Genomic DNA, 144,179 nt, shown 5'->3' with positions numbered 1-144,179 from the left:
CAAACAATTTGATTTCTTTTACAAGTATCTAACTGTTCAATTTAAGCAAGTGAAAAGATTTGGATGACTTGTCCCAAAAGTATGCAAAAGGCAACGTTACATTGCAACCTTCAATTAATAGTAGCTACTTGCAAATGTGGTAAACTTGGAATTAATTTTGTCCCAACAATTTAACAACCCAGTCAACAAACATTCCATAGGCTTGAATACACAAGGAAAATAGTCCTATTGATAATTCCCAAATTCCATATTTAATGCTTAATAAGGAAGCAAGGCCCGTTGAAAGTACTAGCTCTTCTGCAATGATTTAAACTATCGTACCCACCCTGTAAACCAAACTTGGCAGCACCTGTGCCTCTGCAACAACTGCTTACAACCAATTGTAATAGAAAAGATTATTAATATCTCATAATGTTAAACCGATATGAAAACCTTTATAAGTTAGATTTGTAAAACTAATTCTCTTGAAGAAAAAGATCATTAGTTTTACTGCTGCCAACACAACTCAGTTTAAACTAGTACAAGACCATTAAACAAAAGACTAATATGTCTAAGGAATTATTAGTCGACTATTTGGTTCGTCGACGATAGGGATATAATATATCATCCAAATTAGCTTTAAAATAATAACCAACCCAGTACAGGTTTCGAGCCACTCCTCCAGCAACTAGGCCAAACTTGTGATAAAATCTGTTGATGAATTCATCACCAATTATGTTGAAGGTAGTCAAGGAAAGACATGTGTCTTTCCCTTCCTATGAGCACATTTATGTTTATGAACTAGTGCTCCTATTGATGCTCTCTTATCAACCAAAAGCTCAGTGCCTATGCAATATGGCAACTCTGCCTATCCATGTTGATCAGTTGGTACATCTTTCTTGTTTTCATAAGTTGAATAGCTAACACAAGCATGCTCAAAATCTTCCAATCTTCATCCTTCACGTGAAGCCTCTTTATCAAACCCTACTTCGACATAGTTTGGCACTATAAGCATATATGAATCCTTGAACTTTTCATAAGACATCGTATGTTATTTTTTATGATGTTAAACTTTCATGACTTTGTAGATGAGCCACTTATTCGAATGTAATTATCTATGTTTATTGGAACACCTGTTGAAATAAGAGACAAATGAATGGATAAAATACTCAACTGTTGTAACAACAGTTTATAGGTAGAGAATTAATGTAACACCCTTCTAACAAAGTATCAATTGGAGACTAGAGAGTTTTGTAATGCTTGTAGTGAGAAACTCCCAACAATCTATTAGTTATGCCTTGTATCGTCCACCCTATTGATAAAATGACAATCTTCAATCAACTGTAGCAATCTGACACTCAACGAAGATCACCCAAAAGGTTCTTATTTAATTTTGGCATTACAAATTTGTGCATGAACTCCAACTATGATAATGTCCCCCTATAATGAAGCCTTCAAAGAAGTGACTATAATAATGTTCGGCTATTATGAAAACTCCTAACTCTATATTTCATTCCTAGCAAGTAGTAAAAATCATCTCCTCTCCTCTCATCACCTCATTCTCAACTCCTCAACACATGATTATGAGTCTATAAGTGGAAGTCTTCAACCAACTCAAAATTTCATGTCTTTGATGCACATTACTTTCCAACACAGACACACTGGATAATATGTATTTCAGTGCCGCTACAACCAAAAGTTAACACATGAGCGTTAGCTACGTTGGAAGAGACAACATAATGATTACTAGCTTGTGATATAACTCAATCTAATTTCACAACTATAGTCAGTCCACCTCACTGGTCTACTTGTTACCCTCCATGTTTCCTTCTAGTCTAGAAGACCATGCCTTGTTCCCTGGTCGAGCATCGACTAAACAAATTGGATGGAGATTGAAGAGTTTGCAAGTTATTTATTTTGCACTGTATAACATGCCTTCTCATGATATCCAAATCAAATTCCCTTCTCTACTCCTGTCAGTCCTTCTAGGATGGGAACTACAGCTTTTGATTCCTCCCCCTAGTTTTTGAATGCTATCACTATTGGAGTGAATAATCCTCCTAATAAAAATCTTCTCACTTGGTGATTCCCTTAGCAGTTGATAACTATATCCACCATAGTTCAAGTTCTTCATATCTGCTTCAAGATGCCAAATAACATTCTGACGTTTAGATAATTGATGCCTCCATGTGTGTGCAGTTTGTGAATAACCGTCTAGGCTCCCTCATGTTTTAATAATAGATGAACTCAATTTGCATCAATCTTCACTTGCTCTAAGAAATTTTCACGTACACCAAGCTCTACTTGTTCACTCGGAATGTATTTCACTTTTCCCCCAAGTCTTGCTAGTCTCCTTGTGTATCAATGATAATATTGAAGAATATGTTATTGGCCAAGCTTTGGCTATTTAGAGGTCTAGCCAACCCACAAACATGAAACTGTAAATACTTCCACCCATAGCTGGTCTCCCCAACATTTATCTTGTAGATTAGATTATGCCCAATGAAAATTTTAGTAACTCTGCTACAACTATCAAAAACCTACAATTGTCACAACTAAGCTATTCTGAGGACATCTCTTAAACCTAAGAATAAAACCCTGATAAAATTCCTTTGGTATCACCTGCAATTTTTGTGTTACCAATCATTCTCTCCTTCCAAAATCTCTCTGTCAAAATGTGATAATCTTCAATACTCTCTGAAAGTATATTTTGAAAAAATCTGTTAATATACTTTTTGCCTTATGTAATCAAATTTAAAATTTAGACTGTAAATAACTTCATTACTCATGAAACTTCATATTGGATCCAACATAATCGCAAGGTTGAGGCTCTGTTATAACTTATAGGTTGGCAAGAAAACTAGGCTCTAATACCACTAAAATATCCCTAGTAGATATTTACCCATTCTTTCTTAAACTAACATTTAGAACTCAAGTATATGAAAATGTGTTACAAACCAATAGTATAAAACCAATAAATTATCATTAAAGTAATTAAAACATGTTCTTTCATTATACAACAACAATACAATAACTAGCATTCAAAGTCCAATCTTAAACACAATTTTACAGTCAGACGGGAACACTAAGAAAAGAAACTATAAGCACATGTGAGACACTTGATGTGATGTCTCCATGAACAATGGATTTGTGTCTATTATCTACCAATACAAGGGGCTACATCCTCACACTAGTGAATAACTCTCACAAGAGAGAAACTAAAATCCAAATCATAAACCAAGCATCCTAAATGAATGAGCTTCTCTCCCTTTTAATCCACAAAGTTGTGACTCTTTGACTCCCTTCCCATATTTTGTCTTATCCCTCCCTGTCACCTTTATCCCACCTTATAATATTAAATTTTCCCCTTTTATTCATGCTCTCATTGGAAAATTTAATATTATATGAATATGTCTTTAATTCTTCTAATGTCCTGAAAGGGGACATTACACTCCTTTGCCACTTGGATTGCATTAACCTACTAAGATTTGACACCTTTCAAGTTTGGTTTGAAACAGTCTCTTTCCTTGGACTCAATCCTTTTTGAGGTGTGTGTAGTTATGTGATAAACTTAGAGATAGTTTCCTTGATACATATGATGCAAGCTTTCATGTTGAATAATCAGAGCAAAGTAGAGATTATGCTAGTCGATTGAAGTGGACTTCAAAGGAATTGTTTTGGCAAGTAAGTTGCAGATCAGTTAGCTCATTTTATTGGATATGTTATCCTAAAATTATTTTCTTTCACATGTGCAAGAGCATTTAGGTAGTGGTTTTATTTGTTTCCTATTAGTCTTTCACATACTTGGAACCTTCTAACAAGGGTTCAAGGTCTCCTAATAGGATTTTTCCTCTAACAAGGATTGTTTTATTAAATGATTGTATTTGACTCATGACAGGGTCACAACCTTTTACAAGGAACTTATATATTAGTAAATTATCTTGTGGGTGTCATCCCCACTAGTGTTTTCCCTCTAGTTAAGGACTTCCTTAGTCAACAAATTATTGTGTTATAGTGGATGGTCTCTAATTTTTGTGTATCATTATTTTATAGTTGAATATTAGATCTATAAGTTTGAATTCAATTATATTTGGTCACAACTGATTCACCCCTCCTCTTAGTTATGTGTGGACTTTACTTCTTAATATATATATATATATATATATATATATATATATATATATATATATATATATATATATATATATATATATATATATATATATATATATATATATATATATATACTTAATCTTATATATATGCACATATGTATGATTATATAATTATATTTGAGTATATAAGGGTGAGTATATAGTCAAGTTGATGTGAAGGTAATTCTCGAGGTATAGTGTTAGGCTTATGATCTCAGTGTTATGCATCAGCTCTAATTTGAGTCACACCTAGATTACCACAAACCCTTTTAAGTGCGAGTGTGTAGCCAAGTTGGTGTGAAGGTGAGTTGTGAGGCATAGTGTTAGGATAATGATCTTGGTACTATGCATCAAATCTTTTTTGAGTCACAACTAGATTGCCACAAACCCTTTTAAGGACAACTGTGTAACTGAGTTGGAAGTGAAAGCAAGTTGTGAGGCCTAGAATTAGGATTATAATCCTTGTTTTATGCATCAACCTTGGTTTGAGTCACACCTAGATTACCACAAACTATTTACCCTATGTATGGGTGTTTTGGGGTTCATCCTTATCCCTCGTTGGCTCTAGAGGTGATCTATTGGGAAAAGGCACCAATAAGGGTGGTGGAAGTGTAAATTTGATGGTGCATCTAAAGAGAATTCTTACCCTTTTAGTGCAGGATTAATAATTAGAGATGAAAAGTTGGATCTCATCACATTTGGAGGTAAACATCTTCTAGATGGAATAAATAATGTAGATGAAGCTAAAGCAACTCTTTTAACCTCAAAACCTTAAAGAAATTAGGAGTGACAAACTTGCACATTGAAGGTGCCTCACAAATAATTACTAATGAAATTATTAAAGGTGGCATAGAGGACTAATACCTTCAAAACTATATCTCTTGAATCAATGATGAGTTGCCATCCCTTCACGTCTACAAGATCTCACATATAAAAATAACTTAGAACAAGGAGACCCACACAATGTCAAATTGGGAATTAAAACTTAGCATCCTTGAAATTGTCATGGATAATTATTCCAATGTCAAATAGTAGGAATGAAGTAACATAAAAATTATCCATTAATGTGACATTCAGTCAATGGTGGTGAGGAGCTACCATTCCTAATAAGTGCTATGATATATGTGACAACTTTTAAATTCACTCCATCACTAACCACCTTACAAAATAAAAATGTGTGTCATCAAACCTATAAGCCTTGTAAGTTGCAGAGGATTTGGAGAAAACACAACTTGGTTGCTATGAAAAATGGAAACTTCTTTCACCCTCCAGTGTAGTAAACAAAATGAATCCCTTTCATGACCATAGTAGAAGAATCTATGAGGATAAAATGTTCAAATTCACTCACCATGGACTTGTTGATGTGCTTGATTGGTTGCTTGGAGAAATATTTTACTAGTTGGAAAGTTGTCATTGCACCAACATGGACATTTATTCCATGATTATGCATGGGATTTACAATTAGGAGAAGGTGAGGACATTGTCAAGTTCACACTGATTTAGTTAGTTCCTACAGATTCTCTACTAGGTTTAGATGAAATTTTAGATGCCTCAATAAAGTAAAGAGACAAATAAGATGAAGAATGTTTGCAAGAGCCGAGGAGAGAGCGAGAAGAGACAAATAAAAGGAAAGAGGGATTACATATAAGAAAAAATTGATGCAATGCTTAGATTTAGGATCCAAGGGTTTGTCTCACATGCCCTCAAATGATTTCAAGTTGTTCTTCCCTTTTTTATTGACACCCTAGTGGTGGTTTATGTGGGTTGGTGTCTCCTTTTTAGTTGCTCTATTGTTTTATACAAATTGTTAAATTACTCTAGTGTTTAGGATGTTCTTAAAATTTTGGTTAAGTTGTTTTTGAATCTACTCCTTAGGGAAGCGTGTTAAACTGGCAACTTTTTTTTGTATTTGATAAAGGGGTAACCGATTGTCAAAGTGAACTATCCAAAAGAAGGTAGGGCTCTTGTTCATTTTGGTTATGCTTAATGGAAAAGTGATAATCAAAAAGAAAAAGTAGAATAACGTCAATCAAAGGTTTCAAATTTTGATTCAAATATTTAAAAAAATTGTGAAGCATCTTTAATGGTCTTACTCATGCTCATCTCTTGAAGTGTCGAGGCTTCATTGAACACTTTTTTATGGGTTTTTTTGTAGAATTTTTAATTCTGTAAATTTTTGTAAACCTTAGTAGTGACAATAGGAACACTATGTAATTGAGTCTGCAAGGATGGTTAGAGGTTAGGGTTTTTCTTCGATGGAGGGCTTAGTACAATGAGTAAATAGAAATTTCAAGCTTCTTTCTATGTACTTACTTTATGCAGTTTTCTTACTATTTCAATAAAATCAACCTTATTATGAAGAAAAAACATATATTTGAGTATAAATGCTCTACTTAATTATGCATATACTAGTCATTTACATATATGTTTATGTTTGTGTAATATATGTGTGTACGTGTGCACATGCACTTATATATAAACAAGGATTGAACATGATCTAAGGATTATGTATATGCCCATGAATCCTTGGAAACAAGGATTAAACGTGCATACATCATACACACACAAATGAAAGAAGACATAAACATGTATATATCATACATGCACACATCATACATTAAGGACTACAATCAAAGGTGTAAGAACCATGATAGGTCCACTCTAAGAACCTATGCTTGCAGGCAAAACAAAGGTAAAACAACAAGATTGTTCACATGATCAAAAGATTGGAAACATGGAACAAAGCAAAAAAATAAATTTGTTGATGCAAGATTGAGAATGAACCCACGATGCTCCTGCATCATATCCTCACAGCAATTTGACAAACCAGCCTCCCACAAAAAATAAAATCAAAAAAATTCTCCCAAAAGGTTTTGGATAAATTTCTTCAATCCCAAAGCTTCACAAAGTGAGAAGTAAGGATTAAAATTCACTTTTGCCTAATATAAGCACTTTTATAAAGTGACATAGGCTATGATAACTTAATAGACTAATTGGCCCCTTTCCCAAATGAAATAAGATAATTCTAGATATTTGAAATTCAACTTCAATAAATTAGTTGATAAATAAAATAAATAATTAAAATCTCCACATTTTAATTAATACTTTTCATGACAACTATAGAACCCTAAATGCATAGACATGATCACTAGTCTAATCACATAATTCATTATGAATGTAAGTTAAACACAATAACTGGAGGGTTATTAATAACAACAATATAGATATGTATCCCATATAAGGATGACATTGGTTCAACATGAATGATCAAGCTCACTATCTCTTGGTGTTCTTGTTGAAGATATAGATACACACTCAAATCCTATAAGCAAGGTGAATGTACATAGTACCTATTTAGTGAAAAAGAAAACATCAATTATGGATGCTCAATATATAAATATCCAAAGCACAACCAAACACATCGTCACATTGAAGGAGAATAAGGCACCATGTCGCAAGTGACTATAACTTCATGTCCAATTCTAAGTGTTGTTGCATATGAATGGTGTGATTAAATTCAATAACTATAATGAAATAGTATACAATTGAACACTTTTGGAGGCAATTAAATAACATGAAGCATTGTTCAGGGAATAGAGCATTTAATTTGGGTTACCTAAGAAGCTTCAAACAAATGTTTGTTCGTATGGCATAAATGCCCACTGAAGCAATGCAAGGCTTTAGCTCGGCTTTCCTTGCAGATAATTTCAATATTGTTGTATTAAGTACCTATTATGCGAAGGAATGGGATTATTTGTTATGCAATAAATCAGATTTAGTATGTACAGTTGTGATTACAACTTTACATATAGAAATTGCATCAACTAGAGGAAGTAGGCTATACATAAAGTACCTTTAATTGTGCACCTTATTCAAATCATGAGTGGACTCCAACTCCTTTGTGTAAATGATTACATTAAATTGAACAAGTCTAATGAAATAGTAAACAATTAAACACTATGGAAGAGAGTTAAACAACAACAACCATTCTTTACATAATAGAGCATTGAATACAACATGATAGAAAAGTATGTACATCTAAACCAAAATATCTTCGAAATAGAAATCCTGAAACTGTATTAGAGTTTTAAAAAAATCCTATCATTATTTAAGATACGAGTATCAGGAACTCAACTTTAGGTGATGCAATTGCAAATTGTATTATGTATATTGAAATTTAAGCATCGTGAAAAAAGGAACAACACTTCTAGGTAAGACTGTGTTGTAGGAGTTTTAGTAAGGGTTGTAGATAAAAACTATTTTGTAACCCTCTTTTCATAGTGATTGTTTTAAATCTATGGACATTCTTTAATACTTTGTAAATAATAGAAAATCTAGTGTGAAGTGCGAATACAAGTGAATAAGACTATCATAGGATAACAGAACAGGGATATTATGGTGACCAAATTTTTGTAAACATGTCACCACAATCAACAAAGCATTAAGGGTTAGTAGATAAAGAAATCCATCAAAACCTTAACACGAGACTGGGAGGGCCCATTTCATAAAGATATTTTAATGAATTAAATAATTAAAAAATTGATGAAATTAATTGTAATTAGAATTCAAATTTTTTAATAAATTGTTATCTAAAAGGTAGTGAAAAATATGATTAATTAAAATATTAAATAATTAGGTTTAAGAATCGTTACTACTTACCATGATTAATGCATAATGTTTTTATTAAAATGAAGAGTGTCAAAAGTGAAGAACTATGCGGATTAAAAATGATTACAGGGGGAGCAAACTGAGACGAAACCTATGATAAAGGAAAACAAAACAAACAGAAAAATACAAGAAAGATAAAATTGCCATGGCGAAAGGAGGACCAACTTGTATATGCGTTTCTTGTTCACTTTTTAAAGTGAGTGCGTGAAAATTGAAACCTAAATTATGCAAAACTGGGAGAAATAATTAATTGGAATTAGCCCTAATTGAAATGTTTTCAGCTTAACAAGAAAAGCCGAATGATAACAAAATCCAGGGACTACAACCAAAACCAAAAGTTGAGGTTAAATTATAGCTATAGAACATTTATCTTTATTATATGGATTGATATATACAATATCAAAATGCCACTGATAATGTAGACAGGGACATCATATTAAAGTATGCCCTACATGCTACTATTTAACCAAAAATGTAGGCGATAAAGCTATCTACAGTAGGAACCCATGCTTATAATAGAGCGCAAGAACCAAAATTTTGGGTCAAAGTATCATACAAAATGACCCAAATTACATATATTTATCATGTTCTCTTAAAAACCATAATAATTTCTACGGCTTCATGCAGAGTGGAGGCCTTTGAGCCTGGGGGGAACTCGTATGTCGATCTTCCCCTGTTGGTTTTGTCGTAGTTAGGAAAATAGAATTCCACGTCCTCCAGGTTGGAAAAGTCTACATCCAAATGAATGTAGGCATCATACGCCCTCAGATAGTTGGTGAGCAAGTCCCTACCTAGGTCTTCAACAATTCCACTCCACCTTAACAGGAAGTTAATGCTTGACTCCATTCTTGGCCATTCAGTAAAGAACTTGACGTTATCCCTAATTACCAAGCATGGATGCCTCAGGCTCCTACCAATTTTCAGACTATTTACTTCAAACTCCATGTAAACCTTAGGGAGAGGGAAGAGCCTAGCATCTACGTTGGTGACTACAATTTCCAGCCCAACTAATCAATAGGGGTCAAAAATATTAAGGGTTAGCCTAATAATATCCCATTTTTCCACTCCATCCCTAGCTAAGCAACCTACCCAAAGCCCTACAATATCATTGTTAGTCCTCCAGGAGTGTTCATAACTAAATGTCCCCTCTCTTAATACCCGACTAACTGAAACTCAACTCATATCATCTATTGGCCAGAGGAGCCGATTCCATCTCTCTTGTTTTATTAGCCCACAGAAAGCCATGGTGCAATTTTTGAAGGCATGAAAAAGACTGATATTGGAATCCATAAAACCTAAACCAAACCTCTACCTATTTCTCAGATGAAACCAATCATAGGCTAAGTTAAAATGAAAATGTGTCCTGAATTTCACTAATAAATAGGAGAGGGAGAAAGATCTAGACGCGAAATAATGACGATGATGTCTAAATGATTATTAAGGTTCCTCTCGAATTCATCATGGAAAGTTAAACCACTCAAAAGTTAGATTTTCCTCAATATTGGGTACTCTACCCAATTTGTATGAAATCAATTCACACATGAGAAAATAAATTGATAATGATTGTTTCTAACACAACAAAGGATCAAAGATATGATTAAATGATAAGGTAACTTGTAGGTGCACTTTCAGTACACCATTTTTGAAACTTTTAAAGTTGCCACCCATAAAGAATTTCTTAAAATTGTTCTCAGCGTGTTTAACAAATTTTTTATGAAGGATTGAATTATTTCTGAGTCCAGATATGCAAATGTGGAAGCAAATAGAAGTCAAAATTAAATTTTCCACCATAGAGAAGCACTTTTTGAATTTTTCGCAATGGAGAAGTCAACTTGGGATTTTCCACCAAAGGAAAAATGAAGTGTAGTGGAAAATTCATTTTCCACTGCGCCTTTCGCAATCATTTTCTATTTTTTCACAATGGAGAAGTCAACTTGGGATTTTCCACCAAAGAAAAAATGTGTAGTGGAAAACTCATTTTCTACTGCGCCTTTCGCAATCATTTTCAGATTTTCTATTGGAGAATCAAATATTTCATTTTTCAGAAAAAAAGAAAAATGCATAGCGGAAAATTCATTTTCCATTACGACTTTCGCAGGCAAAGTCCAATTTTCCACATGAGGAGAGAAAAAGCAAATCTCAATCCAAAATGAACGTATATGGAGTCTAGCATCAAGATCACTCTGGAAAAATAATTTGTGAATCAATCTACATCAAAATTGTGCCCACTACATGGAAATGAAAAATTGAAGATTGGGTGCGCTTTTCACACTCAAAAATGGAATTTCCACCAACCATCAAATCCATGATAGAGAGATGGAAAAGAGCTTTAATTGATTAAACAAGGAATGATAATCTCATAATGATTTATTGTTTGAGGATTTGAACATCAATGTGGTATTAAATGTAAAATGGAAAATTCATTTTCCATTGCAACTTTCGCAGTCAAAGTTCAATTTTCCACCAAAGGGAGAAGACAAAAGTTAGATTTCCACTATAAACATTCCAGAGAATTTCTCCCAAATTTTAGTAGAGAATTAACATTGTAAGCATTGAAGATAACATTGTTGCAGATTGAAGACATGGATTATAGAGCATTGAAAGAAGAATGGCTGGAAATTTTATTTTATTAATTCTGATTTTATAGCAGTCATATAGAACAAAATTTAGAAGCTCATATCTTTTGACTTAGTTATAATTTTTTTGATCGCTCCAGTCAAAATGAAGATAACGAAGTTTGGAAGAACATATCCAGAAATGAGTTCGATCCAACAGTGGAATAAAAAGATATGCCCCACGAAAAATGACTCATTTTTACCTGGCAGTAGTATTTATTTTGTTGTCCACTCAACAAAGGAAAGATTTTGATATTGATTTAACATATTTAAATGTCAATTGTTAAATATAATTTAAATATGTTAATATTTATCATTATTAACTTTAAAAGTTAATAAGCATATCAATTTTCAAATGAAAGGATGAGAAGTCAAAGAGACAAGAATTGAAAAGTCACCGGAGGAAACCAATCGGTTGCTGGAGAATGTATTTATTGTAAAACCTTTTCATTTGTGGGAGTTCTTCTTTTCTACAAGAGTAGGTATTGCTGGAGTAGAGGGGAGACATTAGTTTTTGTTATGTATTTCATTTCATGCATTTAGGGGTTTGATATTTTGATTTCTGTAAAAGATTTGGCCAGAGTTGCAGGCAAATAAAAATCAGAGCATTGTATTTGTTGTGTTCAAAACAAAGGAGAGTTTTGCATCAAATCAAAAAATTTGGGTATTATTTTCTAAATATATTCAATCAGAGCATTATTGTATTTGGTTTTGGACATTATCTTGCATCTTATGTCAAATAGTGAATGTGTTGTAGATCGGAGTATTTGCATATATTCCTATTGCAAAAATCTAAATATTAAATTTTCATTTCTTCATTGCATTCACATAATTTGCATCCATATTGCATTACCGGTATCAAGAAGTCATAGGAATTGTGGGTTCTTGGCATTGGATAGGTTTAGGAACTAAAATCTGCCTGAGTTAGTTCTATCTAGGGCTGGCTTGGTTTTCTTCTTTCGTTCTTGAGTTAAGAACGTACCTTGATTAGTTTAGGAATAAACAAATTCATTACATATTATTCTATAAGGGAGCTGTACCTTTCAATTCAGAGGAAATCTATCAACCCCATGATAGATTATCCAATTGTTGGCATCTAATTGTTCTTTTAGATTTGGGCATTTTGAGAGTTTATTCAAAAGAACAATCTATTTACCAACTGATTTTTGGCGACTCCACTAGGGAGACGGAAAAGAAGATCAGTGCTGGAGATTGTTTTCTCAGTTTTATTATTATTATCTCTGCTAGAGATTGGTGACTCTGTGTTTTAAAGAACTCTATTGCATATCAAAGTTTGAGAATTTGAAAGGAATCAGGCTTCTAGTCCTACCAGTCTCAACCAGCTGAAGTAAGAATAAATTCAAAGTTGATGACAGGAAGTTTCTAATAAATAAAAACAGAGGAGAAAATTGGTGTTGATGTCTGCTTCCTCAGTGGTTATAGATATCTCTGCTACCTAGAGATTGGTGACTCCATTTTGGTTCTCATAACTTTGGGTGAGAAGTCCAGTGTTTACATTTTTAAATTTTATTATCTCTAACTTGCAGAGATTGGCGACTTTGTTGATTAAAAAGGACCATGCCTATTAAAATGATGATAGGAAGGAGACCAAACCCTTCCCTTATAGAACTCCATCGCACTACTGATCCTGTGTTGCATGATATGTTTGAAACTTGGAGAAAAAGCATCAGTCATAGAGTAAAGATGAACCTGAGTGTTAATGAAGACCATGCAACTATTCTATTATGGAAAAGTATCTGTGCAAGATATCACCTGCTGAAAGAGGTGGAAGTGAAGACCAAATTGTTGCAATATCATAAAGAAAGGACATTATAGCCAAGTATGGAACTAAAGGCAAATGATGATGAAGTTTCAGAGATCCCACAAGATCACATCTCTTACAATTTTTCAGTCCTGAGCGAACAAGAAGTTCAATCAAGAAAGCAAACCCAAAGAAAACCCACATTCAAAGAAATAGAGGTTGAAAGTGACTTCAATTTACATTTCATCTGGACTACATTTAAACAAAGTATAGCTGAAGCTGAAGAAAAAGGATTAGACTCCTCCGAAGATCATCAATCTTCTCAACTGTTAAAGTGTGTATATCAAAGGTACTTTAATGTTCAAGATTAAAAAAGAAAAGGGATATATTGTTCAGCCCATGTGCACGATGAAAAACCAGTTAATGAAGAGCACATATCAACCAATGGTTCAATTTTTGGGAAGCAAGAGATACCATGATTTCTAGAAGCACAATTTTCAGCAAATGAAGATGTCCTTCACAATGATAAAGAATTGGTAAGAAAAGTAGATGAAGAAGTTTTTCCCATGTCTTCATTTATTCTTGATTTAAAAGATTTCAGATTTGAAGAAAATAAAGATAAAATTTTGCATGAAGTTTCTTTCGAAAATCATTCAATGGTTAATACACTTCCAGAACATGGAAAGTTTGACCTTAGTGAAAATTCTGGCAAAAATGATTTTTAGTTTGCAAAGGTTAATAATGATCTTATGTTAGAATCTATTTGTCTTGAAGAAAATACAATGACCAAACCTCTCGATGAATTTTGTATTGAAGAGAAAGTGAGATCATGTTTTGACAAATCTAAAAATATGGTTGAAGAGATGATAAAAAGAGTTGAAAAAGAGGACCTTACCATCTTTTCCTCCTCTTTTGATGATAATAGTTGCAGATTAGGAAAAATAAATGAGGATCATGCTTCAAATATTTGTTCTCCTAAAAATTATCCTGAGACCGATGTGCTATCAAAAGGTGGAATCCCTATTGTTATTGAAGAACATGGTATGGTTGACTCTTCATCCATTAGAGCTGATAGGGATCTAATGCAAGAACCACTCTTTTTGCAAGCTAATGAAATACTGGGTTTTCCTAATCATATGGATACACATGAAAAGGTTGCAATATGTTTTGATGATCAACCTGTTGAGCTTGAGAATGTTGTTGTAGCAATAAATTGTGAGGAAGAATTTTTAGATGTTAATGAGGTATTGCAGAATCATGAAGAAAATAAAGAGCTTGATCACGGTTCTTCTTGTTTCGAAATGGAGTTTGATCAAACCATGATGCCAACATGGGAATCTTCTTCCACAATTAATCCAGGTACTGAAAATTTAAATTCAGATGAATATCTTGCAAGATTGACAATTGCGACAAATGAAGAAGATGTTTCAATTCAATTGGAACCTATGTATCATGAAGAATCACATTGTTTCAATGTTTCTTTAGAACCTAAAGTTGTTAAAGAGAATGCTTGTGACTAGTATGACGTCATTTCATTTCCAGAATCTCTTAAACGTTCCAATGTTCTCAATCCTAGTTTAGTTATTGATATCTCTACTAAGGATGATATGATTGATATAAGTAGAGGTGATTATGTTCCAATAGCACATTTAGAGTCTGGTGGATAATTTTCTCCTTCACAAAAGAAGTTAGAACATGTGGAAAATAGAGATGCATGTTTCAGCTATGGTTTGAAATCAGAAGTTATTTTTGATAATATTTGCAAATGGTATGATGATATTTCTCTTCTAGAGAATTTGCAATTTTCTGATTTTGTTAATCTTGATTTGAACGTTGATATCTCTACTAAGGATGATGATAGAGAAAATAGAGATGATAGTGCTGAAAGAGACAAATTGGATTATATTCCAGTGGTGCATTCAAAATATGTTGAATATTTTCTTCCATCACAGAAGGTTGAATGTGTAAGGAAAGATGTATGTGGAAGCATAGATGAATCGGAGATCTATAATGAGGCATGGCTATTTGGAAAGGTCCTGTGGGTCATCATATTGCAGATAGCTTTTGGACTCAAGTTAAACAATGAAGGAGTAGCCAGAGGTTACCAGTGCTGTTTCAAATTGGTGGAGCATCTTCCTCTATTCAGGAAAGGTTCATACTTCTCTCTCCCTGTAAATGGCCATGTATGATTCCTTCTTTGTTCTATGTTCTGTTGGTGAGGTCTCCTCACCTGTAGTAGTTAGGTTTTCCTTTTCAGTTTTGGGTGTGCTTAGTTTAGTCTTCCCCTGCTTTCGTAGTTTTGTTGTGCTTAGCTTAGGCTTTCCCGCTTTCTATTTCAGTTTTGGCCTTGCTCCCCTCCGCCCTCCCGACAAGAAATTCTTTAATAGTCTTCTTTGTGCTTAGACTCTGTAACCCAATCGATAGGCAGTTGTCTTTTGCTAGAGATTCTGGATTCTTTATGCACTTTGCAGCACATAATCCCCATTCAGAGCCAGCTGTAGGTGCACTTTCAGTACACCATTTTTGAAACTTTTAAAGTTGCCACCCATAAAAAATTTCTTAAAATTGTTCTTAGTGTGTTTAACAAAATTTCTATGAAGGATTGAATTATTTCTGAAACTAGACATGCAAATGTGGAAGCAAATAGAAGTCAAAATTCATTTTTCCACCATGGAGAAGCACTTTTTGAATTTTTTGCAATGGAGAAGTCAACTTGGGATTTTCCACCAAAGGAAAAATGAAGTGTAGTGGAAAACTCATTTTCCACTACACCTTTCACAATCATTTTCTAATTTTTCACAATGGAGAAGTCAACTTGGGATTTTTCACCAAAGGAAAAATGTGTAGTGGAAAACTCATTTTCTGCTACGCCTTTCACAGTCATTTTCAGATTTTCCATTGGAGAAGCAAATATTTCATTTTTCAGCAAAAAGAAAAATGCATAGCGGAAAATTCATTTTCCACTATGACTTTCGCAAGCAAAGTCCAATTTTCCACACGAGGAGAGAAAAGGAAAATCTTAATCCAAAATGAAGGTATATGGGGTCTAGCATCAAGATCACTCTAGAAAAATAATTTGTAAATCAATCTACATCAAAATTGTGCCCACTACATGCAAATGGAAAATTGAAGATTGGGTGTGCTTTTTGCACTCAAAAATGGAATTTCCACCAAGCATCAAATCCATGATAGATAGATGGAAAAGAGTTTTAATTGATTAAACAAGGAATGATAATCTCATAATGATTTATTGTTTGAGAATTTGAACATCAATGTGGTATTAAATGTAAAATGGAAAATTCATTTTCCACTACAACTTTCGTAGTCAAAGTTCAATTTTCCACCAAAGGGAGAAGACAAAAGTCAAATTTCTGCTATAAGCATTCCAGAGAATTTCTCCCAAATTTTAGTAGAGAATTAACATTGTAAGCATTGAAGATAACATTGTTGCAGATTGAAGACATGGATTATAGAGCATTGAAAGAAGAATGGTTGGAAATTTTATTTTATTAATTCTGATTTTGTAGCAATCATATAGAGCAGAATTTAGAAGCTCATATCTTTTGACTCAGTGATTATTTTTTCGATCACTCCGGTCAAGATGAAGATAACTAAGTTTGGAAGAACATATCCAGAAATGAGTTCGATCCAATGGTGGAATAAAAAGATATGCCCTAGGAAAAATGACTCATTTTTACCTGGCAATAGTATTTATTTTGTTGTCCGCTCAACAAAGGAAAGATTTTGATATTGATTTAACATATTTAAATGTGAATTGTTAAATATAATCTAAATATGTTAATATATATCATTATTAACTTTAAAAGTTAATAAGCATATCAATTTTCAAAAGGAAAGGATGAGAAGTCAAAGAGACAAGAACTGAAAAGTCACCGAAGGAAACCAATCGGTTGCTAGAGAATGTATTTATTGTAAAACCTTTTCATTTGTGAGGGTTCTTCTTTTCTGCAAGAGTAGGTATTGCTGGAGTAGAGGGGGGACATTAGTTTTTGTTATGTATTTCATTTCATGCATTTAGGGGTTTGATATTTTGATTTTTGTAAAAGATTTGGCCAGAGTTGCAGGAAAATAAAAATCAAAGCATTGTATTTGTTGTGTTCAAAACAAAGGAGAGTTTTGCTTCAAATCAGAGAATTTGGGTATTATTTTCTGAATATATTCAATCAAAGCATTGTTGTATTTGGTTTTGGACATTATCTTGCATCTTATATCAAATAGTGAATGTGTTGTCGATCAGAGTATTTGAATATATTCCTATTGCAGAAATCTAAATATTAAATTTTTATTTCTTCATTGCATTCACATAATTTGCATCCATATTGCATTACCGGTATCAAGAAGTCATAGAAATTGTGGGTTCTTGGCATTGGATAGGTTTAGGAACTAAAATTTTCCTGAGTTAGTTCTGTCTAGGGCTGGCTTGGTTTTCTTCTTTCGTTCTCAGGTTAAGAACGTACCTTAATTAGTTTAGGAATAAACAAATTTATTGCATATTATTCTATAAGGGAGCTGTACCTTTCAATTCAAAGGAAATCTATCAACCCCATGATAGATTATTCAACTATTTGCATCTAATTGTTCTTTTAGATTTGGGCATTTTGAGAGTTTATTCAAAAGAACAATTTGTTTACCAACAATGTTATAACCATCGGTTTCCAAATTGGCTAATTTATCGACTTCCCTGTTGCCTTCTCTGTAAATATGTGAGAATCTAACTTCTTCGAATGCAGAAAGTGATTTGATGATATCTTCTAATTTGGAGTTTAAAACCCAGTTTGGGGTTACTCCCTTCCTGAGAGCATTACTAATAGTTTGGGAGTCCCCTTCAATCATAAGTTTTTTAATTTTGAGTTTAATGCAAAGATTAATTCCTTCTTCAACTGCTTCTAGTTCTACAATATTATTCGACACCATGTCTAGAGGTTTGGATCTTTCTACTAGCCAATTACCTAATTCATCTCTTATGATACATCCAATTCTAGCTTTACTTGGATTCCCTCTTGATGCCCCATCGAAATTCAGCTTCTTCCATCTTGATGGTGTGGGTTCCCATTTACAGGTTTGTCTAGCTAGAGTATTATTCTTCTTATAATAAAGGGGAGGGTTGATTAATAGTGGCCATCATTTTTTGATTTCTGCATCCCATTTAGAGAAGGATCCTTCTTCTCTTGGTCTCTTCCTAAGATCACTATTCATCACTTCTAAAATCGCCACTTCTATTTTTGCATAAAGAGCTTACTCAAATAGACTTTAATTTTGAAAAATTGGACGATTTCATTCTTTTTAAATTTCCCATAAAGCAATTACTGGGGAGATATTCCAAATTTTACCATAGATTCTCTTAGAGACATCTTTAGGCCAGCCTAATAAGTGATCTATCCAATTGCTAGCTAACGGGGAGGTCCAGTTCAATTTACTTTGAAGCCACCTCCAACAGTCCTGAGAAAATTTACATGCATATAAGAAGTGTTCTACATTTTCTTCTAGTTCTTTGCATAAAATACGTCTTGAGGGTCCTTCAAATTCCATTTTCCTAATTCTATCTGTTGTTAATATTCTTTTTTGCATGGCTGCCCAAAGGAACATTTATGCTTTTGGAAGACCTATCAGATCCCAGCATAAATTCATGGGGAGGGTGTTAGCTTCCCATTTTTGCAAATTTGTAATCATTCTATATCCTTCCTTAACTTTATAAATCCCATCTTTTGATGCTGCCCAAATTAGCTTGTCCTCCCTATCTTTAATTGTAATAATTTGGTTCTTTAGAATGTTTTCCAGTTTCTCCTTATTTGACTAGTTAATTCCACATTCAGGCAACGATTTCCATTTCCATTTTTCCCCATGTCTGATTTAGATTCCTCTATATAATCTTTCACCTTTGTTCCTCATAAGGTTTTAAGGAGAGAATTTGCTTCTAATGATAGGTCTGAACTAATAAGAGGGGGATATTTGTTCCACGAATCTTCCCAAAACAAAGCTTCATCTCCTTTCCCTATGTCCCATGTAAGGTACTTTGAGATCAAATCTCTATTGTTAATAAGGAAATTCCAACTTGTAGAGCCTTTGGGGGGGCTTTTAATTCTGAATAATGAAGTTTTGTCTAAAGGGTTAAGATATTTATTGAATAAGATTGTAGTCCATTTCCTTTCTCTTTCTTGATATAATCTCCATACTTGTTTAGCCCCTAGGGCTTCGTTCTGCCATTCTAGATTTTTGATTCCTAATCCACCAATTTCTTTTGGTTTGTAGATTTTACTCCAACTAATTAAGGTTGCTTTTTTCTTATCCTCCAATCCATTCCAAAAGAAGTTGTGAAGTTTGTTTTCCAATTTAGAGTTAATATTTTTGGGGAGATGGGAGAAAGAAAGTTGATAAATAGGGATGGCCGATAAGACAACTTTGATCTTAGTTGTTCTTCCCGCCTTTGTTAACCATCTTCCTTTCCATGATTCTATTTGGTTGTAGATTTTCTTGAGAATATGTTCCCAGCCTAGATTGGTGTGATTACTTTTGTCAAGATATATCCCTAGGTATTTGAATTGTAACTTGCTTTTTTTGAATCCTAGTTTGTTACAAATTTGATCTTCAACTTCCTCAGCAATATTTAGAAAGAAGATTTTTTATTTTTCGACATTAATCATTTGCCTTCATGCTTTTGTTTATGTGTCTAGGATATGTTGCATGTGATCTACCTCTTGAAGAGTATTGATTCCAGCAAGAATAGTTTCATCAGCAAATTGTTGGTGGGTGGTGTTTTCTACTCCATTCGTAACTCTCACCCCTTTAATTTTACCCTCAACTTGTGCTTCTTTAATTGCCCTACCAAATGCCTCTACCATTATGATGAACAAAAATGGGGAAATTAGGTCTCCTTGTCTGATACCCCTGGATATGTTAAAGAAACCTTCCGAGGTGTCGTTGATGAGGATCAAAATTTTGGGAGTAGAGATACATTGAAAAATAATGTTGATCCATTGTTTAGAGAAGCCAAAGGCCTCTAAGGTTTTACAGAGAAATCTCCAATCTACCTTGTCGTATGCTTTTTGAATGTCTAATTTAAGTAACATACAAGCTTCCTTATTTTTAATAGCCAAGTGAATAGTTTCCTGTATGATGGAGATGCCATCTAAAATAGATCTTTCAGGGAAAAAGTTGGTTTGTTCTTCCAAGATGAGTTTTGGGAGGAATCTTTTGAGATGATTAGCTAAGATTTTTGAGAAAACCTTATAAATAGTATTACATAATGCAAGAGGCCTATAGTCCCCTGGTACTACACTTTCACTTTTTTGGGGGATAAGAGTTAGAAAAGTGTGATTGATTTCCGTTAATATGGAACCTCCATTACGTGTGGCTTCTAAGGCTTTCCACAACTCTTCTCCTAGAATGTCCCAACACTGTTGGAAGAAGAAATCATGAAAGTCATCTGGACCCGGTGATTTATTCGGGTTCATACTAAAGAGCATTGTTTTAACTTCTTGAAGAGTAAAGGGTTCAGTAAGGAATTTATTATCATCTTCTTAAATCAACTTTGGGATGTGTTTTAACATCTCTTCTTGGGGTATTCTACTAGATGAGTCATAATTATTAAGCATATTGCTGAAGTATTTGATGAAAATATTAGCTATTTCTACTCGATTTTCAATTTGCTCCCCCTCTGAATTCTTAATTTTTGAAATGTTAATGTAATTTCTATTATAAAGAGTACTATTATTAAAAAAATCGGTATTACAATCCCCTTCTAGGAGCCATTTTCTCTGGATTTTTGTCTCCAAAATATTTCTTCTTTAGCTAGTATTTCCTCATGTTTTAGTAGGTATTCTTTTTCTAGATCAAAGGATTCATTATTCATTCCTTTTGTGATGATTTCTTTATTTAATTTACTTTTTTTTCTTCAATTTCTAGTTTTTCTTTAAAAATATTTTTAAAGTGTAGATTATTACATTTTAAGATCTTTTCTTTAATATTTTTCAATTTTGAGACAAGGCAAAACATTTTAGAACCTTCAAATTGTTCCTTCTACCACCATTTTCTGACGTGATCCATAAATGCTTTATCCTAAAACCACATTTTATCACATTTGAAGGGATTCCTACTAGGTTTGATCTGCTCTTTGATTTCTAGTCTCATTGGGAAGTGGTCAGATCTAGCCATAGGGAGAATTTCCGCATTGACCATCTTATCCAAACTGTGCTCTCCTTTTAGGAGAAATCTGTCCAATCGCTCTACTATATCACAGAATCCTTTCCTTCTATTATTCCAAGTATAGATACCATTCTTTTTTTTGATATCCATAAGAGAGTCTTTCTGAATCAATTTTTAAAAATCTTCCATAGTTTTGCATGCTTGATTACTCCCTCCCCGTTTTTCTTCCTTACTTAAAACCGCATTAAAATCTCCTCCTATAATGATTGTTTCTTGGGGCATTGAATTGATGAATGCACTAATTTCTTCCCAGACTGCTAGCTTATTTACTGATGGTGAAGGCCCATAAACATTTACAATGACTATTTGGAGGTTTGATTTTGTGTTGATGATTCTTACTCCCATCCAGTTTGTTTGGGAGGAGAGTAATTTTGTACTGATTTGTCGAGGGTTCCATATGATTCCCAGTCCTCTTGATGCTCCTTGTGAATGATGGAGTTCAGATTTCCATTTTCCCAATTTCTAACTCAACTTTATTCCTTCTTCTTTATTAAGTTTAGTTTCTTGTAATAATGTTAGATCATAATCAAATAAGTTGAGGTTATGCTTTAGCAAGGATTTTTTGCTAGGGGCATTAAGACCCCTAGCATTCCAAGTTGTTATTTTCATTTCTCCTTGGGAAGGAACTTCCCCTTCCCATTGTGTAGTATATTGAGAATCTTAGTTTGATCCTTGACCTGTCCAACGGCCTCTCTGAGTTCTTTTAGTGATTTCCTTCCCCTTTTCTGCTTTGATTTTCCACATATTGGAGTCTTCATTCCTTCCTCATTCAAAGCTATACCTATTCTTTCAAGATTTTACTCTTTTATTACCTTTTCCGCATTAATTGAATCCTCACCTTCCTAGTTTTCTTCTGAGATGATTTCTTTGATCAATAATTTGTTGATCTGTTGATCCTTGTCATTAATGGTTTGGATAGGCCTTGAATATTTGACCTCTTTGTTTCTATTTTCTTTGATAGGACTACTCATTTCATATCCCACCAGATTTCATCTATATTAGAGGAGTAAGGTGGCTCCCTTAGAGATAAATTAGTATTTTTTGAATCTAATGCAAACATATCCTATCCATTACTAGGGGTTTGCCAAAATTTGTAGCTTTTCTTTTTCCCTTTTTTCCTGATTGTTATGTTGCTCCACTGAGCGAAGTCTGCTAATGGGATGATCACTTCTTGCTCTAGGTTTTCCTTTTGAGAGACTACTTCTTGTAAGACTTATGTGCTTTGCTCATCTCTCTTTTCTATTCTTTGTTCCTCTTGTGTAATGAGATCCATTTCTTTCTCATGTCTCTGATCCTCTATTTGAATATCACAATTTCTTGATGTCTCCCTTGTTTTTGTGATTTTAATTCTCTTCCCTTTATGTTCCTTGTGTATTTCTTCCGCTAATAGACTTTGATCTATTAGGTCATTTTGAATCAGGAGGGCTTCATGCATAAGTCCATTTCCTCAATGACCTCCTTTTCCAACAGACAATCCATGCAATTTTTGAATTTATTTAATGAGTGCTGATAATTGATGTTATCCTTCCAGTCTGATTTCGTTGTTCTCTCTGTAACCTTTTCGATGTCCATTGATTCTTCCCTACTTTCTGGTATACTTTTCTCAGTAATATTTGTTGTTTTTTCTTCAATCAGACTTTCTTTGGAGCTTTTTGTCTCTATGATTGCCTCTTCCTTCCTTACTGATTTTTTGCATTTCCTCTTTTTTAAGATTATGTGGTCTGTGATGTTATTTTTTTATATATGATTTTGATAGGTTTGGATCTATAATTTTGTTAATGTCTCCTACATATTCTTTGAAGGTTAGATTATAAATAGATCTATTTGTAATGATCTTTCTGCTGATAGGATGGTTTTGATTTATTTTAACCAAAACCCTAATTTTATTAGTTCTGATTAAATTATCTTCAAAACCTATTACTGTTCCTAAAGAATTACAAATTTTTTTAATGGTCATTTCTTCCATTAGTTTTGATGGAATCTCTATTCTCTCCATCCATTTTATAGTTTCTGTATTTTTAATATGATTTTTATTGAAGTTTGGTTGCCAAGCTAGAAATTTAATATGATGGTCCTTGTAGAAAGCATAATCTAATTTTAGAATTTCCTCTTTATCCTATGCATTTTGGCATAGATAAACCAATTTTTTTCAACAAATGAGTCGAGGCTACTTACCTTGTTGCCCCAAATCTTTGAGATAATGTGCACCAGCCTGGATCTCTTCCTTGACAGACCATTCCAATACATATAGATACCCTTATCTTCACAGTCCTTCCATTTCCCTTCACTATGAGGGTTGTTGATGATAACTTCTTCACCTTTTCTATTTTTGTCAATGAAACTTGGCTTTGAATGTCTTTCCACTTTTTGCTTATTGGCAGTTTGATCGATCTTCCGATGCGGCGAGATGTAGACTACTTTCTCCTTGAATAAGGTTCTAATCTATGGGTTGCGCTCGATATTCTACTTCAGAGGAGCCAAAGGGCTTTTGGGTTTAGATATATTTTCTTGAGCCCTCCCTAAAGGGATAGAATTGGCCTCAGAAATTATTCGTGGTTTTTCGGGCATCTTTGTATGAGAAATTTCTTTCAATTTGGGGCTAGGGTTAAGCTCAGGTATCGGTGCATATTTAGTTTTACTATAAAAGGCTTTTTGTTTTTGAATTTTTTCTTCCATTCCATTTTGACTATGCAAAAATTGTGATTTCTTTATCCTTTTGCACACAGTCTGCCATCTGTCTTCTTTTTTGTGGATCTGATTGTCATGAATCTCCTTGTTTCATTTGATGTGTTGCCGAACAAAAGTTTCAAATTTGTTTATGCTTGCATCTCGAACATCGCCTTATTCATGACTTCGCTGTGAAAGGGCATTAAATTTTTTATAGGTCATCAGAGGAGGGTACGAACTTCTCTTCTTCTGGAAAGCAATGAATCTCGATTTGGGGCGTTTGTCTTTCAATTGATATTTCGCTATTTTCGCCATATTCGTAGAGCAGAGCTTTTTTTTACCAATTTTTGGAGTATTATTGATAAGCCAAGATTCATTATTATTATTATGTGTTGTGATTAATTATTATTATTAAGTATTAATCTTGAGTAGATTCGAACCCAAGACCTCCCACATAGGAGGCTCACAATTTACCATTGTGTTGTAGGCTCTTGCTTTATAGCCAATTAAAAAATAATAGTAAAAAAATTATTCAATTAAAAATTAAGGAAAAATATTTTCATCAATATTTGGTGTGTTGGGTTACTTCCTTTAAAAGGATTTACAAAAAATCATTTATTTGTGTCAAATTATGGTGTCCGTACACGAGTGTGGTATGGTCATGAAACATGCATGTTGAAGAAGAAATTTTTGAAGATCCATACCAAAAAAGAAAATCTATCATATGGGTACACAAATAAATTACATATTCAAAAAGTAGATTCTGAGCACTACAATCTTTATTTTTGAAGTTTTTTTATATTCAATTTCTAAATGCCTCAAATTTTAGCATCAATTGACAAGAAATTTCAAAATTAAACACTTCCACTTTTTGCCCAAAAGTGAGACCCAACTTCTTGCTCTTACCCATTAGTTGTTTTCAAGTTCTCTTTATAGATTTACATGCAATAACAGTCAAATCTTTATTTTTTTTAAGAATCAAGCGAGATGTATAGTTTGTATGAGATAAAATAGCAAAGTAGATTTTGTTGTATATTATATGTGTTTTGAGTTGTATTCACCATGCTTATTGTCTTGTTGCAGGGAAGTTAATGTATCAATTTCTTAATATAAAAATGGTTCAATAGAATAACATACACTATTTAAAAGCATACATAAATTTCCTTCCATTTTCTTTTCAACCTTTGGATTTATGTGTATTAGCCTAGTAGAAAAACTAGAATTGTCTTCATTAACCAAAAAATCATTCAATACATTTAAAGTATCAATTATGCCAGTCTTACAAAAGGGGAAAATATGAGGTTTGGCTACTACCAGTAACGTCAACCATTGGCTTAAACTAAAAACTTTGTGGGATTTAATGTTAATGGTCAACTTTTGTGCTTGAACTATTGAACCTTGTAACGAAAATTTTATGTGGAAGAGTATTTTGTTTTTAATAGGCCATATTAAAGATTATGCAATGTCGCTGTAATATTCAAGTAAACAAAAGTTATTGAATAAAGAAGAAATCACTACAGTTTTATTAAATGCAACACATCACTACCTTCAAAGGTAATATTAGCAAATTTTGTCTACCTTTGGTAGAATATCGGTCTTCGTAATCTTTGAAGTAGTATTGCAAATTCAGAGGATGCCTTAAAAGCCTAATCTAAACGTATTAAAAACTTGAGACAATTCATACAGGGGCTTTCTAGTAATACAATAACTATTGATTGATATATGAAATAGTTATGTTTGAATGGGGGTCTTGGGCAAGAATGTGGTTGCAGGTTTCAACAATGGAGATGCAAGGAATGATAATCTGGTTTTGGACGGGAATGTGGGCATAGGTATCAAAAACGGTGATGCAGGGAATGGTAAGCTGGAAGGCATCTAGGAGGAGAAGGATGAAAACAAATATGTCAACTTAAGGGGGAGTGGGAAGGAATTGACTTTCAAAAGTCTGCTTCTTTGGATTTTGTCCATGTTCCTCCTAGGAACCCACCTTAGCAAGCTTAAGGGTGGGGTCCATCAATTGTGGGTAATTAGGATCTCAAAGATTCATGTGATTCTGGTTGTAAGGAGCATGCAGATGAAGTTGAAGAGAGGAAGTGGTCTTCACTTTTTGGAAAAAGGCCAATGGGTAAGTCATCTTTTCCCCATGTTACTTCAAAATCTTGCTGGGAGAAAGGCGAGTCTCAAATATTTGTCTCAGACCCCATTGTTGAATTCTCTATTTCGTCGATGGATTTATCCATAGTTGGTAAATTCTAGGGGCTAGGCCAAATTTAGTTCCTTCAGGAATATGGTGAAAAGGAAATGGGCCCTTCGGGGTTAGGTTGACATAGCAGTTATGACTAGAGGTTTTTTCCCCCTTTATATTCACCTGTGAGGAGGACCTGGATATGGTGTTATGTGGAGGATCCTTGGTATTTTGGAAGAAGCTCCCTCATGGTGATGAAATGGGAGCCAAACTTGGACCTGTTGGACGCTTTCCTCCATACCACTCTTGTATGTGTTAGACTACTGGGTTTTCCTTTGGAGTTCTGGCATGAAGACATTTTAGAAGGAATTTTTGGATCCTTTGGTGAACTTATTGCAATTGATAATATGATTGTTGCTAGGTTGAGAATTTTGTATGCCAAGATCTGTGTGAAGGTATCCCAACTAAAGGACTTACCTTAGAAGGTAGATATTATTTCTAAATTGGGAAAATGGATTAAAGAGGTTGAATTTGAAGATTTTTCGAATGCATGTTTCTATTGTAAGAAAATGGGTCATTGGGCTAAATTTTTCCCAAAGAAGCCTAAAATGACTAAAAAGGTGGAGCTGGAAAAAAGAAGATTCAAAAACTAGTGTGGAAACCTAAGGCGTTAAACGACAATTATGTAACCAATGTTAAAGAGCATCATGAGAACTGTAGCAAGGGAAAGAATGAGGAAGGTGGGGTGTCAGAGGAAGGTAGTAAGGCTCGGGGAATAGAGGATGCCCCACCATCTATTCCTCTGGAAAATAATGAGGAAATGGTGATTATGTAGGACTAGCCCAATCATTTATCCCAGAATAAGACTAAGGAAATGGAAAATGATGGAGCATATGGGGATTTTGAGGAAGAGAAAATCCAGGAGGATGATAATTAAGATTTTGAAAAAATCCTAAATGGTTGTGTGGAGGACTTCCTTGATGGAGGCAACCTTCCATTATCAGAACCTCTCATTGATGATTCTACATCATTAGAATCTATCCCTGAGACTAACCCTGAGTTTTTTCTTAAGAAGGGGGAACTAAAAGCTGGCAAAGGAACAAGGAAGAAGATTGAGAAGGAGGTTTCTACTTTTGTCTCTTCATATGGTGTTTCTACTAGGATGAAGAAATTGAAGATGGCATCTCCTAAAGTGAAGGAAAATGTTGACTCTTCAGGGAGAGTGGGAAGAAAGAACACCAAAAATAAGAGAGAAATGGAAAGTTTGCGAAATATAGCTAATGGGAAACAAGTTACTATTATGGATTTTACCCCTAAAAAGAAATGAAGATCATATCTTGGAATATAAGGGGGATGAATAGCATCCATAAGAAGGATGCGGTTAGGAAATTTGTTAGAGATCATAAGCCGAATATTTTGGTGATTTAGGAAATGAAAATGGAGAAAGGGAAAGCAGAAAATTTAAAATCTTTCAAAAACTATGGTCTATTGGCTAGTAATTCTGAAGGGGCCTCAGATGGAACTCTGGTAATATGGAAACAATCTGTTATGTCTGGATCTCTTATTGATTCTAGTAAGAATTTTATATCTATGAATATTGAGCACTTAAAACTGGGCACTAGTTGGAATTTGGTAAATATATATGCCCCAAATAGTAAGAATGCAAGGAAAAAGTTTTGGAATATTTTATCTACTATTAAAAGTATAGATTGTAATGGTAGATGGATTATACTAGGGGAATTTAATGTTCCCCTTTATGAGCATGAAAAAAGAGGAGGTAATCCAAGTCAACTGGATGACAGAATGGATCTAATGGACTTTATTAACATGGAGGGCTTGATGGGTATGGAACTCCAAGGGATTCATTTTACTTCGAGTAAAAAGAGAATAAGGGATAATTGTATTCAAGCCTGTTTGGGTAAGGTCCTTATTTCCCTTGACTAGACCAAATATTTTGTTTGCTCCCTCTCTTTTATCCCTAAGATTGCTTCTGATCACTTTCCTTTAGTGTTTATTGTGGACTCTATTCAAGCTAAGAAGAATTTTTCCTTTAGATTTTAGAAAATGTGGATGCAACATCTTAATTTTCTTCTTGTGTAAGGGGTGGTGGAATATCAAGGTTGATTTTACTTCCTTGTTTCGTGTTTCTATGAAACTTGGGAATGTGAAAGACAGGGTGAAGGAGTGAATTAAGAGTTCCTTTGGAGACATCATTAAGGGTAAGTCTGAATTGAAAATGTAATTAAAGGACAATCAAGACATAATTCAATCTATTGGTTACTTAGAGGAATTGTTAATGGAAGAAAATGAGAAGTTGGTCAACTACCTTGATCTTTTTTTCTAGGGAAGAAACTTTTTGGAGATAGAGATCCAGGGCTATCTGGCTAGAGGAAGGAGATCAAAACTTTAATTTTTTTCATCTAACTACCATGAAGCACGGATCTTCTAATCAAATATCCAAGTTAAAGAAGGGATTGGATGTTATTGCTAATGAAAATGAAATCACTAGGGAGATGATCTCCTTCTTCTCCTCTCTTCTATCTTCTAACCATAATATTGTTTTGGATAGGCAAAGGGAGCTTCTTGATACCATTACATAGATTATCATTGATGAGCACAACAAAAAAATGACATGTATTCCCTTAGTGGAGGAAATCTATAAGGCTATCCTTTCTTTTGAAGGGGATAAGTCTCTCGATCCTGATGGTTTTCCCATGTTTTTCTTCCAGATGCTTTGGGATGTGGTGGGGAGAGATGTTTGTAATGCAGTAAAAGAATTCTTTGGGGCTAGAAGAATGCTTGAGGAAATCAATTCTACTTTTCTTTATCTAATTCCTAAGAAGGTGGGTGTTGAGTCTGTAGAGTATTTTAGGCCAATTAGCCTGTGTAACTCGATTTATACAATTATTTCAAAAGCTTTGACTCAGAGAATTATGGTTTTTCTCCCTAACCCGATTTTAGATCAACAGAATGGCTTTGTCCCAAGAAGACAAATCCTAAATTCTATTATTGTGGTTCATGAAAACATTAATTCTTTGGTTTCTTCTAACTCTTAAGATTTTGTGATGAAGGTGGATATTGTGAAAGCCTGTGATAGAGTTGATTGGATTTTTCTTCAAAAAGTGATGAAGGCCTCTAGTTTTGGTGAGATATGTTTACAACTCATTATATAGCTTGTTACTAGCTCCTCCTTGACCATTCTGGTTAATGGGATGTCTTCTAGTTTTTAAAAACTTCTAGGGGTTTGAGGCAAGGTGACCCTATTTCTCCTGTTCTTTTCACTCTCATGGTCGAGTGTCTTGGCGGGTATATTGGTAGCCTTGTTAAAAATGGGGAAATTCAAGGTGTGATGCCTTTCTCCAAGCCTCTTTTATGATCTCATAAGCGATTTGTGGATGATGGTTTTCTTGGTGATGGCATCTATTAGGGAGGCTAGGAGTCTTAAAAAGGCTCTTAATTTGTATTCTACAACTACAGGGAAATTAGTAAATTAGGACAAAAGCTCTTTAATCTTCAATAATACCCCTATTCCTAGACAAAGGAATATTGTTGATATTTTGGGATGTTCTATTGGAACCTTTCTGGGTATGTATCTTGGCCTCCCATTGGGTCAAAAACCTCTAGATTCCTTTTGGGAAGACCTTGTGGAGAAATTTAAAAAGAAATTATCTGGATGGAAAGGGAATTTTCTTAGTCAAGTTGGTAAAGTTACTCTTATAAAGGCCTCTCTCTAAAGCCTCCCCACCTATGCTCTTAGTCTCTTCAAAATTCTAGCAAAATATGTGGATTCTATAGCAAGAATACAAAGGAATTTCTTATGGACCAATACTGAAGAAAGGAAAATGATGACCCTTATTGCTTGGGAGAATATATTTAAACCTAAGGCCAAAGGGGGGCTAGGTATCAAAACTATAAGAAGTATGAATAAAAATCTTCTTGCTAAAGAAGGATGGAGAGTGTATCAAGATGATAAGGTATGGAGTTCTACTTGGAAGTATAAATGTCTTTATAATGTCCCATCTTTGTTTGATTTTCTGTCATCGGGGATTTCCAATTCTTCGGCTATATGGGGTGTGGTGCAAAGGGCCAAATATATTCTTAACAAAGGTTGTAAGTGGAAAGCGGGTAATGGAAGAAATGTTAGATTTTGGGAAGATGCTTGGACTTTGTATCATCCTCTGATGAATTATTATAGTGATGTCATTTCCATTGACAAATGCAAACAAATATTTTGGAGTTTTGTTTACAACTATTGGAGTGATAATGGTTGGGTTAATTGTGTGGAGGTTTGTCCTAATTTTATCAGTATTCAACTATCCCTTAATTCCTTTTGTCTTGACCCTCACTAGGAGGATTCAATGGTATGGGGTATTGATCCGAGTGATATGTTCAAGGTGGCCTCTATTTTCAGGGCATATTTAAATTAAAATCCACCTCCATGGGCTAAATTTTGGAATAGGGGTCTTATCCCTAAGATTGATCTCTTCTTCTGGATTGCCCTTCAAAATAAAATTTTAACTATTGACAATCTTCAAAAGCGGGGTATTTATATTGTGAATAGGTGTAGCTTATGCAAGATGGATGGTGAGGATAGTAATTATCTTTTTTATTCAACCAAAGTGTTTGGAGTATTCTCCTTCAGTACTGGAACATCTATTGGGTTCAGCCTAAGAATCTTGTCGAGTGCTTCAAAATTGGAAATGCCATGTTAGATGCCTAGATGCTCATTTCCTTTGGGGTCTCTCTCTTCCTCACCTCTATTGGGGTATTTGGAAAGAAATAAACAATAGGATTTTTAGAAATAAAGAAAGCTCTGCTTAGGTTGTGGGTCGAAAAATTCTGAGGGCTATTAAAGAGAACTCCATTTCTCAAAATAAAAATAAAAGAGATTTAAATATCCTTGACCCCTTTAAAATCAAATTTATCGAAATAAACAAAGATGTTAGTAGAGAAGGTGTAGTTTGGAAATCTCCTCCTGTGAGATGACTTAAAGCTAACTTTGAGGGATCTGCTAAAGGGAATCTTGGGAGAGTTGGATGTGGCTAAGTCTTAAGGGACCATAATAGTAGGATAGTGGATGTTGTGGTGGTCCCTATAGGTTCCTCTACTAGTCATTCTGGATGTTGTGGGTCGAAAAATTCTGAGGGCTATTAAAGAGAACTTGTCGAAAATTTTTGGATGTTGTGGGTCGAAAAATTCTGAGGGCTATTAAAGAGAACTCCATTTCTCAAAATAAAAAATAAAAGATATTTAAATATCCTTGACCCCTTTAAAATCAAATTTATCAAAATAAACAAAGATGTTAGTAGAGAAGGTGTAGTTTGGAAATCTCCTCCTGTGGGATGACTTAAAGCTAACTTTGAGGGATCTGCTAAAGGGAATCTTGGGAGAGTTGGATGTGGTTGAGTCTTAAGGGACCATAATAGTAGGATAGTGGATGTTGTGGTGGTCCCTATAGGTTCCTCTACTAGTCATAGTGTGGAAGTCACTACTACTCTTTCCATTGTAAGAATAGCAATGGAAACTGGTTGTCAGAATTTATGGTTGAAAGGGGACTCTTTAAACATCATTAATATGTTGAATGATAAAAAATCAGTGACATGGAATACTGAAGGAGGTATTGTGGAAATTAAAAATCTCCTCAATAATTTTGATGATGTCATCATATCCCACATCCATCGAGAGGGCAATAGATTTTCTGATTGGATTGCTAACAAAGTTGTTGATTTGAACAGAAAGATGACATGGGCGGAGGATCTAAGAGAGGAAGTTGATTTAAAGGCAATTATTAATTATGATTTGACAAATACAGTTGAAGGAAAGATTATTTGTGATTTTACTGATTAATAAACTTTGTAGTGGGATTAATAAAGGGCATTATCATTTTACGAGGAAGTACCAACTCATTATTGTCATCATTACATGACATGTTTTCTGGGTGATTTGATTTATTAAGGTAAAATAATGCTTTTCTTTTGCTCTTGTTATCGTTTATTGCAAAGTTATCAATGCCCCTCTGACAGAAATAACAATTACATGTAAATATAAACAATAACATAAAATAATAGATCACATAGAAGAGAATACAAGACACTAAGATTTAACGTGGTTCACCCAAACCCTGTGATACATCCACCAAACAAGAAGTCCAATACTAGTATGATCCAGTGATTACAACATTATTACAATTTGTAATCCCTTATAGCTCAATACTGCCGCAAGAAGCAATTTCGCATCACACCTTATGAAACAATCCCTAACCCTAAGAGCTTTTATACAAGTATTTTTGCCACTTTAGGGTTAAAATTAGTTACGACACATTGGCCATAAATTGATGAATAAAGAAGAACCAATTGGCGAATAGTAAGTGTTACAAGATTATATATATTTTTAGGTGCAAAAACCTCAATGTTAGGAGTTCAATAGAAAGCCTTTTTTCTTTTTTAATGACGAGATAAAAGAGAGAGTTTTTTCTCCAAACGTAGAAAAGATCTAACAACACAATGGTTCATAATACAAAAGACACCCTCTTTTAAAAATCTCAAGTATAGTTTCAGTCAGGGTATTTTTGAAGAAGACTCAACTATTACCACTAAAAGGGCGTATGATAATAGTTGTGGATGATATTTTCGAGGTTGGTGTATTGGGCATTGATTTCTTTGTCTTCGAATTTCACTTTCACACAAGCAGTGATATCTCTTCCCTCTTTTGCATGGTCTTCATTTTTGACTAACTGCCGAGGTGAAATAGTTGATGGAGCGGTTTGTGAAACCTGAATGACATATGGGACTTGATGAAATTTTATAGCAGGCACAAGTCACAATGCTTTGTGCTTCAAATGACATGTTTATCTACTACTATAAACCCTAGCAAAAAAACTTGAAGAGGATTTAGAAACGCAAAAAACTTCCAAATGTCACGGCTTGGGTAATGAGAAGAAATATGCCTTCATTTGGGCTTATACTACTAGACATCGATTATATTCCCTAGTGATTTGGAAAGGGTGTGATGAAATAAATCCACAAAACGGTAATATTGAAAGAAACAAAAAAAGAGAAAATTAAGCTTTTCTTGTGGTATCTTGTAGAAGAACAACTGGTATGAGACACTTGAAAATGGTGTAAGAAAGAAGCATATGTAACTGATAATGAAAATCATTCCATTTTTTAACTTTTCCAAAGTTAGGAAAGACAATGCATGGTAGTAGAATATGGCCCCATCAAAACGACAATTATGGACATGTGTACAGATATCAATGAAATCAATAGGAGTAAAGAACTAATATACGATGACACTAAAGATGGTTATCAAAAAAATGGTCGTCGCCTGTAGGCAGGGTTATTGTAATATCCCCTCTACCATATGAGTTAAAGAGGAGCAATACTGAAAATGCTTACCAAGAAATCTTCAGATTTGTATTATGAAAGTGCCAACATGATGTAAATAAATCTACCAGCAACATCCATGGAAGGATCTGATCCAAGTCTGAACAACAGAGCCCTGATGGAACAATATCTAAATGACACTGGTAATACTCAATGAGAATCAACTCTTACAAATCTTAAGAACAATTCAGATATATTAAAAATTAAAACCTGCCAACTTAAAGTTGCTCCCTTGCCTCTGTCGTCTGTATATCCACCTCGTTGCCTGACTCAAATAGTACTGTTTCGAATGACTGGAGCTCGTTTCTGGTTGGCTTGCACAGGTGTTCTGCTTGATGCGTCGAAATTCTCCCTGAATTTGATGTCTTCATGGGTTGCCGGCAGCGATGGTTACCATTCGGAATATTTCCTTCATATCCTAAGGAATTTGGCGCTTGAATTGAATGGGGCTTTTTTCCACCGAATGGTTCGCTGATGGAGGGACGTGCTGATCCGCGAAGGGCCACCTGTCTGGTTACTGGAAGAACAAGTTCCGACTGCGTTGGAAACTGCCGTCCTCCTCTATATCCGCCTACGGTAGACACTTAATCGGATCTGCTCGCCTATACCCCGCCGTTACTATGTGTGACTGCAGCCTTGTTTTTCAACGATAAGGACATCAGACAGCAAACACGAATTCCTTCAGTTGTTTTAGAAGTCTCGAATTTGGGAAGGACAACGCTCCCGTGAATGGCGAGCTTAAAAGAAAACACCGGTTGCTTATCTCCAGAGGGAAGGAACCTCTCCACAACTGCAGTGACTTGTCCCTTCTAATTAAATCCTAGATGCTGGCCCCAGGCCACAAATTCGCCCAACCTGAAATAGCTGAATGCTACCTCCAAGCACAATAATTCGGGTGATATCTCACACCCTCAGAATTGCTTATCCATGAGAGTTATCGTTCTCACAGATAGATTGGAAATTTGCAGACCGAAGACCACAAATTGCTCCAACATAAAAAAAAAATGAAATCCACAAAATTGCTTGCTTTCAAAAGGAACCCTATGCCCTCTATTTATCTTTTTGCCGGGAAGTTTTCGGAAATTATCCGGAATCATCTTGCACTACAAATATTAACTTTATAAAATTAAATAATAAACTTTATAAAGTTAGAATACAACCTTTATTTAATATTCAAATGAGTAGGCCTCGCTTTCTTATTTGGAAGACAAAATCGACCCTCTTCACATAATTATTTGCCTACGAGTGTCAGTAATAGGCAAATCCCCTGTTATAATTACGTTGCTAAGAGAGGGACATGACAGTCCGCCCTTCCGGATATTGCTTGCCCTCAAGCAATCTCAGAGCTGGATGCTGCAAAATGGTCTCATTCTCCCAAGTAGCATCTTCGACGGGTAGATTCTTCCATTTCACCAAATATTCTCTGATTACTCTTCGGCGAAGCTGTTTTTCTCTGCTTTCTAAAATGAATTCCGGTACCATAATCAATTTCCCTTCATCATCCAGAGGCGGCAAGACTGCAGAGGGTATCACATTCTGTCCCAATGCCTTTTTGAGACGTGATACATGAAACACATTATATACTTTGCTGTCTGCTGGAAGCTCAAGTTCATAAGCCAATTCCCCTATTCGCCTACTGATCCTGAATGGTCCATAATACCTGGGTTTAAGCTTCTCTGACCCACTCTTTTTGAGAGTGGATTGTCGAAATGGCTGGAGCATTAAGTAAACCATGTCGCCCACCTCAAAGCTCCTCTCCCTCCTCTTTTGATCTGCATATTGCTTATACTGATTTTGTGCTCGAGCGATGTTATCATGTAGAGAGCTAATGATATCTTCACTTTCTTGCAGTAACTCCCCAGCACGTGGAACCCGAACATCACTCATCAATAAGTCAATGAAACTGGGTGTATCATAACCGTATAATGCTCGAAAAGGTGTCATTTGGATAGACATGTGGAAAGTGGTGTTATAGCAATATTCACACAAATAAATCCATCTTACCCAGGCCTTTTGCTGATCGGCTACGTAATTCCTCAAGTAGCCTTCTACCCATTTGTTTACTATCTCCGTCTGACCATCGGTTTGCGGGTGATAACTAGTACTGGGTGTGAGCTCAGTGCCGCATAATCGAAACACCTCTTGCCAGAAATGACTCAAGAATCTACTATCCCTGTCACTGACAATACTGCGGGGTATCCCGTGTAACCTGAAAACCTCCTTGAAGAATACTTCGGCTACCTGTACCGCAGTATAAGTAGTGGTGATGGGAAAGAAATGAGCATATTTTGTTAGCCTATCCACCACCACATAAATGCAATCGCGTCCTTGAGCCTTGGGCAACCCAGTAATGAAATCCATGGATATGCATTCCCACTTTTGACTCGGAATGGGAAGTGGCTGTAGAAGCCCTGCTGGAAAGGTGTGTTCCTATTTATTCTGTTGGCAAATAGAACACTCACGAACATACTGCAAAACATCCTTCTTAAGTCCTTTCCATGTAAACCGTTCTCGCACCTGTCTATATGTTTTAAAGTATCCGGGGTGACCAGCTGTAGGTGAATCATGAAGAGCTCGCAAAATGAACTGCCTCACCTTCGATCCTGGGACTAAAAATACCCTGCTCTTGTAAATAATCAATTTATCCACAAGTGTGTACCTGGTATCAACAAGTGTCCCATCAACTATCTTGGATGCCCATGAATCTTTGGCATATTCTGCAATAATCAAATGCTTCCAATCCTCAGAGATCTCAATCATTGAACTAAGATGTGGTCTTCGTGACAAGGCATCTGCTACCACATTCTGTGTGCCCTTAACATAAGATATATCGAAGTCATATGCCTGTAACTTACTGACCCATTTCTGCTGCCTATCATTGAGATCCCTTTGCCCGAGGAAGTGCCTTAAACTGTTGTGGTCAATTTTTATGCAGAATTTGCCACCTACTAAATACTGCCTGAACTTAGCTAGTGCATGCATGATAGCTAACATCTCCTTGTCGTAAATGCTGAATGATCTCTCTGGCCCACAGAGTTTCCTGCTTTCGTATGCAATTGGGTGTTTATCCTGCATTAAAACAGCCCCAATACCATCTCCTGAGGCATCACACTGGAGTTCAAATGGTTTCGAGAAATCAGGCAACGCTAGTACCGGACACGAAGTCATGATCTCCTTGAACCTGTCAAAACAAGCCTGTGCCTTTGCTGTCCAAACGAAAGCTCCCCTCTTAAGCAAATCAGTTATAGGAGCCGCGTGTCGTGAATATTCGCAAACAAATCTGCGGTAAAATCCACACAAACCAAGGAATCCCCTTAACTGAGTTAGGTTCTCAGGAGTAGGCCACTCTACAATAGCACGAATTTTATCAGGATCCATCCGTACACCTTCTTGGCTGATAATATGACCTAAGTATAACAACTCAGTCATTCCCAAATCGCATTTGGATTCTTTGGCATACAAGGATTCTTCTTGCAAAATCTTCAATACTGTTTCAAGATGCGCCATGTGCTCTTGCCATGTTCGACTGTATACCAAGATATCATCAAAGAATACCAACACGAATTTTCTCAGCTGATGATGGAAGACCTTGTTCATGGTAGACTGGAAAGTAGCTGGTGCATTGGTCAATCCAAATGGCATCACTACAAACTCAAAATGCCCACAGTGGCACCTGAATGCTATCTTCTCAATGTCTTGTTCTCTGACTCTAATCTGGTGGTAACCTGATCTCAAATCGATTTTACTAAAGTAGCATGCCCCATGTAGTTCATCTATTAGCTCATCAATCCGTGGAATAGGATATCTATTCTTAATGGTTTTCTTATTCAGCATCCTATAATCTATACACATCCGTAACGAACCATCTTTCTTCTTAACCAAAACTACTGAGGAAGCAAAAGGAGACTTACTAGGTCTGATGTGTCCCATTGCGAGTAGCTCCTTGATGGTTTTCTCTATCTCGTCTTTAAGCCTTTTGGGATGCCTGTATGGAGTAATCATGACTGGTTTAGCGCCTTCTTCCAATTCGATAATGTGCTCGATCCCTCTATCAGGTGGTGTTCCAGGTGGAATATCGCTGAATACCTTACTGTACTTTTCCTTCAATATCTGTATGTCAGAATGATATTCTGTCTTCGGTTGTTCCTCCTGTGTAGGCATAAGAGTACACATGGCTGCCCATTCAAGATCCTCATGTCGCACCAATCTTTCCAATCGTCTAAGAGAGATCGTTCGGATATCACTGTTCCGAATAGCTCTCAATACATGCTGCCTCCCATCTACTTCGAACTTAATCTCCATGTCCATGAGTCAGAAAGTAACCTCACCCAATAAACGTAACCATGTCATTCCACAAACAATATCCAAATCACCCATATTGACCACGTGGTAATCTGCTTTGAACTCATAATTGTTCAGGCGTAAAGGCATGTCTCTAACTATCTTGTTGCACTTAAGAGTGTATCCGTCAGCAACCTGTACACGAAGACCTTCAAATTCTTCTGTCTTAATACCACGACGCTCGACCAATCTTGCATCAATGAAGTTATGTGTAGCTCCGGTATCAACTAATGTAATCACCTTCTGCCCTGCTAGGACACCACGTAACCTAAAAGATCCTTCCTGTTGAATGCTAGACAAGCGCCCTTGCTGTAGATGCAATTCAGGTTCTTCTCTCTGTTCTGACTTTCCCGTCTCCTCCTCAGATTCTGAACCAGTATGTTCACCCTCTTTCTCCGTACTGTCGGAATCTGATCCCTCATAATATGCCCACATAACTCTATTGGCTTTTCCTTTTGGTCGCAAGGGACAATCATGATCCCTGTCATATGGACCTTTGCAATAGAAGCATAGTTTCTTCCTTCGCAAGTCATTTAATGCTTTTGTATCTAGGGGTATGGTAGATTTCCCTTTGGTTTCAATGCTCTTCCCTTTATTTTTATCAAACTTCCTGTTGTCTTTGAAAGAGGTAGTGCTTCTGGAAGTGAACTGGTTAGAAGGAGCTGTAAGTTCCATACTTCGTGCTTTCCTCATGGCTTCCTGCAGTGTTGGTGGATCAAATGCCTTAATCCATCCCTTGAGGGGTTCAGACAATCCTTCTGTAAATAAGATAACTAACCTCCTCTTCGATACATCCGGTACCATGACTGACAACCTCTGAAATTCACTAATATAAACTTCGATATTGCCAGTCTGTTTTAATTGTGCAAGATCGCGAAAATAAATTTCTGGATCCTTCTTATCAAAACGTTCAACTAATCTATCCACGAAGTCCTGGTATGATGTTACCTGATTGTGCTGCAAGGTAACCATTCCATGTGACCACCAGTCATGTGCTGCGCCTTCCAGATGCAAGGTAGCATATCTGATGGCATCTATTTCAGACATAGGCCTTAATGCTAGGAAGGTGTCCAACTTATGAATCCAAGCTTGTGCCGTCATCTGACCACTCCCATCGAAGAAAGGCAAAGTAAGTTTACTGACAGCTCGTTGTAACTCACTTTCATGACTCCCTCTAGGCTTCCGATTCTGGCGGCTATTCCTCATATGTTCTCTTCTTTGGTTTAGATATCGATCAAAGTTTAATAGCTCACGCACATGCGGGGGTAATGCTTGCCATTCTGCCGTAGCAGCCCTGAGATCATCCTGGAAATCTTCTGGGGCGTCGTCTTCTCCTATCTCCTGAGCCTCTTCCCTTAGGAAGGTGGGACGAGTAGGCCTATTGGCTGTCCATGATCTGCGCCTAGGAGCACCCTGTGATCCTGCCACACTCCTATCGTCGTGATCAGATGTGCCTCTTCCTTGATCTTGAATCCTGGGCTGAATAACTCTTTCCATTATGGTAGTCAAAGCCTGTAGTGTCTGAGTTATTTCTTGTTGTCTGTTAGTCATGGCTCTGTAAAATTCTCTGGTTTCATCATCGTCGACCCTGGGAAATCTTGGCGGACTCTGTCTTTCACCCATATCCCTGTTCTTGAATATGGTTTCCGAGTACAACTCCGGAAATTAGAGTACTTTTACCCAATCAGAATGGCAGGACTATTGCTCTGATACCACTGTAATATCCCCTCTACCATATGAGTTAAAGAGGAGCAATACTGAAAATGTTTACCAAGAAATCTTCAGATTTGTATTATGAAAGTGCCAACATGATGTAAATAAATCTACCAGCAACATCCATGGAAGGATCTGATCCAAGTCTGAACAACAGAGCCCTGATGGAACAATATCTAAATGACACTGGTAATACTCAATGAGAATCAACTCTTACAAATCTTAAGAACAATTCAGATATATTAAAAATTAAAACCTGCCAACTTAAAGTTGCTCCCTTGCCTCTGTCGTCTGTATATCCACCTCGTTGCCTGACTCAAATAGTACTGTTTCGAATGACTGGAGCTCGTTTCTGGTTGGCTTGCACAGGTGTTCTGCTTGATGCGTCGAAATTCTCCCTGAATTTGATGTCTTCATGGGTTGCCGGCAGCGATGGTTACCATTCAGAATATTTCCTTCATATCCTAAGGAATTTGGCGCTTGAATTGAATGGGGCTTTTTTCCACCGAATGGTTCGCTGATGGAGGGACGTGCTGATCCGCGAAGGGCCACCTGTCTGGTTACTGGAAGAACAAGTTCCGGCTGCGTTGGAAACTGCCGTCCTCCTCTATATCCGCCTACGGTAGACACTTAATCGGATCTGCTCGCCTATACCCCGCCGTTACTATGTGTGACTGCAGCCTTGTTTTTCAACGATAAGGACATCAGACATCAAACACGAATTCCTTCAGTTGTTTCAGAAGTCTCGAATTTGGGAAGGACAACGCTCCCGTGAATGGCGAGCTTAAAAGAAAACACCGGTTGCTTATCTCCAGAGGGAAGGAACCTCTCCACAACTGCAGTGACTTGTCCCTTCTAATTAAATCCTAGATGCTGGCCCCAGGCCACAAATTCGCCCAACCTGAAATAGCTGAATGCTACCTCCAAGCGCAATAATTCGGGTGATATCTCACACCCTCAGAATTGCTTATCCATGAGAGTTATCGTTCTCATAGATAGATTGGAAATTTGCAGACCGAAGACCACAAATTGCTCCAACATAAAAAAATAATGAAATCCACAAAATCACTTGCTTTCAAAAGGAACCCTATGCCCTCTATTTATCTTTTTGCCGGGAAGTTTCCGAAAATTATCCGGAATCATCTTGCACTACAAATATTAACTTTATAAAATTAAATAATAAACTTTATAAAGTTAGAATACAACCTTTATTTAATATTCAAATGAGTAGGCCCCGCTTTCTTATTTGGAAGACAAAATCGACCCTCTTCACATAATTATTTGCCTACGAGAGTCAGTAATAGGCAAATCCCCTGTTATAATTACGTTGCTAAGAGAGGGACATGACAGTTATCACTCCACCATCATTGAAAATATGTTTTAATAAACTACTACTTATTATAATCAACCAAAATATTTCAAATCTCGGAGGAGAATACGATTGTTAGGTGTGAACCTTCAGATTAGGAAAAGTTGAGCCATAATCAATTTGTCCATCCGAAGGAGAGAAAATTAATCATGACTTCAATGAGATAGAAAAATCTAAACTTCCTTCTACACCGAGAACTCGTTTTCCAATGTTCCATACAACTCGCAAAGGTTAAATTTGGACAAATGAGAGATGAAATTGGAGGTAAAAGGGACAAACAACTTGCAAAAGTAAGGAGAAGAAAAAGTGCCTTAAGGCATTTTGTCGGGCAACTTGTTAGCGGAGGGTTTCTATCACTAGAACAAAACCCTAGTGGCAGAATTCAACAACAAAAATGTGCCAAATTCAGTTGAAGCCTTGACGACTTTTCAAAAAAAATTAAAACTTAAAGAGAACTAGTGGAAAAAGCCACAAAACCATCGACAGTTGTCCTAAACCATGGAATAATTTTTTGGCTCCATCAGACAATGCAAACACGCTCAACAGAAATTAAAAATTGATGAAACCCACTAAAATTAGGATACCAAAACTAAAGGCCATTAAAACCAAAAGACTAAAAACTACAATCTATGGAGGACTCATTCCTCAATTTCGCTCTCCAACTCCTGTATCCACTAATGGTTTTGATCTTCTCAATCACTTAATCACTTAAATGCAAAAAGGTAGACAATTGTTTCATAATACCAAGCGATCTAATTTATTACCTCCAACGATGTGTTTAATGTAGTAATAATAATGACCTATTGCGGATAGGAGCACTACCAATTTTCTAGATTTTCATTTAATGTTTCATAAATAATAGAGATATGAGTTGGCTTTCGATGATATGTGCTACATTTTTTTATATATAAATCTATTTTATTCATTGCCTTTTATCTAATGGACCAATAGAATTTGTGGAAAAATTGCATTTTTCAACTTAGAAAATACATTCTAATCAATAAAGTTGCTGCAAACTTTAGAATATTTTGAACTTAAAATAATGAGACAAACTAATGTAACATCTAATGATTCCAATAGTTTCCTACCAAAAGCATGAACTTCAAAATGTTTTTGTACCTTGATAAGTACAATTGGTCCTGTAAAATAAGAACTTTCCTACAATTGATATAAAAATAATAAATAACCTCCAAAAATTTCCCAAACAAGTCAAAGAATATAAGACCACGGTCAGGTGGGCAGTAATATCAACGTACTAGGGCCTGGCCGATGTGACCGCAAGCCAAACATTTTTCTGGAGGGTTCCTCACGGAGTGGTCTACCTCCCAACAAGGGCACTCCACGTCAGCGTTAGACTCTCCACGTCACATCGAGTATAAATATACTTTTTCCCGATGAAAAGTTTTATTTGTGTTGCGGAGTAGAGATCAGAATGGGATGTTGCCTTTCAGACACAGCGGGCGGGGAAGAGGCGGTCGGTGGAAATGCTGCACAGGCGTCCATTTTTGCCTCTCAAGCTTTTGCTAACGAGACTTCTGCCGAGGCTCACGATGCTGTCCACTTCTTCATGGACACCAGAAATTTCCAAGGCCTTTCTTCTCAGCTAGAGGTGAGATTGTTCTAATTCTCATGTATGTTCGGATTTACTTGCAATTTTCTTATTTTGATGCTTAATTTGCTGTGTAGAAACCTTTGATGGTATAAATTGCTTTCAATTCGAAGTACCTGGAGGTTTTTATGGCTCTTCAGTCCATATGATCGTTGCAAATCTTTTTTATTTTCAAAGTTCGTTGCAAATGTTTTTATTTTCAAAGTTCAATTTACTGTTTAGAAATTTCCAAGGCCTTTCTTCTCAGCTAGAGGTGAGATTGTTCTAATTCTCATGTATGTTCGGATTTACTTGCAATTTTCTTATTTTGATGCTTAATTTGCTGTGTAGAAACCTTTGATGGTATAAATTGCTTTCAATTCCAAGTACGTGGAGGTTTTTATGGCTCTTCAGTCCATATGATCTTTGCAAATCTTTTTTATTTTCAAAGTTCGTTGCAAATGTTTTTATTTTCAGAGTTCAATTTACTGTTTAGAAACTTCGGCGGATTTTAGTGTGGCTTGATATCAGCACACCGTTTATTTGCGACTTTTAATTTTTGGGCTCATCAATTTACTATTAGAAATTTCAGCAGGTTTTATTTTGGTTTGATATCAGGCGGCCACGATTTACTTGCAAATATTTTGATTCTTAAGCTTAATTTAGGGGAGAGGACCCACTATTTCAATGGTTGTCATAGAAATTGTTTACTTTATATCTACACTTGCTGACTTAATGTCCAATTTTTTTTTTACAACATTGCACCACTAATTGTGACTTTAAAGTTGTTAGTACAATGCCGATTACCAAAAAATGAATGAAAATGTACTCTTTGATTTAAAAAGTAACCAATGATGTGATGTCACATCAGCTGTTCAACTTCGGGTACTTTTTATGCATGACTATTGGTCTCACTTTTTTTTGGGCTGTTTTGGACAACTTGGCAAAAAGCATGCTGATATGGCATCATAACGAGTGACGTGGACTTGAAACCTTAGTAATAAATAGACGACTCGCCAAGTAAGTTGCTGTAAAAAATTGAGAGTGATTTGAAATTTTTACATAGGGTTTTGATAAGTGCGAAGTTAGGGTGTTCAAATATTAGGGCCTCTCCCCTAGTATTTCCAAATTTGGATATTGGAAGCTTTCATGTCCTTTCAGTTCCGATGTTTGATTTCCTTGCAACTTTTTTAATTCTGCCCCAAATTTATCTTCATACTTTCCAAGAGTGTCAAGGGTTCTATTTTGTCATTTATTTGTTTCTCAGAAGTCATACATTTGAGTTTTTTTTTCAACTATAAACAACTTAAAAAATTCAAAATCTGCTTAATTTTTTATTAATGATCTTATTCTTAATTTTATTTATTATCTAATAATAATATTTATTCATATATAAATATACAACTATCACATTGTAGATATTAAAGCAATCAACAAAAACTCAAGACCTCTCACATGAGAGACTAACAATATTTATTTCATATATATGTTAAAATTTTTAGAATAGAAATTTTATAAAACTTCAATAATTTTTTTAATATTTTATAAAACATCAATAAATTTTTTATATTGCACTTTTTAAATTATCAGGAAATAATTCTATTTTAATTGATATGAGAGTAGATAAAATAATATTATAATTTCAATAATTACCTTAGCAACTTTTATTAAGATATATTTATCTCACCATTGAATTATAAAATCATATTTTGTACTTCATCATACTTATTTTACTTCAAAAATATTTTAATCCAAATATTTGAGATGTCATGATTCTAAACCAAACTTCAAACAAACTAATCTACTCCACATGAACAAGTCACAAAGTGTCATTGTCACTGTTAGTAGCACAGGACTAGTAGGAAAGTAGGAAAGACCAATTTTTTTTTGATGGAGGGTTTAGTCTATGAGGCACAAAGCTTGCGAGCTACCAACTAGCGAAGGCCACCACATAGAGTTTTTAGGAACTTGATACGGGCCCACTCGTGCTTGAAACCTCTTCGGCTTGGAGCCAAGGACTGAGGGGCATTCACACTGTCAAAATCACCCGGGGCACAGTCCTGGCTTCATTCCTTCTGATGTCGGAGCCTTGCACTCAGCTAGACTTGATCTCTGGTGGGCTCTTTTCAAGCCATTCAACTTCACCACAAGGACCCATTGACAAAAGACCAATTTTAATTAAGTTCACCAGTGCACCAATCAAGGACCCATTGACGAAAGACCAATTTTAATTAAGTGATAGGGTACAAAATTATCCCACCCCTTTTAACAAGTAATCAAATACAATTTTTTTGCCGAGGTAGGTCAATGCTTACTACCTACTTATTCCTCAACAATTGAATTTCAAATGTAGAGTCGAGATTCATTCCAGAGGGCTTGGAGTGCACGTAGAGACTAGATTTCATTCCAACCCTTTCTTTCAAATGTCAAATGGCGGCCCCACAGCTTAAATGCGCGTATGATGCGTGTGCAATAGCAGCCAAAACGCGTGCCTTTAAATGAATGGACGTACATAAACGTCTAGCTAAGGTTTCTGCCCTAAAAAGCACATGGGCGTGGGGACAGACGCGGAAATGTATTTGTGGTACGGATAAGACTGAAGAGGAAGAAAGAGGAAGACGGGAAAAATACAGTGCTCACTAGGAAATACAAATCTTCTGAAATTGTCTCAAACATGGGAGCGCATTTGTCTTCTGATACAGCTGGCGGCCGGGTGGCGGTAGGAGGAGGCAGAGGTGGAGGACGTGGCAACCAAGACCATGCCAACGAGGCCACAAATGAAGCTTACGTGGCAGTGGAAAATCTCATGGTAGGGCGACGGGGCTTTCGCTCACCTTGCTCCCAGCTAGAGGTATTTACTCCCTTCTTTTTCTCTCTGAATTCTCTGAAACTCTTTGCATCCCTCAATTCTGAATTTAAATACAAGTGTTGGGTATGATAGGAATTTGTAGCTCAACGGGAAAAAAATGGGGCCATGGTAACCTGCTTGTCATGCTCCTCAAAAAAGAAAAATTTAGAAATGATTTTTTTATTCATTAAGGGAAAAAAAGAGGGCTTGAACCGTTCATAGAGTCTGATAAGTTTTTGAGGATTGTTTGTACTGATAAAGGGGGGATATAAACGAGTTTGAGTCCTGTTCATGATAGAAATTTGTAACCCTACAGTTTTGAAAAAATGGGACCATGGTAGCTTGACATTACGCTCCCATAAATGATTATTTAGATTTTTTTTTTTGGTTTTTGGGATAATTAAGGAAAAAGAGGCCCTGAATTCGTGCACAAATCTCAAAAATTAACTGAGGAATATTTTTTTATTGACAAAGAGCCTAAAAAATACAGGGGTTTGAGTGGACAAACCTACCGTTGTTCATGATAGGAATTCGGACCTGAACGGGAAAAAAGGATTGGGCCATGGTGGTCTCAATATCATGCTCCTTAAAAATAAAACATTTATAATTTATTTGTACTAGTAAAAGGGGGGGTGTAAAATAAAAAGGTTGAAGTGCATTTTTTGCCACTGCCTTTAAGTTTATGGTAAATTTGATAAAAAGTGGATTCCACGGTAAGTACTAAAACCCTGTTAACGTACGGATCTATTGTGTATTTTTTGTAAATAAGAGACTCATTGCGTCGAAGTTCCTGCCAATAGTTAGGAAAGAAGGAAATGAGAGAGTAAAATATATGATGAGAGAGTTAAAAAGAGATATATTCGTCGAAATAGTTAGAAAAAAAGGAAAATGGAGATTTATGTATATGAAGGCAGATTGAAAAGAGAGATATTGATAATAGAGATTTATAAATAGAAATGAAGGATACGAAGGATATGAGAGATTTAAAAGAGAGAGAATGACATGTTATTATAGAGACACTAAATAGAGATAGTTGGAAGAGAATTTAAAAAAAATAAGGATTATGTTATTTTAAGAAATATTTAAATAACAATTATAAAATTGAGTTATTTTAATGAATGATTCGTTTCTACCTTTTCTAATGTAAATTCAAATATTAAATTTTAAAAAATAAATTGTTGACTACTTGGTCCAAACCAACAAAAGAGTTAGTAAGTTTGAAGAACAATATTAGTTTTACAAATTTTAAAATGCAAAACAAATTAAAACAAGATTGGAAAAAATAGTTAGTTAAATATAGTGTGAAAAAAGTTTAACATTTTACGATTGACAAAAGCAAGAGACAATGTAAAACTCAATAAATATATTTAAAATAAAAAATAAAAAACATTAAAAACTAAATTAAATTTTTTTTTGTAACAAAATTTATAAATATTTTTAGTAAAAATTTATCAAATAATTATATTCTTAAAAAAATATATTTTTTATTTATTAATTTAATTATAATTCATAATAAAAAATTAATTTTAACATTAGAATAAAATAATTTTAAATTATTGTGAAGAAAAAATTAAATAAATGTATTTTAAAATGATATGGTAATTAGTTTTTAAGTAAGATTTTAAATAAATTTAAACTCATAAGATGTTAAAAATAAGAAAAATGATTTAGTTATTATTGTTGATTAAACATGCATTTATGTCTTAAGTAGTGAGGTGGAAGATAAAATAATTACTTTTTGGAAACCTAGTTAGTCAGAATTGTGAAAAAGATAAAGCTATCATTAATGCATGACATCATTGTTGTTGAAAAAATATGTCAATTTTTGTTAAGGAAAATTGATTTTTCTCCCTACCAAAAATAGTATGGACCAATAGAATAAGCACAAAATATCATTTATAAATAAGGAAAAATAAAAAATACATATACACATTGTAAGTGCCATATAAACTTTTAAATTATTTGATTTGATTGGTCAAGGTAATGTCATATTAGCACTAACATAAATGCATAAGTATTCCTACCTATAGTAGGAATTAATAATTGAAATTTAAGACTTCAATTATCAATATTAAAAGCAAAAATGGAGCCATGGTAGTTTTAGTTTGACGGAGTCATCATCAAGCACTAAAATATTGAAATAGGGGGAAAATAATGGGGTTCTAAGTGTGCAAATACGCTAGAGTTCGATTTCTGGTAAATTTGATAAACATGAATTCCCCAGTGAAATGTGCTGACTTTGTTGTTCTTTAATGCTTTCCATATTCAAGATTCAAGTTTAAATATTGAAACTAAAATTGCCATTGAGATGAGGTATTTTATTGTTTTGTGGGGATTATTTGGAGCAAAGAGAAATTTTCATTATGTGGCATGTGTTGTTTCAGTGATATGTATCTATTCATTTTATTTATTTTAATATTATTATTTATATTTTTCTTATGTTCTATATTTTTAATTTAGTATATATATAGAGAGGAATTAATGTCAAAATTAATTTGTTTTCTTGTTCATAATTTTTAAATATATAATAATATTTATATTATAATACTTATATATGAAATCTATTTTATATTAATTATATATTAGTGTGGGAAAATATTTTTAATGTTCAAGTTGAATCTATGAATTAAATAAAGTGTAGAAAATATTTTCTTTTTCCTATCTAACAGCATAATTTTTATAATAAATCTATATGGTAAACTGTATCATGTTAAGAGTGTAGTTATATTCATGAATATGTGGTGTAACAAAGTTACCTGTTTAGTTTCAAGATTGAAATATCTCTTTGGTGCTCTTACTAAATGGATTGCTCCATAAACTTTTATTAATAGGAAAAAGTACAATGCTTCTTTGTCTAAATAAAAGTTTTAGAGTTCAAGTATAATTTTCAAACTAAATTGTAAGGAAATGAAGATGTTGGAAAGTTTTGACCTCAAGCTAGTTGACATCATCTTCATATAAATACCTAGGGTGCTTTCAATAGCATACATACATAAAAGAAGAAAACATTAAAAAAAATGATCAATTAGTAAATGCCACCTATGTGTTGATTAAGCTACTCTATGAGATAAACCAAGTGTATGGAAAAGTTGAGGATGCTTTTTCTTTTTGTAGCTTACAAAGGTAAATAGACTCAATTATATTCCAAATACTTTAGATGCCAGGAATATGAAAAGGTAATGTGATTTGGATGGACGACTTCAATAAGTTGGTCCCGGTGTTCATAAATATTCTCATCATGAAAGTGATATGATAATGTTTGAAGTGAGGTCATAATGTAATCACCATAGAGAAGGAGATGGTTAGCTTCACTAAAGATGCAAAGGTGGCGTTGGGGGCCCAATATGAGACTAGCATGAATAAGTTATAAACCATGCTTAATGCTTATTGGCCAAAAAATGAGTGAGAAGTGGTTTATAATTAAAGGATGGATATAAATTGACTTGGGAACTCGCTATTCCTTATTCTTTAGATTTACTATTTAGGATGAAATTTATAATTAATCTAGAAACTCCATTGATTTATTTTTTACTTATCTAGTGCATGGTCAAGATGGAAATATCGAAATGAAACAAAAAAGAAATGTTCAATTGACAATTATATTTGTTGATTGTATTCAACATCTCAAAGATGTAGACATCTTGGTTTAGGACCGTACATCATTTGGCAACAAGATACTAGTTTAGTGGATTATGCATTTGAATGAAAATGGTAATACACCATTTTCTAGGGCGATCACATGGGCTTTCAGGTATAGGATGCACACATGATACTAACACGGATAGCTAATGTACTATATAAGGTTTGGAAGATCAACCTATTTCTAAACATGTCTTCAAGTGATTAAAAACTCTTCTAAATGTGACCTTGTCTTTCAAGTGGAGATGAAGGTAAGAATGGATGATGAGTATTGCATAATTTGTAAGTATTGTAAGTATTATGTAGTAAATATAATCCAAGGGTGAGCAATGAGTATTTGTAAATTTCTAGCACAAGCTTTTCGAGTATTTCAATGGTAAATACTTTTAGAGTGATCAAAGTAATTGGTGGATAGATGACAAAGCCTTATCTCCACACCAAGGTTAAATCTCTCAAGGATAATTTTGATTTCTTTTATCTTGAACATCAAATGTATCTTCAATGTTTTCATTTTGTAAGCATATGAATGATTTATAAATTTAACTATATTTCAAGATTGTTACATTAAGTTGCAAATGTTAATCATCTAAGCAAAGCACACCTTGTTTCTTAGTTCTAGATAAGTATTATGTGCCTATGAAGAAGGGGATTAGGAACTTCACAATTTTTTTTTCTTCCAAAGGAATCCATTATACACTCTAGAAGAGTAGTAGCTTGAGTCATTATTGAGAAAATCATTGCAATTTCACATGTATAAATTTTGTTGTAAATCAATAAAACATTGATCTTCAAATTTTATTTGCAAATTATTTTCATTATTCTTTTGGTTGCTTGAGGAAAGTTTGTTATTTGTAGGCTTATCTTTTATCATTAAATTATGTTTATAATCATTATAGAATAAATAGTTATAGTAAATAGAGCATAACAAAGCCCATCAAATGTAGACATAACCCTTGTTCTTGAAACCAGCAAAGAAACAATGAACAATCGACTGCAGAAACACTACTTACAGAGAGACTATCCTAGTGTGATTCATAGAAAAAATAAAAGACACTATCTACATGGTGCAATATCAACTAGATTGTACACCATACACTTCAACAAAAAAGTTAACACCAAAGCCCGAAGTAAAATTGCCTATAAAAAATAGAAGGATAATGAACCATCCCTATTCTGACATATGCTCGTGTCCATGACTGCATCCTCTAGAACATGCATGACAAGCACCATACCTCCGTCAAGAAATAGCATTACGTCAACGCTTGCTATAACAAAAACCCCTTACCCTCCCCTCTTACATTTTTATCCATCCCCCGATAACCTAAACTCAAGCAATTTTTGGTCCATTTGGTTTTTGGGAACACCTACAACAATGACCACCTACCAATTGTGGATGCAGTTCACAATGTAAGCCCAATACTTTTGGGCCTTTGCCTTCCATTCTGGAATATTTATCAGTGTCCTCTGTAAAAGGAAAGGGTGCACATGGTAAGGCACACTAAGGAAACCAATCCAATCCCCATGGGTGGCTAAAAACCCTCACCTCAACATTACACATTGCAAAATCTCCTCCAAGGCCACTTGCCATTTTGGTTGAACCCACTATTCAATCACCCTTTTCACCTTTTCCCTTAACCCAAAGTAAAGACCCAATATGGATAATAGGGGTGAAATATCTATATTGGTGCATAATTGGATCTTTAAAACCAAAAAAGCAACACCCAATAATGCATTGATCAAAATGAGGAATAAATTCTTGCTTGAGGTAAACAGTCTTAAAGCATTTTTTTGACATAGAACCCCAAAAAGCCATTTGATGTTTCAATGCTTTAAAATAAAAATTGTTTCCATGTCACCATTGATCCCACTACTCCAATCGGTGCATGCGTATTCATTGCCTAGGCAACTCAAATGTACACCCTGATTCCAATAAAAGGAATGAGGTTGCCTCTAAGAAATACCCAACATTCATTATAAAGTATTGGTACATGTGCAATGTCCACCACCAAGCAAACACATATCACCAACCTTACATTTATAAATGATGTTGATGTCACCTTGCGTTCACTTGCTGTTCACCAAATCTCTGCAAAGTTTGAACTCAACTTGTCTACAAACATCATTGCAAATTTGGATTGAAAATTTGCTAGACATTGCTCTCTTTGTAGTTGTGGGAATATTTGAAATTCTTGAAAGCACCAAGTTTATTTTGAATAATGTTGATGACTTTGTTATGTCTCTAACTTGGGCTTTACCATTGGCGATCACATTTACTATCATTGGAAGCACCCTCCAAATGCAAACGCTCTAGATGCAACTTGTAACGCCCCGCCAAGGGAACCAAAAGAATTAACCTAAAGTCTCACTAAGTTTGCTAAACATTTTTTTATTTTAAAGTAAGAATGTATAACATACACATCAAACACATAGTAGCGGAAGCAATAACATGTAATCATCGATAACCATACTTTGCAAGTTACATTTCTTAAGGATCCCAAGATGTTGAGTCACGTTTAAATTTAATTAATTCTAAGTCTAACAACTATCACATACATATGAAAGAATAATCAGAAGTCCCATGTCCATATAATACATTTGTTCCGAATGCCTCTTGGCAAATTAATTCAGAATGCTCAATCATCCACTGTACAAGTCACAGGGTATGAAAGGCTTAAAAGAATATACATATGTAAAGATAAAGATACAACATCCTCAAATCCATGATACAAAGTACAGTAAAAATATATGAAACTATTCACTGTACATGATACATCCATACATCCCTAATGATAAAACATCTATCATAAAATCTAACCATCTAACATAATAATCCAAGAACATAGTGAAGGTAAATGCCAATCACAAAAACTCCAGCCACGGTGACCACGGAACGACTCTCAATGGTAAGAGTAAAAAGCACTACCACCCGACCGCGTGGAACCTAAATGGTCCACTCCCACCGCGCTGAGGAGATAGTCTCAAGTCCCAAATAGGATAACAAAACTTATAATCATAAATACTCTCCAAGTCCAGGAAATCCTATAAGTATGCTAACTCAAGGGTTCCTAAAAAGATCGACATCTAAACCCAGAGGTACCACAAGACACGTAGGAAACCTAATATGCAAGCGGGAAAGTGTCATCGCAAAAGTCACGTAGAAGTTACCCGAGCAATCCCTTAGGAATCCCGGGTCCCTACTGATCCCTGCGGCCACTAGTATCCTCTCGTACTGACGAGGCATACTATGGAATGCAAGGTCGTAACCAAGCGTTCTCTTTACCCCATCCTAGTCTGTACTAGCACTCAAGGCATGGGAGAGAACATACAATTATCTTGTTAGGTTCATTTTCTCCCATTTAGTGTAAATGTTTTCACTTATTAAATCAACTTACAATGGGTTACTCCAGGCAGCCTCTTAGGGCCCCAATCCCCATTGCAAGCCACTTCCCGACTCTACACATAGATACCCTGCCCTAGGTTCATGAAATCATAAATCAAAGAATCATAATAAAACCACCTCAGTCCTATACAAGCAACTGAAAAGACATCATAAAAGATAAGCCACAAGACTACATCAGTTCTTCATGAGCAACAGATAAGCACCAAATAATAATCATATGACCACAACAGTTCTCTATTAGCAACTGAAGGCATCAATGATAAATCACAAAATCCAATGGTTCTCCAATGAGCAACCAGAAAGTATCCCATTAGTAAATTACAATACTGATCGAAGACTCCAAAATGGTCAAGTCAAAACATGACATCATCAAGAACATAACAAACACTTCAGTCCTCTCAAGCGATCGAAAAGCAATCCAAGTATAACTGATCGAGACTCAAAAATGGTTATCAAATATAACTGATCGAGACTCGAAAATGGTTAAGTTAGGTATCTCAAATACATACACCTCAGCTTCACACAAGGAAACTGGAAAGCAATAACAAACAGTAAATACAATCATGTCATAGAGCACTTCATCACATTACCATGGTCAGGTTAAGAAAGATCGAAACCAAATCATCATGACATCACATTCACAACCCCGAGCCTCTGGTAACAACCTAAACTGGTCAACGCTAAACCAACCCCATAACACTCAAAGCACAAAGAAAACATCAAAGTCTCAGAGATTGGATTTGAAAGTATATTATTGAGTTAAGGTAAGGTTTATATTTCAGTTTCCAGTTGAACGTAAGTTTTAAACAGATAGAATCCATAGTTCACCTTTACAAATTATCCCGTTCCTATCTCCAAATGAAACACCTAATTACCCCTAATTGATTTTAAGACAAAGTCCTAAAATAATCTAAGGTAATAATTAATTTTTTTTTAATAATACTAATTGATTATAATAATCTACGCTTCCATTACAATCGGTGTTATAGTATTAAGCTTGCCTAAACAAATTTTCGATTTAATTAATCTTAATTAAGTCAAACTTTAAATAAGATTAATTAGTGATACATAAAAAATCATATTATATTTATTAATAATTTATTTATTTATAAAATTATTAATAAATAATAATAAAATTTCAATAAAATTTAAAATTTAATAAATTTTAAATTAAATAATAATAATATTAAATAAAATAATTCTATTTAAAACGTTTAAAAAAAAAAAAAACGATTTATAAAAATTTAAATCGTAATACTTTTTAAAAAAAAAACAATGGCGTTTTTAAAGGCCTGCCGGCCTGCCGTCCACCTGCGGCCGTAGGTGTTACTGCTGCCACCTGCTGCGACAGCGTGGGAAAGAGTGTGGGGCGTGGGAAGTGGTGGCCCCGGCCCACCAGAAATATATTTTTTTTAATTTTAATTTTTTAAAAAAATTTAAAACAAATCTCCAATTTCGATTTTAATAAAAGTATAAATAAATAAATTTTATTTTAAATTAGATTTATTTAATTTTATTAAAACAATATATATATATATATAAAATGTTTATTTTAAATTTAGTTTTATTTAATTTTCATTAAGACAATATCCTCCAAGGAGGGAAAAAAAAAAAAAAAAAAAAAAAAAATATATATATATATATATATATATATATATATATATATATATATATATATATATATATATATATATATTTAAAACTTAGAACTTTCAATTTTACATTCAAAACCCTTACTTAATTAAATCTTAATTTCTAAATCAAGAAAACAAGGGTTCTAATAATTCATCCAGTCTCCATGGATACAGAAATTATTGACGAACAATTAATAAATTCACAATATTGAAAGCTTAAAACTTTCATCATAGAGAATTCGGATTTACAAACCCCAGACACGAAGAAGACAGGAAAGGATAATTGCGTATTTAATCGATAATCAACAACACAAGACCCTACCTGATCCTGATGCTATTATGAAATCCCCAGGAACTGTAAGAGAATTCGCTCCTCTCAATAACTTTCTTCCCAAAATCTTTCTTTGGTATTCGCCTTCTGAAAATCGCTTCCAAAAGATGTCTCCCCAAAAATTCCCGTCCAACTTCGTATCCCTAAAAAATGAACCCCCAAAGTTGTGATAAGCAATTTCTCCTCAAATCGGGGCACTAATTGTGCGTTTACCTGAGAAGACTCTTTGCACAACTCAGTTAACTCCCAATTAACCTGTATTATCTTTTATTTTATTTTGCATTCATCTTTCATGCACATTAAGTTGATTTATTAAATAACTTTATTTAATATTCCACTTGACTTCAATTTTTAAATTAATTTATTACTTTAATCTCATGTGCACTTTATGAAATTAAAATAACGTTATTAATTTCTATTATTTAATCTTTTAATTTAATTCTCATTTTTAAACTCATGCTTAGATCATGCGATCTAGAATTCTTAATAATTTAATATCTTTCAACTTTTAATTTATTTTAGAACTTAATTGATAACATATTTAATTAATTTAATTAACAATAATATTTAGCATTTATTTAAAAATGAACTCCAATATATATTATTATTAAATTAAATAAATATTATCCTGTTCTAAATTTATCTTTGAACTTTAATTTCCAAATTTAATTCTTTTATTTAATTAATTTCTCAATTAATTAAATATTAAAGATATCATATTAATTCTCCATTAAATTAAATCTTTAATTAATCTTTTTAATTAGACTTTAATTAATAGAAAACACATCAAGGACTCATATAACAACATACGAAAACCCAACATAGAAAAACACATACTAAATCAAAACAAAAAGGGTTATAAACCCGAAATTACATCATTTGATGCATTCGGAGGGTACTTAACTCAGATACTTGTCCTAATTATCAATTAGGACAATTGGCTAAAGGGTTTAGGAATTGGACTCAAGAGTTTATCTCCCCTCTCTTACCATTGAGACAATGCGATAGGGTACGCTCATCCTGGCAATTCAGGGAAGTCGATACCCGGTACCTGCAACCTGCATAAAATCCATGCATGTACAAACACAATATTCTAAGCTAAACAGACAATGGCAGGAAGTGGTGCATCGTGTAGATCCCGACTAGCAGGTGACTACGACTCCCTTCCTTAACCACATCAGAAACACCATACATAAATAAAACAAACACGCACACCATACACATGCAGTATGGGGTAAGTATCCATAAGAAGCACATGGAATAATAAACCATCTAACTAATCATCATCGATAACTGAAACCATTGAATAATCATCATACATGCATGAAATATAGAGTACCAAGTAATCTCATCATATAATAAACTGAGTGTAAAACAACATCTGATAATCTCTAAAATAATAATACTAATCATCAAACATAAATTGGCCTAAAAGAGTTTGGCAAGATAACTGAAAATACGACTTAGGGGCAGGCACTACACAACTTGGTTGCCAAATCTATTAAAAGCAATGTGGTTGCCAAATCTATTAAAAGCAATGTGATTTGAACCTCTGTATCATTGTTTCAACCCTTTGCCAACTTCTTTGTCTCTATTGTGAGAATATTTCCATTCTTATTACAAGCAACACACCTACCCAAGAAGGACCCGAGTTTCCTTTTGAGGCCTTATTGAAATTAATTTTAACCCATCCATCCTTCGACTTAATCCATTGAGTTGTAGTCTTGGCTTTGATAGAATGATGTTATTTACTTGCTCATTATTTTTTATTAATGGAAAATAGGTTTTGAAGGGACCTTGAAACTCAAGTACAAAGCAGGTGCAACATTGAGGTACTTGTAAACCTCACCCAATGATATCCAATATGCTCCACAAAGAGAAACAAAACATAGACAAAACATAATTAAGACAAAGAAGGGGAAACCAAACAACTCACAACCCCGCCAACACAAACTAGTTGTCAATGAAAGGATAAAATATAAATAATCAAACCAACCAAAAAAATAACAAGATGACAAAATTATGATTTCTCCTTAGCTCCCAACTTGTGGGAGCTAAGGGCTATGTCCGAAGAATGAGAGAGATGTTTCTATGAATGCTTTCCTTTGACCGTAATCCATCCCTCTTTGATCTTGGTTGCCACAGAGTGCCAAGCCAACAAATCAACAAAATTATTGAAGCCAACCATGACAGGGACCATAGACTCATCTAGAGAGGTAGATCCAACACCATTATTGATAGGGCCAACATGAGTACCAAGGGGAGCAAAGCCTTCAACACAAGAGCCACTTGCCACAAAACCCTTTTGGGCAGGGTTAGTTTCATTAATCTCCCCCTAGAAATAAAGCCAACCATTGAAGTACCACCAACAATTTGCTAATCAGGAACCCACCTCTTAAAACCAAAAATTTTGTTTTGAGAAGAACTAATGGAAACCACAACCTTCCCATCCTTTTGGCTCGAACTAGCATGATAATCACTATGAATACTTATATGTTGTGCATTGTGCTAAATTGGTACCTTATTAATCAAATGGAATAAAAATGGGTCATTGTAATCTATTTCAAATATATGCTCTACTCTTTTTGAAAGATAACAAGCCAGTTGTATCATATGATATCTATCTTCCTTGACTCAAATATTGAATTGTTCTCCAACTCCCTATATTTTTGTATGATTTCCTTTCATATGTTGATTAAAGTGATCTTAATGTTATGTGTTTGAAGAAGTGAATAGCCATCTTTGCAAAATTTTAGAAATACTCAATTTTAGAAAGACCTTATACGGAAAGATTCATTGCTATTGCTGTAATGAACCCAATTTGGGGGTCCATCATTTATTTACGAATTTGGGGGTCCATCATTTATTTACGACTTTTTATTTATTTATTTTCTTTTTGCCATATTTCTCTGATGCAGACAATTGAGGTGATCATGTAAATGAATTCTCTTTTATATTTGGCTCTTTGACTAAAGAAAAATCACAAGTTATACTTGTGTCTCTTGCCAATCAATTAACATGACCACTTAATGGTGTTTATTGCATGGATTACATTGATTTGTTTGTTGATCAGTAATCTTTGTTAATTATGTTTGTCCAATTAGCTTTGTATAATTTTATTGTAGTCATTGATGATATTGTTATTTGATTCAAATTTGACTGTTACTCATCGCTGATGTGTTTGATCTCTAGATAGCTGGCTGTGTATTACGCTAATATGTTCTTCCTTGACATATTAGTTTCTACCATTCATTTGTTTCACCCCTTTGCGTGGTTGATTTGATCAAGATAGGTGGCTGACGGATCTCATATCAATTCTCATAATTCCTTACGCATTGACCACGAGTATCATGTATAATATCTCCACACATGATACAAGAATTGTGGTGACTGGTTGCATCTTTGCAAAGGATATAGTGTGATTGGTCTTGTTTCATCATTTAGCAGAGAAGATACCCATACATAGTGAGTTGCTCATACCTATACCTCTAAGTACTGGTACAAATTGCCACCTGTATGAATATGTTGTTGCAGTCTTCCCTTTTTTGTGCGGTCTCTTCATTATCTATGTCGTGTACACACATGAAGGTATTCAGACCTGAGATTGCAGACCTATATTAATTATTGTTACGAGTCTACTCCTCAATTCATTGTCTATTTTATTCCATGATTCTCCCCATTAATGTTTGTGTGGAATTTATCCTAGATGCGTGTAGCTCCTTAATTAATATGCTTTGGTTCTTCCTTTATGTCAATGAGATGATGTACTTGTTGCAACTTAAATGTTTGTAGTTTCAATATACTTCACGACTTCCTCCCTATCCTGTTCCTACGTGCAACCCGACAATGATGCCCTTTGTACTTATGTTGACGTGAAACCAACCTATAAGTTTGTAACTCCTTGTTTGGCGATGTTCCATGTCTTTTGTTTTGAATGATGTATACAATGTTTTTCTTCAATTATTCCATGTCCCATAAATACCCTTGACTCATCTGTGAGTAGACGTGATCAAGGGCAGTTTAGATTATGTAATGTTCATCGATTTATGTTTTATTAATATGTAACTTGTTGCATTAATTATATACGTATATATTGTGTTTTGTTAGTATATTGACTAACGTATAGTTTATTTGTTTTATATATAAATGTCTATAATATATATAGACATTAATGTATATTATTAATAATGTTTATAGTTAATATTATTATGAATAATATCATTTTATGTTATTATTTAAGATTTTAATTTTAATTTGTTATTGAATTTTAGTAGTTTAGAAAATATAGGCGTAGACACTCAAAAATGGTTCGCATCTACAGTTTCATCACTTCTTCATACTAATTTGTCCCTACTAACTTTGATCTTTTGGCCAGATTGACCATATTTCGTCATTTGTATCTGCTTTCACATCAATTTCATATCAACTCAGAATCACCCCAAATCAACTCGAAATCACTCAGAATCACTCGAAATCAGTCCTAATCAAACCCGAAACATATCAAACATCCCAAATCAATCAACATTTATCCGCTCCTAGGCATTGTTGTGGCTTTTAGTGTCTTGGAAACCTATCAACTTATCAATCTTATCAATTTGACTTTAGTACTGTCGTGGCTCTCAGTGCTAGATCAAACTATCATTCATGTCATTCAATCTTTGACATTGTTGAGGCTTTCAATGTCTGATCATGGCATCATCAACCATTTTAATAATATTGACAGTGTTCGTCAGTGTTATTATGATCAAACCTTATCAATCAATTTCAATCTTGTAGCATTTACAATGTCGGTTAAATGTTACATATCAATTAATTCATGTCATGTGTCCTTGGCATGTTATCAATTTCAATCTATCAATTAATTTGACCATGGCTTTGGTCTACCTTTTCATCATCTTATTCGATATCCATCGTCATCACATTTTCATCAAAGGATACGGTCGCATTCATTTAATCAATTTAGCCAATCATCTACTAATTTTCTCTATAGGATTAAATAACCCATAATTTAATTCCATTATTCTCACTAATTATTCTTCCTAATTATCATCCTCAATTAATTAATTGATTCATTATCTGCAAACCATGGAAATTTACAATTTCCTAAGTTCTATTTTCCATCATTAATTCCATTTTCTACTAATTCTTATTTTGTGAAATAAAAAGATTTTTAATTCAAATATTCCATAAAATATTGCGTCATCATGACACTTGGATGTGACACCTCATGGATTCTACTTTGACACTTGGCTAAGATTTGTCATAATCAAATATTATTACCTCTTACGTATGTCCCTATTCGACTTATTCATCATAGATTCTTGGCTTTAAGTGGGTTGAGGAATCTTATGACGCGTCATAGATTCTCTTCCAAATTTGACTCTCGTGTGTCATAGAATCTTACTTTTGGCATATTCTGTCATATGTGTCATAGGAATTATTATTACCTCTTACGCATGTCCCTATTTGGCTTATTCATCATAGATTCTTGGCTTTAAGTGGGTTGAAGAATCTTATGATGCGTCATAGATTCTCTTCCACATTTAGCCAAATTTGACTCTCATGTGTCATAGAATCTTACATTTGGCATATTCTGTCATATGCGTCAAAGGAATCTCTTGCCACATGCATATCTATGGGTGACAAATCCAATGCTCTCATCCTCCATGTCAATTATAAATTGGACACTCTTCCTCTCATTTTTGGGGGGGTCCTTGAGTCTCTTGAATCTAGAATGTTGAAGTCTTGAGTCTCTAATTTGCATTTTGCATTCTCTCTCTCACATAAAATCACACTTCAAGTATTCTCATGGCATTATCACTATCATAGGCTTTTGCTTCAATTTTGTGTGCACTATAAGCAACTTTGCAGCTACAATCATTTGGAGAAGAAAGAAGGACATGGGAGCTACAAACGAAAAAGGAGTTTTTGATTATGTTTGCTTTCTTTTGTTTAGTTTGGCTTTCATGGTAGACTAGTGGGTGCTAACGCATGATTATTGAGTTTTGTGATTTTCTCATAGTGTGTTATGCATTTAACCCATTTTTCTGGTCCTACAATAGGATATATTTAACAATTATTATATTTGTTTATAAATTATAATCAAAATATTTATTTGTTATTTAATTTATTTAACTCATTAATATTATAATTATAATATAATATTTTACATTACAATTATGCTATAATCTTATATATTGCTTTATTTTTATATTGTCAAATATATCACTATTATATAATAGATTAAAATATATTTTACTTTAATATTATTATTATCATTATATAATATGTTATTCGAATATTCATATATCCTTTTAATTTGGGCTCATGACAATTGCACACTTGTGTGATTACATCTATGCAAATTTGTGATATTTTCACTCAAATATTGATTAATTAATGAAATCAACATTTAGCTTTGCAAAGGTTTTTAGAAATAATAATGCCTTTGGTGATTTATAAATATAATTAGTAATAGGGATGAATAATTAAGCTTGTGATTATATTTGTTGTGTTTGACATTTGAGGCTAGCTATGCCTATTGTGCATATCCACACAATTCTTCATTTTTGTCCAATTTTTGTTCTATTTGTGGAGTGGTAGCTCTTAGAGAGTAACTTAGTGAAAGAAGTTTAAAAACAAAACAAAAAGAGATTAGTTAAAAAATATAGCCTTAGCATGAGGTTAACCCTTGCACTAGAATGAATGTAATGTCTAACATATTGAGCATTAAATTAAATAAATTGCTCATTATTTGCTTAAATGGACTTGAAATAGTGGATGTCACACATGCAAAAGTATGAAAACGAAATAGGATATTAGTTAGATAAATCAATACCTAAAGTGATGAAATATTGGGAAGAACTAATAAACTATGGTCTAATTTTTAACTTAATCAATGAATCAATATTAGGGATGAAAACACAAGAAATGGAAGAGAGTTTACACCTAAAATGAATCACTCAAACTAGGGTGCTTTTATTGAATTTTGGACCAATAGCTCTTGGATTCTTGATCCAAAATATTGTTAACCAAAAGTAGGTAAAGAATGTTGATTATAATGAGCATTTCTATTTAATAGAAATGAGTATATGTAGATGCATGACCTGAGGTAAATGAGGGAATAAAACAACTTTTGGGTAATATTGAGCATTACTAGTACAACATCAAATCGTGGTACGATATTTACAAGTTATCCATATAGATAGAAACCATGTTAATGATCAAGAGAGCGAAATTTTCAGACCTAATCGAAATATAAGAGATGCTATAAACTAATGAAATTGAATGAGAATCCCTATGATATTGTAAACGACCTAAGAAAATAATCTTGTAGAGCAACCTTTAAGCCGAGTTAGATTAGAAACAACCTGGCTTTGATGAGATTTATTATTATCCAAACCTTGCTCCAAATGATGTTAGAGGAGACCTTCCAAAGTTAGGGACATATCTAGAATAAACCACTTGTGGAATTTCACCAATAAATTAATGATAATAAAATTGAGCATGGAGATGTTATAATGAAGTTATTTGTACAATATTGAAATGCCACGATAACAGTACACAAATCTCCTAGGTACAAGTATTAACATATGGGCTACCTTCAAGAAAAAAAGTTTTTAGTGAGAAATATGGTGATAAAATACATCACAAATCAACTATTAATTAGTTAACTAACACTACACAAGGATCAAATGAATCTATGTACATTTAATTTCTAGTCCCATGATGACCATGCTAAATATCTATCAATATATGCAACCCAACGAGTCTATGAATGGTGTCACATTGTGATACATATAATGATAATGTGAGGATCTATTGAGAAATAAGAACCTATTAATACTTGGCAAGACATATCAAATGAATAGTAACATTGAAAAATAATAGAGTTAAAAACAAGTATGTAAGAGTGTATAATTTATCAACACCCTAAGAGAGGTTAGTTTTAAAAGCCACCCATAATTGCAAATAAATGCTACAAGATTATGCATGTCCTAAAGCAGTGAAGTTCTACAATTGGATGAATTGATTAGGGGTGAAAACCTAAAAGGCAAGGCCCTCTAAGACAAGAAAGGGCAATGGACTTATTTGATAGGCTATGCAACACTCAATGATGAAAATTTCAGACCTATTCAAGGTAAAGGTAAATGTAGTCTTGTGGAAATGATAGTTAAGAAGAGCCTTTTGAGAAAGAAAGTCCTAATCCCCCCTATAGACAAAAATGCAAACATAATTAAAGTGCTTTCACGGTGTGAAGCATGCTACATGCGTAACATTAACTCAATGTGTTTTTGTTCAACAATGATGGAAGGAGATATTTTCTATGAAGAGTGTATTGAAAAAAAGAAATTTGAGGAAGGGTACAAAGATGACCAAGATAGACAAGAGATAATATGGAGTACACCTCGGAGGCACTCTTAGATGTAGAACATGAAGATTTGCACACAAGTAGTTAGAGGGATAACAAATTATATCACATTGAGGATCTTCATAATCAAGAATTTTTCTTTGATGATGAGATATAAAAGCAGAATACATGCATAGTATTTATTTTGTTTAGTTAAAGACACATTAGAGAATGAGTATGTACTAGGAAAACTAATTGATGAAGAAAAAGTGCTCTTATGGTAGTAACAATAACATACTTAAAAATGATTCGAAGTTGAGAAGCAAATTTTTTGGATGAAATTGGTCGAAGGGTTTAAAAGAAAAAGTGAATTCATAGGGAACATTTGTGGAGGCATTTTGATCCAAACTTGTAGTCACACAAGAATTTGTTATAGGTGGATTATGGGGAAAAAGTTGCCCTTGCTTGAATCTTCCTCCTTGTCATGAAATTCATTCCTCATTCCTACAACCAATGATAACATTGTAGGCTAATCTACTAATAAGGTTTCCAAAGATAAAAGCCAATTGTCCAATGACAATGAAAAATAGGTGACAAATTACTAGTAAATGTTGTTTATTCTAGCCAAAAGAATCAACTCATTCGATAGAGTATCTTATCATAGATCCAAGATGCAAGAATGATTATTGTTGTATATTGCATTCACAACTTATCCAACATATGACCAAATTAAGATTCAAATATGCATAGCTAAAATAACAAGGATCATAGAAAACATACATATGGTCAAATTAAGATTCAACTATGCATAGCTAAAATAACAAGGATCATAGAACACATACATATGGCCATCTCATATTTTGGAGATTGTCTTATAGTAATTAGTCAAATTAAAACTTGACAACCATAAGCAATGTTCTAGAAATAAATGATAACCTTGAGTGTTATCTATGTACCACTTTAGTAAGGAATCCACCTAAAGTAGAGACATTCAATATGCCATTTTGATGAATGGTTGGTTGGTCTACAAGTGCATGATGGGTTTATATGTTTCTATTAGTGCTATATTATGGAGGAGGATAGTCGAGGAACAACAGGGTAGTTCGATAGGAACAATTGGATGATGATAGGACTAGAGTCTACATGGGGATGATTGGCTCAATCTCCTATTTGGAATACACTTCCAACCATTACATTTTATGCCTTGCCCCTTGCTTGAGCTAGTAAGGCATAACTATGGATTGATTAGTTGAGCAAGATTTTATCCCATACAGTGGGATGCTCAATGTATAGTGTACGAATCAATATATCTTTACACATTTTCTTTGGGAAAATGAGGAATTTTACTTAATTCTCATCGACTTTCAAGATTCAAATCAGGCCTATATCCATAGATAATGATTTGGATATTATTTCTTTAGTATCATGACCATCAATAATATCTAGAAGATGGTCCTCCATGCCCAGATCAATGAGTCATAATGTCATTCAAAATCACAATTGGACAGAAACTTAAAATTTCAAGGCCCTCTAAGATTTCTTTTACAGTAAATTCAAGAAAGGTTCTTGACATTGAAATAATTAATGGGGTCAAATTCAAATTGACCACATAACCTGAAATATCCTACAATGGGATATGTTATTAAGGTATTCGTTAGCATATATTGGTGGTAGCATTCAGATGGATTCCTCCTATGGTGTAATTTCATTAATAGAAACTACATGAAATTAATAGGGTAGAAGAAGGTGATATATAGCTAAGGAATTTCCCAAAGTAACTATTGAAGTTTCATGCATTGAAGGGGTTAAAGTATTTTTTTGACTATTGTTGTAAAGCAGAATGTTGTGGATTTGTCAATGATCTTTCAAAAAAAATACTAACACAAGTAATTAGGGGCAATACACTTTGATAAGGTATGTTTCAATGAAGGCTTTGGAGTAGTTTCTGCCCTTATCTTATTTGATGAGCTTGGGTTTTCAAATTCCTATCTAAATTAAGGTTTCAATGCACAAACAATGTAGTCAAATATGAAATTGAATTTACTAGGAACAAACATGGCATAAAATTGTGATGTATAATGCTTGAAAGTCCTTTGCGATATAGAATTTGTGGTATCTCAAGTAAAAGGTTAGTATACACAAAAATGCTCGGTTTAGAGAGTACACAAATGTATTATTATAAATAGTTGAGTTTTCTAATGGATTCAGAATGACATGGACATTAAGGGAAGGAAATATGCTAGTTGAAGCATTTATAGTATTAGTTGCAAAGTTTGATGAAAGCTATGTGTTTGTGAACAAAAAGGATGAAAATATTAACTAGGCCTACTACTCTAGATGAAATGTATAGTTGACAAGCATTTAGCAATGATGATTATATATATCACTTAATAATTGATTTTAAATAGTCTGTTCATTATGAGTCCTTGGTAGATGAGATAGTTTCATTGTCTTGGAGACATTGGGTAACTCAAGTGAAGATGAATACATTATCCAAGGGTTTGGTAATATTGGAAAGATTATTTGACAATGCAAATGGGTTTAAGACTAGAGTTTAATTTGTTAATGAAAAGGAAGTGGAAGACGTAAATTAAGGCACCAAATTAGCCCCTAGGCTCATATTCATTGGAAACAAATTAAACCTCATAGTTGTAAATATTCTTATTACCTTTCTTGGATAATATAACAATACATTTTCTTTGTCTTATGATGAATTAGAAGACATGTAGATACAAGTCATTTTAGCATGAAACATGCTTGAAATTTGATGCAAAACAATTTAGACAAAAACAAAAACAAAAACCAATTAATCCTCACCTTAGTTTGAGATACTACAAGAGTTGGCCAAACTTGAGATGAGGAATTATCAAATCAATCGAGTATTCTCAATGGGTCTCCCTCCTAGTGCCTTTTAGTAAAGGAAGAAAATTACAGATAGAGGGTTGCATGAAAATACAAAATGGAAATATATATTATGTGAAGGACACTTTTTCATTTCCAAATATGGAGGGTTTGTTTTAAAAGATAATTAGTTGTGATCTTCTAGATTTATGATGGATAGTTCCTTGTGTAACCAAGTAAAGGTTAAGGAATAAGTATAAGGTTGTAATCACAACCCCTTAGTGGATATTTGTAACATAGTTAGCAATATTGTTTGAGTTATTCATTTTTATACAAAATTTCAAAGAGCAACATATGTGATCTTTATTGAGTTTTTGATTAAGGAAAATAGGTTTTAATGAAGCCCTGAAACCCTTATACTTCTAAAAGTAAAACATAGAAAAAGTGCTTAAAGTATTAGACCAACTAAAAGCAACATACTAAAACACCCCCCACAAGGAAACAAGATATAAACCAAACAAAAACAGGGGAGCAGAACAAAAAACCAGGGAAGGCCCAAAAGCCAAAAATGCTGCTCAGGTAATTTCTCTGAGTATTTTTGCAGCTCAAATTTCCAGCTCAGACATTCTTCCAGCTGCTTCTTTCATATCAGACAGATCTTTATCAGGTTCTTGGATGTCCTCCTTTGTGCTAGAACTGGTTCTCTTCCTCGAGCCATCCTAAGGAGATCTATCTTTGGCGTTGTTAGGAGAATAGTCATCCTCCTTGCTGCCCATGTTTTCTTCAATTTTGTTGATGAGCACCTTTATGTTCGCATTAGCCTCTTTGAGGATGTTGTAGCTTTGCTCAACAATATTTTGCATAGAGCCCTCCATGGTTTGAACCCTACTCTTCACTTCCTCCACTATGTTATCCATGTCCTTATCCTCCTTTGTTTTCTTGTTCTGGAAACTATAATTATCCCTTTCCAATCTGCTCACTTTTATATTTGAGCTCTTGAATTGCATGGAAAGTCCATTTTGTGGTTCGATAGCTATCCACTGCATTGTTTTTTGCATTGTTAAGCATATCCATCTGAGGGTTTTCCTTAGTGATATCACTTAAAATCACAAGGGCCGGCTCAATCAACTCCTCCATTTGAATTTCGCCCTCTTTGTTCTCCTTGATCATTGTTCTAATCATTTCTCTATTGATCCCCATCCTTGCAGAAACAATATCAAAATTCCTCCACACCACATTCCCGTCTTTGTTTGAAATCATGCATTTGTAATGGTTGGATTAGAATTCCTCATAATCCTGCTCGTGCTCTTCCCCACACCCCTGCTTCTTATCATCCTCATCACTATCCTTCCCCGCCTCTTGATTTGCCTCATTGGATTCAAAATCTCTCCCTCTTTTCACACCCCTAAAAGTCTTGTCCTCGTATCCTCCCTCTATTGGCAGGCATTTTTATAGTAATTTTTCTCCTACCACCCATCCTCATTTTGTCCTTCCCCTCTTTGAGATTGGTCTCCTCTTCTCCATCAGCATTGTCGCCCTCTGTGTCCATGCCCTCTGCCCTTTCATTGTAGTCCCTGTTAGACGAAATCTCAAAGCCCTGTTTAGGTTTGGTTTTCACTTTTTTCTCTTTTCTCTCCATTTTGATACTCTTTTTACCAATATTGAACTGTGGGGTAGCATCCTCCTTCGTGTCCAAGTGCATCTCTTGGTTGTCCTCAGTCTTAGAAGGAGTATAGTCCTCTTCTGACTCATCCGATTCATCTCTACCCTTCTTCCTATTCTTAATTTGTTTCCCATAGACCTAGCCTTAAAAAATTCGTAGATTAACAACAAAAGCCCCTCATGGAAGGTTGGATTACTTAAGTGCTTCTCCTTATAGTCATTCATATTCTCATTAATAGATGAGTAAAGGAAAAAAAGAATAGAGATGTTCGCCCCATACCTGAAATGGTTAAGAAGCTCGAAATAGTGGGTGTAGAGGTGGTCAAATCTTGTGTCGAGGAAAATGTACTTGATTATAATCCTCATCACAAACCTCCACAATGGCTTAATAGAGCTCGACAGGTAGTAGGTACCTTTCTTCACTAAGGCCCCCTTTTCCTTCAAATCTTTGGTGAATTTAACCACAGCCTGCCTAGAAATCTTTCTATCTCTATAGAATTTCTTCCCCATGATGGGTATGCTAGTCACCGCAAAGATAGCATCCTCTGTCACCGTGAAATCCACTCCATCAATCTTTATAATCCATTCATTCCAACTCTTTACCATGCTTCGCGTAATAGAGGGTTTCAACCCATGAAGCCGTTCGGTGAAAGTGGTAACTTCGCCTTTTTTCAAAATGCTCCACACCTTAGAGCGTCTACGCCACTTCTGACCTTCGTCCTCAGGTTCCCTTTGTCTTTCCCCCACCATGATTTCTTCCTCTACAAACTTTTCTTCTGGTATTGATAAACTTCAAAGCTAGAATATCGTAAACACTAATTGTTTTTGCAAAACTCCTTTTCACCATGTGTACTTTATGCCCAAAATCGATCCTCAAAGTGAGATGATGGATATTATTGATGTGAAAAGTACAATTGTTGTCGTACGTACACATCATATTTGTGCACATTTCCCGTAACTCACAAACTTTAATAATGTACCTTTTATGATTCCCAATCTACCTTGGAGCCTTTCCCTTTCGATCAACTCAAGGATTTTCGGCAATCAAGTATGCCCGTTCGTCCACTTTGCCACTTCATTATTCTTGATTGCCCTGTTGGCGAGCCTGTCAGCCACTTGGTTGGCTTCCCTATACTTGTGTGCCACATAAGTACTATCAAAAGTCTTAAGGTGTTGAAGGCAGTCTTCAATGATATTCATGATCGTCCATGTAGGCTCATTCGTCTAATTAAGACAATCTATAATATTCTTTGTGTAATGTCCCCACTTTAGCAATTGTCTAGTTGTGTGACTGTTAGCCTTTTATTTTATTTTATTTATCTCACATTGCTTGTGTAAAGTGGTCGACCCTATGAAGTAGGAATAAAAGGAGAGCTTGTGGCTATTGTTAGACACGGTGGAATATGAGAAGAACATGGATGTGTGAGTTACAAATCTGTTCTTGGCATTAGAGGATGTCTATCCTCTCTTGTGACATTCTAGACATCATTTCCTTGGGGTTTGGCCTTTGGAATTCATTGCTATCAACTTCATTAGCAGGCAAATCGAGTGCATTTTCGGCTACAGGCAGATTAGGTATAATTATTGGTTCAGTTGTTGGGCATTTCCAGGGTGCCCATTACACTTTGAGCCTTCCAGCCAAAGATTTTTGACTCCCATGTCTCGAGCCAGTTTGATAGTTTGATGAGTTACAATCGCCTCCGCATAATGGTTAATTTGCATGCCTAGAGGTGTTGACACAACAACAATCCCTTTCCCATGTGCATTTTTGATGATACCTCCCACCCCAGCCTTTCCCGGGTTGCCTTTGGCCGCCCCATCAAAATTTGCTTTGTGCCAATCCTCTCGAGCAAGAGAGTCCATCTGTAGTCCTTCCTCTTATTGGTATCCATATCCTTTGTGCTGAGAAGAGGGTTAAGACCTTTATTGGTAGAGTAGTTTTCTAACAGAGCGTTAAGGCTTTTGTGGAAGACAATTTTAGCATTTGTTTCTTTCTCCCTAAAAAAATTGTTATTCTGCTCTTTCCACACTCCCCAACAGACATGATGCAAAGTCCATTTCCACAAACCCATGATCCCATCCCCATACAACCCATGGTGCCATTGTTCAAAGAGATCAGTAGTGTTGTTAGGAAAACACTAGGTCATGTTGAAAAAAGACAAGAAATAAGACTAGATGTCTCTGGTGAAGTGGTAATGGATAAAGATATGATCCACACTCTTGCTGTGATTTTTACACTGAATGCATATGTTGGGCATCATATTTGCCCTTTTGGTGAGGTTGTCCACTATCAAAATACGGTTTTGGAGCATAATCCAAAAAAAAAATGTTAATTTTGGGAATAAGACTTGGATACCAGGCATTAGCCCAATCAGGGGTAATACCTTTGTTTTGCATGGTCTCCTAGCTAGAGGTGACGGTGTAGTTGCCATCGTTTGTCTCCCCTCATATAATGGCATGTGATCTTTATTGAGTCAATAGATAAATAATAACTATTATTCAAATACGATCTCATTATATTTTAAAAGAGGTAGCCAAGTATAATGAAACATTTAGAAATATTTTTAAAGGAGGTTTGGAACATATATATTGTGCATAACATATAAAACAACTAAAATCACTCCATGTATACATAGTTTCTATTTCTTCTTCCAAATCCCTCACTCATATCTAATTCAACAAAGAATTTGGCCCCGATCTTGTCACACATTTTTTAGTAGCTATCATCCACATTGAGAGAAGTCGTTATGCTATCCATAATGGCCTCAAAGACTTCCTAATTTCTTATTTTAGAACCAAATAGGTCTAATTGTTGAACCCTATCATTAACATCCAACACCTACTTTAGAGCATAAGTGGCAAGCCCTAAAAACCATATGGTATCTATTTTTTAACTTTTTCTCTAGATTGAAGATGAATGCAAGTCATCCTCCTACTAAGAAATGCAAGACTTGATTCAAACATAAGTTCAAGAAAAAGTTAGAAGGGGTCTAAAGCTTGGGAAAATAGGTATAATTGAATTTAGGATTATTTGCAATATTTTTAGAGATTCTTTTTAATGTAAAACAAGAGACGCAAAGCGTCATAGTTCCTGCCTAACACATAATGGTTGTAGAGGTGTAGATGAGTGAGAATAAGGTTAAATAGTTCTAAATTAACATTGTGAATGCATTAGCTTTTGTCTAGAAATGCACTTCTGATATGATAGGATGGCTCATATTTTGTTGTTAAATTCTCGTCCTAGAAATGTAGTTGTGATCTGAAAGGATGGCTCATATTTTGTTGTTAAGTTCTTGTGTTATATTATTATTTGTTTGGGGATTTAAGCCCAATAATAAGAGGCCAAAGTTCCCAACTATGTATTATTCTCATCGTGATTATCAAATGGAAGTCACACTATTTTTAATCATTAGATAGAGATAAATAGTAGTATAGAACAATAACAACATAAACATATATGCAGAAGAAAAAATGATAGATAATATATAGGAGGAAGAGGAAGAGAGATAAAATATTAAGATAAAGCGATACCAACATAAGTTTTGTGTGTGTGTGTGTGAGAGAGAGAGAGAGAGAGAGAGAGAGAGAGAGAGAGAGAGAATTAAATATAATTATTTTAATAAAATAAAACAAATAGTCAAAATAAAATCATGGTTATAATGAAAAATTAAAATATGTTATATTTTAATTAATGAAACTAAGAATTAAATTTTTATATTAAAACTCACATTTGTATTAAAAAAAATGAAATGTATTGAAATATAAAAATATTTTATAAGTAAAATTAATTGTTTAATTTTACACAATTAGGGAAGGTTTATTATTTAATGTTTTGTATTTCCAATTTTTTCATAAAATTAAGTAATTTTTAATTATGAAATAATATCTATATAATTTAATATGTACATTTGTAAATAATAAATGCATGTAATACATGTTGATGAATACATATAATGTAATAAATAAGAAATAGAATATAACTATTTAATTTTAATACATAATTTATAAAAACTTAATAATAATTTACATATTTTATAGAATTGAATTATTTCTTTTTTGTGGTTAATTCTTTTAGTATGTTTTTTTGATGTAAAATATAATTATTAATTTAATATTAAAATAGATATTTAAGTTTTAAATATATTTAAGCTAAATGATAAATTGTTTAAATATAAAATATTAATAATAATAAAGGATATAATTTACAAATTGTAACACTTATCAATTATACATATTACAAACACTATTATAAAATATAATTAAAAAAAATATTATTTAATTTATTTTTACAAGGTAAAATAATAGTAATAATTTAACTACTTTTATTAAAAAACAAAGTTTTGAAAAAATTAGAAATTCAAATACAAATATATAACATATTGAAATTATATTGCTATTGAGAATTAATATTGATTAGACATGTTGTGTGAGGTGGAAGATAAAATGATTGAAAAAAAAAAAAAAACTTATCAACTTAGCACAAGATAAAGTTGTAATTAATGCAAGATGAAGTTAAAAAATATTTGTATTTTTGTTGAAGGAAATTAATTTTCTCCCGCACCAAAAATAGTATGGACCAATAGAATGAATGAAAAATATGATTTATTAAATAATGAAAAATTAAAAAAAAATATAAACATTTGAACTTTTATATAATCTTTAAAATTCTTTGATTTAATTGGTAGTGTTAATGTAATATTAGCATGACATGAATGCATTAGTATTCCTGGAACTAGTAACTACTTCCAAGGAATATTGAATAAGTCTTATTTGAATCTTTCATTTCATGTTTTAAGAAAAATATTAGATGTCAAAATAAAATAAAATTAGAAAGCAATAATAAATTAATAATATATATGAAAATACTAAATTTTCTAACTTTCTAAAATTTTTATTTTAAAAATATTCAAGATAATTGCTGCCATAGCCAAGATTCATTATAATTATTATGTGTTGTGATTACTTATTATTATTAAGTATTAATCTTAAGTAGATTCAAACTCAAGACATCCTATATATAGTTATATATTACATATTGATATTTAATGATAAATAGCTAATAATAATATTGTAAATCAAGTTATAAGTTAGAATATTATATTGTATCTATTGGTAATTTTTTAAAAAAGTGTAAATCTGTTAAAAATATTATTTAATCAATATATATATATATATAAAATAAACATATAGTCATATATTACATATTGATATTTAATGACAATTAGCTAATAATAATTATAGTAATGATATTGTAAATCAAGTTATAAGATAGAATATTATATTGTATCTATCTATAATACATTTTTAAAGTGTAAATTTATTAATATTATTTAATCAAAATATAATATGTCAATTTATATCATCTAATAATTTCTCAAGTTGAATGACATGCATTAATAAACTATGGAAAAATATTTAAAGAATATATATATAATATATAGTAAAATAAAATAAAATGCATCGTAATTTTTCTCATATGTTAGATAATTAAATATTATTTTTAATTTTTTAATTTTTAAAATATTTAAAAAACTCAAATTTGATTCAAGATAGCTTGGAATACTATTTTTAAAATGAAAAAAAAAAAAGAAGCTGAAATCTAAAAAAATCTTTACCTAGCTTTATGTAAATCAATTAGAAATAGAAGATGTAGCTTTTTGATCGTTGATTTTTATTATTATTTTAATAAATAAAAAAACGCTGCTGTAACTATCTCGCTTCAATGTAAATCAATTATATAAAAATAGAAAATGCAGCTTTTTGATCTTTCATTTAAAAAAAACAGTGGAGTAAGTCAGCTACTTATTTTTTTTCGGAAGAGCGATGAGAAAATATAACAGACTAATAAATTGATTTGAAATCCCAACTGATCTCATCATATGTTGTTTTAAAAATTGTACGGCTGGAGAGCTGAAAGCCCGTTTCAATGCACGTATGTTCAACGGCCGTTTGGTTTACCTGTTAAAGCTTTGATGAAATTTCGTGCTTTTGCCCCCACATTTATTTTCAAACAGAGGCGAGCGGAAGGAAGTCTATTTATGGAAATGACAATATTCAGCAGATCCATTCGAAAGAAGAAAGAAAAAACGCATTACAGATCGTGTCAGGAGTCGAGAGAAAACTGAAAAAAGAACCAAAACGCAAGGAAACTGCCGTCTCTTCACTTCCCGTGGGAGTGAGGGCACTGGAAAAGCATCGGTGGGTCCAGAAACGCGTCGAATTGGGCTCACCCACGAAACCAATTCAGCCAACGCGTTTTCAGCAGCTTCAAGGAAAGCCCCACATGTCCAGCCTGGGGATCCATCATTGTCCACGTCAGATTGTCTACTTTGCTTTCCACGCTGGCTCCGGAACTGTTCGCTATAAGTACCTGGGCGAATAGGGACGGTAGAATTTTAGAATCTTTTTGTTTGGGAGGTAAATAAGAATGGGAGCTTGTCTTTCAGATGTAGCAGGCGGGCAGGAAGGCGTGGGGGAAAATGGTGGGCATGGTAACAGATACTTATCTCAAGCTCATGCTAATGAGACCAGTGATATGGCTCATGAAGCAGTCGATTTCTTAATGAAAACGAAGGGCGCCCATGGCCTTTCTTCGTTGCTTGAGGTAAACCAATATGTAATTTTTTATGCAAAGAATCTGAATCTCGCATGATTGATCGATGAAACTGCCCACTATTTTTCCGCATTGAATTTCAAGGAGCTGCGAGGTTTTGCGAAGTTGGATTCTCTTCTGGGTTTAGATTTTTCAGTAGGTTTTTGTCTAAGCTTGACGCATGTTTTTTTTAATTTAAAATAATAAAAAAATTGATTAACAATTTAATTAAGTTTCAAGATGCGTTGGGCAAGTTCTGACATTCAATGCAATGAAGGGTGCCAGATTTGAATCTTATGCCTTTCCTTAGGATTGCCCTATATAGTAGATACATACAGATTCACCCTCTGTCCTACACTAGTAATTAATCTTTTAGACAACAAAAAGGTTGAGCGGGTGGAAGTTTGGGGAGATAGGCTACGGAAGCTGGAAATTCGAAATTGAGTTGATAAAAAACTAGTACGGTTTTAATTTCTAAGAGGAGCTCCGATATGGTACCATGAATAACTTTTTGATACATGCAGTAGCTGTTTCTTACATTCGAGGTATGACAAAAAGCTGCTACTATAGTAACCATGCTGGTTTTAAAAACAAAAGTGCTAGGGGAAAATTTACATTCATTTCCAAATCCGCAGTTTGAAGCATCTTAGAAACCCGGTGTTGTTACTAATTTGATTTTTCATAGAGCTTGAGTGAAAGTCTGATTCCGCTTTCACATCACTCTTAAGCCATATTTGGCAAGGGGAATATGTGTTTGAGCTTGTTCTTCATGGTCCTTTATATTATTATCTATGTTACTGATTGAGGTTTGGATTTGGCAGCTTGCCAATTCTTCCCTAGGGTTTCGGAATGGCTGAGGGTGATCGTATAAATATACCAAATTGAATAGAAAATTGAGAAAACTATCAATAATTAATGTTGACTGTTACTTGCCAAGTCATATATGTTAATAAATTAAAATGATATATATAGTAGTAGCATTACATGGAATGTGGAAGATTGGCTTAGCAAATAAAGGAAGTTCAATTACGGATTTATTTGGAAGTAAATCAAGAAGAAGCAGTGCTTTTCCATCTTGTGAAGCCCTAAACATCTGCTAATTTTGTTTTTCAAAACCAACCCAAAAACAATTATAATCTTTGATGCCACAGGTTCCTTCAGGACACGGCCATTTTTCAGACTGTTACCACTCTTAACCAAGCTCAAAATTCTTTAGAAAATGCACTTGTGGGGTTAGCTATTTCTTTAAAACATAATATTTTGTGTTGTTAATTAAAATAAACAGGTTTAATAAATTTCTTATTATTTTCAGGTTTGTCCTGGGTTTGCCTTGGTAGCATCCCTGGGCCTGGTCATTTGGCCCAGGTGTGTCTGAGATGTACCTTAGATGTCCCAACAACATTTGTGTATTGATTTAAAATGCACCCTAGATGTTTGTTAGATCACATCTCTTCACCACCTGATTATATTGATTTAAATTGCAATTCGCTCCTCTTCATTTTATCAGTTTGAGCCTTAACTGATTGCCGTACCTCACACAGTCAATTTTCTTTGATGGAATTGTTGCCTCCAGGATATCACCATCCTTGAAAATGTTTGTGGTCTTCTCTGCAGAAAGTCATGGAGTCTTATATCTAAGAGGATTTTATTAGAGTATTGATATTCATATTATAGCTGGGTTTAACTAAAGTTTCGGACAGGGGTAATGACAGTCCAAGTTTCATTGAGCCTGTCCATTGGTTCTGGGCATGTCTGAGATGTACTTGGGTGACATGGTGAAATTGGGGACCTCAACTGGGATCAGAACTTGGTGAGTTTGGTCTGGGTTCATATAGAGTTCCTTGCAAACCTGGTAACAGTTGTGCATATACACACACACCCCCACAGGCATACATACATGTATGTTTTTTCTTAGTGATACTGTATCTTGGAAGAAGACTGGCAAACCACTGAGATTCAAATCCAAAGAGAAACCAACAACATGGGTCAAAGGAGTCAGTTTTGTAAAACACCTATAAAATAAGAAGCTAAAGCAACATGCATCCTTTCAAAATGAAGACACATTGTGAGAAACAAAGCTAGTAAATAAATGCCCTCTAATTTTTTTTTATATTAGATCCTATGTGTGACCAAAACTAAGAAACTAGTTTGTAGAGCATAACTAAGATGCACATACACATTAAGCAACACCCTACACCACAACTGTAAATTGTGAGCCTCTTATTGGGGAGGTCTTGTGTGCGAGGCTACTGGAGCTTAATAAATAATGATAATAATTAATCACAACACATAATAATAATTAATCTTGGCCTTGGCCTCTTACGGATAAAAAAAAAAGATACACATACACATCGTCAACATTAGAAAGAAATGAATGAACTTTGTTGATGAAGCTTTTTGGTCACAACAGAATAGTACCAGGATAGAAAAGAATCCATGGAGCTGAAGAAGACCAAATCACTAAAACAGTGATAGCATAACAAAAAACTGAGAAGCTCAAAGCAGGAAAACCCGAGTCATAAAATATAGCCCAAAAAACATAGCTACAAATTTAAAACATGAGCAGCAGATGAATACAAAATCAGACAAACAGAAAAATAAAAGTAGTGCCGCATATGTCTGTCAATTCTTGCAGTAGGGTAAGCAGAATTCCTGGCATGACGAATATGGACATACAACACTAAAGAATATTAGGGTTCCAAATAGTCATGTTCTAGTGGTTGTGGAAACTTAACTTTCTCGTTCTCTTGCAACAAAAAACATTTTCTAGAATGATAAGATGCCTGCTCTCTGAACTGAATCCCTAATCTTTTACTTTTCTTAATCGTTTTAAACTTTTAAGTCCATGCCTATGGAGAGGTTGAACAGAATATTTGATCAGGGCATCAACTATCCTTGTAGCAACAACTTGTCAATCTTCATACTAACTTTTGAAAGGTAGCTGTGTTTATGCTTTTCTTAGAGGGAGAAAATGATATATCACATCGATTTGTCAGAGTTAGTGATATATGGCTTTGGTTTAATGCTCAATCAATGGTGAGCTTTGAGGTGGCCCATTGCAAATCTAGATGACTGAGATGAAAGCTTTTTTTGTTTTGTTAGAAGAAAATATGGCCTGTCCTTATTTGACTGGAAACTTGAGTATAGCTTCAATTGTTTCCGAGCTTGAAGGTGGCCAATTGCAAATCTAGATAACTGTGATGAGTCTCTCTTGTTTAATTGAGGAAATAATGGTTCATTTTTTCCATTTAATTGAATTCAAACTGAAAATTAGCTAGCTTCAAATGACACTTGTTTAGCCTTCAAGTGAAAGTGAGCTTTGAGGTGGCTAATGAAAAAATCTGTAATGGCTACATTGGCAGCCCATTCCCAACAAAATGGGTGCATTTTCTATGACCGAGCATTTTATCTATTTATATGGATCTAATGTTTCCTTGTTTCCAAGGTATTGTTTCATCATTACAAAGTGTTCTATTTTATTGTAGATTCTTGCAACAAACAGTTTACTTTTTGCGTTGTCAATTGTTTAATCTATCTTGACACTTCTATGTTTTTTCTCCAGTTATCACTGTCTGCATCAAATCTGCGGGACAAGGATTTTCTGTCAAAGGTATGTGATTTTTGTCTTATTGTCAATATAATTTTGTCAGAAGTTTCTTCTATCTCCTTATTGTATAAAGGAATCAACCATATTACAATATTAAAGCTATTAATAGTCTTGTATTCTTTTGAGCGATATGAAATTTGAATATGCATGCTTGTCAAGAAAGGCTGGCAATTTCAGTCAGTAGAGAATTATTCTCTTGAGAAGCTAAGAGAAATACTGTCCTATGTTTTAGGAAAAACCATATGAATGTACATACAAATGATAAACAATACAATTTTAAATTTATGAAAAATGCATATGCTCAATAGTGTAAAGACTTCATGTGTCCAATGTCAAAATAAAATCTCTGTTTATTGTTCTAAGATGAATTTGTTTGGCACAGTGTAAGATTTGTCGGTTGAAAGTGAGATATAGTATGAATTTGCCCCAGCATGATCCTACCTAAGTGATCAATGGGCTTGTGAAGGCTCCTTTGCTTTGTTGCAGTTTTTATTTTTTGCACATGAAAACAATCTTTTCAGTGTATCTCTTACTTTTTAATTTTGTGTACAAGGTATGATGCAGTCCCTATCCTTAATCCTTGACAAGTGATCTGAATCTTGTGGTATCTTTGAGCCCCAATTCCCAACAATATCCTTAATTTTATCTTTTTGGAGCTAGTGATATGAGGTTATTTTGGGTTTCTTGTTCCTCACAACAGTGAGGAGGTATACTCAACATTGCTAGAACTTTGATACTCATGTTTTGCAACATTCATTGCCACCTAAATCCTCACATGACCCAAAGCGTTTTTAACCATAAGATTTAATATTGCGACTACCCCAAGGGTGTTTTCCCAAGTAGAAACACCCTTTGATCTCAAAATTGTGGTTCACATGCAGCTTCCATATTGCCAATAATGTGGTGATTAAGTTCTTGATGGAAATATCATCACACAAGCCCTAGGATTCCCTTGTTGTGGATCTCATGAATTTTTAGCTGGTTTAATACTCAACGTTCACAACTTGTAGCTTTTCTTTGATTCTTGAAGCAATAGGGCAACCACCAAAGCACTGTATGTGCTAATTCATAATCCAAAAGCTAGATTTAGGGTTTGAATCTTTACATTTCTAGCTGTCATTAGAGCAACTTATTTTGTAAATCACAAAGGGGTAGCTATCTTGTAGCAAATATTTTTTATTGAAAGTCTCCTTGTCTCTTGTGGAGTTTTGAGAAGACTTCTAAGAGACAAAGTGTGGTAGGTTCTTTTGACCTAAGGGTTTTCTCTTGCTATATTTGTTGTTGTGATAGAGATATTGATTGACAAATTTCAAAACACTATAATGCATTGCATATATTATTTGTAATGGGTTTTCCAATACTGCATATGCAATTTAGAAGTTTGGAGAGGGATTGTTAAAGCATGTTTAATCTTTAAATATCATATCTCCCTATTTGTCTCTTCCTCACATAGGTTGAGTGGAAACACCTTTTCCTTGTAGAACGAGTAATAATGGACAAGGAAAATTCGATGTAGGATTATTTAGAGTAAGGATTATCATCCTTTTAACTGAGGATTTTCAATTATGGTTGAAGTTCAAGTTTAGAAATCTTCTCACCCCTTTGATATTAGTTGAGGAAGAGCATGATTTATTCATTGTTGGTGATTGTAAGAAAACAATTGTAGATGACCATGGTAGTAGGTGTAGTTAGTTTTTTAAAGAAACACGTTTAATTTTACTTTTGTTAAGTTGTACAATCTGTGAAAATAGTTAAGATTTGCTAGTTGGAATGAGTAGCTTCAAGTAGTTGCCGCTTGGATGGGAATCCTTTAGCAACCATTCGCAAGTTTAAATACTCTTTATAGTTGGACAAGGAATCACATTGCACATGAGGTTCCTAATCACAATTTTTCAGGAAGAGCTTTGATGAATGAAAGGCACTTGTTACACTTTTCTAATTTATATGTTGATTACTAAGTCTTGTCTAGTTTTATTATGTATATCTCTATTTACTTTACATTTTTTATTGCTTGAGCACTAGAACAAGTCAAGTGAAGCAAATCTCAAAAGAGGTCATTTTGTAATAACCTTAGGGTAAGTGTGGAAGTGAACACACTTCTTGATCATTTGTCACAACTACTTGCATAACGCCTAATAATGTTTTTTGACCTTTGTGTGGAATGTGATTGTGAAATACAAAAACAATAGATAAGACAATATGAGGACAAAAGTTGAAAAGAAGAAGAGGGAAACATTAAGTGACCCAAATCTTTTGAAATTAATGTCCTTGCACTTGAACACGAATTGAAACATAGAAAAAATAGTTAGAAATTGACACAAGAAATAAGGTAGTCTTGAGGATCTTAGAACAAAGATAAAGGAGTAAATAATGAAAAGTACTTCAATAAAATTCTATTACATTTATTATAGTTAAATCTCTCTATTTTTGTTTCCCTCTCTTTTGTAGATTTATTTCTATTTCTAATGGTCACTCCTCTTTTATGTTCCACATTCTCTCTCTCTTAATATGGAACCTTTATGTTTCTATTTCTCTCTCTTTGTTCGTCATAGAAACATTCTTGTGTATGCTTGTATATATAGATGATTTATGATCTTTGTTTAATAACACAGACATAAATTTACCATAATATGGTACTAGAATCATTTTTTTCAAAAAATAATAATTTCATTATTGAAATTACCCGAGTGTTTTTTTGAAAAAGGTGTTGAAAATCTTCAATTTCTTTATGAAATTGTTAGATTCATAAGATTTTTGAAATCCATTGCAAATTTTTGCAGGAGAATTTTGGAACTTGACTAGGGTTTCTCAACAACGATTTTCTCTATCATTTGCATTATTCTACTAGCAAATTTGCAAGGTCATTTTTTTGCAATTTTTTATTGGGTCCATGTCATTCTCTTGCAACTTGTGGCTTGATTTTAGGCTTGTTTTCTTCAATTTATGGTCATTTTGCTGCATTTTGGCCCACATTTTTTTGGTCCCAAATGTTTTTCTGACCTGGAACCTTATATTTTGAAAGCCTTTTGTTTGCGATGGTTGGAGTAGTCAACCCACGACTTTTAGAACTAATTTTTTCTCCACTCACAATTTATAAAAAATGTGTTTCCATGTGATTCTCAATTTGTTTTATGGTAGATCTCTATTGCTTTTACGTTATCTAGTGTTTCAAAAAACCTTTTATCTCTAATCTATGACCAAAGACTCAATTTCCACCATTCTTTTATAGCAACTTGCAATTTTTTTTAAAGTTTATTAAAAAATGACTAGGGTTTCTTTTGAAACTCTTAGATTCTTTTTCGTTTTAAAAAAACAATTGTAGATTCTTTGTGGGTCTTTCGTAAGCTCAATTAAGTAGGTCTCAGTGTTCTAGGTGCATCATCTTCCATGGCTCAATTTTCGAGCCAGTGGATTCAAAATGTGACATTAGATTACTTTTGGGTTTTCAAGCTCTCTTTTGGGTGTCTTTTCTTTTTTTCCAGATCTTCTGTCAATTTGCTTCTCTCATCGATCTTCAATTGGAATCTAGTCAACGCTATTCAACGTTAGAACTACAACACTTGGAAGTAGAGAATAATGACGATCTTTGAGTGTTGTTGTCTTGAGGCGATTGTTCTTGGTATTGAGACTTGTCCTATCACAGTCGATGCTACTTGAGAAGTTTGATGAGCACAACCGTGAAGTTGTTTTGCTTATTAAGCTTTTAATTATTGATGATTAGTTGCCTTCTGTGCTGTCCGACAAGACATTTGTAGAGAATTGGACTACATCAAAGGATCTCCATGAGACATAAGAGCTTTCTTTTTGAAGAATCATCCATTTGCTATCATTATGGATGAGTACATATCCTTATTAGACATCTGAAAAAGATTAAGGGCTTCAGAGATCAGCTTGAGGCCATAGGCTGTACAATGGAGGAAGAGGATATGGTAGTCATCATAGATGGAAAAATCGCCAAATACTTGGCGAGTTTTAAAAAATCGCCGATTTTTTCAGCTTGTTGAGTTTTTCGCCACTTAACTCGGGAATCCAAAAACTTAGCTGCAACACAATTAGTCACTGATTAATCGCCAATTACTCAGTGAGTTTTTTTAAAAAACTCATGGTTTACCTGGCCCGCATCCTGTGATGGCTTAAAAGGGCAAAAATTCATTTTTTTCTTATTGTTTGTTGCATTTGTACGCACTATGCATTTATATATATCTAAACTTTGCTTGTTTCTTTTGTATTCTCTTTAATTAACTTACTATATGCATCTACTCATTAAATTTTGCAAAATAAATGTATTTTTAATTAAATTTCGGTGTTTTTTTAGGTTCCTGAGATTTCTCGAGTTTTTTTTTAAATTGCCGAGTTTTTCCCTATTAAACTTTTGGGGGGTTTAGCGAGTTTTCTAACTATGGTAGTCATTACTTTGAAAAATCTACCACAATTCTATGAGCGCTTTATTAAGATGCTCAATATTACTAAAACTGAAGCTTACCTCAAGTTTTTAGATTCATTCGCCAAACTTCTATGGTAGGATCATTGTAAACAAGATTTTGGTAGTAGTGCTCCTTCGTCCTCCTCGAATTAGCATTTATAGCCCAATTTGTTTACAAGGATAAAGGTCCATCTTTGTCATCAACTTAGTCTCAAGACAATTCTAAGTAGAAGCAAAATGGGTGCAACTATTGCCACAAATTTGGTCACGTGATCCGAGATTGCAATACTTACATTGTTTTTGAAAAACGGAAGCAAAGAGGGTTTTAACCACAAGTCAATATTGCAAAACATGCAGAGCTCATTGATTAGCCCGAGATTGCCTTTTACACTTTTCGAGGATTCACTTGTACCTTTTTGTTTCGAAGTTAGATTAACCATTAAGGGAGGGTATTAGAGTTAAATCTCTAATTTTGTTTTTCTCTACAATAAGCCTTGGTTAAATTATAAATTGAACAATGCCTCTTTGTAAAATAGCCAGATAAATATAATTACTCATTACCAATTGAAATATCTTTATCAATCTTGAGCAACATTTAAATAAATAAATAAATAAATAAATAAATACTTACTAATAATTTAAAAACAAGATAGTGTATAGTTCTAATATACATTAATAAAGAAGATATACTGATAATAAAATAAAGTCAAATATAGTCCAAACTCAATATAATAGGAATTAATTAAACCTCGATCACATCACGTTATGGGTGGATCAGATTAACACTAATCAATAAATGTGATACTTTGTGTGCTGATGTGTTTTGGGAGGCTTAAGGTAGTATTTAATGGTGAAGTCTAACGAGGGAATAAGGAAGGAAAAATAATGAAGTCTTGTCACCAACGAAGCACAAGTCAAAAGATTGAAGATCTTGGAATACATCGGGTACACTACTCTACCATCTTGCATACAGAGATATCTCAACACAAAGCTAAGAAATTGCACATGATTAGACCATTGGACACGACCAAATTTGATTAGACTGCCATGTCATTGGACACCAAGCTGATAGGATAGTAAACATCATTGTGCATGCACCAAGTCACATAAGGAAGGGAGCTTCGTTATAGATACCCAATTCCACCAAGAGAGTACAAAAACATGGTAGTACCACTTCAATGCAGGAAAGACGGGTTTGTGCCTTCTTCTTCCTTGGAGGTTCTTCAGATCAGCAGTCTCTTTCTGATGGCAGATTTTGCAGCTTCTTCATGCTTCAATGATGCTCTTCATGATCACTTTTTTTTCTTGTTTTATAGGACATTTCTCGAGTTGGAGGCTTCTTCAGTCCTTCACTAGGTTACCTCTTTTTGGGGGAGGGTTTTTCCCATGAGGCTTTCCCTCTTTCTCCGTTTTCAAAGGTTGCATTTCTTTGCATTGTACATGGGACCTAACATGGCCTTGTTGTCGGGACCCATTCTGCATTTCATCTTAGTTTTGTGAGCTTAAGGCATTCCCCTAAGTTGCACTTAGGGGGGGGGGGGGTGTTAGAGTAAATAATTAATAATTAATTATTTATTCTATTTACTTAAGTTTACTTAGGTTAATTCATTTAGTAAATAGTTGTAGTGATGAGTTGTTGACAACATTGGAGTTTGTTCCCTTCTAGCATGTTCCACCTTTTTGTGGAAGTGTGCTTAGTTGTCAACCCTATCTTCTACCACTTTCCAGCTTGTTCTACAGCTTCCATGAGGCTTTTATATTCGGGCTCTCTCATTGTATTTTCACAACACATCTTCTTTTCATTGTAAATACATTTTTCTTGTTTTGCAATATCTTCTCTCAAGTATGTTTAGGGTTTTTCCAAGCTCCACCTCTTCCTTCCTTGGTTTCCCTTCGATAAGTTATTTGCATGCAAATGATCTTGGTGAGTTGTGGAGTTGGATTTTATCAACTCCTACAGTGATATGATCCAAGTGCACTCGGTGGAGAATGATCGAAGTATAACTTGGTGTAGGGCATTCATTGTGAATGTCATAGTACGATCCATTGACTTGGTGGAGAACATTTATTATGAGTGTTAATCATTAGACATCCTATTAAAGATATGAAATATTTAATTAGATTTATTATGGACTTACCAGTTTCTTTATAATCACTATGGTCCCAAACTAACCCTAAATAGTGGGGACATTACACTCTCTCTTCCATAGAATTATTCTATTTCTAATGGTTACTCTTCTATGTTTCTGTATTCTCTCTCTGTTCAATATGGAAGAATTCTCATTCTATTTTTCTTTAGAATGTTTCTCTTTCTCTCTTTGTTTGCCATAGAAACATTCTTGTGTATACTTGTATATATAGATCATTTATGATCTTTGTTTAATAACATATTCATTATTTTACCTTAATTGCATTGTTCCCAAGTTGGAGTCCTTGAGATTGCAGTTGGAGGTCAATTAAGTTGAAGTTAGAGTGAAAGTAAAATTCAAAACTTTCAAGCGGAAAATAAAAGCAATTCAAACCCAAGAAACCATACAATTAAGAAGTGACAAGAGATAAGAAAACTTTTACACTTTCTTGACGAAGTGTTGACCAATTTCTCGGACCAATTAGATAGACTAACAAATGTAGAAGAATTGGGAATAGTGCAGAGACTCAATATTGGAGAATAACATTGAAGGCAGTGAATAATTGTTGATCGAGGAAGAGGTGGTTGAAGCATGCAAATATAAAACTCTTAGACCAAAAACATATAATGAAATTGAAGGCAACTTTTATGGAAAACTTAGGCAAGAGGAGTTGAGGATTTCCACACATCTAAGAGTGTAACTGAAGCATCAAAGTATTTGAATTTGTTAAGTTAGTTCAAGGCATTGACATGTGTTAGAAGAGGATGGTGACACCCTTGTCAAGTCCAAGTATTGAAAGGCAAAAGTTGTCTAAATTCATAAGCATGCGTTTGAGGAGCTCACATGACATTGTGATACCTATGAAATGTTTTGCATAGTGAATGCTTGGAAGATAGAGGCTATTGGCTTCCTTCCTTTCTTGTAATCTAAAGATGAATGGCTGTTGATTGTTACATAGAAGTTGATCTAGTCTCGAAAAGTACTTGGGAAAGATTAATGAAGTCATTTCTAGCATGCTTTAAATAATGAAGAGATGGAATGGAATCACAATGTGAGCTATAATACGAAGCAAGCTAAGTATGAGAATAGAAGGGCTTACAGTTGAAGTAAATGGCAATGAGATTGTAATTTGATCTATAATAAAAGGTAAGGTAAGCATTAGAACAAAAGAGCTTATAGTTGAAGGTTACAATAACTATTGGTGAAATTACAATTGGAACCAATAGACAACCTTAAGCAAAAATGGCTCATTGGAGGCCTTTTTCTTTCACCATAGAAGAAAATTATGGTAGTGATCACCATCTTGCTACATTGAAGCATATGATCCGGCCAAGGACATGGAAAGGGTAGACCAAATGTTGTCAGGTGGAAAATAAAAATGAAAGATGGTGAATGTTCAAATGACAATAGTGAGATTGAAACAAGGACAATAAAAGCATTCTAGAGAGAAATGCTTCCGATGACAAAAAAGCTAAAGGTAGAAATACAATATAAGAAGGAAAGCATCAAATGTTAACCTTGAGAGCATGCTAAAACCAATTGTTTGAAGAAGCTAATTTGGGAGATTTGCATGGGCCTAGGCTTCTCAATTAAAGAATACCCATACAACTTGAAATCCAAGAGTACACAAGAACTCTTAAATACAACGAGAAAAATCCACTTCACTAAATCTATAGGATGCATCTCTATCTAGGTGTTTATTGCAATCAAAGAGGAGGTTGAAATCAAATATGGCATGATTGCAAATGATGTCTGATCATACAATATTGACAATGCAATGAATGCAGACACTTTGCAAGATATTACTAGCATACGTAGGACAAATTGTAACTATATTTCTCAAGTTGGAGCTATCATTTTCTACATCTAGTCAGGGATATATAACAAGGATAAGACCTCTTGCTTAAAGAATATGCAGAGCATGCTATTACCATTCTTTATATACTGATTTTTTTTCTAGTAAACTGGATTTATATCTGTATGCCACTGTAAATGAAAAATGTATCCGCAAATGGAATTCACAAGTAATTTTGATATGCAGAGCATGGAATTTCTTCACAATCTTTCAATTTGAATATGCAATTAGAAACCAAAGTATTAAATTTCTTCATATCTTTCGACACGTTTGCATTCCTTATATAAAATTTTATATGAATGTAAGCGCGAATGACATGAAAACATTGTGATAGCTTGTTCTTCATTCAAGCAAACATTTTGATATTTTATCTTTTTCTAAGAATGGAAGAAAGGGATGTCATTAAGATGCTATTTTTGAAAATTTGATCATACTAGTAAAAAGTTTCAAAGTTGATCAGATACATCTTATGTTAGTTGGAATCCTTATGTGATGTCATATTTTATTATAAAATTTATGCCAATGCCATATTTATTCACTCTTGTAGGAGGAATTAGATTGATAGATACCAGTTTTACTACATTTTGCCAAGTATCTTTATCTCATTATCAAACTCATCAGCTTGTTTTCCACTTACTTTGCTTGAGGAAGGGGCAGAGAAATTTGGAATTCACACCAAAGCTTAAGTGGAAAATCAGACCTATTTGGCTGTTATTGCCTCAACACTTTGCATTGCTTCATTTGAGAAGGTGCTTGTAGTAATTGGCCTCTCCTAAATTTTGCACTACCATTTCAAGAAAGTTGCGATCTTCATGAAGTCGAAAGGAACCAACTATATTTGACAACACATTGTCACAATTGAGAATTTGAGCTAGCAATTGATTGTATTGTGCTCAACATTTCTTACATCAAATTTTCTATTGTAGGTACACTAAATTGTTAGCTTTTATTGGGTCCTTCCACATTCATTCAAGAGCTTGAATCTACATTCACATCTAACTATTTCTAGTTCTAGTCCCTTATCTCACATGTAAGAATGAAATCCTGTACATATGTAACACTTACTTTTTTGCTCTTGTCCCGGTGAGCTTAAACCTGATGTGTGAGCTAGCTGCAAGATTCTTCATATGCCTCAAACTTCCTTTCCTTGCAGACTAAATCTTAGTTTCTAAGTGAGAAAATTGCTCTTAGTATTAAAAGCCTATAAAAAATAAAGGTGAGACAATATGTGGGTGTGCCAGAGATTCATTACTTCCAGAGTCAAAATGATGAAAAAATTGTCACAGGTGGAAAGCAAGTACTGGGATTTGAGTTCATAAGAGAAATAATGTTAAATGTATCTAGTTCACCGCATTTCCACCTTCCCATGCTTGTGATTCCTTTTTTCTAACAAGGTTTGCTGCCCTCAAATGTTTGTTAAACAAACAATGGTCAATTTCCCTTAATTGTCCAAATCAAATAAAAATGCTCAATGTGACATTGAATGAGTTGATAGGTTACATAGATTATAGAAGTCACAAAATCTTGGAAAAGAGGCTGTGTATTAAGCTTGTCTTGAATAACATCTCGCCTATTTGAGGTTTGTTACAGGAAAATGAGATTGTACGAGTAGAAAAAGAAAGGGGACCAAATACAAGATAGGGGGATGATTGATAATATAAAGTCAGAGAAGATAAGTTGGGGGGTTAAATTGTATCAAGAGGAGAGGGTAGGAAATAGGACATAAGAAATAAAGGAAATCTTAGTATGTGGATGGGGGAAATAGAAGAGTTAGGAGAAGAGGGTTGCATCCTATACAAGGGAAAATCGAAGATTATGTGGAAAATGTTGGAGCCAAATCACATGAGGTGCCCCATAAGATTCCCTTAAAATAGTGTGATTTTTGGTTCTTAGTTCTCATTTCTCTTGATGTGGGTGAAGCTTAATCAATTCAAGGTCACTAGTTGATCACGTAGTTTTATCCACTTGAACTTGTGATCTTCAATCCCTAAGCTACTAAATAATAAGTTGCCTTTAATAATGATATTAATTGAGAATCTTTATCTTAAGCTCTAATTCCCTATCATTTGCCAACATTGTTACAGACCTTTGAGAGGAGCATTACTTGACTTGGATTATTTATGTCAACTCCAATGCTAATTAGTGAGTAATTTACTTTTAGTGGTCAATTGAAATCCATAGAGATTACACTAGCTAGCAAGTGTGGGATACCTTTGGCGACGCCATCAATGTTTGGTCTTAGGTTGGGTTATAAGGGTTGAGACTATTTCACTGCAGCTATCAAATGTCTCTTGTGACTGATCTCATCAACATGACCCATGTTTATTATGTATATAAAAGCTTAAATCATACTATTATCTATTGTGGTTAAATTAAGAGCATAAACAAATTGTTATTTTAACTTGAATATAGAAGTAAAGTGAAATATGAAAAGACAAATAAAGGAAACCTCAACATGTGGATGGGGGAAATAGAAGAGTTAGGAACTTAGGAGTAGAGGGATGCATCCTATGCAAGGACAAATTGAAGATCGCGTGGAAAATGCTTTAGCCAAATCACATGACATGACCCACAAGATGCCTTAAGCTAGTGTATTTTTTGGTTCTTAGTTCCGCCTTTCTTGTGATTTGGGTTAGGAAATATTATAGGAGAATTTAAGGAAATCTCAACATGTGCATGGGGGAAATAGAGGAGTTAGGAGCTAAGGTATGCACCATATACAATGACAAATTGAGGGTCATGTGGAAATTGTTGGGGCCAAATCACAAGAGGTACCCCATAACACACCCTTAAGCTAGTGTGTTTTTTGGCTCTTAGTTCTCATTTATTAGGATGTGAGTGAAGCTTACCAATTCATGGTCACTAGGTAATCATGTAGTTTCACCCACTTGAGCTTGCAATCTTCAATCCCTAAACTACTAAATAATAAGTTGGCATTTGTCATGGTATTAATTGAGATTCTTAAGCTTTGTGTCCCTATCAAATACCAATATCGTTATGGACCTTTGAGAAGGACATTAATTGAACTTGATTTTTTATGTTAACTCTTATGCTAATCAATGTGCAAGTTACTATAAGTGGAGAATTGGAATCTAAAGAGATTACCCTAGGCAACATGTGTGGGATACCTTTGGTAGTCCCATCAAAGTTTAGCCTTTGCTTGGGTTACACGTGTTATGTATAGAAAAGCTTTATTCATACTACTATCTTTTATGTTAAGTGCATAAAAAGATTTGTTATTTCAACTTGAAAATAAATCTAAACTAAAACTTGAAATATAAAATTAAAATCTATAAATATTTGTAGATAAAACTTAATTTAATACTACATTTAAGAAACCTAAACATAATTTAAATATTTTAGGATGTTTGAAAAATATACACTGTAACATGCTTAAATTTGCCACTTCTAAATAATCAATTAATTATAAAGAAAATAAAAATATCTTTCTTATTTACATGAACAACTATAATAACTACTGTATGCATTCAAATGAAAGGGATCAGTGGCTTTAACAGAATAATTGAATCCTAATCTATTGAAAACAATAACTGATATAACTATATTAACCATCTACAACATACGTCAACTGAAAATGCGAAGACATAAAGTAAGGTACCAAATAAGAAGTTATTGTGTATCTTGATCATATCCTTGTATTGTGCAAGTCTTGGCATTTGGTGGAGAGGAGAAGCATTGCCAAGGGCTTAACCTCCCAACTGTGGACCCTTAAGTATACCCACACAATCTCAACTGAGAAAGGCTTTCCCTGCCTTGGGAGTAGGGTTGGGACAGCAATGTACTGCCAATAAGCATCCTGGTGTTAAGTGCGTCGGCTAGGCAAACAACTAGGCTATGGACAGCTTCCATGAACCTAACTACCAACACCTAGCAACCATGACCTCTAGTGATCATAGCAACAAGCATGCCACTAGCCTACCTAACAAACTGTGTACATGATCACCAACCGCTCGACTTGGCAAGCATGACCTATACATTGGACTACCATGAGCTGACTCAGTTTGTTAGGTCGCTTATATTCATTACATGTTTATTAGTCACTGATTTCTCTCTCTTATCATGCAGGGTTAACTTGCTGTGCATTGATTATCAGTCCACACTGTTCATCTCGACCTTGCTAGTCATCCTTGATGAATTTTTGGGGTGGATGTCTAAACATTATATGCTCACAACCAAATACATCTTGCCCAACTTGGGCTTATGGCTAACATTAGTGCAAAAGATTCATGATGCTCTATGATTGTTTTCTGATCCCTTCCTGAGAGTGTTGTCTCTTGTCTTAGAGGGCGTATAGAAGACAACCCTGTATCAAGATTGCACTCGTTGGATCTATTTTCAAGATAAAACCAAAATTCTAAAAAGAGAATTATTACTAGTTGCAACAAAATATCCAACTCTTGTGCATATTTGCAAAATTAGACATAAGTAAATAAACACTACATTTAGAGCTACCCTCTTACTATGATATCATTGCTTTCTTTTTAACTTCCAAGCTATAGCTTCCAGACTCATACAACAAATTAAAATTGAATAGCAACACAGAGAGAATGCACAACTTGGGAAAGGTAATCTCTCTTCCTTCAGTTGGAGGAAGTTGGTATGCTTGTCACGACTTCTTGGCACCTACTGGTAATTGAATTCAATCTATTACTATCCCACAACTCTAGGGTTGCAATCATAGAGTAGAAATCAACAATGTGCAACCTACGGTAATAAATCACAATACTATGTACTTGGCACGGTAGGCTTATAGAATCAATGTGCAAGAGGAACCTCTTATATGAATCGCAGAACTGTATGTGGTTGTGGTATAATATGGAATGAATCTTATAACACGATGTGGCTGCAAAGATACGAAATTCAGAATAGTATGTGAGTGCGATATCTCTAATATAGAGTGCGAATGATTTTCATTAAGAACCATCACACATAAAATCTTGTCTTGATAATGAGCAATAACGTAAAAGGTGGCAAAAAAAGTTACAGAACAAAGAGCCTTCAATAACATATGTGGTAATATCATAAACTTAAAATGGCCACCAAAACAAAAATGAACGCTTGCTGAAGAATATAAAGAATATAGCCACACATGATATAATATTAAATCCATTGGCAAGGTTGGAAATAATAATTAAAACATTGACATAAGATGGAAATAATATTTTTACTCCATATGTTTATCATAATGATACTTTATTATTATATATAACAATTATTCTTAGCTTGATTCATGCTTAGTAATTTATTTTATTTTATATATATATAGACCTGGTTAGCTCATGGTTTTCTATAGTATAGTCCTTCTTGCCTAGATGTTTACCCTTAGCCGTGGTGATTAGAACTCATGTTGGCTCATTGGTGGTGATGGAGCTCTATTTTTTGGCAAAAATCGGGGCCTCCATTTATGATATTGATCTATAAAATATGTAGGATTTCATTGGTATTTAGCACTTACCAATTGCAAGTTTGGCATATCTTCTTGCAGATTTTGACAACTTGCTTAGACTAGTTGATCAAGCAGAATTCCACTAGCAACGATGAATTAGAATTTTATATCTTTTACAATTATGAGATTGTTACACATTTTCCTCGTGGCTCAGATGCAAGCAACCAGTATTTGAAAATTTGCTTCCAATATTGCATTGTTCATTCCTAATGTTGACATATGATTAATGTCTCTTCTTCTTTATCAACTTGCAAATATGATTTGGGAAAGAAACAAAATGGGCTTGGGCCACCCAAGAAGGAAGTTGCAATAGGGATTGGAAACAACAGAATCATTGCATTTGCCAAGGCGTAGCAGAGCGGTTAGGCATGAGCTTCAAAATGTCTATTGGAAGGTAGATGTTTTGCATACATTTAGTTATTATTTTTAGAAAATTGATACCAAATGACATCAAGATGATGTTGTTAGGGGTTGTATCCAGTTTGAACTATTGAGGGAGTATAGTAGCAAGCATAGTATTAGCAACACATTTGGATATCAATGACATAGATAAATGCAAGAGTTATAATTGTTACAAACTAGGGTTGCCATTGCACCAAAAGATCGACTTGTCAATGCCCGATACAACCACTAGACTTATAGAACATAGGAGGCGATTAAGCCATGTCACGAATATCGAAGGGGAACATTGGCAGTTAGTCCAACAATCCCCCCCTCAGCGTTACCTAAGGAGATTCAAACTTGTGACCAAACTCTGATACCACTTGTTACAAACTAGGGTTGTTGTTGTACCAAAAGATTAACCTCTCAATACTCAATACAACCACTGGACTCATAGAACACAGGGGCGATTAAGCCATGTCACGAATCTTGAAGGGGAACGTTGGCAGTTAGTCCAACAATAATCAGTTTCACTAATATCTACATGAATATGTAAAGAGGAAACGAATCTACACCCACCAGTTACATTTGTTTGATTGTCCTAAGTCTTTCCAACGAATCATGATTGTGCAAATCCTAGGCACCATGCTTTGGTGAACATCCATTCACCAACTCTACCAATAAAAGATTAAAAAGCCATTTTCGTGAGCATCCAAGGAATCATGTTGTGTGGACGATTTGCCTAGATAACACTATTCCAAATTAATACAAGATCACTGTAACTTTCAAACTAAAGACCAATGCGATGGAAGAGACTTTAGGGTCTATGCATATATAAATCTAGAGAGTTAGAGGGGTGTGAGAAATAAAGCGGAGAGGTCAATTTGTACACATGTATTCATATACAACTTCGCTATCATGATGTATTTTGGAATTCAAAAGTCTTGTAAGGAATTTTGAAAGAAATATTGCATATAAAGGTTGACTCTCATTACAGAGGAATGCCTGTAGGGATAGCGTTTGTAGAGGACCCCCAATAGGTGAGAGGAACCATCAAGTATACGAAGCCAACATTTATTCATAATATCGAGCAAAGAATAAATAAACTTGGATTTGACATTGAATGTATCACTGAAGGCCGCAAATGCTATTTTGATTGATGTTTGTTGGACAAAGAAGAGATTGGAACATGAATCATCAAGAAGGAATAGCGGAGAGTGTGCTATGCTGGAGGAAGAGCAATAGTTATTATTTAATATTAAATCATTAACTTCATGAATTGATGATTGCAATTGTATTTATGCACGACAAATACCTCATAAGCTTCATCAAATGTTTAATTATTACAAATATTAAAAGAAACTACAAAGCTACGATTATGTGATAAATTAATTAAGAAAGAAAAGGTGCGATTTATTATAAAGAAAAGAAACAACTTTTGAGTTTGAAAAGTCATGTTGTTTAAAATATTAAGATATAAATAAGGATAGAAGCAAAATAAGACACATCATTCAGACTAAAGCATTTTGGATTCACTTGTAAGGAGGAATAGGAGCAAAATATGGCTTTGTAATATGAATTCAAATATTTTATTTTAATAATAAAATAGAAGGTCATTTGTTTATTTTTATTAAAGGCATGGAGATTTAAACTGTAGCTGATTCATGCTTTATAATCATATTTAATTTTGTAAGCAATTTAAATGTCAAATAAGTGAACAGGTGGATCAGACCTTGGGTCCAATCTTTCCATAAAAGCCTATTAATTCCTTGGGATTCTACCTATAGATATCCCAACCATAGGCTGGTTAGCTCCATTCGCTTATCCACATTGAAGCTCATAATAATATGCTTTCATAAATATAGGTATTATGCAATATCTCATATATAATCACTGATGTGTAAGTTATATAAAAGGGTTCATGGAGATGTATTTCCACAATTTCATCTTCCCATGGTCCATAAAATGCTTCTCATAAGATCAGTTCATATCATATATCTTGTTCAATATTATTGATTTCACACAAAGTATTTCCAATTTACACGCCTATGTGCATACTAATTCAAATGTTTAGATGCAAGTAAAATATTTGCAATTTACTCCCTTAGTGTAACATAGAACTCACACCCTAGCCACCCTGAAATGAAGTTCACAAAAAATTCAAATTGCATCCACAAGGTAATAGGAAAGGAAAATTAAAAGCTGTAAAGTGAGCAAACCCACGCTTGGTAGGAACGCATTTGGTGGCTAGGCGCTCACAAGAAACTAAAAAAAAGATTCAAGCTAGTCCTTTATCACTTTCAAGTTCATCAAATTTGAAGACAAATGAAAATCAACTCAAATTTACAAAGTGACTTTTGCTGGCCACAAAGAGGGAGTAGAAGTTATGCGACACCTTGCATCCCAAAGTGGGCTAAGAACATGACAACTTGCTGAAAATATATCATGATGTTGTAACATATTCAACATAGAATTGTTAATTCTTTCTTTCTTTGAAATCCCAAGCAATATGATACATTTTCACAAAGCTTCCATGAATTTTTTTTCATACCCGTTTAATGCTGAACTGTTTTTCCTACTCTCGTATCATAATTTTTTTCTCAATTGACTTATGTCGTCATTTCCTATTTTCTTCGCTCGTATGACATGCAAATTGGATTACATTATATTTCATATTTCTGTCTATTGTCACAAGCCAAGTTCTCAATAATAAGAAAGCACTTGCACCTTCAGTGCAGAATCAATCATTATTTAAATAGACAGTAACAATTTGAGTTTTATGTTCTTTGTTAGCTATACAAATGTAGATAAATAGGCATTAAACTATAAGTGTACCATACACACAAAGTACCCTGTAATTGTTCTCATAAAGGAACATCCCTAATGAAAGAATTGGCTGTCATAAAATCTCAAACAAGATCCCATCACAATGTTTTCAAAATTTGAAATAATAATAGCCAACTATAATTATGTTTTTGGGAAGAGGTGTGGAAGTTTCTGGAATATCTCATCAGAATCTTCCGATGTAGCATCGTGTCATTGTGTCTAAAAATTACTTAATAATAATCAAGTTGCGTACTACCTTAAAAGCAAATAATAGCACACACATACCTGTGTTTTCTTATCATACCTTGATATCACATAGATTTGTCCCTACTAGTAGATACTTAATATCTAGTTCCTATCATACTCATACATCTGCACTAAAAATACTTTTATTTCATTCAAAATGTCAATAGCTTATCGAGATAACATTTCAATTCAAATATCAAGAGTCGATATTACCTTTCAAGCTGTAATTTCTTAAGTCAACTCATCTTTAGATCATAAACTGGTCATTAGTAACTGAAATAAGTTAGTCATATGTACCATCTAGCATAGGGTTCTCACCGGGTAGGTAGATCTTCTATGCGTGCTCGTTAGTTGCTTGTAAAGATTAGGGAATTCACTTTTCCCATTCATGTGACTTAGGCCTTTATTTTCCCATCACCACAATATTTCCACAGAAAACTTTAGGTCAAAAGTTACATCTTATCATAAATAAGCATTGATAGTTTCATCTATGCAAGTTAGCTTAGTCCACACAAGAGCACAAGATGTGATATATGGCCTTCTCGCCGCTTAATCATCATTAGATGATAAGCACAAGACATTAAAAAAAGGTTAAGGTGCTTTCCTACGCAACCTTGAAGCCTTACAGTCCCTTGGGATCCTCCCTAACACATAGAATTCCCAACCCTGCAATGCCCATGAGTCTCAACACAATACAAAGGTGGGAGGTATTTGGTGCAACTGTGGAATAGAGTATTTTCCACACTTTGTTAGTTGGTCCTTGTTCTTGTTTAAATATGCTAATTATGGGAATTAGCTACTTCCTAGGTAGTTTTTTACAAATTATAAAGTAGTTTAATTTCTGTCCAATCAGAAGCCAACAACTTGTTCCTTCTTGATCGAAGCAAGCCATGGGCTAGACTTTCAACATCCATAGGTACATTACAACAAGAGTAATCAAATTTTGGCACGTTCTTAATTAAAAAGAAGATAGGATGGTGGGGTTTCTTTGGAGGAGTAATTTGGGTCTGCATCCTATTTTTGTTTAACATTGCATTTTTCAGTTTACTTAAGCAAGACAATGATGAGCTCAAGGTTCAATGTTGAACCTAGAGCTTTGATACCATTTGTAACATGCTAAAATTTCCCACTTAAATAATCAATTAATTATAAACAAAATAAACAATATCTTTCTTATTCACATGAACAGTTGTAATAACTCCTCCATGCATTCAAATGATGAAAGGGATCGATGACTATAACAGAATAACTGAATCCTAATCTATTGAAAAGAATAATTGATTTAGCTATATTAACCATCTACAACATACATCAACTGAAAATGCGAAGACATAAGAATAAGGTGCCTGATGAGAAGTTATCATGCATGCAGATCATATCCTTGTATAGTGCAATTCTTGGCATTTGGTGGAGAGGAGAAGTATTGTCAATGGGCTTAACCTCCCAACCGCATTCCCTTAAGTATCCCCACATAGTCTCAACCGAGAAAGGCTTTTTCTACCTTGGGAATAGGCTTGGGACGCCACTGTCATGCCACTGAGCATCTTGGTGTGTTGACTAGGCAGCCAGCTAGGCTGTGGATGCCTCTCATCAACCTATCTAGCAATTTCTAACAACCTTGACCTTCAGTGATCACAACAAGAAGCATGCTGCTAACTACTTTGGCCAAGGATTTGTGTGGGCACTATGTATCCGATCACCCACCACTCAACTTGGCAAACAAGACCTATACATTGGACTATCACGAGCTGGCTCAGTTTGTGAGGTTGCTTATATTCATTACTTGTTTACTAGTTACTGATTTCTTTCTCTTATCATGTAGGGATAATCCGCTGTTCATCTATACATTGGACTATCATGAGCTGGCTCAGTTTGTGAGGTTGCTTTTATTCATTACTTGTTTAGTAGTTACTGATTTCTTTCTCTTATCATATAGGGATAATACGCTGTTCATTGATTACCAGTCCACACCTTTCATCTTGACCTTGTTGGTCATCTTGATGAATTTCCGGGGTGGCTGACTAAACATTGTATACTTACAGCCAACTACAGTCTTCCCAGCCTAGGCTTATGGCTAACATCAATGTAAAAGATTCATGATGCTTTATGATTGTTTTATGATCCCTTCCTGAGAGTGCCATCTCTTATCTCAGAGGGCGCATAGAAGACACCCCTGTATCAGTATTGCACTGGTTGGATCTATATTCCAAGTTAAAACATAACTTCTGAAAAGAGAATTATTACTAGTTGCAACAGATTATCCAACTCTTGTGCATATTTGCAAAATCAGACATAAGTAAATAAACAATTCATTCAGAGCTACCCTCTAACTATGATATCATTGCTTTCTTTTTAACTTCCAAGCTAAAGCTTCCAGACTCGTACAATAAATTGAAATCAATAGCAACACAGAGAGAATGCACGACCTGCGAAAGGTAATTTCTCTTCCTTTTTGCTGGAGTAAGCTGGTATGCTTGTCATAACTTCTTGGCACCTACTGGTAATTGAATTCAATCTATTATTATCCCAAAACTCTGGGGTTGCAATCACAGAGTAGAAACCAACAATGTGCAGCCTATGGTAATAAATCATGATACTATGTGCCTGGCACGGTAGGTTTGCAGAATCAACGTGCAAGAGGAACCTCTTGTATGAAATGCAGAACTGTATGTGGTTGTGGTATAAATATGGAATGAATCTCAGAACAATATGGGACTGTGATGGAAGAACTTCAGAACACAATGTGACTGCAAAGATACGAAATTCAGAATAATATGTGAGTGTGATATCTCTTTGATATGTAGTGGGAATGATTTTGATTAAGAGCCATCACACATATAAAATCTTGTCTCTCTCAAGGTTGCACACTCGATTATGAGGTAAAAGGTGGCAAAAAGAGTTTCAAAACAAAGAGCCTTCGGTAACATGTGTGGTAATATCAGAAAATTAAAATGGCCGGCCAAAAAAATTTAAAGCCCAGTTGAAGAACATAAAAAATATGGCGGCACATGATATAATATTAAAACCATTGTGAAGGGTGGAAATAATAATTAAAACATTGACATAAGATGGAAATAATATTTTTACTCCATATGTTTATCATAATGATCTTTATTAATATATATAACACTTATTCTTAGCTCAACTTATGCTTAGAATTTCTTTTATTATACACACACACACACACACACACACACACACCTGGTTAGCTCATGGTTGTCCATAATAAAATCCTGCTTACCTAGCCGTTTACCTTTATCCATGGTGATTAAAACTCATATCTGTTGGCTCATTGGTGGATTGGTGCCCCTTACCCAATTACCAGGCAATGCTTCCACCTCTTTGTCGCGCTCCTGCAAAAAAAAGAATTAGCACGATAATAACATATTCCTTATTATAAAATGAAAGTTACTATAACAAGTAATCATTTTTATAGAACATCATAATGATTAATCATAAGATGGAAATAATATTTTTACTCCATATGATAATGATACTTTACTTTATTAATATATATAACAATTATTCTTAGCTTGACTTATGCTTAGAATTTCTTATATGTATATTTATATATATAGACCCGGTTAGCTCATTTTTGTCCATAATATACTCGTGCTTTATATATATATATATATATATATATATATATATATATATATATATTGACCCAGTTAGCTCATGGTTGTCCATAATATACCCTTGCTTGCCTAGCTGTTTGCCTTTAGCCAGGGTGATTAGAACTCATTCCTGTTCGCTCATTGGTGGATTGGTGCCCCTTACCCAATTCCCTCTCAGGGAATGCTTCCCCTCCTTAGTCGTGCTCTTGCAAAAGAAAGAATTACCATGATAATGACATATTCCTCATTATAAAATTAAAGTTACTATAACAACTAATCATTTTTATTGGACATCATAATGGTTAACCACCTTTTACTTTCCATGAAATTATAACGAACAACCAACTTTTCCATTTCACATGAAACCCAAATGTTTAACTAATTTACCAGTCAATCAACTTTACATAAAATTTCAACGGCTATAGGGATATTTTAAATTAAACAAAATTTCGGATGTAACATGCACAGTGTGAAGTTGTTTAGAAATGTCCTACACATCTAATTTAAAATTACAAAATTAATAAAAAAGTTAAAAAACTGAAGTAATTTTACTTCAGTGGGTAAATTTTTCTAAGATTTTTCCTTCCCGACTTCAAATGCAGATCTGAATCTGCAAACTCAGTTCTGTACAGAGCACACATCATCTAATTGTGATTTAGGTTTCTTTTGGTGGGAAGTTGTACTTGTAATATTGAGCTTCTACAAGTTAGTATGTATGCACCATTTAATTTTTGAAACACGGTCCATTAATTTATTAATATTGCATAAAGGGCTATGTACATGCAAAATATTATACTGTTTATCTAAGTTCATTTTGTCATAAATTTATGAAGCCTTGCATGTGTCCTTTATTTTCATTTAGATCATTAAATCATTACAGGATGGAATGTGCAACAAGAATCAATAAAAGCCCTTTGATGACTGATTTTAATGTTAATATTATTGACTTCCAGGGAGAATGTTAAGGAATGAAATATTTTAGTAGTTTACAAATATTCAATGATCAGTGAGTCTTTGTAGAGTCTAGCAAGTTTTCTACATTCACGGAAAATGTATTGTGAGATAATTGTGAGGAAAAACATAGAGTTTTCTATTAATAAATGGATATTTTGATTTTCTTATAACTTCATGTTCATTCTACATGAAAACATGGCTAACTCTTTTTGAAATTATGGCGAGCGGCTAATGTAATTATCAACAATTTCTGAAATTTGCTAATTAATGGAATGCTGTCCAAGAAAAATTATAAAATACCTTGTTTATTGCCATTATTTATGAAAGAGTGTTGATTGTGGAAGTTATTCATTAATTGGTTACTAATTACTAGAATTTAAATAATTCATTCCATCCTGATCAACCTGTTCCTGGTATCTTCTATATAACATGGTTCTTAAATTCTTGCAGAGTGATCCCATGGCTGTTGTATATATGAAGAAACAAGATGGTTCACTTGAAGAGCTAGGTCGTACGGAAGTAATTTTGAATTCACTAGATCCTGTCTGGATAACAAAACTGAGAATTACATATTATTTTGAGATTCTCCAGTTATTAACGTAAGTAGCTTTTCCATTGCCTTAACTATTTTTCTTGGGGTCATGACTTGTACTAAATATCAGTATGTCATTGCTGTTAAAAGATCAATGCAGTGTTTTTCTTTCATCTGATTATGATATGATGATGCATGTGTTTTTCTTCTTGCAGTTTCAGATTGTATGATGTTGATACTAAGTTTCACAATGTACCAGTTCAGGTGATCTACTAACTATGCTACCTCATGCTTGTGAATAACTTGTTTCATGTGGGTTAGATATTTTCATAACATATTATTGAATGAGCTCTTCAAATTGTCAAAGTTGTGTTCAATTTTCAACAAGTTTAATATTCTTCACTTTTCTTCACAATCAAATTGGACAATTTCAGTGTTCATTGCTTTAGATAGGAAAGTCGGCAACCAGACAGCTATTATTATTATATGACATCATAATTCTCAGTAACTCCTTCAATACAACCACAGATTCCGATTATGATATGGCATGTCTTGTCTGAGAATTCTCTTGATGGATCACAGTTGATTTGAACCCGAGATTATAAAAGGCATGATTAGATGACATTCTCAAATTTCTTCTCAACTTTGTGCATCATAACTGTCATGAGTGTGCCATTTGATAATGAAGGCCAAATTAGACAATTTCAGACAAAGAGGAAAACTAAACAAGTTTCTTAGTGGATCAAATGTATGCTATTATGAATTTGGAATACAGCTCTTGTCAATGCCAATGGTTGGGCATGTGTATTGTAACATTGTTTAATGATTTCCGAATATGGAAGCATGTGCACAAGCAAACAATTCAAAGTGGCTGTGATGCCCATGGTTGAATTTTGGTGGATGTTCTTCTGTTGTGCAAACGGGGGTGTGTATCTGAAATAGATGGTGAGGCTAGTAGCCACATGTCCATGAGAGGGTTCGTGTGCTGTGGCTTTCTAGTGGGGAAAAACCTCCTTTTAGTGTTGGTGAGTGCCATTCGCTAACACTAAAAAATTTAAGCTTCTGGTTTAGTGGTCACTTGGTTTGGTATCAGAGCTTAGGTCTTGAGTTGAGCCCTGTGGAGTGAGGCGGGTCTGTGATGCTTTTGGCTGTATGTTGATGCACATTTCTCTGTCGTGTTGGCAGGCATGTAACTAAACTAGATGGCTTCTTGATTTTTTCAGATCGCTGCAAATGTATTTGTATTGCCTCTTCGATCTATATTTTCCAAATGGTAGTGATCTCTTATTTATAAAGAGCATAGTCCAAGAAGAGACATGATTTGATTAATAGGAATTAATATATTAATAACTTTAATTATAGGTTTATTCGACAAAAGCTACCAAACAACACCAATCCCTCTTAGCTAGGGAGGATAAATATATGACCATATATTACCTCAATGTAATATAAGAATATCTTTGATTAGAAGACATTCAACATTTTGATATCATGAGTATTGGCTTTCAAAATATAAACATATAATATTCACTAAATACTTTGAGTAATGGTCTGCAAGATATCAACAAATGATATTCAGCATTTCAAAATTACATGAGTATTGGTCTCTAGAATAACAAATATATGATATTCACCAAATACTCTTTGACTAATGGCCTCCAGAATGAGATCCAAGATATTCATCAATTACTGTGAGTAATGGCCTTTAGAACATCAATTTGCATAACATTCACCATATACTTAAAAAAATGTGTATAAGGTATGTGCATACGCATTCTCATAATGCTTACCATATAAACATCCAACATGCAAATGTATAATCTATTATGATCTACATAGATATAGTAAGATATCCATCATAATAGAAAATTAAGTTATTGTAAGATCGTTACCTTTCAATAACTTCCGCAGATACAAGTGACATCATTTGGAAGTCGTCACTTCCTCATGATGTACACAGGGGTTTGGCCCATTTAAATCACATAGTCACGAGGTATATCTATGAATCACAATCCTCTTGACTACTACAACTTAATGATCACTGGAGAATTCATCTCAACATGGTTTACTCCCTCTGAATCACCGAAGGTTGAATCATATCCTCTATTTGCTCCCTCTCTTTCAAGGAGTATCAGACTCCCATTGGTTTGATATCAATCTCCTTTTCCTTTATGGGTTGTATCCTTTAGTAGCTTCCTTGGTGGATATGACGATCCTATGGATCCCATTCAAAGATGTTCACTAAGACGCCCTTTACCATGGTAAGCGTTCAACCTTTTCGCATGTGCTTGTATGGTCAACATACATGAGTCAATTGCAAGTTAAATGTTTTTCTTGCTCGGGGTCTTGTTGTCCTTGTGTTTGGTTTGTGGTGACCATACTCTACCACTGTTTCGCTAAATTGATGACTTCAGTGTGTAGTATTCTGATCATATACTCACATCGATACTACACCTTACGAAGTTATAATTTAATGAAGTTATCTGATTCAAAAGGGTCCCGACAGTAAAGAATTGCCTTCCTCTTGTATTTTCAACCATATATTTGTATTTCTTTTGTGTATTAAGTGGAATGCTTAACGGGGCTATCATTTGCAGGTTTGCCCAACTTGCAAATATCGCTCATCTCTCAATTATGCGCTTTGTATGTTGGTCAATCAATAGGCGCACCTTGACCATCCTTAGAAATCTTTATCTAGCCTTATCATCATCACACTGCCCACCATTTCACAAATTGTCTGCATTTTAAATGATCATCGGTTCCATTCACTTCGTGATCATATCGAGACCCCACAATGCACATGGAACAAGTAATGATCCTGAGCAATAAACATGCTATTTTGATCATCATTTCTACATCGCATATATAAAAAATACTTAATTTGGTGAACAGGCATGTGTCTGTAATCTCCTTGCGGTAATGTGTAGTATCTCTTATAAAGGACTAAGCTTAGGCCCTTGCGATGTCCATTGGATCTATTAAGAACACTATTACCACAATATTGTGAGGCCTCATGCTTGTTTCTCGGGTTTAATGAGACTTTATTATATTTGAGAAGTCAATTTGAAGCATGAAGTTATCAAGCAACGCGTTGTACTCCCCTTTATGCAACTCTATCGGCACCACAATCATGGAATCTCCCTATGTTTGAATTTCAAATACATTTCCCCAACGACAGTTTTGATAAATATTGTCACACCTATGTTGTTGTTACTACATGTCATGTGTGGTCAACAACTCACACTATTGTTTGCACAAATGATGGGGATTGGTTGGGTGACATAATAGAGAAGTAGACTGATCGCACACGCCTCTTCAGTAACACTTGTGAACCATTCTACCAATTGACAACCCGTGTAGAAGTCAAGATGAACAAGTTATTAGTCGAGGGCACAAACTCTAATAAGTTTTCAGGGAAACGATCTCCCTAGCCATAGAAGCCCCAATCCCATTTGTAGACTATGTAGAGAGATTCACATAAGTATGCATGGGAGAAGTTATTTTTGCTCAAACCTATGTAAACAACCACTTTTTCTTTCGCAGCTATTAGGGAATTGTCTGATCTGGTGACGAGGAATTGTTTTGCAGGAGACAATTCCAAAAACGGGATGAGACGCTAAAATAAAACTTCATATTTTTTCAATTTACCGTTAGCTCTGATACCATGTTGATTTTCTTAGATCGTTGCAAATGTAATTGTATTGCCTCTTTGGTATATATTTTCCAAATGGCAGCGATCTCTTATTTATAAAGAGCATAGGCCAAGAAGAAACATGTCTTTTGGTCTGTTCGATTAATAGGAATTAATATAATATATTTAATTATAGTTTATATATATTAGTATTCCAAGATATATTATTTTGTTAATTTCTCATACAATAATACTTTATATATATAATAGGTTTATTCGACAGAAACCAAACAACAACATGCCTGAGCCAACAACCCTGTGTCCACGAGGGAATCCACTTGTGATGGCATGTGTGGAATGGAAATGCCGCCCTTAATGCCGATGGGTGTCACTCACTAAATAGTTTGGGCTTTGGGATGCTAGGATTTGTGCTCTTGTTGCACGGTCTTAGGAATCAATCCCAAATCATATCCAATTTTTTAGATGCACACCTAGCCACCATAGTTCTATAAATACATGCTATATATAGTGCACATGGCCAATTGCTAGTGCCAAAATTCTGAATTATAAGATTTGTTTTTGTATTATATATTTGCTTTTGTACTTTTTTTTACTGATACTCTACATACTTATGTATATTTAGTTTAAAAAACATTTTTAAGTGAATGTGTTTGAGGTCAGCCTTAGGGAAAAGATAAATGGAGAGATCTATGTTGTATATAAGTACTCATAACATAATATCAGTCACAATTACTTTGCTTAGACAATCCTTAAATATTAAATTTTACAACCATAGGTTAACAATATAATTGGTTTGCTAGTGGTAAAATGATTTCAAATGCCTATATGGATACCATTAAAAATAAAAATGAAATGAACTGGTTTTTATGGAATGCGTTCTTGAATTTTAAGTGACAATTATTGTACGTTTAGTAATACAGTTTCATACCTTTACATTTGGGAAGCACTTTTTCTTCACTTGGAATACAACAAGGAGCTTTTGTAATGTCCCCTCTTTAGTTCGACATGGCATTGATCATGGATATGCCTATTCCAGACTCTCGTAGGCAAATGGTGTGGAAAGAGAGTCAATTCTGCGGATCAGATAGTCATATCTTGCTCTTGAAGAAGTGTTAAGAGGTTATATTTTATCATTATGTGATATTGGGGCCCACATGTTATAATTTTAATTTGAGTTGCACTTTTTATTTTATAAAATTACTTTATTATAAAAAAGTGCATTATAATGAGAAATTATAAAGGATGTTTCTAGAAGTTCTAGCAACTTCTTAGAAAAGTGAATAAATAGAGGGCTGGGCCTCTCATTTGGACATGCTTGGATTGGAGAACTCTTATACTTCTTCATTGTGAAGACATTTGTGGACTTTGGATCTGCAAATTATTCGATCTTTGGGAACGAATCACTCCCTTGGATTGGCGACTTTGAGGGTGTGAAATATCACCTGAATTGTTGCATAATTGGAGTTGGTATTCAGCCATCTCATTGGAGCTTATTGAGAATTCGTTGTTAGGGTTTGTTTTTGGTTGGAATAAGGATTTCAGATTTGCCCTATCATTGGAGAAGCATTTGACAAGAGTTTGAAGACAGAATAAGTGCATTTTCAGAATTGGCAAAGCAGGGTTCGGAACCACATAATTGCTCATATCTCCTCAACCCCTTGGAGTTATTTTTTATGGTTTTACAGGGTTACTACCTAACCCTAGGCGCCCATTTTCCTTGCATTTGGGGGTCCCAAAACCCTAATATTATTTTATTTCAGCAGCCGTACAGGTACGGCCTGGTACGGCCCTGCTAGTTTGGGCAGCAGCAGCAAATTAAGGACAGTTTGGGGGTGCGATTGGAGGTCTTCATCAACGATCTGCAGCAAAACGTGGTGTTCTTCCATAGTTCTTCAAACCAGGTTCTTGCATTCTGAAATATATGTCAATTTTTGGGTAAATTTGCTGTCATACAGTCATTGTAATAATCAGTCCAAAATTGGTAATAAAATAATTTCAGAATTTATTGCATTGTAATTGAAATATAGTTCAATGGCTTTATATATATTGTAATTCTGTGATTATATTCTGAAAGTATCAAATCTGAAATTACCATATTCTGAATATTGTTACTGTTACACGCCAAGTGTTTGACAAAATTCCTAAGTTCAGTTTGAGGGTTTTTGTGGCCTTTATAGTGAGGGTCATTACAGTGGTATCAGAGCTATAAGTCCTGCCATCCTGTGGAGGTCTTATAGGGAATTTGGAACAACTGGATAGGAGGGAAAGTGTTTGACGAAATGTCAAAACACTAAAATCAGAGCATGCGACAAAGGCCTTATAATTTTCGCAATACCAAAGCAAGACAAGATAGGATTTCTGACCTGCAGAGCGAACAGTCTAGCTCATCTATCCAGGTGGACATAGAATCCAGTCATACAGACACAGGGGAGGTATTTTTTGATCAAGACTACAACTACAATATGGATAGAGGCGGGAATGCCGGTCCAGATCCGCAAGAGGAAAGATTTTTACAGTTATTAGACACCCTGGCACAGGGACAGCGATTAGCCGAACAAAGAGCACAAGAACAGAATCAGAGAATGGAGCTTATGATGCAGATGATGGCTCGACAAATGGGGTTGAACGCTAACATAGGTGGAGGAAATAATCAGAATGGTCACAATCAGAATGGGAATAATCAGGATGAGAGACATAATGGAGGCGAACAAATTGGGAACAATTTCGGTCATGCCCCCCAGCAAGCTCGGACAGTAAGTTCAAGGCCTATGATTCCTACGTTCCTTCCTAGAGCTCCAGAGCAGCCGGTACCAGAACCCCAGATCACTGACATACAGGATCAGCTGAGGAGAGATTGGGAAGCAGGAGGACCAGATTTTACAGCTGCAATCACCTTTAGAGAGTATATGGATGTGCGGATGAAGCATATGCCCCGTGGACAAGACAGGACTCAGAACTATGAGCTACGAAAGAAAGTAGGAAAACTACAGTTACCATATTATGATGGCTCGGGGAAGTCTACAGCAAGAGCTTGGGTTCAAAAGCTTGACACATACTTTCAATTGAATCCTATGTCTGAGGAAGAAGCTATTAAGTATGCAGCAATTCACCTGGATGGGTTAGCACACGAATGGTGGCATCATGGTATGATCACTATGGGTCATGCACACATTACCTCATATGTGGAGTTTACGGAGAGACTGATTAAACGTTTTGATAAGAAAGATCCAGAACTCCATTTCAAGGAATTAGCCTAGCTTAAACAGTGGGGCTCATTGGAAACATACATTTCAGAGTTTCAGAAACTTGCAGTGTTAGTAACAAATGTATCTGAACGAAGGCTATTGGTTTTATTTATGGATGGGTTAGTTGATCCGTTGAGAGGGTGGATTAAAGCTCTCAACCCTCCCACTTTGCAGGAAGCCATTAAGAAAGCTCGTGACATGGATTCCTCTTCAGCTTCTAAAAATAAATTTCAGGCAAAGAGTTTCCCTTCAGGAAAAGATAAGGACAGGAAACCCTTTCATAGAGAGGCACAGCTACCTAAGGAAGAAAGTAAGAGGCTGGACAAGGAGACACTTAATGACTTGCGTAGGAAGAAGCTATGCTTCTATTGCAAAGGCCCGTATGAGTACGGCCATGACTGTCCTATGAGGCCAAAAGGGAAGGCCAACCGGGCAATGTGGGCTTATTACGAAGGCTCAGATTCAGATGGTTCAGAACATCATGATGAGGATCCTGATGAAGCAGAGGGAGAGCAGGAGATAGACAGTGCAGGGCAAAGGCAGGAAACAGAGCTACATTTACAGGAAGCACGACTATCTAGTGTCCAGAGAGAGGGATCTTTCAGACTTCGGGGAGTCTTGGCTGGACAGAAGGTTATTACATTGTTGGACACAGGTGCCACGCATAATTTCATTGATGCACGATTTGTAGAGAAGCGTGGACTCATTACTGAGGAGTTCGAAGGACTAAGAGTCAAGGTAGCTGATGGATACACTCTTCGTTGTGACAGGATGGTACGAGACTTACCTTTGCGCTTGAACAACTATGAGTTTAAGGCGGATTATCATGTGGTCAACATGGGTGACATGGACATAGTACTTGGGATGCATTGGCTACATTCATTGAAGGTGGTTACCCTGAGATTAGAGGATATGGAGATACAATTCGAAATGAATGGTAGGATTCATGTGCTAAAGGCTATCCGTAATGGAGACATCAGGACTATCTCATTTAGGCCGCTGGAGAGATTAACTAGGCATAATGATATAGAGTGGGCAGCAGTTTGTACTTTGATACCTACACAGGAGGAGCAACATAAGGCGGAATATCATCCTGATATTCAGAAGTTGAGGATTAAGTACGAAAAGGTATTCAGTGAGATTCCACCAGGCAGGCCACCAGACAGAGGTATTGTGCATATTATTGAACTGGAGGAAGGTGCTAAACCTATCATGATCACATCATATCGACATCCAAAGCGACTCAAGGATGAGATCGAAAGGACCATTGAGGAGTTGCTAGCTATGGGGCACATCCGACCTAGTAAGTCACCTTTTGCATCTTCTGTTGTTTTGGTAAAAAAGAAGGATGGAACGCTTCGGATGTGTATTGATTACAGGGCATTAAATAAGAGAACCATTAAGAACAGGTATCCTATTCCTCGCATTGATGAGTTGATAGATGAATTGCATGGGGCCTGTTATTTCACGAAAATTGATTTGAGATCAGGATATCACCAGATCAGAGTCCGTGAACAGGATATTGAGAAAACTGTTTTCAGATGTCATTGTGGGCACTTTGAGTTTGTAGTCATGCCTTTCGGTCTGACCAATGCACCTGCCACTTTCCAGTCCACTATGAACAGAGTTTTCCACCATCAGTTGAGGAAATTCGTGCTGGTGTTTTTTGATGACATTTTGATCTATAGCCGATCATGGCAGGAGCATCTAGAGCATTTGGAGACGGTGTTGAGCATTCTACAGAAGGAGTCCTTGTATGCAAAGGAGTCCAAATGTGACTTAGGGATGACCGAGCTGTTATATTTAGGACACATCATTAGTGCAGAGGGAGTGCGGATGGATCCTGAAAAGATTCGCGCTATTGTTGATTGGCCTCCACCAGAGAACCTTACACAGTTGAGGGGGTTCCTTGGTTTATGTGGTTTTTATCGCAGGTTTGTCAGTGGCTACTCACGACATGCAGCTCCCATGACAGATTTACTGAAAAAAGGGGAATTTGTGTGGACTCAGAAGGCATAGGACTGTTTTATGAGATTTAAGGAGATAATGACTACGTGCCCAGTTCTAGCATTACCTGATTTCACGAAGCCATTTGAGCTTCAATGTGATGCATCTGGAGAGGGAGTAGGTGCTGTACTTATGCAGAATAAGCACCCCATAGCTTATGAGAGCAGGAAGCTCAGAGGCCCTGAGCGTTCATTCAGTATATATGATAAGGAGATGTTGGCCATCATGCATGCTTTGGCCAAATTCAGACAATATCTTGTGGGTAGCAAGTTTTGTATTAAAACTGATCATAACAGTCTGAGGCATTTCTTGGGACAGCAGGACCTGAATGATCGCCAACAAAAGTGGGTAAGTAAGTTGCAGGCATATGATTTTGACATCTCATATGTCAAGGGAACTCAGAATGTTGTTGCAGATGCTCTATCTCGAAGGCCACACCTCACTCTTATGGTTCAGATATCAGAGGATTGGCGACACTTGATTATAGCAGAGTATGCCAGGGATACATGGGCCTCCGATATAGTAGAGGGAACAGTGATTGATACCAGATACACACTTGTGGATGATTTGATCATTTACAAGAACAGGATTTACCTGGTCCCAGGATCGAAGGTTAAGCAACTGATTATGAGAGCACTTCACGACTCATCGACAGCAGGCCATCCCGGGTACTTCAAGACTTACAAGTCAGTTCGAGAGAGGTTCACTTGGAAGGGGCTGAAAGCTGATGTTTTGCAGTATGTTCGAGAGTGTCTTGTTTGCCAGCAAAACAAACAAGAACACAGCTATCCGGCAGGGCTCCTACAGCCACTTCCGATTCCCGACAGGAAGTGGGAATGCATCTCCATGGACTTTATCACAGGTTTGCCCAAGGTACAAGGACGAGATTGTATTTATGTGGTGGTAGATAGATTAACGAAATATGCTCATTTCTTTCCTATTACCACTACACATTCAGCAGCTCAGGTGGCAGAGGTTTTCTTTCGGGAGGTTTTCAGATTGCACGGCTTGCCTCAGAACATTGTGAGTGATAGGGATAGCCGTTTCATGAGTCACTTTTGGCATGAGGTATTCCGGTTATGTGGCACGGAGCTTACACCCAGCACTAGCTATCACCCACAAACCGATGGTCAGACAGAAATTGTGAACAAATGGGTGGAAGGGTATTTAAGGAATTATGTGGCAGCTCAGCAGCGAGCTTGGGTCAGATGGATATATCTCTGCGAGTATTGTTACAATACTACATATCATATGACTATACAGATGACACCCTTCATGGCACTTTACGGTTATGAAGCACCTAGTTTCTTGGATTTGTTGTTGAGCGACAGCCGGGTACCCAGTGCAGGTGAATTATTACAGGAGAGTAAGGATATAGTTGCTACCCTCAAAGACAATATTGCAAGAGCTCAGAACCAGCAGAAGCAGTATGCAGACTAGAAGAGAACTGAGCGTAGTTTTGAGATAGATGATATGGTTTACCTCATGTTGCAGCCATACAGGCAATCTACTCTTAAGAAGAGTGGGGCAGAGAAACTTAAGCCACGCTATTATGGATCATTCAGGATTATCAGGCGAGTTGGTGAAGTGGCTTATGAGTTGGAGCTTCTCGCAGACAGCAGAGTGCACAATGTGTTTCATGTGTCACGCCTCAAGAAGGCGTTGGGTCAGAATGTAGTGCCTTCTGCAGTATTACCTCCTTTAGACGATGAGGGAAAATTGATTTTAGTACCGGAATCCATCCTGGAGAGCAGAGAAAAGCAGCTTCGTAGAAGGGTGATCAGAGAATACTTGGTTAAGTGGAAAGATTTACCTGTTGAGGATGCTACTTGGGAGGGGGAGGCTATTTTGCAGCACCCGGCGTTGAGATTGCTTGAGGCCAAGCAATTTCAAGAGGGGCGGACTGTAATGTCCTCTCTTTAGTTCGACATGGCATTGATCATGGATTTGCCTATTCCAGACTCTCGTAGGCAAATGGTGTGGAAAGAGAGTCAATTCTGCGGATCAGATAGTCATATCTTGCTCTTGAAGAAGTGTTAAGAGGTTATATTTTATCATTATGTGATATTGGGGCCCACATGTTATAATTTTAATTTGAGTTGCACTTTTTATTTTATAAAATTACTTTATTATAAAAAGTGCATTATAATGAGAAATTATAAAGGATGTTTCTAGAAGTTCTAGCAACTTCTTAGAAAAGTGAATAAATAGAGGGCTGGGCCTCTCATTTGGACATGCTTGGATTGGAGAACTCTTCTACTTCTTCATTGTGAAGACATTTGTGGACTTTGGATCTGCAAATTATTCGATCTTTGGGAACGAATCACTCCCTTGGATTGGAGACTTTGAGGGTGTGAAATATCACCTGAATTGTTGCATAATTGGAGTTGGTATTTAGCCATCTCATTGGAGCTTATTGAGAATTCGTTGTTAGGGTTTGTTTTTGGTTGGAATAAGGATTTCAGATTTGCCCTATCATTGGAGAAGCATTTGACAAGAGTTTGAAGACAGAATAAGTGCATTTTCAGAATTGGCAAAGCAGGGTTCGGAACCACATAATTGCTCATATCTCCTCAACCCCTTGGAGTTATTTTTTATGGTTTTACAGGGTTACTACCTAACCCTAGGCGCCCATTTTCCTTGCATTTGGGGGTCCCAAAACCCTAATATTATTTTATTTCAGCAGCCGTACAGGTACGGCCTGGTACGACCCTGCTAGTTTGGGCAGCAGCAACAAATTAAGGACAGTTTGGGGGTGCGGTTGGAGGTCTTCATCAACGATCTGCAACAAAACGTGGTGTTCTTCCATAGTTCTTCAAACTAGGTTCTTGCATTCTGAAATATATGTCAATTTTTGGGTAAATTTGCTGTCATACAGTCATTGTAATAATCAGTCCAGAATTGGTAATAAAATAATTTCAGAATTTATTGCATTGTAATTGAAATATAGTTCAATGGCTTTATATATATTGTAATTCTGTGATTATATTCTGAAAGTATCAAATCTGAAATTACCATATTCTGAATATTGTTACTGTTACACGCCAAGTGTTTGACAAAATTCCTAAGTTCAATTTGAGGGTTTCTGTGGCCTTTATAGTGAGGGTCATTACAGCTTTATCTCTCAATGCACTTGCATTTTTTCAGGCACTAAGATATATTAAACAATTGTCATTGTTACCAGTATGAGGATGCCATTTGAATGTTATGAGTAAATGGATAAGGATATTGCTAAATTATATATATTTATATCCACTAGAAACTGTTGTATGCAGGTTTCGTCCCTATATCAGTGTTTCCTGGTGGCAATGGTGTATGCATTATCTTATCTGTAAATTTCTTAGCTAAATTAATATTCCAATATGAAATGAGTTCTCGGGATTGGCAAGGGCACTCCCTCTTGTAAGCTTCAGGAAATTAGGTACAAAATGGGTTCTATTCATTTTTAGTCTTAGCTACTAGATTCATCATATAGAGGTCGGATTCGGATCCGATTCGGATCTGGATTTGAGCTTGAATCTGTGAGGATCTGGGGTAGTATCTTTGGTTCTGCTTGTGGAATCGGGCTTCGATCCATGAGGTTCTGGGACAAGATCCTTGAGTTTGCATGTGCATCAGTCAAGGTCTCCAACTCGAGAATTGTGACGGATCCACAGGCAAATTTAAGGATCTTGCCCTGGATCCTCATGGATCCAAGCCCGTAGTAGAAGGCTCTGCATACGAATCCTATTACCTACAACATCGTAACATATCCTAGTAGTCATACAATTCTAAAGCATGGGAAACTTTGCATGCATCCCTCACGAGACTTCCTAAGATCTTTTATTGCAACATCAGACACCTTCAGAATGAGTTATTCATATGTCAAAAGAAATTCCATGCAGAGACTCTTCATGTAATCAACTTAAACTCTATTAAATGTTTTTACCAATATCTATGCACAAATCTCCCATTAATCATGCCCTATGGTTAATAATAAAGTGCACAACTCCTCCAATTAAATATTCAAATTTTAACAAGGTGTACAACTGGGCAACTATTGGTACATGTGGAATATTTCAGTAGACTTTTAATTACCATTTATTAGTTTTTTAAGATAGTAATTGGGGGATTAGGTGGGCAAGAACATAGCAGTCATTGGTACATGTGTGGCTATTGGTCTTTTCCCCTTTCATTGTTTATTTCTGAAATTTACAAATTTTAATATATATGAATTAAATTTTAAATATCGCTTTAACGTATTTAAATTCAATATAATATTATTATATTTTTAAATATTTTTTATTTACTTTACATATAACAAATATAAAGGACGCTAAGGAGATGAAGGAATTGGTGAAGACTGGTGCCTACTATGAACTCGCATCAATTAAGAAACTGTGGAGGTTTGTCTTAGGGGTGATTATATCCCACATTACGCTTGACACTAGGTTTGATAGGATTTGTATCCACCATTTCGTCATCCTAAACCACTTCAGGCATGGAACAAAAATCTCCATCCCCTTCTACCTATTTTTCTTTGCAAATAAGAGTATCATGGGGTTTAAGAAGAAAGTGTACGCTAATCTTGCCTTCCATGAGGGTTTGTTATTACTCATATATGAGCATTTAAAAGCCCAAACCTGCGAAAGGGTTATGGCCCATAAGGCGGAATCCTCAGAGGAAACAGAGTGCTCTTACCTCCCTTCAGACATGGAGGATAGTGCAGTTCTGCAATCGGATGAGGAAGAGGAAGTGGCTAAAATCATGAAGGACATGGGGAGGAAGATGAAAAAGAAGTATGGGAAAGGAATGGAGAGAAGGATAAAGCAAGAGGTAAACTTAAAGGAGGATTACAATGATGAGGAAGAGGGGATGGAAATAGATAAGGAGGGTAATGTGAAAGAGGTGGGCACCAGTAAGGCTCAGGTTAGCAGGAAGGTTGACAGCCCGGTCAAAAGGAAAAGGGGTGGGGAGAAGGAAGCAGAGAAAGCACTTGACAAGGTTAAGGAGATCAATCTCGAAGCTTAGCAAGAGAGTAAAGAGGAAGATGTTTTGGCTAAAACCACTGTTACTCTTAAACCTAAGGGTAGGAAAACTGCATGGAGGAGCTCTCATACTAGCATTGCGAAAATGGGTTTGGTTAGAGAGCATATTCACCTGGAGGTTTTGGACGGAAGGGATGGCAAAATTCAGTTGGAGGAGCTCATAGACTCAGCTTTGGCAATTCTAAGCAATAACGTGAGGGAAATGGGGGTGAACCTCCTAAACAATGCCCACAATAGTATGGTGGACAATGTTCGGTCCATTAAATGGATTTTCCATGAAATTGAAGAGATTAAGTTCAGGATGCAGGTCTAGGAAAGGACAGAATGGGGGGACGGGAATGTCAGAATTAGGAAGTTGGATGTGAGGGTTTTTGAGATTGAAAGAAGAGTGGAAAGGATGGAGAGCTCTCTCTATAGCTCGACTAACTAGAGCCTCAACATTATAAAAGGTCTTAATGATAATATCATTCAGCTGCACTTGATGATGGAGGAGAGCAAAAAAGGTAAGGAGGAAAAGGACACAGAGGAAACTAGGGTTGCTGATGAAGATGATTCTTTGCAAGATGAGAGCTCGAGCAAAAGGATATCAAAAAAGAGGAAGAGGGAATAAGAGGTATCTCCGGATGATAGTCAATTGAAGACTGACGAGGCTGAGGCCAAGGAAGAGCTAGAGCTGAAGAATGTAGAGTTGGTCAAAGAAATGGTGCCCTAATCGGTGCTCCTGGGCTTTTGTTTGTATATTGGCTTTTGGTTGTTTGAATTTTGTCTACTTTTGATTCTCGAGTATGGCCTATTGTTTTTTTCTGTTGCTTTGTTGCTAGATTTGAACTTTAAGTAGTATTTTGTTGTTAACTGGTGGGTTTCAGGAACCCTTGCAAAAAACTTGTTCTACTTAATAAAAAACAAATATAAAAATTATTACTTGTATTTTAAACATATCAAATTTATATAATACAATTTTTAATAAGAGGGGTAAACACTTTAAACCTAGTATGAACTAGCAAGGTCGCATAATGGGAACCTTATCCCCATTTACATTCAAATGATAGCACCCCAACAAAGGTTCTAGTTTAACCTTGATGGCAAGAACAACACTGTCCCAACTTAATCGTCAGAACATGTGAATGTAGATTTATATAATAAGATAAGATAATACTAGTAGTTGCACATTTTTGTGCTTACAACAATAAGCCGATAGGTGCTTGATAATAAAATTATTTTTAAAAATATAATCTTATGTAAAAAAATTAGATTATTAATAATTTTAAATTTAAATAACATAATATTTACTAAAATATTTTAAATAGATTAATAAATATTATTTATTTAAATTCAATTTATCAAACATGAAAATATTATCATTTAAAAAAACCCCATCAAAAAAATCTACTGTGAAAAATTAATAAGAGAAATACAAAAAAATAATATGAAAAAAAAAACGTCTAACAAATATTCGATTGACTAAATAAATTATAGAAACTAAAAAACAATATTTAAAGAAAAAACCAAACTAATATAAAAAATAAATTAAAATAATTTAAAAAGTAAAACCTAAATCAATTTAAAAAATCAAAAGTTAAATAAATAGAGATCACTACATGAGCTAATGTGGAGATCAAACTAATTATTTTTTAAATAAATAAGAAAAGAAAAACAATAGTTAAAAATTTCAATTTAAAGTATAATCTTATGTGAACAAGTTAGATTATTAAAAATTTCAATTTAAATAACATTATATTTACTAAATTTTTTAAATAGATCAATAAATATTATTTATTTAAATTCAATTTATCAAATATGAAAAAATAATCATTTTGAAAAACCCCATAAAAAAATATATTATGAAAAATTTATAAGAGATAAAAATAATAATATGAAAAAGTAGCAATGTCTCTAATAAATATTCTATCAACTAAATAAATAATAGGAAAAACAATATTTAAAGAAAAAACTAAACTAATATAAAAGATAAGTTAAAATAACTTAAAAACTAAAATCTAAATCAATTTAAAAAGTCAAAAGTTAAATAAATAGAGATCACAAGTAATTATTCTTTTTAAATAAATAGAAAAAGAAAAATAATAGTTACAAAGTGGAGATAACAACTAATAAATATTAAAACAAGCATTAAATGTGGAGTGAGATAAAAACTGGCCGGTAAATAATTAATGGGAAGGATTTACAAATTTCTGGCCAAATTGACAAGTTTTCCGTCAAAAAATCAATTTCAGAGAACAAAGTTCCCACAAATAGCCCATCGGCTAAAATATTAATGTCCAACAAAAGACCACCAAATGGTCTATGGGATTGGAGGATTACAACAAGAGAGCTGACAACAGCGGTAGCACCAAACAGTCTCTGAAACAAGCGAACAACAAAAATAAGAAGAATAAAAGATACGGATATATAGAGAGGCGAAGACAAGGACTAGGAGTCCTTTATTAGACAAATTTAATCATGATATTTTTCTGAATTTATTCTCCTTCCCAGACTTCACGAGAACTTTATTGTTGCTGAACTTGAACTTGATCAAACTCAAAATGTTGGGATGAGGACTGTAGTGTGACTCGGGACAAGGCTCCTAGTGTCTGCCAAGTGCTATGGCAGGAGAAACTTGAGCTTGTTGATATTATAGTCTGTTCTTAAGCATTGTCATCACTCATTAATCAATTAATAGGTTATTGCAAGCGAAGAGTTTTTTTATTATTCTTAATGGCAATAATAATTTTATTATTATCTTTCATCATGGGCTTATTCGTCAATACACTATTTCTTAGTCGAAAGATTGTCATGTCTTTCGCTTCATTTTAAATCCGTATTCTGAATATTCTTCCAGGGAGATTTAACTTATGTGAATATTTGAAGCAGTTGTAATATATATGATTTTGGTATTGTGATTTTAGTTTTATTTATTTATATATATTTTTTCTGGAAGTTAAGACATAACATACTCTGTTTTGAATAGATGCTTCGATTGGATGAACAACAATTTCTCGGGGAGGCAGAATGTTTCCTGTCAGAGGTATTTTTTAAATTCAGAAAATGGTTGTCAGATAGGGTTAACTTCTATTTTAATCCAAATTATGTGAATGTTGATCTTTCTTCTTCGTGTAGTTTGGTTTGTGCAAATGACTGTCATATTGCCCCCCATTCTCTTCTTTCACATGTCATTAGAAGGTTTTTGATATACAGCTTTCTATCCACTGGCTCAATGTTCCCCAGAGTACGTAGACGGGAATTGGTTAAGCTAAGTTTAAATAATATTAATACAAAGATGGGTTCAAGATTACTAGTAAAGGTTACAGTATTTAGTTGTGTGACTGTGAACCATATAATGTATGGCAGATAGTTACAAAACCAGGCAAAAACATCACCAAACCACTCAAAGGACGAACAGGACATACTGGAGCAAGTCAGTGGTCACAAAAGTTTGGAAATATTACTTTGCAAGTGGAGGAAACAATCAATTCAAAAATGGTAGTGGAGATGGTTTTACACTGTGCCAACTTGGAAAACAAGGAGATCTTCTCCAAAAGTGTATGGCCTTTCTCATGAGCATGGGGTTTTTGTGCTTTTATTTGTGTTTCAAATTCTAAATGAATTCAGAATAATAGGAAAGAATTGTATTATGCCTTGACCCTTCTCTTTTCGGAACTTTATAGGACCCTTTTTTAAAGATATCTAGACCCTTGGAGAATGGTGGTTATGTTCCAGTGTGTAAGACGGAAGTAAAAAGAAACAATCTCAATCCAACATGGAAGCCAGTAACTTTGAGCTTACAACAGGCTGGGAGTATGGTAAGAACTCTTGTTCAGTGTTTATCTCCTGAAATTCAAGTCATAACACACTCTTAATATTGCAAACATCTTTCAGGACAATCCATTATTGCTGGAATGCTATGACTTCAACAACAGTGGAAATCATGCTTTGATGGGGTAAAAGACTAACTGAATGGGGCATGTTCATTTCAATACAAATCACTTTGATAGCAAGTTGTTTTACAACTGAGCTTTTCTCTCTTCAAAAATGTTATATAGGAGGATTCAAAAATCATTGACCCAACTTGAGAATCTTTCTAAAAGCAAAACTGGCGAAAACTTCTATATGCCTACTTCTAACAAACGTGATGGTCCTCACAAGGTTTGAATGCCAATGCAATGTGCACAAGTTTGAATTATTCAATTAGGTTTCACGCATGTCTATTACATCATTAACTTGCGATTGTAACATTACTATGCTCTTGTTAGTTTCTTTCAGATATTGAAGAGTCAATTATTTGTGGACAAATTTTTAATGAGCACAAAGCATAGTTTCTTGGACTACATTACAAATGGATATGAGTTGAACTTCATGGTGGCAATAGATTTCACAGGTATGAATATCAGAGGTAGTTTTAGCTCATTTTCTTTACTTAATCCATGTTGATTATTGACTAAACAGTCCTGTTTTTGACTGCAGCTTCAAATGGAAATCCACGACTACCAGATTCTTTGCACTATATTGATCCTTCCGGCCGGCTTAATGCATATCAAAGAGTGAGATTTACTTTGTCTGTTTCAGGAATTTTAAGAAACTAGCAAATTGCCCTATTCTTATAACTAGCATCCTTTGGCTTGCTTCCTATCAATTGGTTTTAACAGTAATGTAGCTAATCAGACATTCTTACCAATGGCAGGCTATAGCATCTGTTGGGGAGGTTCTCGAATTTTATGACACTGATAAAAAATTTCCTGCATGGGGTTTTGGAGGCAGACCAATTGATGGTCCAGTTTCACATTGTTTTAATTTGAGTGGAAGTGATCGCCTTGCAGAGGTACATACCTTGATTTTTCAATATTTGCTTCAGACAGTAGGCCCCTTACAGCTACAATTGCTTTATTCCTTATTCCTTTCAGGTTGAAGGAATAGCTGGTATTATGTCAGCATATGCAAGTGCATTGCGTAATGTTGCCCTTGCTGGACCAACCTTATTTGGGCATGTGATCAATTGTGCAGCATATATTGCTGGCCAACATGCAGAACACCGGAAATACTATGTGCTCCTCATTATTACGGTAAAATACTGAAGGGTTTTTTAATGTGACCTTTTTAGCAACTTTTCTTGATTTTCTTTTTTAACTTTGAGAACTTCCTATTCAGGATGGAGTCATTACCGACCTTCAGGAAACCAAGGATGCTATTGTAAAGGCTTCTGATTTACCTCTTTCAATTCTTATTGTGGGTGTTGGAGGGGCAGATTTTAAAGAAATGGAGGTAATTAATGTTCACCCATCATCCATATCTGACAACCCTATGAGAGGTACATATTGGAATAAGACATTTCTTAGTGTAGGCCGACCTATGTAACATTCAGATCATTTTCAATACACGTAAGTCTAGAAATGCTACCTTATGCTCCTAACTTGCTTAATATAGAATATGTTCATGTTTTCATCTTTTGTCAATGATTGTTTGGTGTTCACCATTTGTCATTTGAAAGAAGAGAAGGATACCAAATTTTCCAAGTCCGTATCTATTTAAGCAAATCATTCAAAGCCTTGGTCCATCATAGATGATGTAAGAGTGAAAGTGAATAGGATGCAGCTCTTATTGATCTTTTCAGCAGTGGATCTAATTGGTCATTTGATCATTCTACAGTTTTTTAAATCCAGTTTACATAGTTTGAGTTCAGACACACCCATCTTGTTGCAAGTTAATTGCCTAGATTCTGCAAGCAATTTAAGTATATACACACTCCATTTAAATACATTTTTGTCACGTTACTTTTCTTTGAAGATCATTGTCTTTGTATGAATTTGGTATAAATTGTTCTGTCCTTGTCCACATTAGAAAGAGTCTTGAGTGTTGTCTGTATAGGACAATATTGTCATCAGTCAAGTAAAGCTTTCTAAAATGGGTTGAAGTGCACAAAAGCCCATTCATATTAACTGCTCCCATCTCATTTTGAGATCTAAGATTATAGCTCCAACCAAGTTGCCATGCATGAATGGTAATCTATTCAGAAGATCCACTATAACATTTAAGCTTGCAGGAACACAGACAATGCTTCTTATTGTAAATACAGAGGCTGTTAGACAATTAACATAACATATGCAACTTGTAATGCAAGTAGGAGTCTTGTTTGTATATGCATCAATTTGAATACTTAAGAAACTGTGCTATTATAAATGAATGGGAGAATTTTGCCCAGATTAACTAGGTCTGTAATTTTTTGTAATTGAGACATGATCAAAATAGAGAAAACTTAAAAGGTCTTAATTGACACAGTTCTCAAGAGATCTTTTGTTGCAACAAATAAGCATATCATATATAAGCCAAAAGATACCCTGTAAAGAATGTCTGTGCACAACGAAGTCTACATGCATCCAACATTCTCTTTTAAGTTTTAACCAAAGAGTAGATCTGCTAATTTTCCGAAGGGTTGCTGTTAAAGTCCCTCCACATGTTGACTGGGTCTGCAAATGATCTAAATATAAAAAGTTTTCAATTGCCACGATCCTGCAAGAGATATTTCAATCTTGACTATTTGTGTTCTTGTTTTGCTACTGCATAAGCCAGGATATATGGTTGCATCTATATTTTTCTGTCTTTTAATTTTTGACTTTCTATTAATCCTCTCTCTAGAATTATGATCTAACCCCCAAATTCACTTCTAGATACCTTTTCTTGTCTTGTATTATTTCTTTTTCTCATTGAATTGTGATTTTCCTTTGTTTTCTATTTTTCTGAACAGATAATTTTTTTCCTCTTTACCCATTCTTTCCTCTATAATCTTTTATGGAACTCACAGATTCACCTCTGTACATATTCACTCTTTTCTTGTATTGTTTTTTCTTCTCATCGAATTAGGAAATTTTCTCCGTTGATTGATTTTCTGAACAGATACTTGATGCGGATAAAGGTGATCGATTAGAAAGTTCCGCCGGACGAGTTGCAACACGTGACATAGTGCAATTCGTACCCATGAGAAATTTGCCCAGTGAGTTTCTTTTGTTTGCAAAGTATTGCTCTTACAATTTTTTTAATAACTTGAAACATTGTTCCTATTTGAAAAAATGAAAAAGATTCATTTTTACATTCTTATAAACACAAGAAAGAGCTTTCTATAATGTAAGAACATTGGAACTGTAAGATGCATATAGATATGAAGGAAAGATGATGAATCAATTGATAAGTTCATTATAGTGACCTATATACTGAATATTCTATGAACATTATTCAATATTCTCACAATTGCTCATCTTGTGCTGCTCCCAGCTGGAGAGACCATTGCACAATCACTGTTAGCAGAACTGCCCATGCAATTTTTGAGTTACATGAAGAGCAGGAGTATAGAGCCTTTTGTAGATTGAATCCCAAGCTGCAATAATGAAGAGCCTGACAGTTTGTTTTGAAGCTGCCTTAAGAATACATGACCATACAAAGGCTATGAATGACATTTCAATCTCCATTTCTTGCTTTTTCATGTACATAATTTTGTTGTTTTGGGAACAATGTCGGTATTGTATATTCTGGAAATGTAGATCACTTTTAAGTCCTACGGAATATGATACAACAAAGGACATGTTCTAATAAAGAAGTAACTGTAGAATCAAGCAAATTTTATGTTACTACATGAATTGTAAACTTGACGCATTCTTTTCTCCATTGAATATACAAACATCAGTTTAAATGGGTACCAAGAACGTGTATTAAAATTTTCCATTGTTGTCAGAAACACAGATAAATATATAATTTTCACTAATGAACAGGTCATGTTTACAACTCTATACTGATCTGAGACGCATGATAACTAAGAATGCACATCATTGGGCTTTTAAAATTTAGAATGCAATCGAAGTAGCTAACCACAATGTGAATATTCCTTAATCTTGTTTCCTTTTGTAATAGAGCCTGGTTATGTCGTATGCAAGTATTATTCATGCCGAGATATAGTTTAAAGAACTTGTAGCCTATCTCAAATTTACCCATTTTGGAAAGTATAATAGAGTATTTTATAGCGCATTGCAAGTCTACAATTATCTTTGAGCTTCAGTTCATATGGTATTCAGCTTCAGTAATTTGTCTTTACAGCATATTAATATTTTTTTTTAATAAGCAGATGTCTTCCAAAACGCACTTTATTACATTGCATATAGCTGTCTTCGAGGTTCAGTTCATATAGCAGAACTGGAAAGACTCGTGTTCTTTATGTAATCAAAGTACTTTCACCAATGCCAGGAATGGTGCTTCTACTTTTGGCAGCACTCCAATGGAACAGCAAATTTAAGTAAATATGAAGCACTGAGATTGTTGGAGTGGAGTTCAAAAGGAGTCGGGAATTCAATTTGGACCAGTAATAAATGAAGTCTGAGTATGGCGATTTTTTCACATGAAGAAATGAATTCAATTTGGACCATCAAGGAGAAGCCCAAGAAGAGCAATTTTAAATAGTCACAATTAAGAAGTTGAAGTACATTTCTAATTTTTCTAAATGGAGACATTTTTAAAAGCTTAAAAAATCCTCTACCAATGAAGATTCACTTAGTGTTTGCAAGCGCATTTTTTAATAGCTTTTAATGCTCTCCAGGTTGATAGAGCCCGTCAAAATGTTATTTCTTGCTTAAAAACTTATCCAATAATTATTTATATATTATTGGGGAAGTCAGAATTCCCCAGATTATAACAACTGCACAATGAGAACAATCAGGACCAACATATTAGCAACCTGATATGTCCTAATGTGTTTGCCCTTTACATAAGTATTAACTACTCATGGCTTGATAATAAGAACCAATGGAAGAAATCGGGACCAAAGAACTAAGCTCAACCAATGTTAGGGCTTGAAGCTGCAATGAGCGTACTTGAATTATTGACACACGAGCGTCAAATTGAAAATATATCCACATGAGCACTCTTTTTCATGTCCAACTTTTCAGATTTTAATTAATGATACTTCACTTTTGAGGTGGTATGAAGGTATTGAAATTGCACAGATACTTGGACTATGAACAACTCACTCCAAGTCCAACCACTTTTTATAAGTTTTCTTTCAATCTAGAATTTTAAATATTACAAGTAATTCAATATGAAAATTTTAGAAAGAATGGCGAAGTTTTTTATTACCGATCTTTTATGCCTCGGGCAGCATTGATGGTTGCATTGTGTTGGTAAACAGATTTGTCACAGTAAAAATTGCTCAACGGAGTGTATGTGGCAAATCGTTCACAATAGTTGGATAGACCCTTTTCTTGATATGCAACCTTCCTCTGTGTTTAGAGGGGCAGCTCCCTCGTATGATATAATTTTTAAAGATTTTCAAATAAAGAATCTAAAATTTTAAAGATCGAGAGAAAGTCGTTAAGGACGAATGTACCACATGACTTCACAACTTTCTTTAGTCAACAAAGAATGATAACAAAGGCAATCAAGAACTACATTTGAAAATGATCATTATTACCATGCTGATTCATGATTCGTAAACATTCGCATAATATTGTGAAAACACTCACTAAAAAAGAACCAGTGGTTTATACTGCAACAATCTTGATTTTAGAACAAGAAACCAATAACGTATCTCATTTCATTTTCTTGCACCAAGAACATAATAAAGATTTTCAATTTTAGAGAGATGCTGTACATACTTTCCAAAATTTGTCTTTTGATCAAAATTTCAGCATAGTGTTCCCTTATTCTAAAGTCCAAAAAAGTCCCCTTACAAAGCCAAAAAGAGTTCTTATATAGACACTGAGGTCAACAACTACCCCTCTGTGGTTAATAACTCCAAAATACGTAATTTTGGAGAGGTTAATTAACCTCAATAAAATTAATCTATGCAAGGGAAATTTTCAAAAACAAAACTTTAGCTAGAATTTCTAAGGATGTATACATATCCAATCATTGGTCTTCTAGCTATGAACTCTATCTATCTGGACATAATTGACTTATCTCGGAAAGCCTTGTAAACATTGAGGATGATCATCATTGAATCATAATTCGAAATGAATATGTTCTCCATCCTGAGTTTGGCTGTGAAGTATTTATCTTGGATTTCCTCTGACTCTTGCCGATAGGTTGAAATGTTGCAATCTTTTAGAGTGATTGCGACCAAACTGAGTTTTATCATAGTTTCAGCATCTGATACTCGATTCTCTATTTCTGAGTGAATTTGGATACTGAAAGAATCAAGAAGAAATTGGCAATCAATATGTTGAAGATCACTTACTGCCGCCCCACCTGTGATAGTAGAGACTAATTCATCTGTAACTTTCGTTTTCAGCTGACCCCAAGAAGCTATTAGTTTCTCAAACTTAGTGATCCCTTTGCCAATATTTATCATTTTCCAATTAACACTTTTACTCTAGATACGTGTTTGATTTTCACTTGGATCAACAATAATTTTCTCAAGAACTAGGGTGCTTGTATCTAACTTGGCCATTTCTTGTAATTCATCAGCTACTTTTTGCCAGGTGGCTTTCTGTTCTTTGCTGCTTTCTAGCTCTTTAAAAATTTCCTGTATCTGTTTGATGGCTTTTCCATATATTTCCTTCACTCTAGTTATGAGTTTTGAAGCATCTTCTATCATTCTGTTTATCCAAGCTTCGATCACCATACTATGTGACTTGTGTTTGTTTACTCTTTCAACAATAGCATGATCAAGAATGTCGTTAGGACTTGTTAAGGCTAGTGAAGTAACTACTGTCTTCGCATTAGAGGAATTGCTAATCGAATTGATGTAAGACACCAGCATCTGAAATGTCTCCTTGAGTTGCTCCTTGGATCTTTTCTCTTTCTTTGTTGTTTGTAACATTTGGGCAGCAGTCACTTCAAAATTTTGAAAGTCTCTTTCTGCAGTAGATGGACCAAGATCAACCTTATCCAGAATGAAAGCCAACTTGGATGTTTCATCAATATTCTTTTCAATTATGGGCTTGGCTATTTCTATGCATAGATTGCCTGAAGTTTTATCAATGACTAACCTGGACATCACTTTAGGAGGCTTCTGAAGGAAACTAGAGATCACATCAAATGGAGGCGAGATCATTTGAACAACTTTCTTCTTTTTCTAAAGACTGGTCTGGGACCATGAATGCATAGTATCTGAAACTTGCATGTCACCTATTATATTTTCAACAATCATCATTAAATCTTCTGAATTAGATAATTGATTATCCAACTGTGTGACGTCTATTAATGATATCTCAGGAGGAGAGATGCTCGAATGAGGAATTACTAAATCATGAGAGGATGTAAGGGAATGTGTGGTTCAATAGTTTGAAGAATTATTTGATCCTTAACATTAGGCTCATTTCCTTCCTAATTTGATCTAGTAGGTTTACTTTTCATTTTTGTCATCCTTTTGACTGTAAACTTAATCGGCTGATTTAAATCTTCGCTTTTATCTAGATCACTGGTATCTAATTGCTGCATTTTCTCATTAGAAGTTGCTTCTAACGCCATTTGAGATGATTCTCCTTGATCACCTCCTCTCTCTACTTTGGAATTCAGCTGTCACATTTTTTGCTCTGACTTTATTGACCCAATCTCTTGTTCTTTTAAGGACATAGGCAATTCTTTCTTTCAGGATTTGAACTCTTGAACTGACCAATCAATAGGAGGAAGATCTAGTAATTCGATTTTCTCATAGTAGAAGGGATAGACCAAGGAACCTTCATCATCATCTACACCTGTCACATCAATATCCACCTTGAAGTCTATTACTTGCCTTCTTGTAAGTTGCATCCAATCTCTCTTCCTGACTTCGAAATCATTTTCACAATACTTTTAGAAGTCCTCTAGAGCTGGAAAGTGATTGAGGCTGGGGTTTAGCTTTAACTCATTAATTACATAGCCTTACTATCATAAGGGAAACACATAGTATAAGAACGCAAATTTATTGTGGCAATGGATCTCTCTATATTCCTCACATTTGATGCAGTGTCACAACTATAATATCTGATGCTGATAGGAAAAGCTATTTCCTCTATCCTCCTGTTCTTTCAAAGGTTATTGATTTGACTAATCTGCCTGCACATTTCAATCAAGACCAATTTATCATCAACAGATCTAGGTAGCATTAGGGGACACCCATCATAAGCAGCTAACCTGATATAAGTGAACTTCGGGAACTATATGAAAACACTTTCATATTTTTATACTTTCATTGCTGCTTCTAGTGAAATTATGAGTCCCATGCTTCCCTGAATTTCTCTTACAGTCAACATTGTGAACGCATCATTCACTCTTCTAAAATGGTGCAAGCTATTGTCATACTATATCTGAGGAAGATGATTGTAAATAATAGCCGTATCATCATATATACCTTGCCGATTAAGCCCTGGCCAACTTTTGGTACTTGCAATAGCATAGAAAACCTATGAAGTCATGTAGAAGCAATCATTTTCCTGAAGTTCCATGAGTTGCCTATGCAGTGAGTCACTGATAATTTCAGCCCAATCAATGTGTTGCTTCCCTTTGCAGACCATGTTAATAATCAGGAACATCCAACCTTCGAACTCATGTGAATCCCGAAGTCCTATTATCCTGCTTAATAGAGTTACCATGTTCGCTACATCTTCCTTTAACAATGATCTGTGAATGGATTTGGCTAGTTGAGATTTCCCTTTCCTTGGTTGTAAGAGCCATGACCTGGCAACAATGTTTAAACACTAAGTTTGATTCACCATATAGTACTCCTTAGCAGGTAGGTAGTCGGAAGGTAATGACAATAGAAACAGGAGCCAGACGGACAATCACTTTATTATTTGATCAAATGACTTCCTTGGCATTCAGATGATAGGCTTTCATGCATTCCAATACTAGATCGGGGCACTGTATTGAAATGGGATGCCCTCCTGCTCGAGCTAGGCCGCTTTCCAATATCTTTTTGACTAAAGGGGTCCTCTCCTCGCTCTCAAGAGATGATCAAAAATCTTGACGACTAATACTTCCTAAAATGGTATCACCAATGTCTGGAAGTGTACTTTTTAAAATAGGTGCATAATCCAACCTTTGATATTTGTATTTCATGGTTTGGTTATTGATCTTTTTCTCGATTACACCAAATGTCTTCAACCTCACATTGCCTCTTTATTTCCAGCTTCAAAATGATAAACCAGGCATTCTATCAAATAGATCTGTCAACATTATTCACTATGCATTTGACTGAGGATCACCATTAACACTTAACACTTTGCAGAGACGACAAGATAATTAACACTTTACCGATATTTATCATTTTGGTTTGTTTTTGCAAGGGACAACACCTTTTTTTTATTGTTTAATATCAAAAACATCTTAACATCTTATGCTTGCTTGATGTATCCCATCAAGTGATAGTGGGTATTGTTTTATTTACGATTGGGATGATAGTGGATGGGTCATTGTTTGTTATGCTTTCTTTGAGATCTCTAATGACATTGTTTCCTGTTTGTATAGAAGTAATAGAAACATTTGGATCAAACCATGTTTTCCTAAGGTTAACCCTTTTATGTTGGTTACTTCAAAGAGGTTTTCCCTTGCATAGATAGGTTCCAACTTATGGCAAAAATTGTTCCTATCATTGTGCCTTATGTAATAATAATACAGAGTTAGACAATTTATTCTTACATTGTGACTATTCCTCTAGGATTTGGAATTGGTTCTTAAGGAGGTGGGATATTTGATCCATCCAATATGAGATTCAACATCAAATAATTGCTAGATAATAGAAGTTCATGGTTACATCATATGCTATTTTGAAAAGGCTCATATTTCTCTTAGTTGGTGAATGATTACACATGATAAACTTCTTGGCTTTACTTTTTGACGTGGGACTTTTGATTATGATGTAGGAGCATCTTACATCACAAAGTAAAAGGGCACGTGATAATACAAAATAAATAACTAAATAAATTTTATTAAATTAAAAAAAAAAATAAAAATAATAATAATTAAAAAAATTAAAACGTGATAGGAACTTTAGAGAGCCTAAACAAATGTAGTATAGCAATGATCAACAATTTGAGCTACACATTGATTCAATAAAGAATATTTTAGGACAGCAATCGCTGGTGCTCTAAGTGTTTTTGAATTGGCTGGTTCTCTATTAGGCGAGAAATTGGAAGAGGAGAATCTTGCGGGAGGTAGTGATCCTGGTGGGACAGAAGATCAAAATGAGGAAAATCTGGCAAACTTTGCAAGATTTACGAATGCTGGTACCATTAGATGTGGGGTTCGGGAACTCTCTTTGGATTCTTTTCTTGCAAATCATGTGCTTGGTTAGGAACTCGAGAATGAGAAGATTCCTTCGGAGAATGTGGAGGAGACTAAAGAGAGGAAATAGAGGAAACCCAGAATGTTTTTTGTAAGCCTCTTGAGACACCTTTGTGCAAAGAAATTGTTCCCTTTCAGAATGATTTTGAAATTGAGGAGAGGAACTTGGAAGGGAAGGATTTGAAATAGAAACAGAGTCAAAGGAAAAAGATGGAAAAGAAAAGTAATATAGTTCCTAAAGAACTAGAGATTCATAGTAGTAAATTAGAGCAGCAATCTAAGGTGAAACCAAATGTTGAAACTCTGGAGAAACCTAGAAGGAAATCTTCTAGGAAAACTAGAGAAATAGAAAGTTTGTAGAATATTGCTGATGGAAGATAGACAACTATTCTAGATTTTACCCACAAAAAAAAAACATGCAATTTATTACTTGGAATATTAGGGAATTGAACAGTAGTCATAAACTTGATGTTGTTAGGAATTTTTTAAGGGAGCATAAGCCAGATTTTCTTTTGCTGCAAGAAACGAAGATGGAGAAGGAGAGAGTTGAAAAAATTAAGTCTTTTAATGATTACTGTTTAAAAGCAAGTAGTTTGGAAGGATCTTTAGGAGGAACTCTAATGTTATGGAAGAAATCCTACTACTCAAGAACTGTTTTGAATGCTAGTAAACATTTCATGGTGATTAAAATTACTAGCATTGACTAGAATAATGAATGGTATATTGTTAATATGTATGCACCAAATATTAAGAACTCTAGGAAAAAGGTATGGGAAACTCTATCTTATATAAAGAGTAAAAACTACTTTGGCAGATCGATCTTCATGGGGGATTTTAATGTTCCTCTTTATGACCATGAAAAAAAAGGGGGGTAATGTGAGCCAGCTGGATGGGAGACTGGATCTAATGGATTTCATTAATAAGGAGGGTTTAATGGATTTGGATCTTCATGGAATAGAGTTTACCTAGGAGTAATAAGAAGGCAGGTGATGATTGTATTCAGGCTCGATTGGATAGAGCTCTTATTTCTCCTTATTGGACTAAAGATTTTGTATGCAAGTTAGAGGCATTACGGAAAATTGGGTCGGATCATTTCCCGTTGATCTTTACTGCTAAAAAGGTTAATATAAAAAAAAAAAACTTTCCTTTTAGGTTTTAAAAAATGTGGATGCAACACTCACAGTTTGAGAGTAAATTGGTTGAATGGTGGAATATAGATGTTGATGGAACTGCTCTTTTTAGAGTGGCTTCAAAATTAAGAAATGTCAAAAAGGAGGTTAAAATCTGGAATAAAAGGTGTTTTGGTAATATTTTTGAGAGTAAATCAAGTATTAAGGAAGAGCTGCAAAATATCTAGGGCAAGATACAGAAGGAATTGACCTTGTTAGAGAAGAAAATGAAAAATTGGTGAAGTATCATGACATTGTTACTAAAGAGGAAATTTATTGGAGGCAAAGATCCAGATTGGTCTGGCTGAATGAAGGAGATAAGAACACTAGGTTTTTTTATCTTTCTACTTTGAAGCAATATAGCTAAAACTCGTATCTCATATCTTAAGAAGGGTAATTTGAAGATTACTGAGGAAAATGACATTTTAGAAGAGATGGTGTCCTTTATTTCTACTTTGATGACATCTGACTCTAACATTGATTCCACTCATCAAGCTAAACTTTTAAAGATGATTCCTTCTCTAATTATTGAGGAGCAAAATAAATTTTTAGACACCATTCCCAAGAAAGAGGAAATTTTAAAGGCAATATGTTCCTTAGGAGGGGATAAGTCTCTAGGACCATATGGTTTTCCTTTGTTCTTTTTCTAGAAGGCATAGAAATTGATTGGAAAATATGTATGTGATGCTATTAAAGAATTCTTTGGGGCTAAAAGAATGCTAAAGGAGATCAATTCCACCTTCCTATGCCTTATTCCTAAAAATATTAGGCTGATTCTCCAGACCAATTCAGGCCTATTAGTCTGTGTAATTCTTTCTATAAGATTATCTCAAAAGTCCTCACTTCTAGGCTTCTTTTGGTGCTTTTATCTCTTATTGCTGTTCAACAAAATGGTTTTGTCCTAGGTAAGCAAATTCTTAACTCCGTTATTGTTGCTCATGAGAATATTCATTCATTATCTTGTTCCAATAATCAAGGTTTTATCATGAAAATTGATATTGCAAAAGCCTATGACATAGTGGAATGGGCTTTTTCTTGTGAAGATTTTATTGGCCTTTGGTTTTAGTCATAGGATAGTGAGGGCAATTTTTCAATTGATTTCTACTACTTCAATTGCAGTTTTGGTGAATGGGTGTTCCTTTGAATTCTTTAGCCCTTCTAGGGGTTTGAGACAAGGAGACCCTTTATCCCCTATTCTTTTCACTATTATGGCTAATTGTTTGGGGAGGTATATTGGGAAACTAGTTTTGCAAGGGGATATTAAACGTCTGCAACCTTCCTCTCAACCTCTTACTTGTTCTCATAGTCAATTTGTTGATGACACCATTTTCATGGGGAAAGCTGAAGCCAGAGAAGCCAAAAATCTCAAAAAAGCCCTTAGCCTGTACTCTTCTACTTCAGGTCAGTTGATACACTAGAATAAGAGCTCTTTATTTTTTACTAATACCCTAGTTTTAAGATAGAACAAAATTGCTAAAATCTAGGGTGCTCAATATGATCTTTTCCTTGTACTTACTTGGGTCTCCCTTTGGGACCTAAAGTTCTAGATTCTTTTTGGGAAGATCTCATTAAGAAGTTTAATAAGAAAATTGCCATATGGAAGGGTAACCTTTTGAGTCAAGCTGGCAAAATTACCCTCCTTAAAGCTTGTCTCCAAAGCATCCCCACTTATGCTTTGAGTCTCTTTAGAATTCCAACAAAATTTGTAGATACTATTGATAAAATCCAAAGGAATTTTCTCTGGTTTGGCATTGAGGAAAGGAAGAGAATGGCTTGGATAGCTTGGGATCAAATTTGTAAGCCTATTAGGGAATGTGGTTTGGGAATCAGGTCAGTGCAAAATATGAATCGAGCTGGGATGGAGAGTCTATCATGATGATAAGGAATGGAGTACTATATGGAAACATAAGTATCTTTTTAATGCTCCTTCTTTATCTAATTTTCTGTCATCTCTTGATGTTCTTTTCCCTTTTGCTATTTGGGGGGTTGTGCAAGGAACTAAGAACATCTCATCTTAAGTAAAGGATGTTCATGGAAAGTTGGAAATGGGCAGAAGGTCAGATTCTGGCAAGATGTTTGGATACTAGATCATCCTCTGATTGAGGAATTTGAGGATAGGACCCATATTGATAAATGTAAGCAATTGTATGGGACTCTTGTGGGACACTACTTGTATAATAACAGTTGGGTTAGCCTTGTTGATGTTAACAGGCTTTTCATAATATCCAAATTATGTTGAATGCCTTTTCTTTGTATCCCTTTAAGGAGGATAAGATGATATGGAGTGTTGATGTAAGTGGCCATTTCAAAGTTTCCTCTATATTCAAATTTGAGGAGAAAGGTAATTGCCCTTTATGGACTAGAGCTTGGCTAAAAGGTCTTATACCAAAAATAAATTTCTTTTATTGAATCTTGCTTCAGAATAAAATTCTTACTTAGGACAATTTGCAAAAGGGAGGCATTAATGTGGTTAATAGGTGCAGTCTATGTAAAGAAGGTTATGAAGATAGAGATCACTTGTTTTTAAATTGTACTTATAGTCAACAAGTATGGAGTTCTATTCTCAACTTCCAAAATATCACTTGGGTCCACCAAAATAATATAGAACATTGTTTTAAGAGCTGGATTTGCCCATCTAAGGATAATGATGTTGAATTCTTGTGGAAAATTACTCTTCCCCATCTTTGGTGGGGTATTTGGAAAGAAATAAATAACATAATCTTTAGAAATAAAGAAATGCCAGAGTGGGTGCTTGGCCAAAACATTGTTAGGGCAACAAAGGAAAGCTTCAATTCCCAGAGAAAGTGTAATGAAGATTTCCAAATTGACAATCCAATGTTTTCTAAAGGTTCTAATATGAAGAAAGAAGATCCAAGAATGAATACTAAGTGGAAGGCTCCTCCTATGGGATGGATTAGAGGGAATTTCTATGGTGCTACTAAAGGAAACCCTAGCAAAGTGGACTATGGAGGGGTTTTGAGGGATCACACAGGTAATATTATAGATGCTATTTCTATACCTATTTGTATTTCTAATAGCTATGAAGCCAAGGCTACTGCAACTCTATGTACAATGAGGTTGGCAGTGGAAACTAGATTCTGGTACCTCTAGATGGAAGGAGATTCTTTGAACATTGTAAATATGCTTAATGGTAAAAGCTCGATCACTTGGTCTATCAAAGCTAGTATAATGGAAATTAAATCCTTAATGGATAAATTTGACAAAGTCTTTATATCTCATTCATTCCATGAAGGAAATGCTATGGTTGACTGGATTGCTAACTAGGCTATCCAATGGGAGTGTAAGATGACATGGCATGATGACCTGAGCAAGAGCGTGGATCTGAAAGCTCTTATTAATCATGACAGAACTCACGCGATGAAGGGAAACATTTTCTATGATTAGCAATTTAATGATAAATGGAAGTGGGGTTACGGAAGCCAGTGTTATTTTCTCAAGAAAGTACATAAATGTGATTATTATCTTGGATTGGCATGTATGTGTTTTAATGAGCGCCTTAGTTGTTTTAATGAACACCTTGGCTTTTCTTAATTCTTTACATCTACCTACCTGCTCGACTTTGGCATTTCGCAAAGAAACAAAGTTTTCAAAAATGGGCGGGGAACTAAGAAAACATGAACCAAAGAATTGTAAAGCATGGAAGGCCAAAGCCTCTGTTTGGCATATTCTACAGAAGGGTAATGTCACCACTTACCTTGAGCGCCTTTATTGCTACAAACTACATGTCACAGAGGCATCCTTTAAAAATTGGATCGAGCATAGGGTTTCCATGCATGGGGTAATAATTCATTTGTTTAAAGATTTCATTGCTGAGGTTACGGGGCTACCTAAGGAGGGCATAAAATTCAGTAAGGAAACCAATATTTCCAATGCTGTGTTTAAGAAATTTTTGAAGATTGAATTGGAGGAAAAGAATCTGGAGAAGAATGGTGACTTTTATGAGCTGGGTCAAATAAAAGTTATCTGGCAGGACATTCTCTCTTGCATCCGTGAGTATTTCATTTTAGATGGCAGGGAAAAACATGTTCGTAAATTTCATTTTGTGTTCCTAAATCATTTTTGGTATAAGGATAGGATCTCATTTCCTTTTTATTTGAGATTTTCTTTGCTTCAAAGTCTTTAAGCCCATAGGAATAAAGAGTCTTGTCCGATTTTACATGAAGGGCTAATCTTATTAATTAGAATTATTGTAAGAACAAGGCTATTGTTTCTTCCCTTCCCTTTAAGAAAAAGAAGGGCTCTGTTAGTGAAACCTAATCTAGGAAGAGTAAGGGTGAGGAAGGGGTGAGTGTGAGAAAGAGGAGTCTAAAGCAAGAAACACCTCAAAAAAATGTAGAGGAGATTACTGAGTCTAAGAATTTAGACAATAATGATGATAAGAATATGGAGGCTGAGGAGAATACGAATGTGGGACACTTCAGTTGAAATCTAGAGGGTTACCCTGGCAGCAAGGGTGAGACTAGTAAGGATGAGGCCGAGGAAAGTAATGATTAAAAAATAGGGTCAGATAATGTTGGAGAAGAGGATAAAAACTAGAGTGAGAAAACCCAGACAGTGAGGGAGGAAAATGAAGAAATGGCGAAGGAAAAGGATCTCACTAGTAAGGGTGCTATGAATGTAGAGGAAGAAATGAGGAAAGAGAAGGATGAGTCTACTAGTAAGGAAGAAATGGGGAAGGAGAAGGATGAATCTACTAGTAAGGACACTATGATTTCTTTCCTTCATAATGCTAAGCTTAAGGCTGACTCCTCTCTCCAAGGCGACTCCTAGATGTACAATGAGTTAATGAATTTGAAAAGAAGAATGAAAAAGATGCAGCATGACTAGGAAGATGGCCGAGCAAAGATCATTCATATGGAAGTTTAGGTTGGTAATATCCTGGATAAGCTAAAGGAATATGAACATAAACTCTGTCTTTTGATTAAAGAGAGTGGCAATAAGATGGAGCAGGTCACTTCAAGCATTCGTGCAGTTGCTGCCAGCTTAGGGAAGAGAAATAATGAGGAAATCATGTCTCTTGGCAGACCAAGCAAAAAAATAAGATAGAGCTCAAGAAAGAAGGTGGCTAAGGAAATTAGGGGATCTGCTACTGATACCATCCAAAGCACTGTAGAGGCAGGCAAGGAGGTGGTGAAAATGATCAAAGAGCTGCAATAATAGCTAGTGGTGTTTTTGGTAACTGGTATCTAGTCTAAGTTTTTTATCTAGTTTTTGTTCCTTTTGTTCAAACACTAGGTTCCAGGTCCTTGAAAAATCGGGTTTCGTTTTATGGTCTTATTTTGTGGTTTCAAGTCCCTGTAAAACCTGATTTTGTAACTATTATACTGTAGGTTTCAGGTTCTTGTAAAACCTGGTTGTGCTTACTGGATTATCTTTTGCTTTGCTATTAAGTGTTTTGGGTCCCTTCAAAACTTGTTTTTACCTTAATCTATTTTAAAAAAAAAAATTGTGGAGAGAGAGTGACAAAAAATCGAGAAAACATAATTAAAAAATAGAAAAAGGAAAAAAAAGTCTTTTATTTTCAAGGAGCATAGGTGGCATAAAAAGAAAAATAAAAAAAAAAGTGTTATTTCATTTATCAAGGTGCGTAGGTGGCATTTAGAAGTTTTTGGAAAGTTCTTTAAATCATAGATTTGATATTTGTCATGATCCACAAAGGCAATGCAATTTTCTAATTAACCTACATGGTGATGCTTAGTCGTAATTGGGTGGGAATTTAATATTTGTTGTAAGGTAGTTGCATTTACCTTTTATACCACTTGGTTGCATTTGTATATCTTGGATTGTACAACTTATATAAGCAAGAGATATGAGCATTTGTAAACAAGATCTCGTGGTAGAATATCTTCAAGTATAATCTCTTGGGTTCAAATCTCTTTGGTTATAAGCTCTTCTTTGTGGAAGCTTTCTTGGTGGAAGTTCTTGGTGAAGCTCTTGGTGTGAAGACTCTTCTTGTGGAAGCCATTAGTTTGGAAGCTTTCTTATATTGTAAGAAGTTGAAGTTCTCTCATCATGTATTAATAGATGCTTTGTAAAGCATTTTGTTTTCTCTGTCTCCATACTGTTATGTTTTTTGTTGTGAGTTGGTAAGGGTGGTGTGGCTCTTCATCAGTGGTATCTAAGTAACCCTTCGTTAGTAGTATCAGAGCCTACAATGAAAGTGACAAAAAATAGAAAAAAATTAATATAAAAAAAAAAAGGAAAAAGGGAAAAAAAGTTGTCATTTCATTTATCGAGGTGTGTAGGTGGCATTTTAGAAGTTTGTGGAAAGTTATTAAATTATGCATCTAATGTGTTGTGATCCACAAAGGCAATGCAATTTTCTAATTGGCCCACATGGTGGTGCTTAGTTGTAACTAGATGTGAATTAATATTTGTTGTAAGGTAGTTTCATTTACCTTTTATGCCACATTGGTTTTGTAATATCTTGGGTGGTAAGTGCCTATATAAGAAAGACATATGAGAATTTGTAATAAAACTCTTGTGGTAGAAGATCTCCAAGTGCAAGATCTTGGAACGAAGGCTCTTCTTGGTGAAGCTTTTCAAGTATGAACTCTTTGGGTGTAAGTTCTTCTTGTGTACAATCTCTTTGGGTGAAAGCTCATGGCTTGAAGACTCTTCTTGTGAAAGTTATTAGTTTGGAAGCTTTCTTATATTGTACGAGTTGAAGTTCTCTTATTTTGGAGAATTTGTAATGAATTTCAAGTATTGATATATGATTTGTAAAACATTTGGTCTTCTCTTTATCTCCATGTTGTTGAGTGATTTTGTTTGAGTTTTTAAGGGTGGCATAGCCCTTCATCAATAGTATCAAAAAAAGATTTCTTGAGCGTGTAAAAAAATCATCGAACATGAGGTAGTTTGCATCAGGACCTTGGGTTGGGTGAAGTTTGTCAAAGGAGTTCCTGAGTGTGTAGATAAATCATTGCTTGTGAGGAAGTTTGCACGAGGTGCTTGTGTTGGATGAAGTTTGTCTTATGAAGAAGAGAAAGGAGATGACTTTAATGATTGGATGGATTCTGAGGATTCCTTAACTTGAAAAAATTAAAGAAAGCAATCAAGAGGCATTACAAGTTGCATTCTTGGTTTTGCAGAATTAAGTAAATAAATTAGAAGTAGAGTTATGAAAGAGAAGAGTGTGTCATCATAAAAGAGATGATAATTATTTGGATGTGAAAAAGAGAGAAGATACAATGGACTATCACACAAAGGACGAACATGAATATGAAAATATTTGTGAATCAGAAGTTGAAGAAGGTGAAAAAGAAGAGGAAGATCATGAAGATGACAAGATGTGTGTGCCAAAAGCAGATGAAGATGATTTGTAGACTGTAGAAGTAGAGGAAGGGTATAATGCCTTGGTTGGAGATTAAACAAGTGAAGCAGTTACAATCATGTTGAAGACACAAAAGAAGCAAACAAAGACAATGGTGTGGAAGAGGTAAATTTTTGCAAGTCATTGGATGTTGAATTTGAGATGGATTTGAAAGATAACGATGATGGTTTATTTGAAGACCTTGTTAGTGATGTGTGGTATGAAAAGGAAGATTTTTATAATATTATATAATTTATTACATGTGCATTAGTTCTTACAAAATTGGAGAAGAATGAGAGTTACACCTAGAAAAAGTTAACTGTAGAGGAGTATTGTCAAAAGCATATACTTGTTCTAGGTAGGTGTTGGAAAAGAATGAAAAAGTATATTGGCAATCACTACTTCATTTTGTGAATCCATATTCTCAATTTTTTTTTATACCACGAGTGATTGATGTAGGAGCATCTTGTATCACAAAATAAAAGGGGCATGATAAAAAAAGAAGATTGGAGGAGAGAGAAAGTAATGAAAATTAGAGGAATTTTCCTTTAAAAAATAGAAACTAGAAAAAAAATAGTTCATTTCATTTATCAAGATATGTATGTGGAATTTTAGTAGTTTATGGAAAGTTCCTTAAATCATGCATTTAATATGTGTTTTGACCCGCAAAGGCAATGCAATTTGTTAATTGGCCCACATGGTGGTGCTTAGTTGTAATTGGGTGTGAGTTTAATTTTTTTTGTAAGGTAGTTGCTTTTACCTTTTTCCCACATTGGTTGTGTTTGTAATATCTTGGATGGTAAGTGCCTTTATAAGAAAGACATATGAGCATTTGTAATCAAGCTCTTGTGGTAGAAGATCTTCAAGTGTAAATTCTTGGAATGAAGACTCTTCTTGGTGAAGCTTTTCAAGTATAAGCTCTTTATTTGTAAGCTCTCCTTGTGTAGAAGCTCTTTGAGTGAAAGCTTTTGGTGTGAAGACTCTTCTTGGGGAAGCTTTCTTATATTGTAAGGAGTTGAAGTTCTCTTAGTTTGGAGAAATTTTAATGAATTTCAAGATATAATATATGCTTTGTAAATCATTTGGTCTTCTCTTTATCTCTGCGTTGTTAAGTGTTTTTGTTTAAGTTGGTAAGGGTTGGGCATCCCTTCATCAACTTTCCTACATGTACACATCTGTAAGTAATTTCTTGGCTTCCAATTTTTTTTTGGTATTTATCCTTGCTTCGGCTTGGTGCTAGTTTTGGCTTGTTGAGTTTTTCCCTACTCCCCTTCACCCATCAGCAAGTAGGTGTATGTGTTCATATTTTTCTTTGATTCCATTTCCTAATGAATCAAGTATCGATTTCAAATAGAGATTCCAAAGTTCTTGTTAAGTTTCAAGATTTGCAACCTACTTAACTGGCAATGTTCAGTAATCCTTACTTAACATGGGAGTCATTTCATTACGTGAGACTGGATAATGAAATGAAACCTCCGGATTCTAGGCTGGCTCCTATTATATCTTTTAGTGAAACACTCTAAAACTTAATGAAAACTTAGAGGGAAAAGGTAAGAAAGTGCAAAAAATAAACCTAAAACCTAAAACTTAAACTAAGAAAAGAGGTGATACACCAAAAGTTACTATGAAGACACAACACACATGTAACAAAGAGGATTATAGTTCTATGAAATACAGATGAAGCACATTTTCCTGTAAAGGCTTGCACAAGTGATTTATGATAAGGTTTCAAAACTGAAACTACAAAAAGAGGATAAATTACTATCTCACTTTGACTAATTTCACCTATAAACACATATCATAACCTGCAAGCAGACTTACTTTTCCACAAAAAGGTGCTGGAATGAGACAGAAAACAAAGAATAATGTAAACATTCACAGGTTAACTTATCAAATCATTTAAAACACACACATAATTTGTAGAAAGGAAAAAGAACTTGACAATTTGCTTCATAGGGCATAATCACACTGCTGTCACTAGCATTATTTCTTCAAAATGTTGAGTTACAGACTTTGTAACAAAGCTCAAGACTCCAAAGATGTCTCCAAACTCAGTCATAAAATCAGAACTCCCTTATCAATGAGTTAGAAAGCTCATTAAGTACAATGCCCAATTGTTTGGGTCGCATGCAGAAAAATAGCCTGGAAAAGATGTACTGGAAACTTCTAAAATAATGATCTTTTGCTCAAAAAGCTCCACTCAGTCATAAAGAACACTATGACTCACCTTCCATTGTCCACAAAATGCTCAAACTGGTCATAAAGACCCCCAAACTGACTTAGCAAAGTCAAAATCCGACCTCCTATATTCCATGCATATGTTTCCTAACTATCTTCAATCTTAAAGACCATGACATGAATATAAAATGACTCATCTTTTGCGTTAAACATAGAAAAATATCTAATGACTTATAATTACGTCATTAAAATATTTCTCTTTTACAGTAATAATTATGCAATAGAAATGATTTAAAATAATGTTCTTGCATTTTGAATAAAATAATATTAAATGATTAGAATTAATCATTTAAATACTATTTTCTTTATTATAACTATGCAAAATAACAAGTAACATTATTAACTTTACAAAGCCTCTAAGACATTAATAAAACTTGCAACCTCACTCATCGGAAATACAATTTTTTAAAAAAGGATGTAAAATCCCACGAAAAAAAATCACGGACTCCAAATGGAAATTCATTTTGAAAGAGGGTATGAATATTTTGATTACCCTAAAATGAGTTCATTTTATCTTGTTTGTTTTGAAGTTCTGGAAGCTACAGGATGAGGGTTTCAAGTCTGAAGAGGTCATTTTATCTGGATTTTTTCCCTGCTTATTGCTTGGTCTTTGAATTATTTTCATTTTCCCGTGACTGTGCACCTTCCATTGTAGCCGAAGAGGTAAGAATTTAGATTTGCTAAATCTGATATTGTCATGACTGATAATGAAATTTGTAATTGCTGAAAATGTAGTTTCTCTGATGTAGCCGATCTTCTCCTTGCTTTGACAGATTAAGGTTTTTTGTTTTTGGTATTTCCCTAGCTGGAAATGAAGATGTAAAATCTTTGTCTGTTGATTGTGGACATTTAATCTCTACTGAATCTTATTGCATGGGCTCCTATTTGTATTTGGATGTCGTAATGGAAAATACTGTTGAAAATCTCTCATTTTGCCGCCATGTTGACCTCGAGCTTTGATTTTTTTATTGCTGAGATAGAGCTCGATTTCTTTGTTGTTTTTTAACTGTGGGTATTTTCTGATATTGATTTGCTACTGTTATAAGTTGGAAACAAGCTCTGATGACTTGAATAGTTTCTACTTCGATGTTCCCATATACATGACTTGCTGCTTCAGATAATGAAGACCCTCTTGTGTGACAACTCTGTAGTAAGGATCCATTTCCTTCGTTAATCATTGCATAACCCAACAATAAACATTTTAAATCAAAAAATCTGCAATAGTTAGAGGTGAATGTTGGCTTGTTGATATTGATTTGTTGTATGATACATTCCAATCTACATTTTTGCATATGGGTTTTGTTAAAAACAAGTTCTGGCAATTACATTTCATTTTTAACAAAACCCGGTAATTTCTCCTGTAACTTTTTAGCCAATCTTCATTGTCATCAATGAATTTGAAATACATGTTGCTATTGCTGAATCTTACTAGTTTGTTTAACTGCCACGATGATATTTGCTATATGTAGTCTTTGAGGATAGAAATAATGACAAATCTGTGATGTGGTTACTAGAACATTTGCTGGAGATGTTTATTTGATTTCAAGTGTAGAGCATGCTTTTAACTTTGAGAAAACATTATTCCTAACCTTCTTGTGTAGAATGAATCAACAAATTCATTATGTTTCAAACCCTTTTGCAGGTTGCTCAGTTTAAAGTTATATGCACAATCAAATAAAATCTTTTTATGGTTCCACTGGATGATATTTTTTCATTCATCCTCCACTAAAGCCTTCATATTACCATGCCATAAGCCAATTGAGGCATTTTTATAAATGCAGCAAGTGATCAATTTGAAAAAAATTCTGCAATTATGTTTTTCTTTTTTAACAAAGACCCAGTTCAATTCACTGAGAACTCCAGCAATCAATATGTGGTCTATGTGTTTCCAATTGCAAAGCATCACTGACCAAGTTTGAGTGAATAATTTCCCAACCTCAACTGACTGTAAAAGCGTATCAAAGGCATCCATCTTCAAGACAGCAAAATCCTTTATATAGTTTTCACTAACCATTGTACCCTCAAAACTTTTTTGAACCCCATCAGATGCAAGAATATTCACTTGGGCTATAACTTAGTTGCTGTTGGGATTTCTTTAAAAGAGCATTCCAGTCACATGATAATTTGTTACAACATAACCTTATTCATCCTGTGTCTACCTTCTGAGATTTTGTCAACATACTTTCCAGTGGCATGTTTAGCTTTGCAATAAAAACTCCTTGCTTCTTAGCATTGATTGAAATATTTTCCGTTACTTTTCTCTCATGCTTTCTTGTAGAAAGTACACTCTTGCAATCTATGATGTTAATCATTATTTATTCATTGAAATCCTGCAGCATACTATTCTGTGAGGTTCGAGTACGGGCTCGTGACACTCACAAATAACCTTTATTTATTTCTTTCGGTTTGTTTACTCTTGTAATGAAATGCATCAATAGATAGAGTATATGTTGTAGAGATAGGCAGTCATTGCTTAGATCCTTCAGGATCTAACATCAGTTGTTTTCATATTTTTTGTAGTTGCTTGAGATCATGGAGCTCGGAGCTGTATGAGTGCGCCAGACAGAGGGTGCATAACCGGTCAAAGCAATAGGCAATGACTAGTTATCTCTACTCCTCTTTATTTCTTTCATTCATATGTATCTGTTCATGTATTTCCTTATGAAAGAAATTTAATATAGTGAGCTATACTCACGGCTTGTGTGAGACTTTTTCCTGTTCAATATATCATTTCATTTCATTGTTTGAAAACATCAATGCATAAAAGACATTTCTATTGCTTGAATGAAATGAAAAGAATTTTTGTATTTTCACTACATGTATACTTAAAATTTTACACATGTGCAAAATTTTAGTAACAGTTCTATTTTTCATGAAAAAGTAGTCCCTAGACAGAGTCGATGTTAACCAATCTATGACACCCCAAATTAAAAAATCAAAAAATTAAGCCCTCATCCCATTAATGATGGTCAAAGATGAAGTTTTCATAATCTTATTCATCACCTTTTGAAAAGATAACATTTTATAAGGGGTGACATTTGAAAGAATTATTGAACAAAATTTTGAGGAGTTCACACAATTCAAATGGTTCAACACAGATGAAATGAAAAGATCAAAAAACATTATGATAAGATATTTTTTTGGGAAAATTCTATAATTCTGATAGCCAAGTTCAATGGGTTTCAATGGGTTCGATGTGTTCAACATGACAATCAAATTCTACATGCATCAAGGGCAGTCATATGTAGCAACTCTAATGATCAAGTTCCAGTAAGGTTAGGAGGGACCCAGGTAGTTTAGGCTAGGAATCAATGTTAGGCAGGGGTGGAGCCCCACCAAATTCTATGGGTAGAGAATTTGGCCCCTACTATTTGTAGAACTAGATCTTAGTGTGCAAGGAACATTAACATTAAAGAAAGCATTCACAAACCAAAACTAAGTTCACATATATGCTTAGATAAAGAAAACAAACAAGAGATGCAAACCTCAAAAGATGAAGCACTTCATTGCTTTCTTGATTTTGTAGATGCATCCTTTGATGTGGATGTATGCTCAAGATGCTCAAAGTTGCTTCAATGGTGGAGATGGGTAATAGCAAATTGGTAGCCTTGTGAGATCTCAATTTGGCATTATAAGGGTATGGGTATGGCTTTTGGCTCTCAAAAGGGCATGATAACTTTACTCAAATGGTTGTGATTGAAATGGCTTGGGAAGGGATTCAATTTATAGGCTAAGGGCTTGAGGGATGGAGGGCTAAGATGCAAGGAGAGATGAAGGCTTAAGGAGGGCTAGGATGCACTCAAAGGAGAGCACATGGATTGTGCTTGTTTAGCACCAATGGGAAGGTGACACTTGTCACAAGGAGGATGAGTGTGAGAGGGTAGGGTAAAGGGTTGGTTAAAGGCATGATGAGTGGGGTTGAGTATGTAAGAGAGATGTAAGAGGAATGAGTGTGGAAGAGGGAAGAGTGTGGAAGATGGATGTAAGAGTCATGAGTGGGCTTGTAAGAGTCTTTTATGGTTTGTAAGAGCACTCATGACTTGGTGGTTGGGATTTTTGAGGGGAGACTTTGGTTTGGTTTAGGAAAGTCTTAAACTTGCTTAGGGAATGTGACAACATTAGGGGATGGATTAGGCTTGGGTTTAGGATTAGATTAGGGATGTTAGAGATGTGCAAGTGGATGGCATTAATGAGGGTAGATGAGTTAGTGGCTAAGCTAGGTTAGTATGGGTGGATGGGGTGGATTAGGCTAAATGAAGGATTAGGGATAAGTTAGGGGTTTTTAGATTTGACGATTTTATTTATCAAATAGATTTATTTAATAAATGGAGATTTTTGGAATTAGATAGAAGAATAGGATTTAATTGATAAACAATAAGTTATTTGATTTATCAATTAGGACTATAGATGATTAATTAAATTAATCAACTAGGGATGAAAAAGGATTAATTAAATAAGAATTTAATTAATGATGCCTTTAGAGATGGCTAAATTAGATTACCAAAGTGGTGTAATCAAATTTAGGTGTCTACACTATTCAGTTTGGCGGTTGAGCAAATAAAGCCAATTCAAAATTGTGATTGAAATAAAGTCACAAATTGTTTAAATCTCAAGAAAACCCACCTAATATTTTGGCCTTAAAAATTCTCATATTTAAGGTTATGGTCTTACAAGCTTATATGGTATATTATTTTTAGTTGATAGGATATTATAGGTGGGGATTTCAGTAGAAACCTGTCCGTTCCTACAAACCAGATATTGTTGATGGTATTTTGAGTTGAAAACTGCTCAATGAGAAATCAATGTGAATCTCCAATCAATCTTTCCATACCTACCATATTTATTCCCATATTTGAGATCTCTATATTTATATATATGAATAGATTTCTAATGATCCGTTAAATCTGTATATTGATTTCTTTAGGCAGATATTTAGTGGAGTTAATTCCCACCCTAGATTTTATATATCTAAATAGGTTTTTGATGATCTGTGAAATTTGTATATGGATTTCTTTCAATCGGATATTTAGTGGAGTTAATTTCCAATAGGTATTTCCAACCGCCTACACCTTGTATAAATAACCTCCCTAAACATCATAAAAAAATCCTTGAATGACATAAATAGTATCCATTTGCAATAGTGGCTAGAATCTTGAATAGCGGGGTAAATTTGTGAGTTGTCCTTGTCAATCAGGTAATAATAGCCTTCAGTTATCTAGGGATTTTATGCACTTATGTTGTGATATTTTTTGCTTCAGCTGAAATCCGTAGACTTTGTTGGTCAAGAATC

General features: G+C 34.6%; 1 protein-coding gene across 5 annotated transcripts; it reads left to right on the top strand.

The window, feature by feature from the left end:
• The first annotated feature begins 42,472 nt into the window (after positions 1-42,472).
• Positions 42,473-121,599, top strand: LOC149539207 (protein BONZAI 1-like). Of its 5 annotated transcripts, none has more exons than XM_089800540.1 (16): positions 42,473-42,670; positions 77,509-77,556; positions 99,902-100,050; positions 100,199-100,247; positions 116,880-116,936; positions 117,260-117,451; positions 117,577-117,711; positions 117,788-117,849; positions 117,952-118,054; positions 118,172-118,286; positions 118,373-118,449; positions 118,590-118,727; positions 118,810-118,968; positions 119,054-119,167; positions 120,797-120,893; positions 121,172-121,599. In XM_089800540.1, exons 1-16 carry the CDS (start codon positions 42,494-42,496, stop codon positions 121,264-121,266), a joined length of 1,767 nt encoding a protein of 588 aa, XP_089656666.1. In that variant the 5' UTR covers positions 42,473-42,493; the 3' UTR covers positions 121,267-121,599. The 5 variants fall into 5 exon arrangements, with proteins under 5 accessions (XP_089656666.1, XP_089656667.1, XP_089656665.1 ...); XM_089800541.1 differs by lacking the exon at positions 42,473-42,670 and adding an exon at positions 42,843-42,923; XM_089800539.1 differs by lacking the exon at positions 42,473-42,670 and adding an exon at positions 45,176-45,500.
• Positions 121,600-144,179: the final 22,580 nt, after the last annotated feature.

This window comes from Cupressus sempervirens, chromosome 9 (assembly GCF_028749045.1).
Source record: "Cupressus sempervirens isolate cs-2001-9-10 chromosome 9, ASM2874904v1, whole genome shotgun sequence".
Classification (NCBI taxonomy): Eukaryota; Viridiplantae; Streptophyta; class Pinopsida; order Cupressales; family Cupressaceae; genus Cupressus; species Cupressus sempervirens.
Note: the sequence above shows the minus strand (reverse complement) of the source record. Positions and strands in the feature narration are given on the sequence as shown.

Coding starts and splice junctions, on each gene's coding strand:
- LOC149539207 (XM_089800540.1), top strand. CDS start 42,494: ATGGGATGTTGCCTTTCAGACACAGCGGGCGGGGAAGAGGCGGTCGGT. Junction 118,969..119,053: donor ATGTGCTCCTCATTATTACG/GTAAAATACTGA, acceptor CTTCCTATTCAG/GATGGAGTCATTACCGACCT. Junction 120,894..121,171: donor ACCCATGAGAAATTTGCCCA/GTGAGTTTCTTT, acceptor TGCTGCTCCCAG/CTGGAGAGACCATTGCACAA.